Source organism: Rhinoderma darwinii, chromosome 5, assembly GCF_050947455.1.
Source record: "Rhinoderma darwinii isolate aRhiDar2 chromosome 5, aRhiDar2.hap1, whole genome shotgun sequence".
NCBI classification, from domain to species: domain Eukaryota; kingdom Metazoa; phylum Chordata; class Amphibia; order Anura; family Rhinodermatidae; genus Rhinoderma; species Rhinoderma darwinii.
The window spans coordinates 13,810,220-13,933,369 of NC_134691.1; the positions used below are offsets into that span (position 1 = coordinate 13,810,220).

At 43.6% G+C, this 123,150-nt stretch overlaps 1 protein-coding gene across 1 annotated transcript; it reads left to right on the forward strand.

Moving 5' to 3' along the window:
- Window positions 1-36,253: 36,253 nt before the first annotated feature.
- Window positions 36,254-106,035, forward strand: NDRG1 (N-myc downstream regulated 1). The gene is made up of 16 exons (XM_075827957.1): window positions 36,254-36,317; window positions 57,413-57,487; window positions 58,828-58,863; window positions 72,686-72,791; window positions 73,829-73,949; window positions 75,254-75,316; window positions 78,253-78,313; window positions 79,446-79,532; window positions 81,580-81,636; window positions 83,114-83,217; window positions 94,369-94,425; window positions 95,292-95,343; window positions 96,426-96,473; window positions 96,946-96,981; window positions 97,091-97,142; window positions 105,363-106,035. The coding sequence occupies exons 2-16, from the start codon at window positions 57,422-57,424 to the stop codon at window positions 105,611-105,613; spliced, it is 1,197 nt and encodes a 398-aa protein (XP_075684072.1). The 5' UTR covers window positions 36,254-36,317; window positions 57,413-57,421; the 3' UTR covers window positions 105,614-106,035.
- The last annotated feature ends 17,115 nt before the right edge of the window (window positions 106,036-123,150 follow it).

Sequence of the window (123,150 nt, forward strand, 5' to 3'; positions counted from 1 at the left end):
TTCCTGTGATGCGCATGGCACAGGCAGTATTCCTGAGAATACAACCTTGGAGGTCCTTCCCTTCAGCTTGTAGCCTAGTTCTTTAAAATTATTCTTAAGGCTCCTCCACCTACCATTTATTCTGTCGTTGGTACCGACATGGACCACGACAGCTGGATCATCACCAGCCCCTCCCAGCAATTTGTCCACCCGTTCCACCACATGCCGAACCCTGGCACCAGGGAGACAGCAAACCATTCGGTTGAGGCGGTCTTGGCGACAAATTATTCTATCCGTCTTCCTGATTATAGAATCCCCTACAACTATCAATTGTCTTGGCTTGCCTGCATTACCATCCCGCCGACTACTAGCTGGGCTGTTCTCCCGGCTGTTAGGGAGATCAGTATCCACTAGGGCTGCCTTTTCTGAGACTGACACCCTCGCATCATCACCCAACCTGGCAATTTTGCTTGGAATGCCAGAAACCGGATCGGCCTTCCTTGTCTTACACATGCAGTCTCTTGGGGGATGTCTCTATTGCACATGCAGTCTCTTGGGGGATGTCTCTATTACACATGCAGTCTCTTGGGGATATCTCTATTACACATGGAGTCTCTTGAGGATGTCTCTGTTACACATGTAGTCTCTTGGGGATATCTCTATTACACATGGAGTCTCTTGGGGATGTATCTATTACACATGGAGTCTCTTGGGGATGTCTCTATTACACATGCAGTCTCTTGGGGATGTCTCTATTACACATGCAGTCTCTTGGTCTATGTCTCTATTACACATGCAGTCTCTTGGGGATGTCTCTATTACACATGCCGTCTCTTGGTCTATGTCTCTATTACACATGCAGTCTCTTGGGGATGTCTCTATTACACATGCAGTCTCTTGGTCTATGTCTCTATTACACATGCAGTCTTTTGGGGATGTCTCTATTACACACGCAGTCTCTTGGGGATGTCTCTATTACACATGCAGACTCTTGGGGGATGTCTCTATTATACATGCAGTCTCTTGGTCTATGTCCCTATTATCTTATCACATGTAGACACTGGATTTTTGCTCCAACTCCTTCAGGTCAGATGGTTGCGTTGTCTCCAGCGTCTTCAGGTCAGATGGTTGCGTTGTCTCCAGCATCTTCAGGTCTTGCTACAGATTCTCTATTGGATTGGTTTCGGGGCTTTGACTCGTCCATTCCAGGACATTCCCACGTTTCCCCTTCCACCCTCCAGTGTAGATTTATCAGGATGTTTAGTGTCATTGTCCTGCTGGAAGGTGAACCTCAGACCCACTCTCCATTCTCTGGCAGATAAATAGGTTTTCCTCAAGAATTGCCCTGTATCTACTGCCTTCCATCTTTCCTTCAATCTTGGCCAGTTCTCCAGTCCCTGCCCCCTCAGCATGATGCTGCCCCAACCAGGCTTCACTGTGGGAATCGTGTTCTTGGGGTGATGGAAAGTGTTGGGTTTGCACCACACATAGCGTTTCCCATGATGGCCAAAAAGTTGAATTTTAGTCTCATCTGACCGGAGAACCTTCTCCCCGTGTTTGGGGAACCTGCCTCATGCTGTTTGGTGAACTCAAAACGTTTTTATTATGTTTTTCTTTAAGCAATGGCTTTTTTTATGGTCACTCTTCCATAAAGCCCCACTCTGTGGAGTGTTTACAGCTTCTAGTTGTCCTATATTCAGATACTAACATTTCCGCTGTAGATCTTTGGAGCTCCTTCAGTGTTTTTGTTGGTGTCTTTGTTGAATCTCTGATTGTTGCCCTCCTTGCCCGATCTGGGAGTTTTGGTGGGTGACCCTCTCTTGGCAGGTTTGTAGTTGTGCCATATTCTTTCCATTTTGTTATAATCTATTTAATGGTGCTTCGTGGGATGTTCGTGGTTTGAGATATTTTGTTAGACCCCATCCCTGATCTCTACTTCTCCACAACTTTGTCTCTGACCTGTTTGGAGAGCTCCTTGGTCTTCATGTTGTAGACTCGGGCGCCGTTCAGAACAGGTAAATTTATACTGACATCATGTGACTGATCATGTGACACTTCGATTGCCCTTATTTCACTAATTATGTGACTTCTGAAGAAAATTGGTTTGTCCAGACCTAATTTATTGGTTCATAGGAAATACATAGGCACTAACAACTTTTTAGTTTCCCGTTATTTCGTTTTTTTAAAAAAAGAAAAAGTTTTCTTTTTATTTCATTTTAATGTAACATTTTGGATTATTTTGACTCGTCTATTACATAAAGTCAAATGTAAAATGCATTTTAATTTTAGGTTTGTAATGCAGCAAAACAGGAAAAACACCTGAGAGGGGGGTAAATACTTTTAAAAGGCAGGGTCTGTGTAATTCTGGTGACAACACTACAATAGTACTACAATATCTGGCCAGAATTAGTAGAGGATAATTGGTTTGAGCCGGACTACATTGTAGGCGATACATAGACGACCAATCAGATCTTGTTTATTCACTATGGCAGGTGTCACTCATGGAAGATTAGGGATATGATTCTACATAATCCTCTACGTGTATTAACGCCAATAGAAAAACCTCCTTGGATCACGACATAGGACAATGAGCCTCTTACTCCCAATGTCATTTGTATGTTTATTGTGGGATCAAGTAAAAGGTCGGATATTATCATTGAATAAACGGGAATAGAAGAGGAGGGAATGATCAAAGTGTGGAGAATGGATAAAAGAGAGGCCATAGCGGAAGATTCACAGAGGATAGTTGTGGGTATTGTGCTTTGTGTATTTGGTATCGTGCTTTAGATTTGATGAGCTTCATGCAATTATTTCAATTTCATTTTTTTTACGTTATTTTACTTTATTTTATTTTTTATTTTATCTTTTTGCTTCATGTCATTTTTTCCCCCTTTGAAATTTTTTGATTTACTTTATCCAATAGTAAAATTACCTGTATTGGTAAAAAAAAACAAGGTAAATTTTATTTTTGCCTGATGTAATCTTAATGTATTTGGCAGATGCTGTAATAATGTGTTGTTGTTGTTGTTGTTGTTGTTGTTGTTGTTATTTTTACTATTATCTTTATTATTATTATTTTTATTATTATTTGACAATGTTTCATTTAATTGTTAATATGCTATATCTTATTTAGCTGATTGTATGACTATTATCAATAATAATACAAATAATAATAATCTTGTTTATGTTATGTTTATGTCTTATTTATTAAATTCTATTAATAATAATCGATTTGTTAATTATGGGTGATGATGATGATGAATATTATTGTATATCTAATTTGGTTCAATCCGCTGCTAATACTAGTATTAATTATAGTATTAGTAATAATATTGTTTTAATGTAACTGTTAACTGAGGTATTAAGAAACAAGTAAAGGTGCAATTTAACAGCAACAATGTCAATGGCAAACTATCCAATTTATACTGTATTCAAAAATGGTTATGACTAAAGAAAAAAAAATAGATGATCGATATGAGAAAGATATAAATTAGATAGATAGATACAGTGGCGTAGCTATAACGGTCACAGCGGTCACACTTGCGACCGGGCCCTTAAGCCTGGGGGGCCCACAGGTCCCCCGTTGCCAGCGTGCTAGTGCTAATTCTTTCTGTGCCGTGACGCCGGCATTTCCTGGTAATGGGCCGGGCTCCTTTAGACGTTACAGTCACGGTGTACCATGTGACCGTGACGTCACGTGAGGGGCGTTCCAGCCACTGTGGAAGAGCATGCCGGTGCGGAAGAGCATAGAGGACTCCAGGTGAGCTGCAGAGGGGTCCGTAATGTATTGTCTTGTATTGCACTGTCTGTGTTTGCGGTGGAGAGAGGAGGGGGGGCTTTAATTTTCAGCTCCTCCTCTCCTCTCTCCACCGCAAACACAAACTGCATGATGCAATACATTACAAACTCTGGGTCGCGAACCCCTGGGGGGGTCGTGTGATAACCTCCGGCGGGTCGCAAGCCACTCACCGAGGTCCCGGTTGCAACTGTATTTGCGTCCTCAGGATGCAGATCCAGTTGATTAATGCTGGAGCAAGGAGCTGATGGCTCCTTCCTCCAGCATTCACTGTGGCGTGAGACATTAGCGGCTCGGCGCATACAGGTGCTATATAGTGACGTCTGTCTGCGCCGAGTCACTCATAACACAGGGCAAAGGAGGAGAAGGATCTCCTCCTCCACCCATCGTGGGAACGGGGATAGGCAAGTAATGTTATTATTTTTCTATTATGCACATATGGGGCATTATACTGTATAGGGGGGGCTGATATGTTGGCAGCTATGACAGGCATTATACTGTATGGGGCTGCTATGGGGGCATTATACTGCATGAGGGCATTTATGGGGGGCATTATACTGTGTCGGGCAGCTATGAGGGACATTATACTGTATGGGGTCTGCTATGGGGGCATTATACTGTATAGGGGGGCTGATATGGTGACAGCTATGGGGGCATTACATTGTGTGGCGACAGGTATGGGGGCATTATACTGTATGGGGGGCTGATATGGTGGCAGCTATGGGTCATTATACTGTGTGGGGGCAGCTAAGGGGGGAATTTTACTGTGTGGGGGGCAGCTATGAGGGGCATTATACTGTATGGGGGCATTATACCGTGTGGGGCAACTATGGGGGCATTATACTGTAGGGGGCATATATTGGGGGCATTATACTGTGTGGGCTGCTATGGGGCATTATAATGTATGGGGGCAGCTATGAGGGGCATTATACTGTATGGGGGCAGCTATGAGGGGCATTATACTGTGTGGGGAAATTTATGGGGGCATTATACTGTAAGGGGTCTGCTATGCAGACATTATACTGTGTGGGGCAGCAATGGGGGCATTATATTGTGTAGGGCAGCTATGGGGGCATTATACTGTATAAGGGCAGCTATGGGGGGCATTATACTGTATGGGGAGCATTATAATCTGTGGGGTGGCTATGGGGGGCATTATACTGTGGAGGCTATTGGGCAAGGCGGCTGGGCATAGGTGCAGCAGGGGTCTTGTAGTGTTGGGGAGGGGTAGGGGGGCCCAAGCTGAATTCTTGCACCACGGCCCATGAGCCTTTAGCTACTCAGATAGATAGATAGATAGATAGATAGATAGATAGATAGATAGATAGATAGATAGATAGAGAGAGAGAGAGAGAGAGAGAGAGAGAGAGAGAGAGAGAGAGAGATAGATAGATAGATAGATAGATAGATAGATAGATAGATAGATAGATAGATAGATAGATAGATATGAGATAGATAGATAGATAGATAGATAGATAGATAGATAGATAGATAGATAGATAGATAGATAGATAGACCGTCACTACGTCCTACCTGTGCAGCAACACAGAGCTGGAAGGAGCTCCTCACTCCGCTGCGCAAGGGATGGACTCACAAAGATCTGCACCATCCCCTCCAGCCACGGCAACTGGTGGAGACCCCAACTTTATCTTTAATGGTGGAGACACCAACTTCCTCTTTACTGGTGGGTGCGTGCACCATGGGTGCCTTTCCTTTAATCGGCCCTGAATCTAAGGTAGCAATAGACCATTTGTACACTGTGGGAACAACTAAAACCCTAAATTAATCTGGGACATTACATTAATGGCATCGCTCATTGGAGTTTAAGTAAGCAGGCTGAGCAGAGCAGAAATGCAGTACCAGACGCAGCAACGTGGGTATGGACGTCGTTGGATTAGGTACTGCAGTAAAGAGGCTGCGATGTTCCAAGAACTACTGTCCCTTCGTTCTGTTGATCGGTGTGAGTCCCAGGGGTCGGACCTCCACCAATCATGCAATGTCTGAAGGATAAACCTTCAATGTAAAATCCCGGAATATTCTCACGCTGCCCACACCATGCGTGAATGGCCCGCATTACTCTGTGTGAGAATGACCCTGGGTTATTTTTCCATTTTGGGAAAAATCCAGTCCCCAAGTTAATAGAATACGTTGGCTTAGAGTCACATTCTTATGAGCCATGGTTTGACTAATTGCCTCATTTATGAATTGGCACTTTCTATCTTTAGTATTTATAATTTGCGCTTAAAAAATCTACTTGCCTTCGGCAATTGAATCCCTGAAAAGTAACATACTCCTCCTACCGACCTGAATATGAATTTATGCAGTTACATAAGTATTGGACCCCTAAAGGCCTAAACCTAAATGATACAAATACAACATAATGAATTATTAAGCTAAATCCCAGGGATAAACACGAGCCACCTCCACCCGATCTCTTGTACGTGCCCTGTGAATAACACTAATAACGCTGAACTTGAGTGCACGGCCTATTAGCCAGGACAGGGATCATATGACTTCTGTAATTTGGGGGTCAGCAAGCAACAAGTATTTTGTAAATTTAAAAAAAGTCAGTTCCAAATCAAGTGTGGCATCGGCTGTAGCCAAGGTGTAGCCAAGCGTGAAAACTCAAACTGTTACTCGTCTGTGAATTTAACATTAACGTTATATTTCTATTCAAGAATACAAAAGGTTATTGCAGAATTAATTAGTTGCAGAACGAAGCTGTGTCCTTTAAAGTCCAAACAAGACCCAACGTTTGACCTCAGGTTGACATGGGATGTTGTGTTTCTTTAAAATTCTTCTTCTGTATAGACTATAAACTAAGCTTCAATGAAGAAAAAAGGGTCAGACTGAAAGACAAAAAATTTTGGTAAAATTGTGAAAATTTTTGGAAAAATTCTAGGAGCCCTATTAACCAGTCAGATGTATCCAAAGGGCTCTTGTGCTTGAATTGGCTCATGAGTCCATTTTTTGTTTTTTAAAGAACTCACTGAGAGAATGGAATTTTGATTTACACCCAATAACTTATCTTTATTGGGTATGCGGCAATGGATGTTATGTCTTTTTTAGATTCGTTTTCTGTATAGAGTGTAAAGTAAGCTTCAATTTAGGAAAAAAGTGGAAATGAAAGACAAAAAATTTTTGAAACAAAAAATTGGCAGTTAATTGGTGGCCTAAAAACTTAGACTAATGTTTGCATGTGTGTCCCTAAGGTGGTAATTGAGGAAAATGTTGAGTCCATCTGTCTAGGTGCCATCTTGACCTGTCAAAAGTGTCAAAAGGTCTCTGATTTTGACATTTCCCACATTGGCCTGCTCAAGGCCCATACGTTTTTGTGTTTTGAAAGGATATTGTTAAGGATCTGCCAGGCACAGCTTCTGTATCCACGCCCATAGGTAATCAGTCTGCACCTGCTTCTATGTCTGTGAGACTGACTCCATCTTCCACCACTCAGGATGGCAGGCTTAGGAGTGGGAGAGCCTATCACAGCCTCGCCAGACGGAGCTAGCTCCCACCCTCTGTCTATTTATACCTGCCTTTCCTGTTCCTCCTTGCTTGTGATTCTTCTCTGTTGGTTTCCTGGCCCTGCTGCAGCTTCTGAACTATTTGACCCTGCTTCGTATTGACCCTGGCTTACTGACTACTCTTCTGCTCTGCGTTTGGTACCTCGTACACTCCTGGTTTGACTCGGCTTGTTCACTACTCTCCTGCTCTACGTTTGGCACCTCGTACTCTCCTGGTTTGACTCGGCTCGTTTACTACTCTTGTTGCTCACGGTGTTGCCGTGGGCAACTGCCCCGTTTCCCTTTGTTCTGTGTTTCCTGTTGTCTGTCATGCACTTATTGAGTGTAGGGACCGTCGCCCAGTTGTACCCCGTCGCCTAGGGCGGGTCGTTGCAAGTAGGCAGGGACTGAGTGGCGGGTAGATTAGGGCTCACTTGTCTGTTTCCCTATCCCTGTCATTACATAGTCACAAGCCCATATACCTAATCTACCCTGGTCCCTCACACCACTATGGACCCCCTTGAGACCCTGGTTCAGCAAATGCAGGGTCTCTCCCTACAGGTCCAGGCCCTGGCTCAGAGGGTCAACCAGCCTGATGCTACCATGGTAGTACCCCTCACCTCACCTCTTGAACCCCACCTCAAGTTGCCTGACCGGTTCTCAGGGGACCGGAAGGCTTTTCTCTCCTTTCGGGAGAGTTTTAGGCTCTATTTTCGTTTAAAGCCCCACTCCTCAGGTTCTGAGAGCCAGCGGGTGGGTATAATTATGTCCCGGCTCCAGGAAGGGCCCCAAGAATGGGCCTTCTCCTTGGCTCCTGACGCCCCTGAACTTTCCTCCGTTGATGTTTTCTTTTCTGCTCTCGGACTCATTTATGACGAGACTGACAGGACTGCCTTTGCCGAGAGTCAGCTGGTGACCTTACGTCAGGGTAAGAGACTTGTTGAGGAGTATTGCTCTGACTTTAGGAAGTGGTGCGTAGCTTCTCGGTGGAATGACCCTGCCTTAAGGTGCCAGTTTAGGTTGGGTCTGTCGAACGCCCTGAAAGACCTGCTAGTTAGCTATCCCTCTTCTGACTTCCTAGACCAGGTTATGGCTTTAGCGGTACGACTTGACCGACGTCTCAGGGAACGACAACGTGAACGTTTATGTGTTTTCTCCTCTGACTCCCCCATGATGCCTCCCGAGGTTCCGTTGCTTCGTTCTTCCACGGAAGACTCGGAGGTACCTATGCAACTCGGGGCCTCCGTGTCCCCCCAACAACGTAGAGAGTTCCGCAGGAAGAATGGTCTCTGCTTCTATTGTGGGGATGACAAGCATCAAGTGAACACCTGTCCTAGGCGTAAGAATAAGCAGCCGGAAAACTTCCGCGCCTAAGTGATCATCGGGGAGGTCACTTGGGCGCACAGGTATTTCCCGTAAATATGAAACGTAATAAAATCTTGCTTCCCTTTCAGGTCTCTTTTGATGGTAGGTTTGCTACTGGCAGTGCCTTCGTGGATTCAGGGTCGTCTGATAATATCATGTCTGTGGAATTTGCTATGTCTCTAGCTATGCCTTTGATTGATTTGCCTAAACCTGTCCCGGTAGTGGGTATCGACTCCACTCCTCTTGCTAATGGTTATTTTACACAGCATACCCCTGTTTTTGAACTCCTTGTTGGCTCCATGCATTTTGAGCAGTGCTCTGTACTGTTGATGCAGGGATTATCATCCGATTTGGTTTCAGGCCTTCCCTGGTTGCAGTTGCATAATCCCACGTTTGACTGGAATACTGGGGATCTTACCAAATGGGGTAATGAATGCTTTGCGTCATGTTTTTCTGTTAATTCTATTTCTCCCCCTGAGGAGGTGAACACGCTACCTGAGTTTGTTCAGGACTTCGCTGATGTTTTCTCTAAGGAGGCCTCCGAAGTGTTACCTCCTCATAGAGAATACGATTGCGCTATTGATTTGGTACCAGGAGCTAAGCTCCCTAAGGGTAGGATATTTAATCTCTCTTGTCCCGAATGTGAAGCCATGAGAGAGTATATCCAGGAATGCCTGGCCAAGGGTTACATTCGCCCCTCTACTTCTCCGGTAGGTGCTGGCTTCTTCTTCATAGGGAAGAAGGATGGTGGTCTTAGGCCATGCATTGACTACCGTAACTTGAATAAGGTCACTGTAAGGAACCAGTATCCCCTTCCTTTGATTCCTGATCTCTTTAATCAGGTTCAGGGGGCCCAATGGTTCTCTAAGTTTGATCTACGGGGGGTGTATAACCTTTTCCGCATCAAAGAGGGGGATGAGTGGAAGACTGCGTTTAACACGCCCGAAGGTCATTTCGAATACCTCGTCATGCCCTTTGGGTTGTGTAATGCTCCCGCGGTCTTCCAGAATTTCATTAATGAGATTTTAAGAGATTACCTGGGGGTATTTCTTGTAGTGTACCTTGATGTCATACTTGTGTTTTCCAAGGACTGGTCCTCCCACATTGAGCATGTCAGGAAGGTGCTCCAGGTCCTTCGGGAAAACAAACTGTTTGCGAAGACCGAAAAATGTGTGTTTGGGGTGCAGGAGATACCATTTTTGGGTCAAATCCTCACTCCTCATGAATTCCGCATGGACCCCGCCAAGGTCCAGGCTGTGGCGGAATGGGTCCCACCTGCCTCCCTGAAGGTGTTACAGTGTTTCTTGAGGTTCGCTAATTATTACAGGAGATTTATTGCTAACTTCTCGGTAATCGCTAAGCCTCTTACGGACCTCACTCGCAAGGGTGCTGATCTCCTCCGCTGGCCTCCTGAGGCTGTCCAGGCTTTTGAGGTCCTTAAGAAGTGCTTTATCTCGGCCCCGGTGTTGGTTCAGCCCAACCAAATGGAGCCATTTATCATGGAGGTTGACGCGTCCGAGGTGGGAGTGGGGGCTGTCTTGTCCCAGGGTACCAGGTCCCTCACCCATCTCCGTCCCTGTGCCTACTTCTCCAGGAAGTTTTCGCCCACTGAGAGTAACTATGATATTGGCAACCGCGAACTCTTAGCCATTAAATGGGCATTTGAAGAGTGGCACTACTTCCTGGAGGGGGCTAGGCACCAGGTAACGGTCCTTACCGACCACAAGAATCTGGTTTTCCTAGAATCTGCCCGGAGGCTAAACCCGAGACAAGCTCGATGGGCGTTAGTTTTTACCAGCTTCAATTTTTTGGTTACCTATAGGGCTGGGTCTAAAAATATTAAGGCTGATGCACTGTCGCATAGCTTCATGGCCAGTCCTCCTTTGGAGGAAGATCCTGCTTGTTTTTTGCCTCCAGGTATAATCATTTCCTCTATTGAGTCTGATTTAGTCTCTGAAATTGCTGCTGATCAAGGTTCAGCTCCCGGGAACCTTCGTGAGAACAAGCTGTTTGTTCCCCTGCAATTCCGGCTAAGGGTACTTAGGGAAAATCATGACTCCACACTATCTGGTCATCCAGGCATCCTGGGTACCAAGCAACTCATTGCCAGAAACTATTGGTGGCCCGGGTTGCCTAAAGACGTTAAGGCCTACGTCGCCGCTTGTGAGGTTTGTGCTAGGTCCAAGACTTATTACGTTCTTTGCCCATTCCCCAGAGACCTTGGACCCATATCTCCATCTCAAGGCAAGTCGGTGGTGTGGGTTGTAGTAGACCACTTCAGTAAGATGTGCCACTTTGTGCCCCTCAAAAAACGACCCAATGCTAAGACGTTAGCTACCTTGTTTGTCAAACACATCCTGCGTCTCCATGGGCTCCCTGTCAATATTGTTTCTGACAGAGGGGTACAATTTGTTTCTTTGTTTTGGAGAGCCTTCTGTAAAAAGTTGGAGATTGATCTGTCCTTCTCCTCTGCCTTCCATCCTGAAACTAAAGGCCAAACCGAGAGGACTAATCAGTCTCTAGAACAATATTTAAGGTGTTTTATCTCTGACTGTCAACATGATTGGGTCTCATTCATTCCCCTCGCCGAATTTTCCCTTAATAACCGGGTCAGTAACTCGTCAGGGGTCTCCCCCTTTTTCTGTAATTTTGGGTTTAATCCACGGTTCTCCTCCGTTTCACCTGGTAGTTCCAACAATCCCGAGGTAGAGGTCGTTCATCGGGAACTGTGCACAGTCTGGGCCCAGGTTCAGAAGAACCTAGAGGCGTCCCAGAGCATACAAAAATCTCAGGCAGATAGAAGACGTTCTGCTAACCCCTTGTTTATGGTCGAGGATCTGGTGTGGCTATCGTCTAAGAACTTGCGCCTTAAAGTCCCGTCCAAGAAGTTTGCTCCCCGGTTTATAGGGCCATACAAGGTCATTGAAGTCCTCAATCCTGTCTCCTTCTGACTGGAGTTGCCCCCATTCTTTTCGAGTACACGACGTGTTTCATGCTTCCCTCCTTAAACGCTGCTCCCCGTCCTTGGCTCCCTCGAGGAAACCTCCTGTCCCCGTTCTCACCCCTGAGGGGGTAGAATTCGAGGTGGCCAAGATTGTGGACAGTAAGATGGTTCAAGGCTTCCTCCTGTACCTGGTCCATTGGAGAGGATACGGGCCTGAGGAGAGGACTTGGGTACCCGCCCGGGATGTTCACGCTGGGGTATTGGTCAGGAGGTTCCACCTTCGTTTCCCCAATAAACCAGGTCCATCTAGAAAGGGTCCGGTGGCCCCTCATAAAAGGGGGGGTACTGTTAAGGATGTGCCAGACACAGCTTCTGTATCCACGCCCATAGGTAATCAGTCTGCACCTGCTTCTATGTCTGTGAGACTGACTCCATGTTCCATCACTCAGGATGGCAGGCTTAGGAGTGGGAGAGCCTATCACAAGAGCCTATCACAGCCTGGCCAGACGGAGCTAGCTCCCGCCCTCTGTCTATTTATACCTGCCTTTACTGTTCCTCCTTGCTTGTGATTCTTCTTTGTTGGTTTCCTGGCCCTGCTGCAGCTACTTGAACTGCTTGTCCCTGCTTCGTATTGACCCTGGCTTACTGACTACTCTTCTGCTCTGCGTTTGGTACCTCGTACACTCCTGGTTTGTCTCGGCTTGTTCACTACTCTACTGCTCTACGTTTGGCACCTCGTACTCTCCTGGTTCGGCTAATTTACTACACTTGTTGCTCACGGTGTTGCCGTGGGCAACTGCCCCGTTTCCCTTTGTTCTGTGTTTCCTTGTCTGTTGTCTGTCGTGCACTTATTGAGTGTAGGGACCGTCGCCCAGTTGTACCCCGTCGCCTAGGGCGGGTCGTTGCAAGTAGGCAGGGACTGAGTGGCGGGTAGATTAGGGCTCACTTGTCTGTTTCCCTATCCCTGTCATCACAGATATACTGAAGGACGGGAAGCATAGACTTCTTTTTATCTGGCATTTGACCTCAGGGTGCCAGTGAAAATTATTTTTCAGATTCTTCTTCAGTATGGAGTGTAAACTTAGCTCCGGGGGAGAAAAACAGGTTGTACTGAAACACAAAAAGTTTTAAAACAAAGATTAGAAGCTTAAGGCCGGGTTCCCACAGGTCGGATACGCTGCATAAAAACTGCGCAGTGTACCTGACCTGGAACGCGCAATACATTCCGTCCCAAAAACCGCACCACTCCGTGGACAGATTTTTCCATTGCGGAAAGCAGCGATAAAAAACGCTCATACTTACCTATGGCGACGCATCCATCCTGTGCAGTCTGGTCCGGCCTCCCTAGATGACGCTGCAGCCCATGTGACCACTGCAGCCTGTGATTGGCTGCAGCATTCCCAGGAGGCCGAACTGGGCAAAGAAACAGACTTCTGGGGAAGTGTGTTTTTCTTCCTTTTTCCGTAGTTGCGATTTTTGGGGCTGCGAATACCCCGCAAAATTCGCAACACTCGGCTTTCTGTTGCTGAATTTGCATCCCCATTAAATTCAATGGGGAAAACCAGCAACAGAAAATCAACCAAAATGCAGCATAAATTGACATGCTGCGGAATTAAATTCGGCACCGCAGGTCAAATTATTAACATTTACGCTGCCGGTTTTTTCCGCAATTTTCTAAATCTCACCCACTTTGCTGCTACTGTAAATGCTGTGGAATTTGTGCACACAATTCCGTTGTGGAAATTCTGCAGTGTTTACGCTACGTGGGAACCTGGTCTAAGATGCCCTTAAAAAGAATTAAGTCAAATTGTGGTGCAGAATTTTGGCTGGAATGTCCGCTGCGGGAACCCTGCACTGTAAACAATAAAATGGATACTTACCATGGCGACTCGTCCCTCCAACGTCCTGACGTTCTGCAGCCCTGAGATTGCGTTTCATCCCATGTGAAACTTCATCCCAGGAGGGCGGCTCGGACGAAGAAACACAGAAATCTATAAAAGTATAAGATTTTTTAGCGGCGGAATCGCTGCTTTTCCGTCGCAAAAAAACGCAACATCTGCTATTTGTTGCAGGTTTTACCTCCCTTCTAAATTGATTGCGGAAAACCCGCAACAAATAAGCAGCGATTACGCAAATATAATTGACATGCTGCGGATTAAAAAACGCACCGCAGGTCAATTTCTTAGCGGTTTTTTTTTCCGCTTATTTACGCAGCGTGTGGAGTAGATTTGTTCAAATGTGATCCACTCTGCTGCTACTGTAATATGCTGCGGATTTTCGGAAAAATCCACAGTATTTACACTACGTGTGAACTTACCCTTAGACGTGTGCTCAGAGAAACAATTACATTAAGGTCACGATCACACATGCAGCTTGTCATGCAGTTTTTGGCTCAGTTTTATTGGCCAAACACAGGAGTAAACACAAAAGAAAGGAGTTGCATCAGTTTTTTATTTATACCTTTTCTTCATTTTGGATCCTATTCTGGCTTTGGTTCAAAAACTGCACGAAAAACTTCATCAAAACTGCATGCGCTGTCGTGGCCTTATAAAAACTTTTTTGTAGAAAACAAAAATTAAAAGTAATAATTTTTTTTAACAATTTCTTCCATTTTTAGAAAGAAGAAACAACATTTTTATTGAGAGTGATTTGAGGCCCTGGGCATTAAGGGTCAACTGCCCCTGACGGTCTTCTATATCTATGATACATTTGAGGAGCACTTGACAGTTACATTTGTGTTTTTAGATCAAACATTAAGAACAGTTGTAACTGACTAAGGGGCAGTGGGTCCCTTCTGGCCGCAGCCCACTGCCCCAATGCTCGGATGGTCAGTCCACCCCTAGACCAGGACTCAGATAGATCATGTTGACCTCAACTCTTTTAGGATTTAGATGTTATTCTAGAACCTAGAATCACCAGCAGGGGCCCCAGCAGGGGCGTAACTAGGAAAGACTGGGCCCCATAGCAAACTTTTGACTGGGGCCCCCCCTCCCCTGTGTGTCACACAACCCCCCCCCCCCCCTTGTAGATAGTGCCTTTTTTACAGTCCCCCCTGTAGGTAACGCCATACAACCCCCCCCTGTAGACTGTATGGCGTTATCTACAGGGGGGACTGTATGGCGTTATCTACAGGGGGGACTGTATGGCGTTATCTACAGGGGGGACTGTATGGCGTTATCTACAGAGGGGGACTGTGTGGCGTTATCTACAGAGGGGGACTGTGTGGCGTTATCTACAGAGGGGGACTGTGTGGCGTTATCTACAGGGGGGACTGTGTGGCGTTATCTACAGAGGGGGACTGTGTGGCGTTATCTACAGAGGGGGACTGTGTGGCGTTATCTACAGGGGGGACTGTGTGGCGTTATCTACAGGAGGGACTGTGTGGGGTTATCTACAGGGGGGACTGTGTGGCGTTATCTACAGGGGGGACTGTGTGGCGTTATCTACAGGGGGGACTGTGTGGCGTTATCTACAGGGGGGACTGTGTGGCGTTATCTACAGGGGGGACTGTATGGCGTTATCTACAGGGGGGACTGTGTGGCGTTATCTACAGGGGGGACTGTGTGGCGTTATCTACAGGGGGGACTGTATGGCGTTATCTACAGGGGGACTGTATGGCGTTATCTACAGGGGGACTGTATGGCGTTATCTACAGAGGGGGCTGTATGGCGCTAACGCCATACAGCCCCCCCTGTAGGGAACACCATACAGCCCCCCCTGTAGGGAACGCCATACAGCCCCTCCTGTAGGGAACGCCATACAGCCCCCCCCTGTAGGGAACGCCATACAGCCCCCCCTGTAGGGAACGCCATACAGCGCCCCCCCTGCAGGGAACGCCATATAGCGCCCCCCTGCAGGGAACGCCATACAGTGCCCACCCTGCAGGGAACGCCATACAGCGCCCCCCCCCCTGCAGGGAACGCCATACAGCACCTCCCCCTGCAGGGAACGCCATACAGCGCCCCCCCTGCAGGGAACGCCATACAGCGCCCCCCCCCTGCAGGGAACGCCATACAGCACCTCCCCCTGCAGGGAACGCCATACAGCGCCCCCCCTGCAGGGAACGCCATACAGCACCTCCCCCTGCAGGGAATGCCACACAGCGCCCCCCCCTGCAGGGAACGCCATACAGCGCCCTCCCCCTGCAGGGAATGCCATACAGCCCCCCCCTGCAGGGAACGCCATACAGCGCCCCCCCCCCCCATGCAGGGAACGCCATACAGCTCGCCCCCCTTGCAGGGATCGCCATACAGCCCCCCTGCAGGGAACGCCATACAGCGCGCCCCCAAAAAAAATGCGACCTATAGTGTGTCCTACAAATAACATGCATCCCCTATCCACAGGATAGGGGATACATGTGTGATCGCTGGCATTGATAGGGAGAACGGGGGACCGAAAGTCCCCTGAAGTTCTCCATGACTAACCTCTGACTTCCGGGGTCTGTGTCGGCAGCTCAATAAAAATGAAAGGAGCGCTGGTCACGCATGTGCACAAGCACGACCGGCGCTCCATTCATTTCTACGGAGCTGCCGACACAGACCCCGGAAGTCCGAGGTGGAGAACTTCAGGGGACTTTCAGTCCCCCGTTCTCCCTATCAATGCCAGCGATCACACATGTATCCCCTATCCTGTGGATATCCTGTGGAGAAGGGATACATGTCTTTTGTTTAATGGCAGAGCGGGGAGATACCTCCCTGCTCTGCCGTAGTGTTCAGTGGCATCCCGCTGTAGCAGCCATAGCGGCTGCTAGCAGAGCCTGCGGCCATGGTGGGGGCCCGTGCCGGCGGGCGACACGGGCCCCCTCATGCTGCGGGCCCCGTAGCAGCCGCTACGGCTGCTACGGCGGTAGTTACGCCACTGCTGCCCAGGTATCATTTCATACATTTTTTTATTTTTTTTCTGTTTCAATATGTCTTTATTAAACAGTTGAGACATCAGAAAATATATATGTGTATAAGGGTATGTTCACACGTAGTCAACAAAAACGTCTGAAAATCCAGAGCTGTTTTCAAGGGAAAACAGACCCTGCTTTTCAGACGTTTTTTTACCAACTCGCATTTTTCGCGGCGTTTTCACACCGTTTTCGCGGCGTTTTTTACGTCCGTTTTTGGAGCTGTTTTCATTGGAGTCTATGAGAAAACAGCTCCAAAAACGTCCAAAGAAGTGTCCTGCACTTCTTTTTACGAGGCGTAATTTTACGCGTCGTAATTGCCGTACGACGCGTAAAATTACGCGTCGTGTGGACAATACAGCGTTCTACCCATAGAAAGTAATGGGCAGATGTTTGACGACGTATTTGAGACGTATTTCCAGACGTAAAACGAGGCAAAATACGCCTCGTATACGTCTGAAATTTGGCCGTGTGAACATACCCTTATAGTTCTACTCGCAGGTAGAAGTAAATAGTTAGTCTCAAATAATAATTAAATCGTTAATTCCTATAAGTTTTAACATTTTGAGAAAATGGGATTCAAAATAATATCGGTAATAAAAGGTAAATAAAATAAATGTTGTGAAGAACGTATACAGGTCATAAAGAAAATATAAAATGTATACAACAGACAACGTATGAGCTCCCACTAGAAAGGGAGTTTAATGGGTCGTCTCTAGGTCGGGTTTTCAATGATTTATACAGTATATGCTTTTTATTTCACTTTTTTATTTTAGAAATTCTGATTTGATAAAAGCAACTTATAAGACACTCAACTCATAAATATACGATGAATCCTAGTGTGGGGCCATGGAATTAAACTGCTACCACTAGTTTTCATTGTAAATGGGGCAATTATTGTGGATTGCATAAGAAAGCTCAAGTGTCTTCCTATGGTCCAAACCCACTATTAGTTTAGGAGAACTTATCACCAACAACCAGTAAATGCCCCCAAATGAACTGATTGATGTGAACAAGGGCATAGTTATAGGGTGAAGTGGTAGCAATTGCCCCTGGGTCCTGTACCATGTTCCAGTATTATAAATGGCACCTGGTAGGTGGGGGGGGACCCTGTTACAGATTTTTCGGGAGCTTCAAATTACACCACAGTCAGAGGAACAAGTTCTCCTGCCCTCAAAGTATTCCCACTCTCATGACTTCCTACAAATATAAAAAATCTTTATGTAATTAAATTTCAATTTAATTTGTCTTTTATGTCTCAAAACTGAGAATGGCCGAAATGGAAAATATCACATTAAAGTTCTACCGGCTGAACTGTTAGGAAATTGGATGATATTGGATTGGTGAAACGAAAGAGAAGAGGTTCCTTGTGGCTAGGACCCTGGTCCAAAGGGTTTCAAGTAAGCAGCTGTGACTACTACGGCCCCCAACTCTATTTATCTGTCCAATGGAGACAACCCCTTTTAAAAAAGAAGCCAACTTCCCTCACGCCCAACGATGTTGTGTTGTCGCAGTGTCTGGTGGCCAGTGCTTTGGTGTCCTAGTCCTCCATGTCCAGCTGTTCGGTGCACCAGTCCCTGGTGTTCTTGGTGTCTAGTGGATTGTATTCCCAGACACTGGTATTCAATGGTTTGGTTATTCAGTCCCTTGGCGTTTCTTTCCCTTTTGTCCTGGAATTTTTGCTTCAGTTCTTTTGCCCTTAGACTGTGTAACCATCCACTACCAAAATAAGTAGAAGGGAACATGCTGAAAACATTCTCCCATCGTAAAAAATCCTCATTGCCATTACATACGTGACATGTAGTGACTGGAAGAAAAATATCAATGTAAAAATTAAATATTTTTAAAACGAGACAGACATTTTTTTATAAACATGCACCAACAATGACAGCGTTTAGACATTCGTCACCAAAAAGAAGAAGATGATCGTCAGCATATCCTTTGAAGTATTTATTCAAGCATGGTAGTACTTCTCAGTGAACGACGTTTCGTCTTAGGCTTCGTTCACATCTGCGTCGGGACTCAGTTCATCAGTTCCGTCGGAGATTGCCGTCAGGGGAACCCATGAACGGAATCCAAACTGAAACATGCGTAGGTTTCATCCGATGCAAATGGTTTCTGTTTGTCACCGTTGGGTAAGGGTACCGTCGTTTTGACTGAATCAATACCGTAGTCGACTGCGCTGCTCATTCCGTCAAAACGACGGAACCCTTACACAACGATGACAAACAGAAACCATTTGCACCGGATCCATCACCATTGAAATCAATGGTGATATAAACGGAATCTATGGTTTCCGTTTGGATTCCGTGCATGGGTTCCCCTGATGGAAAGCTCCGACGGAACCCATAAACGGAGTCCTGACGCAGAAGATTGTATCCAATATTTAACATTACATTTCACTGTAAACAAAACATTTAACAAAAATAGCTGCCCAGGTAGACTACAAATTCACACGGGTTTCACAAAAAATCTTGTTGTCCAGAAGTTTATTGTCCCAGTCTCTAGTGATTCTGTGCCCTAGTCCCCTATGTCCAGCAGTTTGATGCACTAGTCCCTGGTGGCTGTTGTTTTCTACCCTAGGCACTGGTATTTAATAGTACGGTTCTTCAGTCTCTCATGTATAGTGGTTTGGCGTTTCAGTGGTTTAATATCTTGGTCCTTGATATTTAGTGGTTTTGTATCTCAGCCCGTGATAATACATTTGTTTGTGCTCCTGTTCTTGATGTCCAGTGGTTTGCACCTAGTTCGTGTAATCATCACATCTACCAGAAAAAAAAAAAAGAGTACAGAAAGGAACATGCAACGTTCGAAAGAACTTTCTCGATTATAAGCATTGCTAATTTCTATACCTGACATATCATAACTGGCTGAAAAAAATTAGGAACATGCAAGATTGTCACATCAAAATGAGAGATCCCCATACCTTATGATGACATCATTTGCCAGTGATGACATCATTTGCCAGTGATGACATCATTTAGCCATTTCCCATTACTGCAGTTGAAATATAGAATCCCCCAATGAGTACAAGACTTCCCACCACATTCTCTATCCCATACCCTAGACAGAAATTGTTGTATATGAGAGAAACCTGTTTTTCTTTCCATCCCCAGCAGGGAAGTCATTTTCTCAGCTCTTTACACTAGTAAACACGTTGAGAGTAGATTCCGGCTTCTTTTTGCTGTATTGCTTTAAATCCTGATAGTCTTTGATTAATCAGCCATTTCAGCGCACATTTGTTTGCCCTCTGGCAGGATGCCCGGCTGCAAGGACAACGGGCCAGTTTGCCGTTTACAATCTGAGGTTTACAGGTCATTGAAGCGAGATGTTGAATTTAATGTGTGCTTGAGGTATCTAAGCATGCTTGTAAGGTGTAGGGATTCTGTGTGGGGTGGGGTTGGGCATTTCTGGGACTAGTTAGGGCAAACCTTGACCCTATTTAACTTAATGCAGGAAAGTTGGCTCATATGTCCAGTCACATGGAAGAGTATAGATTATGGACAAAGTAAAACTAGAAATACGACTGTCAGGGCATGTTGGGTGCTGTCGTTTTGCAACAACTAGAGAGCCACAGGTTAGAGATTACTAGGTTATGCACCCACAGTAATAACCTACATTGGATTAAGGACCCAACCCAAACTTCATGGGCACTTGATTTGCCGGTGGGTTCTCAGAAGAAAAAATAAATAAAATGTTGATTATTGGCAGGGGCAGGACAAGGGGCAAGGGCTGGATGAGGGCCAGGGACGGGATGAGGGGCGGGGGCTGGATGATGGGCAGGGGCGGCATGAGGGGCAGGGGCTGGATAAAGGGCAGGGGCGGGATGAGGGGCAGGCATAGTAGGTGGTCGTCTAGGGCGCAATAGGGGTGGGGTGCACTGTGTGGATTTTTAGTTAATTAGGAAACAGCTATTATGCTGAACGTCAGGACCTCAGGGTGATCAGTGATGGGACATGTTCTGAAACCAATGCATTGGGCCCCAAAAGAGCTTATCCCTCCCCTGACTACTGTTCAGGTTTAAGAAATTTTAAGCCGGCACTGTGGATATGAAGAGTGACTTTGATTCTTATTGACTGGCTGTGTAGAACAATCCTAAAATGATAAAAAATCTGGCAGGTAGCTGAAGGGTGGATCCATATTAATTTACAGTGGCGCCACCTAGAAACAAAATACCAACAATGGTTCCTGCCATATACCTGAGAAATATACTTGAACCAAGGTTTATTTGGGAATATCTTAGGGAGACCACTGTTATAAAACTGCAATTAAATTAAATGGAGCTCTAAGGTGACACTTAGACATCCCCGTCATTGAATGATCACCAGTTGGCAATCAGCTGGTCGTTGATGGTCTGACAGATAAAACACCCTGCAATCAGCCGTGTTTACACTATGCATATTTCTCCTGCAGCGGCCACTGCTGGAGAAATGTAGTATTACATGGCATTAATTCAAATAAATGGGGAACCATATAATACATAGTCATGCTGAGTCCTCCAGACTGGGAGCTGCTCTTAGCAATGGCTCTCCATGGGACAAGCTCTTTAATGAGATGTTTTAAGAGCGTATCTCTATATTGTAACGTTCCTCTCTTATTCCTCCTGAAAATGTATAATTCAATTTACAACTGGGTGTTACCATTTGGAAGGATGTACCTACAGAGAGTGACTATGTCCAATCAGTGCTGACAAAATGAGACTGTGTAGCAACATACCCCTTTGACAAGGGGAATGGTAACTTCCAGGTAATTTATTCATAAATTTCCAGGAGGAATAACAGAGGAATGGCACAACACAGAGTTCTAAGAAAATATGTTCCAGAATTGTTAATTCACGGGGAATACAAGTATTTACTAAAACAGGCATGTTGGGATAGGTGACCAGTCCTCTTTAAATAAGTCTCTCTGCCAGTGAGGAGTCACAAGACTAAATGTAGTTATTCACCCACATCATGATGCAACAGAGGCACATTCAGCAGTTTACAATGACTTCAGTACCACTAAGCCAAACATCAACTACAAACTACTGGAAAGCTGAGGAAACCACAAGCTTCACATGAATCATCAGATAATATATTACTTATATAGAGCTGGAAAAGAAAACAAGAAACTTTTAGAAAACTCTAAGCAAAAACATTTCAGATTCTTTTAATTTAAAGAGACCTTCCATTCACCTGACTAGACAGTCATTATTGGCCCTCTATAGGATGTCTCAGCAATGAGTGGTGTTAAAAAAAAATGATGTCCCAGATGTCTTAAGGGAAGTAAAACTGGTAGAGTCACTTGTAGAGCACAATCCGGGTGTACTTGTAGATCATAAACTAAATAACAGCACAATGTCAACTAGCTGCTACTAAAGCCAGCAGGATATTGTTGTGTAAAAAAGAAAAGACATGGACTCGCACGACAGGGACATAATTTTAATGCTTTACAAGGCATTGTTTTCTCTGCTGGTGTGGAGTCACAAGACTAAGTGTAGTTATCCATCGACAACATGATGAAACAGTGGCACATTTAGTAGTTTACAATGACTTCAGTTCTACTAAATAAAAAAAATCCACTAGAAATTACTGCAAAATACAGGAAACCACAAGCTGCACATGAATCATCGTGTAGGATATTCCTTATACAGAGCTTGAGATGAAAACAAGCTAGAATGTTTTAGCATAATCCAATAACATTTCAGATCTGGATAGCCATTGTGGGCCCTTAAAAAAGTGTCTTAACAACTGGTGGTGTTAAAAGAAAAGGATGTCCAACATGTTTTATGGGAAGTTAAACTTTTTGAAAAGGATCTGGGCATACTTGCAGATCATAGACTAAAGAACAGCACAATGTCAATCAGCTGCTTCGAAAGGCCAGCAGGATATTGTTGTGTAAATAAAAAGGCATGGACTCATGGGATAGGGACATGATACCAATGCATCAGGTCATCTATTCATCTAGAATATGGAGCTCAGTTCAGCAATCAGCAATTGGTTTCAGAATGCAAATTGCAAGCAACTTTTCCATCATAGAGTTCAATCTTTGTCATGTATGACTGACTTATTTGCGACCTGTCAGCGTTTTGGTTTTTCCTTGGGTGTCTTTTGGATGTCACAAATCCTAAATTGCATGTGCGCGCCTCGCAACAAAATCAATGCAGCAGCAATTCGCACACCTCACGTGACTTGATGTTGAGTGACTCGTCGTGGAGCTCTGGCCTAAAGTGGATTTTGTATCTGGGCAACCACTTTCTAAATACCATCTTAGGGTATATGGACAGCATATAGGGGGGTTTCCCCTACAGAGAACCCCTCCCTATATTATCCGGTGGACTTGCCTTGACCTTGAAATACATAGCCCCCATTTAATTGAATTAGTACCTTGAAATATTGTGTATAGGCTGCCGGAGCTTCTTCTGCCGATAGCAGCTGATCGCCATTGAGACTGTATTAGTATAAGGGGAATAATACCCTCAAGGGGACTTTTATATTCTGAAGGAGAAATATTATTTATTAAGGCAGTATGCATGCAGTTCCTGTATATGAAGTTATTACAGATTTTTGAACTTTATAACTGAGGTCTTAAAGGGTAACTAAACGTTCAATAAACTTCTGACATGTGACATGTGAGAAGTTTTTGATTGTTGCGAGACCGAGCACTGTGACCCCCACCAATCGCTAAAACGAAGCGGCAGAAACGCTTGTGTGAACGCTGAGCCGCTTCGTTTCTGTTTGGCTTTTTCCGGAAAGCCGATGTATCTGAGTACGGGCTCATAGACTTTCTATTGAGCCCGTACTCCGCTACATTGAAAAAGCTGAAAAGACACGAAGCGGCTCAGCGCTAGCCCGAACACTTCTGCCGCTTCGTGTTAGCAATCGGTGGGGGTTTCAGTGCTCGGACCCCCACCAATTCAAACTTCTGACATGTCTCCTTCCACACCTCGTCATAAGCAAAAGTAATATTCTTTTAATTCTGTTAGGGATCTACCAGGTACTACGTCTAGGTATACTCCTGGGATTAATCAATCCACACCTGAGGCCAGACATGTTCGACTGACACCATCTCCCACCAACCAGGGTGGCAGGCTCAGGAGTGGGAGAGCCTATCGCGGCCTGGTCAGTCGGAGTTAGCTCCGCCCCCTGCCCTTTATTACCTGCCGTGTTCTCTTCCTCAGTGCTTGTAATTCTTCTGGATTCCTGGCCTCACTGCTGCTTGCTCCAGCCTGCTTCTGCCGTGCTTCTGCCTTGCTGCAGTTCCGCTTAACCTGCTTTGCTTTGCCCCTGGCTTGCTTCCTCCTCCGTGCTCACTTGGGTATACTCCACTTCATCCGGGTCCGGACTACTCATTCACCGCTCCGTTTCCTCGCTGCGTTCCGTGGGCGACTGCCCCTTCCCTTGCGTGTTCCCTGTTTGTTCTCCCGTGCACTTAGACAGCGTAGGGACCACCGCCCAGTTGTACCCCGTCGCCTAGGGCGGGTCGTTGCAAGTAGGCAGGGACAGGGCGGTGGGTAGATTAGGGCTCACTTTCCCTTCACCTCCTTCCTGCCATTACAAATTCTTAATGAATCGGCCAAAGATGTCTCCAATATTGACTGTAATGCCCCTAAACTCCAGATGCCCCCAGAGTTCTTCATTTGCCCCCATACAGTGCCCCATTTTCCTGCAGAGTGCCTGTCAAAGTCGCCTCTACCTCCCCGAGTTCCAGAGATGTCCCCACTCAGTGCCTCATTTGCAGTGGCGGATTAAGTGTACCATGGGCCCTGGGCTGTTGACACAACTTGGGCCCCCTCACACGCAATCCAACCCCCCCAACCTGCTGAAACTGTACCCGTCAGTGCCACTGACCTGACGGATACAGGTTTTTGCACTAGATACAGCTGCTCTGTATTCAGGATATAAAGCAGCTGTATCTCAAAAAGTAAAAATAATTTTTAATAAAAAGTATTTAGAAAGTTGCACCAGACACTCATACACCGTTTTATTAAAGAAAAAGTAATACATAATAACAATAATAATAATTTAAAAAAATGAACACCTCTCTTTAAAGTGTAACTAAACGTTTAAAATTTTTGGGACATGTCATACTGATATGTCAGAATTTTTAATCAGATGGTGGTCCGAGCACTGAGAACCACACCGATCGCTAAAGTGAAGCGGCAGAAGAGCACGATTGAATGCTGCGCCACTGATCGGCATTCCTCGGAGTGGTGTACGCAGGGCCGCCATCAGGAATTTCAGGGCCCCCTACAGCTACATTTTCTGGGCCCCCCTACCGTGGCACCGCCTGTTAACGGTACTCCGTCCAGTACTATATCATGGTACCCAGGGCCGCCATCAGGGGGGGTATTAGGGGTACTGATGTGAGAGGCCCGGCCAAACCTAATTGAAAGGGGGGCCCGGCAAACTGCCGCGACTTGCCTTTGGTAGAAAAAAAACAGGCCCCGTTTTTTTCACCAAAAGAATGTCATGAGCTGCGGGCCCCCCTTTCAATTAGGTTTGGCCGGGCCTCTCACATCAGTACCCCTAATACCCCCCCTGATGGCGGCCCTGGGTAGCATGGGGGCCGTCAAACACCGCCGCCCGTGCGACCGATCACGCGCACCACGCAAACTCCCGCGCATGCGCACCGGCGACCGCCTGGAAGCGCGCACCGAATTTTGAGGCAGATTTTGACCTGCCCACACTATCTTGCCGCGTTTTTTGCCCACGGCGATTGAGGACAGCAGACAGAAAACGCAGCGAAAAATGCATTTTCTGCCTCCCATTGATTTAGATGGCAGGTCAGAGGCAGAACCGCGGCAAGAAAGGATGTGCTGCTTTTTCTTTTTTCCGCGACTGGCTCCCATTGATTTCAGATTAAATCAATGGGAGGCGGTTTTGGAAGTTTTTTGGTGCTGATTCTGACGCAGTGTCCGAGTCAATATCAAGGCCCAAAAACGTTGAACTGGGCCTTATTGTTAGGGCTTATTCAGACGAACGTGTAATACGTCCGTGAAACGTGTGTGATTTTCACGCGCCTTGCACAGACCTATGTTACTCTATGGTGCCGTGCAGACTGTCAGTGATTTTCACGCAGCGCGAGTCCGCTGCGTAAAACTCACGACATGTCCGATATTTGTGCATTGTTCGCGCATCACGCACCCATTGAAGTCAATGGGTGCGTGAAAATCACGCCCAGCGCTTCCGCAGCCGTATAAACTATGAATGAAAACAGAAAAGCACCACGTGCTACAAACAGAGTGTCATAATGATGGCGGCTGCGCGGAAATCACACAGCCGCGCATCATACGCTGCTGACACACGGAGCTGTTATGGACCTTTTGCAAGCGCAAAACGCCACGTTTTTGCGCGCGCAAAAAGCACACGCTTGTGTAAATCCGGCCTTAGGGTAGGAACACACTAGGCATGAACACTGCGGATTTTATGCAACACATTTTATTGTGGATAATCCGCAGCGTATCACAGTCGCAGCAGAGTGGATGAGGTTTGAACAAATCTCATCCACACGCTGCAAAAATAATGGACCTGCAGTGTGACTTTTTGGCTTTTTAAGTCGCATGTCAATGTATTCTGTGGAATCGCTGCTCCTCTGTTGCGGAAATGCTGCGGTTCTGCCGCAAAAATCACAAATGAGAAAAAAAAAAAAAGCCACTTTTTTAAATTGATAAAGTTTAGACTTGCCCCGGCCGTAGTCCTGGTGACGCGATCCTCTATTCTTAGCGCAGCCCCGCCTCCTGTCATGACGTTTCATCCCATGTGACTGCTGCAGCGGTCACATGGTCTACAGCGTCATCCCAGGAGGCGGGGCTACGTTCAGAAGAGAGAGATGCGTCACTTAAACTACGGCCGGGGCAAGTCTAAACTTTTTTTTCCCTGCAGGATTCCCGCAGCGGACACGCCTCACCAAACCTGCGCCACTATTTGGTGCGGTTTTGCTGGCGGAATTCCCTGCGGCTCCCGGGATAAGCTGTGTAGTTTTACTCAGCATATCCGCCTAGTGTGTCCCTTATGATGTCGCTCCTGGAGCTGCTGCCGGTCTCTAAATAGGCAGTTGGTCCAGTAGAATTTGGAATTATTTTTTTTTGTGAACCAGCTTAAAAAAATACAAAACTTTGGTGTTAGGGCCTGTTCACATCACTGTTCGCTTCCGCTCCGGGGTTCCTTCTGAGGTTTCTGTCGGGTGAACCCCGCAACGTAAAGTAAAAGTGATAGCACAGCTTCCGTTTGCATCACCATTAGCGCAGTCGACTGCGCTATTAATTCCGTCCGAAAACCAGCCGGAATGGTGACGAACGGAAACCATTAGCGATGTTTCCGTCACCATTGAGATCAATGGTGACTGAAACGGAAGCTGTGCTGTCACTTTCACTTTCCGTTGCGGGGTTCACCCGACGGAAACCTCAGATGGAACCCCGGAGCGGAAGCGAACGGTGATGTGAACAGGCCTTAACACAAAAGTTTTGTATTTTTTTAAGCTGGTTCACAAAAAAAAATAATTCCAAATTCTACTGGACCAACTGGCTATTTAGAGAGCGGCAGCAGCTCCAGGAGCGACATCATAAGGGACACACTAGGCGGATATGCTGAGTAAAACTACACAGCTTATCCCGGGAGCCGCAGGGAATTCTGCCAGCAAAACCGCACCAAATAGTGGCGCAGGTTTGGTGAGGCTTGTCCGCTGCGGGAATCCTGCAGGGAAAAAAAAGTTTAGACTTGCCCTGGCCGTAGTCCTGGTGACGCATCTCTCTCTTCTGAACGTAGCCCCGCCTCCTGGGATGACGCTGTAGACCATGTGACCGCTGCATCAGTCACATGGGATGAAACGTCATGACAGGAGGCCGGGCTGTGCTAAGAATAGAGGATCGCGTCACCAGGACTACGGCCGGGGCAAGTCTAAACTTTATCAATTTAAAAAAGTACCTTTTTTTTCTTCTCTTGTGTGATTTTTGCGGCAGAATCGCAGCATTTCCGCAACAGAGGAGCAGCGATTCCATAGAATACATTGACATGCGACTTAAAAAGCCAAAGTCACACTGCAGGTCCATTATTTTTGCAGCGTGTGGATGAGATTTGTTCAAACCTCATCCACTCTGCTGCGACTGTGATACGCTGCGGATTATCCACAATAAAATGTGTTGCATAAAATCCGCAGCGTTCATGCCTAGTGTGTTCCTACCCTAAGGCCGGATTTACACAAGCGTGTGCTTTTTGCACGCGCAAAAAACGTGGCATTTTGCGCATGCAAAAGGTCCATAACAGCTCCGTGTGTCAGCAGCGTATGATGCGCGGCTGCGTGATTTTCGCGCAGCCGCCATCATTATGACACTCTGTTTGTATGTTTGTAGCACGCGGTGCTTTTCTAATTTCATTCATAGTTTATACGGCTGCGGAAGTGCTGAGCGTGATTTTCACACACCCATTGACTTCAATGGGTGCGTGATGCGCGAACAATGCACCAATATAGGACATGTCGTGAGTTTTACGCAGCGGACACACGCTGTGTGAAAATCACTGACAGTCCGCACGGCACCATAGAGTAACATAGATCCGTACGAGGCGCGTGAAAATCACGCACGTTGCACGGACGTATTACACGTTCGTCTGAATAAGCCCTAACAATAAGGCCCAGTTCACAGAGTTTTTGGGCCTTGACATTGACTCGGACGCTGCGTCAGAATCAGCACCAAAGAACTTCCAAAACCGCCTCCCATTGATTTAATCTGAAATCAATGGGAGCCAGTCGCGGAAAAAAGAAAAAGCAGCGCGTCCTTTCATGCCGCGGTTCCGCCTCTGACCTCCCATCGAAATCAATGGGAGGCAGAAAATGCATTTTTCGCTGCGTTTTTTGTCTGCTGTCCTCAATCGCCGCGAGCAAAAAACGCAGCAAAAAAACGCGGCAAGATAGTGTGGGCAGGTCAAAATCTGCTCAAAATTCTTTAAGGAATTTTGAGGCAGATTTTTTTTTGCCTGCAAAATACTGTGTAAACAGGGCCATACATAAACAACACTTTGAGATAATTTACTCACTGTGTGTCAGAAGAGCTGCTCCCACTCCAGTCCTCTTCCGGCGATGTCTTCCAGGGGAGGTCTTCGGTCCAGACGTCCAGTCCTTCACCTCCAGCCAGGCTCCAGGTAAGTTTTGTCCATGTGTGTCCGCGGCTGCGCGCGCTTCATTCGCGGGTGCGCGCGCGGCCGGTCTCCAGTGCGGGCGTTCGTGGATGCGCGCTCGCGAGTGCGCACGCGCGGCAGTTTCATTGTGCGCGAGATCGGGTGCGCGCGCGGGCGGACGGTTTGACGGCCCCCCATGACGAGGGGAGGGGGCCCGCAGCAGCAGCAGCAGCAGCAGCAGCTCACGACATTCTTTTGGTGAAAAAAACGGGCCCCATTGCAGGGGCCCGTTTTTTCCTACCAAAAGAATGTCGAGGCAGTTGCCGGGCCCCCCTTTCAATTAGTTTTGGCCGGGCCCCTCACACCACTACCCCTAATACCCCCCTGATGGCGGCCCTGGGTGTACGTCCATACACCGCTTGCTCGGCTTTCCGAGAAAAGCAGATCAGAAAGGAAGCGGCTCAGCAGTCATCTGAGCGCTTCTGCGACTTTGTTTTAGCGAACCATGGGGGTCTCAGTGCTCGGACCCCCACCGAGCAAAACTTCTGACATTTCACTATGACCTGTCAGAAGTTTTTTTAGAAGTTTAGTTTCACTTTAAAGGTGTTTTCCCGTGAGGGAAATTTATGACATATCCTGTGGATCCTGTCAGATAGATGTGAGTGCCACCTCTGGGACCCGCACCTATCTCTAGAACCGGGTCCCCTAAACCCTGTTCTACCTTTTTCTGCTATCACTGCCTCCCGGCCACCTCCTGACTTCATGGACTTTCCATAACTTTCATTCAGTTCTTTGGGACTTACGGAAACAGCGTAGCTCAGCAACCTACACTGTTTCCGTAACTCCCGACCATGTAATCAGGATGGGGCCGGGAGGCAGCGAGAGCAGAAACACGTAGTAAGGGGATTAGGGGGCCCCGTTCTAGAGATAGGTGCGGATCCCAGAGGTGGGGGCTACATCTAGCTGACATTTATGACAAATTATGTGGTCCTGTGGATATGTCATAAATTTCTCTCATGGGAAAACTGGAGGCTGTATGGGGGATTATATTGCAAGGGGAAGTGAGGTTGTCTGACTGACTGCTGGGGGCTCTAAGTGTCTGATTCTGACATCTCTGTGGGGGGGGTAGCCCCCCCCCCATAGAGCCCGTTGCTCAGACCCCCCTATACAGCCCCCAGAAGTTAGTCGCTCAGACCCCCCAGCAGTCAGACAATTTGACTTACCCTTGCAATATATTAGTAACTAGTGAGGGCTCTATGGGAAGGGGGGATTATACTAAATGGGGGGGTGGTGTCTAACCATCTAAGTGACTCCAGAGGACTCCATGAAGGGGGGAATAATCCCCCATCCCATCCCCCATAGAGCCCTCAGTATTTCAGTATTTATTATACTGCAGGGGGGGGGGGTTGAGCGTGTAACTGACTGCTGAGTGTCTATGGGGGAAATTATTGTCCCCCCATAGAGTCCTCTCCGGTGAGTTACACGCTCAACCCTCCCTGCTGTATAATAAATACTGAAATACTGAGGGCTCTATGGGGGATGGGATGGGGGATTATTCCCCCCTTCATGGAGTCCTCTGGAGTCATGTAGATGGAAATGAAGATGGAGACGAACATGAACACTAACCTTCTTCCTCGTCACTCGACCGCCCTTCTCGTCTGTTCCTCACTGGCTGTACGTGAAGCGTCAGAGGGGCGTGTTCTACCACGACTAGCAGACGCACGTCTGCTAGTCCTATCTAGCAATTGATATCCATCCCCCTCCTCCTCATCAGCACTAAGCTGGCGGCTGCATTCTGTTGCAGTCCGCCCGCCCCTCCCTCTCACCGGCCATTAACGGCGCTACTTCTCAACGGCCAGTAGCGGCGCTTCCTCTGAAACGGCCATTAGTGAGTCCTTAATAAAATGATGTGCGGTTCGGGCTGCGATGGGCCCCCTGGGAGCCTTGGGCCCCGGGCGGCCGCCCGAAATGCCCATATGATAATCCGCCACTGCTCATTTGCACTCTAGAGTGTTTGCCAAAAATCTGCCGAGAGTGCCTGCCACCCCCTCCACTCCCGCCTGCCAAAGATGACCCACAGATTGGCCACAGAAATGAGAGATGCCTATAACAGATGCGCCCTGGCATGATAGTCAGAAATCTTTATAACTTTTTTGTTATCTTTATCTCACCTAAGTATAAAAATTAAAAAGAAACCGCTGCCCGTTATCTGGAAGTGTTCAGATGACCAAAAAGACCTCATGAGCCCTATAAGTTATAGCCCCACCCGGCACCCAGTTCAGTTTATATTCTGTTAATCTGGATATTATGTATAATGTAAAGAAGAGTCTATAAATGCCCGGTCTATGGTATTTTCTGTGACTCTTAAACAATATAAAAGTGGGACTGCAAAAGTATTGGCGCCTTCGTTGTCAACAAGGAAAACAGGAATCTGGCTCATCAACCAAATAAAATCAAGCTGGAAACTCCAATGACCAGACTTAGGGGCAGATTTATTAAGACTTGCGTCAAATATATTAAAAGGCACATGCTTTCTAATAATTTGGGGATTTTTATATTGCCTGAAAGTCAGAAAATAAAATGGATACCTGCGATGAGCAGTCGTCATTTTTCAAAACTGGCGAGTGGGGAGCGGTTAAAAAGATCGCCTCTCACTCTGGAGGACCTGTCCGATCCTGCATTACACAGACAACACATTGATATGACTGAAACCTGTGTAATGCTAAATCTCCCCTGTGGTGGCGCTGCTGGGAGATTGAACACTTACTGCCAGGTTTCCCCACAGATTACAGCTGATCGCTGAGGGTCGCAGCAGGGGGATCTGCTTATTGTCAAGGGATCCTTCTAACAAGAAGGGATTGTTCAAATTGGAGAACTTCTTTAAAAAGAGAAGAGGAGAAGAACGACCATTGACAAGATGGATGGAGATAAATCCGGAAATCATGGACATAGACTCTATGGGTCTTCTATAAGGAAAATATAGATCCATATTAACAATCCGTATTCTCCACATAGCAGTCATTGGAGTTGTACTATTGATCTATATTTTTGAACAACATTGACTCCTACTAGAAGAATATGGATCTGTAGTACGTGTTTCACTTGTTTATTTGCCGCAAGGTAAATCCGATGCATAAATGCACCAAATCCCACCAAACTTTCAATGTTTCACTCATCTATCCGCTGCATCAAGGAATTCCCCGGCAATCCAGCATTGAGACTATTTTTGCAGAGTTTTTTGCAGGTGGAAAAATCTGCCTTAAAACTCCTTCAGGAAATTTGAGGCAGATTTTAACCCGCCTGCAGTCTCTTTGCCGTGTTTTTTTGCTGCATTTTTCGGCCGCTGCCATTGAGCGGCAAAACACGCCACATAAAACGCTCTGCCTCCTATTGATGTCAATGGGAGGTTGGAGACGGAAACGTAATTTTTTGGCACGGTTTCTGACGCATTTTCCACGTTAAAAAAAAGTGCCAAAAAAACACTGTGTGGACAGGGCCTTGGGGTTCCAGATTACTAACACTTTACTATAGAAGTCATTCTAAAAATGAATGTTAAAGACGACCTCTCCTGACATGTCTGTTTTAGCAAATACTTGTATTCCCCATTAAATAACAATTCTGGAACATATTTTCTTAGAACTCTGCATTGTACCGTTCCTCTGTTATTCCTCCTAGAATGTTATGAATTAATTGACAACTGGGTGTTACCATTCCCCTTGTCAGAGGGGCGTGTCCCTATACAGTCTCACTCTGTCAGCACTGATTGGACAGTGTCAGTCTGTGTAGTGACACACCCCCAACTGGTAACACCCAGCTGTCAATATATTCCCACATTTCTTGGAGGAATAACAGAGGAACGACACAACATAAAATTGTAAGGACAGATGCTCCTGAATACAATTATTTACTAAAACATATTCTAAATATATATACTGAAGACCCGCTTTCAATTTCACATCTCTGTCCATTATGTAATACGGGTACAAAACTCTTGTTATTCTTGGCTGTGTTATGGTTTTAACCTCTTCCAATTTTTATAAACAACCCTGATTAAGTACTGTAAATTTGATAAAGCCTCCTGATGACTGAGCTGTAATAAGTTCCTGTGGTCCAGAAGATGTCCTACTGCTTCGGGAATGCTCGGGACGCGGGCCAGGCCGGCAGCAGTTCATCTACTTGTCAACTTCATTAGACGCTGCCAAATGTGAACAGAACACAAAGGGTTGTAGGAGTCCCCCGCAGAGATGAAGGCGACCCGAGAATCACACTCAAACATCAATTAGGGTACGTTCACATGGCCGATTTTTGGCCCGTTAACGCCAGAAAACGGCGTTCTGTTCCGATGGGCCATTTTTTTACGCAGTCGTTTTGAAAAACAGCCGCGTAAAAAAACGGTCGCGAAAAAGAAGTGTAGCCCATTTCTTGGGACATTTTTGGAGCTGTTTTTCATAGACTCTATAGAAAACAGCTCCAAAAATGGCCGTAAAAAACGTGAGTTGCTAAAAAAAAACTTTAAAACAGCTCCGTATTTTCAGAAGTTACCCTAAAAGTTTATAAAGTACATACTAAATACTCAGGACCCTTCACATCAAGTCACATGCTCATTCTTTGTGACGTGCATTTAATAATATGAGTCACCTTGTACTTCTGGAAGGACGAAAGAGGAAAAATATTTCTAATATCAATATATTAATACTTCAATTGGCCATGGGTGGCGCTTAAAGGGTTTGTCCCATGACAACGCATTTTTTTTAACTTTTTTTTTTTAACTTTTATTAGCTGCCAATTAGAGGCCATAAAAGTGTGATAGGCTGGGCCCAACTTCTGAGATACTAAAAATTATAGGGAATGAGGGGCCCTAAGTCCCCTTTAGAATTGGCCCAAATGTTCAAGCACTTTCCATAGAAAGGAATGAGCTCATTGAAAACAGCCAAAATTGAGCTTCCAATGGTCCCCATTTATTTCTATGGAGAGTGGCTATGCATGCTCGGTCATCTCTCTGGCTAAACAACAGGGACTTGGGGCCCCTTGTTATCCCAGAGATTGGACCCTCTGTTATGTTTCTTACCCGAGTCTTAAGCCGCAATCGGTTTGGTGCTGGCAATACGGAGGTGCGGAGTCTAAGGAGTGTCCCCGTTCCCCACTCTTAAAGTGAAGCTAAACATTTGACAAACTTCTGACATGTCATAGTGACATGTCAGATGTTTGGATTGGTGGGGGTCCGAGCACTGAGACCCCCACCAATCGCTAGAACGAAGCAGCTGAAGCGTTCTTTTTCCGGAAAGCCGATGCATCAGAGTACGGGCTCATAGACTTCCTATTGAGTCCGTACACGATACATTTATTTCCGGAAAAAGCCGAACAGACACGAAGCGGCTGAGTGCTCATACGAACGCTTCAGCTGCTTCGTTCTAGCGATTGGTTGGGGTCTCAGTGCTCGGACCTCCACCAATCCACACTTCTGACATGTCACTATGACTTACCAGAAGTTTGTCAAGCATTTAGATTCACTTTAAATCCCCTCCAGGAGGTATAGACTTTACCGGGCGGATTCCCAGGTCGTAGTACTCAGAGGTAGTCACTGATTGGCGGTGGGGACGCTGCTGGGGGCTTTTAATCAGGGTCAAAGGCGAAGTCAGCGGTGCAGCCAAAGGGTCGTCAACAGCAGAGTCAGGGGACGTAGTCGGCGGACGGGTCATCGGGGGTCAAAACAAGGAAGGAGCAACACAACAACAGAATTGAAAAACAAGACCAGGTTCAAGGTCAAGATCAAGGTCAGGAACAACAAAATAGGTCGTCAAAGAATCCACAAGCGGTGGTTGGGTTCAGAGTTCAGTGGGCGCGAGTAGAAACACGAGGCAGGAGCGGGGCCAGGTGAGTAATATTCTCCCTGCCACAATTTTATGACCTGTTTAGTTCAATGGCCACAAATGTAAGGAAAGCATTGGCCTCTCAAAATCTAAAAATTTAGTGATGACCCAATATCCCCCCCCCCCCCCAATGTTACACTCACAGGGGTCCAGCACTCTACTATACAGCTCCTCCTATCTCAGCTTCCTGGGCCCCAGTGAGTGTTACATGGAAGTTAATGGGATATTGGGTTAATTATTATGTTCGTAGTTAAACTGTCTTCAAGTCTTTGACTTAGGGTTTACTAGTCTACATTTCACGTCTCCATAAAAAAAAAAAAAAGAAAAAGGAAGTTAAAGGAACACTCCAAGCAAAACTGGTACACTGCTATGCCTAGTGTTGGGTCTGAGGGGGCGGAGCATGACACAGACATTCAAAGAACACCAAAGAGGAAATCCCTGTGTCATGCTCCGCCCCCTTGTCCTGTACTAGAGATAAAACAATGTATTTGTGTTTCCTTATGGAAATGTGTGATGTCTGGGACCACGTCAGCAATGGTCAGATCTTCTATGAGTTGTAAGTCTGGCACAGTGCCAGTATGATGAACCTGTAAGGAGTATGTGAGCGGTAGAGCGCTGTTACTGACCTAGGACAGAAAAAGACTAGGCATTTAAAAAACTTTGGCACAGCTTGTTACAATGTATCAGTGTAGGGAGGAGCTATAAGACTAGAGCCCAGGACAGGAGAGACATTTGTGCTGCTGCTGTGTTTGCAGTTCTGTGTATGTTCTCCCTGCGTGTGCGCCAAAAGGCTCCACAGATCTCTATAGTCCTGACGCTTGCCAATGAGTGGCCTCTTATCTGAGCAGGTATTCGTTGGGATACACTTTTTTTTTTTTTACTGTATAGGTTTATGTCATTTTAAGAAACTTCTGATATGTTATGAAGAGATGTGAGAAGCTGCGAGAGCGGAGTATGGCCATAGTCTACGTACAGCAGAGCGTCTTGTTACTATGTAAAAGAGATAAAAATAGTAATAAAATTTAATTTTTCATTATCTGACCCCAGTAAATATTCATAGGCCCACATTTACACAGCAGCTTATACAAAGATTTGGCGTAAAATGCACCCAAAAAATTTTGCGAAAATTTGTGGAAAATCAGATCAAACTTTATTGATGGAGAATGTGTTCTCATTATATGATGATACAATAAAACCCCTTCACAGACCGTTTCCTCATTTTATATACATATATTTCTGCATAACAAGACAGATTAGCCATTCAGGATTTTAGGAAAGTTGGATGACAAAGTCAGAAACATGCACAATGTAACTAAGGAGCGACTGAATTCATAGAAAAGAACGACTAAGGGCAAATGTTCTCGATTTGCTCACAAGACTCTATAGTTATTCCTATAAAGTATATCAGATATAGCAGAGCTGAGTTTGTCATTTGGCACAGCTCGCTGAGAATTATTATGAGTTACCTGCGGTTTTACATAGTGTACCTACTGTATCATCTGACCTCTATGCGAAAACATAAAAAGTTAAATGAGTCGTTCAGCTCTGCTACATCTGTATACAGTAGATGCAACATAATAACTAGTGACGTGCAAGTTATCACATCCCCAGTGCTGCTTCCTATATGACAATGCTTAGTACAACAGTCAGGGTGTATTGCTGCACTCCATGCTGCTGTGCTGTTTACAAGGCGTGCCTGACCCACTCCAGACCCAGCCCCTCCAACCTTCCCCAGTGGGGTGGGGGGAGCGCTGGGTGGAGCAGCTCCATCCCCATATAACCCCCCACACTGAGCTGGCTGGATTAGTGAAAAAAAAAAAACACTGGAAGGAGAGAAAGCAGCATCTGGGGACACAGACACATCTCACTAGTGACAGGTAAGAGCTCCAGCTTACTGCAGGGTCTGGGGAACTACAAGTCCCAGCAACTAAATGTCCACTAAGGACCTACACACTGCAAAAAATATAAAGAAAATATGTCGTAAAGATACGTTAGGAGTTGTAGTCAGCAGCCACTTCTGTATTTACTGGGATTTGCCCACTGTAGATACTGGGACTTGTAGTTTCCCACTGTAAATACTGGGACTTGTAGTTCCCCAACATTTTGTTAGATGTCTCCAGCTTTCCTGAGGCTGCAGAACTACCATTCCCAGCAACTACATCTATATTGCCAAACTACAAGTCTCATTATTTGCAACATGACCTTGTTACTATGTAGCCAGCATTGTTTAGTTATTCTCGTGGATGTAGCAGTGCTGAACTTGTTTATACATCTTTGTGATTGAGCATCATTCATGAAGATGTATCAGAGTTACCTGTGGTCCGATGTAAATCTTGTTGTAGCTGTCGCCAGGAGTTGTATAGTATAACAGACTCGGCTCTGCTACATCTACAAGGGCCGCACACATTATGGATTGACCTGACGTGAACTCCTGTGTTGGAGATCCATCTATGACATGTCGGAAAAAGGAGAATTAACTTGTTGAAATGTCAGTTTTCTGAATAAAATCAGCGAGCGCCCCCTGCAGTCTGTTACCCTGGAGGCAGCATAGTTGTGCACAGCAGAGCAGAGTTCTACTTTATTTGTAGAATTGCCAGCTTATCAAATGGGCAGTACCCATGCAGTGCATGATACGGATGGGGAATAATCCAGTTGTGGTTTAAAGGGGCAGGCACATGTTTACCCGAGCACAACAGACATGGCCAGTCACGTGTAAATAAAGAGTGCCCCCCCCCCCCCCCCCCCTGTCCCTGAGATCATCAATTTGTATTTCCATCAATCTACAAAATGCCTCCGTTCTATCTGTCGGACAGTTTAATTTTGTTTATTGTTCCCTGTTATCAGCCATTTGAGGCCCCAAAGAGTCTGACTGTAGTGTTCTTTAATTTTAATATATTTCCAGTCCTGAGAACCTCTAAAAATATTTACATACATACAAATAATATTGGCAGCTTGAAAATGTTTAAATTCCTCAATATTTTCAAGATCTGTCCTTGCTTGCTGTGAATAAAACCACATTGTTTATTTTTAGAGATTGAAAATCTGTCCTGCACACACAGAGGAAGGTTTGCTACAATGTATCAGTGTACAATAAATGTTCTGTGAGCACAGCAGCAGCACAAACCTCTCTCGTATCCTGATAGTTTGTGACAATGTATCAGTGCAGGTAAAATGTATCAGCCTGGAGACCTGACTGTTTATCTCACAAAGGATTGTCTAGACTGGATACAATTGTAACACACCCTCAGCTGTGAGAAGTAATAACTCTGTACGGGTTGTCCGCCTTTATATGTAAACAAAAATATTCCCATTCACTGACCGTAGCAAAGATCTAGAAAATGGTCGGGAATTAAAACACAAAGTATATTAAAAAAGTTGCAAACATTTTCATTATATAATAATTACGCTTCATTTATATGACTAGAGTATTTGCAGTCCTATGTAAAATCACATGATATCATCGCACATGGTGCCAAATGACAACCTCCGCTCATCTCAGGGATATATTGATGCTATAGTAAAGGCAATACGAAGAAGAATAGTAGTAAAGGCAAAATCGACCGGTCAGCAAGTAGGTAACATCAGTCAGAAAATATCAAAACAAGTCTTTATATTACTTGACATCCCCAGATTATAGGCCGGTTTACTGTAGCAGTGCACTGTACGGCGACGGTTTGGGACAGATTCTGTGCTAGCTGATGTCTGTATCTCCCTCTGTTGGTTGCTCCGTCCACCAGGTGCACTTTCTTTTTGGTTTGGTCACTGCAGACAAGCTGGGGGCCCTACCTCTATTTTCCCCAGGTACTCACGTTGACTACTGAGGAATTCAGGATCAGGCCGTCTCTCTCTCTGATGCAGATTCTGTTGCAGGCCAGTTCTCTCCCTGCAAAGCTTCTGTTGTAGCTGACTGTCTCCCTCTGTGTAAGGCAGCTCTTGTAGCTGACTGTCTCCCTCTGTGTAAGGCAGCTCTTGTAGCTGATGGTCTCCCTCTGTGTAAGGCAGCTCTTGCAGCTGACTGTCTCCCTCTGTGTAAGGCAGCTCTTGCAGCTGACTGTCTCCCTCTGTGTAAGGCAGCTCTTGTAGCTGACTGTCTTCTCTGTGTAAGGCAGCTCTTGCAGCTGACTGTCTCCCTCTGTGTAAGGCAGCTCTTGCAGCTGACTGTCTCCCTCTGTGTAAGGCAGCTCTTGCAGTTGACTGTCTCCCTCTGTGTAAGGCAGCTCTTGCAGTTGACTGTCTCCCTCTGTGTAAGGCAGCTCTTGTAGCTGACGGTCTCCCTCTGTGTAAGGCAGCTCTTGCAGCTGACTGTCTCCCTCTCTGCACATCCCCTACCTTACAATATAACGGCAGAGCTTGTAGATGAGCCTTATTGTTTATGAGGGGCTTGTGTACATAAGTATCGGGGTATAAGGGGTATCGGGCTGAATTTAGCACTGAGTAAATAAGTTGTTGGGAGCTGCTACATGGACAGATACTGTGTATATGGTGCTGTAGAGCCAAATACTCCCACAATGCAATGCTGCAAGTAGATAAAGCACATCCCAGAAAAACTCTGGCAGTGGAGACATTATTGTCTCTCCTGCCTAAGCTTTACTGCACCATTATTCACACTGCACAGCTCTTTCAGCAATATGGCTCATGGATGAAATCCCTGCAGAGGTCCCTCTGTAGACATAATACAGACTGCTGAGGCCTGCACTCTGCTTATAGATTCTCGGGGTAACACAAAGAAACTTAAAGGAACACTCCTAGTAGAACTGATACATTGTATTATGACTAGTGCAGGGCCTGAGGGGCGGAGCATGACACAGGGATTCTGTCCTTGGTGTTTGAATTCAAGTGCCATGCACCGCCCCCTCAGGGCAGTACGAGGCATAACAGTGATTACCCGGAGTATCCCTTTCATTTCCGGCAAACATGTGCCATTTAAGAGGATCTCTCGCACCTATAAAGGAAAAAAAATAACAATGTACTCTCTTTTATCTTCACCTATTCACTAACAATGTGGATCAAAACACAGGTTCTTGAAATCAATGCCCCCCCCCCCCTCTAATTGACAATATAATGAGAATAAGCGGTAACCTGTAATAAACGTCAGTGCACTGGCGCCATCTGTAGGAAGTAGGTGGAACTGCAACAAAAGAAAACCTGCTCTGTATTAGTTCTTACCTGAGGTTTAACCTGCATTGACTTTTACATAAGGTTTGAGAAATCCTATTCACACCACGCAGCCAGAAAACCACAGTTTGCCCTACGTGTTACGGTTTTGTTGCAGATTTTCAACGAATTTCCCTATTTATAACTGGACTTGCAGGAGTGGATGTGGTTTCCATTGCAGCAGTTCCAAATCTACAGAGAAGGCACATGCCGGATGCGGATTGCAAAATAATATGCTACAAAAAATAAAGGAAGTCTCTGCCGCTGCTGCTGAGATTTTGGACTGCTGAGCAATTGAATGATTTATATAGAGTGAAATGTCAGATATTAATGGTGATACCGGACGAGAAGATCATGATGAGAATGGACAGTACGGCACACAGTATGGCCAATACACTGCAATATTAGATGTCTATGATAAACCGCAAAATTCCTTTAATCCGGCATCCTGTAATCTGGAAAGTCTGATAATCTGGCAACGTTTCCTGGACAGAACTGCAATTTAATGTGTCACTTCACAAGACCAGTATCAGAAGAATGTGATCGTAGCAGATTTTGTGTTCTGTACCCTTACAAAAGCGTTTTATTTTTCTATAACCTTCCGATAATCCAGAATATTTGACAATCCAGCACCTATCAGGGCCCAGTGAGACGTAGAGGAACAAACAACTCTTATTGTGGGGCTATGGACTAAGATACAAGAAACCGGCCAGATTACCTGCCTTTTAATCATGAGGATTGTGGGGGGCCCTATGATCCAGGGAATACAGACATTTATAATACGGGAGTTATAATGTGGCAGAGGGGCCATTCAGCCCCCTCATATACCAGGGCCCGGTGCGACTGCATCTTCTGCACCCCCTATAGCTATGCACATAGAGAGAACAGATCGGCTGTCATCTGTCGGCAGCTCACTTCTATACTAGCACAGCTTCAGCAGTTTGGCTGTCGATCCCATTAGTGGAGAATTCCCATGTGCCCCATTATAGGGGCAAACACAGGATATATAAAGGGGGGATTTCCAGCCTGCTGCTTCCCATTATATTGACTGTCCAGGAATTTACAGATGATTGGTAACCCTAGTTAACACCTAATATTCCTAGTGATTTGTTAGGTTTAGGGCAGAATTTAGAGCAATTTTTTTTTTATAGAATTTTCTTGTTTTCGGATAGAGAGTTTCCGGTACCTTTGTTTCCGTTCACGCAGTCAGTTACATTATAATATTCTGTTTGCCTGCAGCCACCACTAGGGGGAGCTCCCTGCATAGAGATTTATACAGCTCCCATTGAACCCAATAATAAGTCATTATTCAATGGTGGCAGCAGAAAGACGCTTCTCATGAACTGTTGAGAGGAGTGGGATGATTACAACCCCTAAATAATACTTGACATGTTCTGCTGTCACCCGATAATGGGGTGTGGAGTAAACTAAGCATTGAAGTGGACAATATTATAGTTACATCGGGGTGGCTATAGAGGGAGCAGAGGTTGAGGTCAAAGGTATAGGTAAGCCGATGCAGCTGCTATGGGGCCCATAAGGTAGGCCCCCGACTCTCCCCTAGCTCTTTTATAATTTATCTAGAGTGAGAATTGTATATGAGGTGAGCGGTATAGATTTACACAAGGTCCCAGGATATATCCCATGGATATTATACTTCAAACCATTGCAGATATCTAAGCCGTGCAGGGTTTGTGGAAAGCTGGGCGAAAAACATTTATGTAAGGATTGAAACGTAACTTTCTAGTCTTATAGGGTGTTGTGCTACGTTACACTATAGATTTCTAAGCCATTCAGGCTCTTTGGAAAGCTGGGTCTATATTTCGACACTATATTCTGTTAGTCCGACATGCAGAACGTGTAAGAAAAGGAAGAAAATCACAGACTGAAGTGTCTATTTTTTTTTCCTCCAGACGTTTATTCGCCTGCGTCTTCCATAAATCCAGGTGTAATCATTAACCCCTCTAGTTCACGGTGTTCCTCCACTCCTCCATGTGTTCTTATATATTTACAAGGTTTGTCACAAGACCTGTTAAATGTTATAGGCCAAGGGTGAGGAATCCGCTGACGGTGCAGCGTCACATCTTCAAGGTGTGTCCTACTGAGTAAACAGGTTCTAAGTCACATGGAAGTGGAATACAGATGTAGCAGAGCTGAAGTTGTCTTTTTATGTTCAGAGCAGGTTCACCTTTAATAACAATTCATATCTAGGGAACATTGAGTCACTCTGTACATACAGGACACAACTTGTCTATTACGGGAAGGCCACACGGTGCGGCCACGTTGCGTTAATGTTGAGTTTTTAAACCACAGCAAGTCATTTTTCAATAGAAGTCAATGGTGAAATGTTGGTTATGGACAGACGGCTGCTATTATATTACAATGTGCTTTTTGTGCGGTTGACGCATCTTCATAATGTCCGACCACATGCGGTTAACGACCGCGCTGCCAATGTTGTTACTGAACTGCTTGCGTTTTTGCTAACAGTTCTGCAATGTATATTATCGAACTATATACAGGAAGCGCCTAACAAACTTCAACACGGGTGAAAACGATGTCCATAAACAAGTGCGTAAAAACCTGCAACAGAACTGCAGCATTACAGAGACAAAAAAACACAAGTGGTTGCCATAATGCGGTCTTCAAACGCAACAAAACCGCAAAAAAAATATGCGCCAAGGACGCACAGCGTGGCCTTACCCTAATTGATCCCGGGTTACTGCCCGTATAATACTGCAGAACTGCACTCACTATTCTGCTGATGCAGTCACTGTGTACATACATTACATTACTTATCCTATACTGATCCTGAGTTACAGCCTGTTTTATACTCCAGAGCTGCACTCACTATTCTGCTGGTGGAGTCACTGTGTACATACATTACATTACTGATCCTGTACTGATCCTGAGTTACATCCTGTATTATACTCCTGAGCTGCACTCACTATTCTGCTGATGCAGTCACTGTGTACATACATTACATTACTGATCCTGTACTGATCCTGAGTTACATCCTGTATTATACTCCAGAGCTTCACTCACTATTCTGCTGGTGGAGTCACTGTGTACATACATTACATTACTTATCCTGTACTGATCCTGAGTTACATCATGTATTATACTCCAGAGCTGCACTCACTATTCTGCTGGTCGAGTCACTGTGTACATACATTACATTACTTATCCTGTACTGATCCTGAGTTACATCCTGTATTATACTCCAGAGCTGCAATCACTATTCTGCTGGTGGAGTCACTGTGTACATACTGTATCTCTTTATTTTATAGAAATTTACAAAACATAAACTGAAAAACAAATACATAACTAATTCCATATAACCAAAAAGTCACAACCAAATTCTTATAAACAAATTTTCTTATATACATCTCTGTATATGAGAAGAGAAAACTATACCAGACCCGGCCACACACACCCCACTCTTATATACTTACATCTACACTTCATCCGAAACTAAACAATAACTAGAATATATACAAACATCATATAAACGTAATCAAAAGTACTAACAGAAAATCCCCCGACCCGCGTCAACCAAGGGCCTAAAGAAACAACATAATAATGATGATAATAATCAAACAACATAATAATAGCAAATAAAATAATAATAATAAACAAAACAATCCAATCCAAAATATAATAATACTAATCCAAATATTTTTATTTATTTTTTTTGTATTTTTTTTAAATCACACTATACACATCCTGACTTTCCTTAACCTTACCCTTCTTACCTAATCTCCACCACCCCAGCCAGCATCTCGCCTCATGTCCTCTCACGTCCGCATAGTCCAGATGCTGGCCCCCACCACCACACCCAACACCCCAGCCCAGCCCCCCGCCCCATGTCCTACCATGTCCGCATAGTCCGGGGCTGGGTCAGGCACACCCCCCCCGACCCCCCTCCCAACCTATCTATTAACCCCCTTAAGTCTATCCCTATTCTAACAACATATTTACAATATAATACAATACACATCACCAACTTGTCCAAATACCAAACCATATACAAAATACACCGTACCCGAAAGCACCAAGTTCGGTCGCTTGTAAACCTTTTTCCTGCCATTTCAATCCTAAACAAAACAAAAATCTTCCTGTGCTTACCTAGCCCATCACCAGATAGAGGGAAGGGAAAGCCCCCCACCCAGCACCCCCCCAGAGGCCAAGGTACCACGTCCACCACTGCACCCTCCCTATCGCTTGCCCTATCTCCTTACCCTATTACTAGCCCTTTTCTTGACCCTAATGAAAGCTGACCCTATGCTGACCCTCACCTTTCCCTTATTCCGAGCCCTATCGCTATATTTTTTTATTGGTGCCTCAGCGGAACGCAGACCCCCACCTCCAGTTGAGCACCGGTGACGACCCCCCCTCCCTCATGAAGGCAGACACATTAAGGCACCCAAAAGGAAAAGCCCCTCCAAAGACGAGAGGCTTTGGATGCTCCCAATCTGCCGACCTCCAAAGAATGCACCTTCACCAGGTCACCCATGATATTGCTAACAACCTCATCCACTAGGAGGATTTTCTTCTGGGTAGAAACTAGACATCGTGCATTCCACATAAAGTGCCTGACCACTATACTGACTAGAAACAAGGTGCAATGGTCCCTACCACCGAGGTCTCCGAACACGCCATAGACCCACCCAGCATAGGAGAGGCTGGTTAGGCCTGGCCAACCAATGGATGCTCCCACCCTTTTGTGTACCTCTGTATTGAAAGGGCAATGAAGCAGGAAATGCTCCATGCTTTCCAGTACTCCGCCGCACTCCTCCCGGGGGCAATCCCGATCATCAGAGCTTCTGCACTTTAGATTGCCCCTCACATACAGTCTCCCATGGAAGCACCGCCAAGCCAGATCCCAAAACTTCTGGGGAATCCTCGCTGAATTTAAAAGTTTTAATCCCACCCCGAGGTCACTACTTGGGTAGTCTTTGAGCGCCAGGGGCTTCTGGAAGTGGGTCATCAGGACCCTCCTGTCAAGAAATTTTCTCGACATGGTCCTGATCTCCCACACCTCCAGACCCCACCGGCGAACAATCTTCAGCGCCAGGGTGGCATAATCCGGGAGATGTCCGTGAGGTGTACGCAGGTCTTTCACTTGCCCTCCTCTCTCCCATTCCTGGAAGAAAGGCCGAAACCACCCCCTGCAGGAGGATATCCACCAAGGAGCCCTCTCTTGCCAGAGGTTTGCCAGGTTGATCTTAACAAAGGTGTTCACTAGGAACACCATCGGGTTAACCATACCTAACCCGCCTAGTGTCCTTGGTAGGTAAGTAACCTCCCTCTTGATTAGGTTGAGCCTGTTCCCCCATAACAGCTGGAAGAACAGGCTATAGACCCGGGTCCAGAGAGGTTCTGGCAAGATGCACACACTGCCCAGGTAAAGCAACATGGGCACCAGGTAGGCCTTGGCCAAGTGAACCCTTTCCCTCTGGGTTAAGGACCAACCCTTCCATTGGTCGACCTTCTGGGCAACTAGATTCAGCCTATCCTCCCAGTTCTTCTTGGGGTAATCACCCGGGCCAAATTCGACTCCTAAGATCTTAGCAGACCCCTGAGGCTCTGGAAGGGTGTCCGGGAGATCAAAACCAGGATCTCCTCCTCCCAGCCAGAGACTTTTGCACTTATCCCGGTTGATCTTGGACCCAGATGCCAATGAGTAACGCTCCACTTCCGACATCACCCACTCTGCCTCCCCTCTCGAGGAGATAAAAATGGAGACGTCGTCTGCATACGCAACCACCCTCTGAGTGGCCTCCGGCCCCTCCAGGCCGGCCCCGACTCCCGCCAATGGCCCACGATCGATCCTTTTAAGAAAAGGATCAATTGCGAATGCATATAGCAAAGGGCTCAAGGGACAACCCTGGCGGACACCAGACCCAACCTCAAAGGGGGTTCCAACCCAACCGTTCACCAGCACAAAAGTCTCAGCCCCAGTGTATAAGGTCTGTAGCCAATTGACAAACCCCCCCAGTAGGCCGTACCTCAGAAGGACCTACCAGAGGTACTCGTGATCCACTCGGTCAAAAGCCTTGGCCTGGTCCAAGGACAGGATGTACCCCTCCCACCGACCAGAATTTCCCTGCTCCACTGCCTCTCTGACACTGAGGACAGCACTAAATGTGCTGCGGCCTGGAACAGAGCAATGCTGGAGCGGCGAAAGGAGCCGGGATGCAAACTTCACCAGCCGATTAAACAGCATCTTTGCGAGAACCTTTCTTTCCGTATTGAGCAGCGCTATGGGACGCCAATTCTCAATACGGGTTGAGTCTTTACCCTTCGATAAAACGATCAAGGCCGACCTCCTCATTGACATTGGCAAAGTACCCGAGGAAAGGCACTCATTAAACACCTCAGTCAAGAGGGGAACTAGGGTTCCTTTAAAAGTCTTATAAAACTCGGATGTAAAGCCATCCGGCCCTGGTGATTTTTTGAGGGCAAGCCCATCAATCGCCAATCCCACTTCCTCTTCCTTGATCGAGTCTATCAAAACACCGAGAGAGGGGTCTACCCCTGGCTCAGGGATGGTTTCAGCCAGGAAAGCCGACATCTCGTCTCACTTTGGATCTTGCTTCCCCAAGAGGTGCGAGTAGAAGGATCTGACGACCTCCAAGATCCCTGATTTGGATCTCTTCAGAGATCCTGTACTATCAATCAGTCCTGTCACAACCTTACGACTCACTGACATCTTACAGTTCCTGTAGGGGGTCGGGCGAGCGGTACCTCCCGAAATCCCTCTCAAGAACTAAAGATGTGTGCCTATCATACTGACACCTCCTGAGCAAAGCTTTCACCACGGAGATCTCCTCCCCACTACCCCCGGTTGAGACCAGATGTTCGAGTTTCCTCCTCAGTTCCTGATATAGGCGGTACCTACTCATGGACCTGAGGCTCGAGAGCCTGCGGAAAAATCCTGCCACCCGGACTTTAAACAACTCCCACCACTCAGACTTAGTACCACTGAGATCCAATAAAGGTACCTGGCTCTGAAGAAAATCCTCAAAGGCCTGTCTTATCTCCGCTTCTTCCAAGAGAGTAGAATTCAGCCTCCATATAACTCTTCCCATCTGGAGGGAAATAATCATACAGTGATCGGAGAACTCCACCTCAACAACGGACACTGGTGAAGAGATGGCTTCCTCCTTCAAAAAAAACCTGTCTATCCTAGACCTACAACTACCTCTACGATAGGTGAAACCCGAGTGGCCTGGGGTATGCCTGATGTGGATATCCACCAGGCGAGCATCGCTAACTATATTTTTTAATGCTACACTATCATAGGTCAATTTTTTATCTCCGGAACCTCCTCTATCTCGGGGCCTCACGACAGTATTGAAGTCCCCTCCAAAGATAACTTGTCGACCTGAAAAAAGGAAAGGCTTAATCCTCATGAAGAGACTTTTACGGTCCCATTTGCTCTGGGGTCCATATATATTGATTAATCTTAATTCCAGTCCCCTCATGAGGACATCTAAGATCAAGCACCTCCCCATTTCTAACTCAATCATCCGTCGGCATGTTACCGGTGCGGTGAAAAGGACCGCCACTCCGCTATAGGGCTCAGCCGCAAGAGACCAGTAGGAGGGCCCGCGTCGCCACTCCCTCCTAGATTTAACGACGTCTGCCAAAAGTGACAGCCTGGTCTCCTGCAAAAACAAAATGTCGGCTTCAACTCGGCCAAGAAAATCAAAGGCTGCAAATCTCGCCCTATCTGACTTAATGTTGGCAACGTTAATTGAAGCCAGCGTCAACAGAGTGGGTGCCGCCATCATGGATGTTTGAGTTAGACGGCTTTCTTCTTCCCACCCCCCCCCCCTCTATCTGATGAGGACCCCCCTTCTTTGCCTCGCTTCTTGCAAACTGAGGAGTCCATACTCACCACCCTATTCCCATCTTCATCCCCAAGTTCCGGGTCAACCTCCCCCTCTGGGGGCAACGGCCCCTGCAGCAGGGGAGGCTCAACGACTCTAGGGTGCCCTACTATGCCCTCCCTCTTAGTATGAGAGGCTGGAATGTCCACGAGAGCATGGTATCGATCAGTAGAGCGCACCAGGGGGTACAGGATTTACCTTCCTGGGCCAGGGCGGGGCCAGATGTATTTGGCCCTTGGGTTTTGCCCGGTGTCCCTTTTGCTGTAGGCTGAGTCCTCTCTTCCTCTCCCACACTTTCATAGTGGGAGGACTGAGAGTCCTCAGCCCTCTGCTCCCTTTGGATCCTCCTCATCTCCTCGTTCAATTCGGCCTCCCCAGGGGCATCCGCTTCAGGGGGGGCATCCAGATCCGAATCAGAGGTCGTCCCAGTTTCCTGGAGCGCCCTCCGAATCCTCTCCTTCCTTCGCTTCTCCGCCCTTCTCTGGCGAGAAGGGGGACCCTTCTTTGCATTCTTCCCTTGCCCCTGTGCCCCATCGTCCCTGCCCGCACCCTCACCCACGGAGGCCTCCCTCCTCTCATCCTCTGCAGGTTTGGAACAAGCATTGACAACAGAGCGAGGACACCGACTGAACTAGTGACCTAAGTCACCACACAGGTTGCAGCGAATACGGTCACACGATGCGGCTAGATGACCAATCCCCCCACAATGAGCACACTTCTGCACCTTGCAGCCTGCACTCAAATGTGAGGGGTCGCCACACCGGTGACACAACTTCGGCTGACCCTGGTAGAAGACAAGGATCCGATCTCTTCCCAGGAAAGCAGACGATGGTATGTGGGACACCGTCTGTCCCAGACGCTTTAATTTAACCATGAACGTCCAGGCCCCTGACCAGATGCCAAACTCATCCATGTTCTTCCGTGGCATCTCTACTACCTCTCCGTACCTTCCCAACCAGGTCATGATATCAATACAAGAGAGTCACTCGTTACGGGCAAGAACGGTCACTCTCTTGGGACCACTTTGGCGAGAAATTGCTTGTGCAGCAAAGTCTCGCCAGCCAGGCTCGTCCTTCATCAGCTCGTAGTTCCCCCAGAAGACCTCAAGGCCCCCTAGGTGAACAAAGCTGATGTCGAACTCGACCCAGCCATGAGGATGTATCAAGGCAAAGATGTCACTCGCCTTGAAGCCCATCCCCAGCAGCAGCTCCACCACCCTCTTTCTGGGAGGGCACGCATCATTGCCACGCCACCGGAGACGGACCACATTCCTCTTGGCTACAGCCTGCCCGGCTGTTGGGAGCGACCACTGATCTCCTCGTTGCTCTCGGAAGGCATTTAGACCATATCTGTCTATCCAGAAAGACAGGTCCTTCTGCACTCCCCCTATGGTTAGGGTTTGCTTTCCCTCTCTAAAAGCGTCCAAGAGACGTTGTTGCAAGTTACCGTCCCCGGACCTTGAGGATGAAGATGAGTGGGCCCGCTGTCTCCCCGCTGCCACACCAGCATAAGACCTGCCGGATGTCACAGCAAGAGGAGCGCCAGGCCCATTGCCCCTGGTTGATACCCCATCCCCACCACCCACCACCTCACCACCTACAGACACAGCACTCAACACCCTATTACCAGCAGACACTCCAGCAACTTTATTTAAAGGCACTTGCATACCCCCAGCACTTTTCACATCCACAACTATTTTATTTAACCCACCAGGTCCCCCTGCAGTCATCCTTCCGGCCAGGCCTGGTTCTATATTATGTATTTTTTATGTACATTTTGTGTGGGTAAACATTGCTTCAGTCTCCGCATCATCAGGCACCTTTGCAGGGACGCCACCAGATGTTATAAGCGATGTCCCCGCTGTGCCCTCCGCCTCATTAACCTCCATCTGTTCTATGCGCTGAACATTTTTGGGAAAGGGGCCACTGTCGCCCCCGACGCCAGCAGCTCCCTTCTCGCCTACACCGCTTTTCAGCGATGCGAACGAAGGAGCCACTGACGTCACTGGAGCCGCCTCCGGCGCCGGACCACTCCCCCCTCCCACAGGAGGAGTGGCCAACAGAGCCGGAGCCCCCACTGTGACCGTCCTTGTCCGGAACGTCTGACGGCTTTACTGCGACACCGACAGACTTCATACACCACATCTGGTTTCTGGTTTACCCGTTCTCCCGACCCCTGACTCGCATTAGAGACCAGTTTCCCGGGCTCGCCATCCACCGGACACGGGGACACACCCCCTGGCGTCACCAGGCCGCCATCACCGCCCCCTTTGCAGGGGTTGGCGTCCGGCGCCATTTTGACCACCACGTGTTCTAATGCCGGACCCATAACACTCTCCCCGCATTCCTGCCCCAGCCCCACTGCAGAGGCTTGAGCTCGGGGTCTTGCGGGACCTGTGCCCTGATCCTGACTTTCATCAGGCTCAGAGCACAGGAAGGATCTTGCTGTATACACCAGTTTAAATGAACCTTTAGCAGATTTTTTTTCCTTTTCCTTTTTTTTCTTTTTCTTTTCCTCCTCTGCGGGTAACTCTGCACCGAAACAGAATCCCTGGAAGGATACCGGCGACTCCACATTACGGATCTGAGTGAGTAATCCTGGAGGCCACTCACTGTCAGTTTCAAAACACTCCTGATTTCTCCCAGCTGTGTGTCCACCCTCCTCCTCCTCACTGCTCCTGGGTGCCTCAGAATCTGTGCCTTCTCTGGACTTTACATTTTCAATCTCCATTTTCTCCCCCACATTTTCCTTTGCTGTGTCTGGGGCTCTGCTGTCTTCCTCCATGCTTTCTATTTTTATAGATGCTGCCATCTCGGCAAACCTCTCTTCGTTTTTTAATTTTTCTCCAAACACCCCTCCGCCTGCCACAATCTCATCTCGTCTCTCTTCCACTTCTTTTATTTCCTCCAACAAGGATTTCACATTTAAACGGTATCGGGACCTCTTACCACCTGAGGCCTTTGCAGCCCTTCCTCTGGCGACCGCCAAGTCCGCACAGAGCGACTTCCTGAGGTCTCGATACTCCTCCAACCGCATAGCCAGACGGGAGCTGAAGTTCTCCACTGTCTCTCCGGTCCTCAGCTGTCCCCATTCCTCCACATGACTGCCATCGAAATGTCCGGACAGTGCTGGTCCTTCTCCAGACGACAACACCTCTATCACCCTGCCGGACCGCGTCTCCATACCCTTATCCAGGGTTCCAGCCTCGGGGGGGGCCAGGACAGCCTTGCCCCGAGATTATCTCCTCACCCCTGAGACCGTTTGCATATTCCCAGCCAGCTGGGATGACCCTCTACCCCCCGCTGGCATGCTCCGGGAGGTAGAGGTCTGAGGCTCCATCCTAGGATGGAACCCCCCTCAGGGTACTTTCCAAGCCCAGGCAGATGTTATGAGGCCTGGGCACATAGGATAAGGAAAGTCCCTGGATCTAAGGCCTGCAGGGAAGTCTCAGCAGCTCTCTCCACACGTCCTACTCCACCCACTCCAGAGCTGCACTGACAATTCTGCTGGTGGAGTCACTGTTTACATACATTACATTACTTACTCTGTACTGATCCTGAGTTACATCCTGTATTATACTCCAGGGCTGCACTCACTATTCTGCTGGTGGAGTCACTGTGTACATACATTACATTACTTATCCTGTACTGATCCTGAGTTACATCCTGTATTATACTCCAGAGTTGCACTCACTAGTCCATTGGCTTCAGAGCCGGAAATTCCCAGCATTCCCAGCTTGTTCAGTGTCTATCTGTATGTTCAATTGTATAATCATGTCTAGTTATTGGGTCATGTTGGGGGTTGTAGTTTTTTATGCATAGAGTATATTAGAATTATATTCTGGTCATGTTGGGAGGTGTAGTGTCCGCCATCTATTTGGATTGTTCCAGTCCTTGCTCTCACTTCCTTTCTTTGCCAGTTTGTTACATTCCCTTGATACATGTTGGATCTCAGAGATTCGTCTCCATGCTTCTTTTATTATCCCGGATTGTGCTGGATCATTGCCACATATTTGTTCCTTTTTTTTTCTGGTTTGCTGCAGATTTTAATAAAAAACTTTGACATTTTTGTATTTCCAAAAGCTGAAAATGTCTCATCAGCCCCTTCCATGAAGTCTATGGATGAAGAGATTTACACCTTGTTTCAGGATTGTATTTGGGTCCAAGTTTCTTCCCTAAACAGATCTGTATATTAGAGTATTAAAGACGAGGAGGGAGATTGAGACCCCCTGGCCCCCGGGCTTAGCAGAGTATTCCGCCAAATGACATTAAGGTCTATGGGAACGCACTTGGCTGTTTCCATAAATCCCACAGACTACAATGAAAGTGCCCTGCACGCTCCTGCTTCCCCTCATACTGGATGCAGGGGAGGAATTTAACAGTGCAGTAGGGGTAATGAAACCCCCGTTTTTCTGATAATGTGATTTGTTGGAATACCGCATTAAAATGCATTAGAGAGGATTTGTCTTGAACGAAAAGGTTGTACAGTAATAGAAAAATATGGAAGCTTTATTCCAGGTTTTACAGCTCCATTAAAGTGAATGTGGCTCAGCCGCAGTACCACACACAACCTGTGGACAGGTAAAAGTAGTTATATTCTTGTCCATAGGGGGCAGTATTATAGTAGTTATATTTTTGTCCATAGGGGGCAGTATTATAGTAGTCATAGTCTTGTATATAGGAGCAGTATTATAGTAGTTATATTATTGTATATAGGAGCAGTATTATAGTAGTTATATTCTTGTATATAGAGGGCAGTATTATAGTAGTTATATTCTTGTATATAGGAGCAGTATTATAGTAGTTATATTCTTGTATATAGGAGCAGTATTATAGTAGTTATATTCTTGTATATAGGAGCAGTATTATAGTAGTTATATTCTTGTATATAGGGGGCAGTATTATAGTAGTTATATTCTTGTGCATAGTGGCAGTATTATAGTAGTTATATTCTTGTATATAGGGGCAGTATTATAGTAGTTATATTCTTGTATATAGGAGCAGTATTATAGTAGTTATATTCTTGTGTATAGGGGCAGTATTAGGCTGGGTTCACACGTGGCGGAATTTCACTTGAATTCCGCTGCGGACACTCCGCAGCGTTAATCCGCAGCGGAGCCGTTTCTCCATTGACTTCCACTTCTATTTAGAAGTGTTCGTTTAGACGATGCGTAAAATTCCGCTGCGGAGCATAGGCTGCAGTGCGGAATTTAGTGTCCGCAGCATGCAAGGGATGTTGCGGAGTTGTGGCGGACTGGTTGCGGACTCATGGCGGAACTTCTCCATTGACTTCAATGGAGATTCTAAGTTCCACAATGAAGTCCGCAGCTGTCATGCACATGTTATGTGTGCTGCGGATGCGTCTTGCTTTTTTGACATGACATTTCTTCATTCTGGCTGGACCTATGTATTTCTAGGTCTACAGCCAGACTGAGGAAGTCAATGGGGCTCCCGTAATTACAGGAGCGTTGCTAGGAGACGTCAGTAAATAGTCACTGTCCAGGGTGCTGAAAGAGTTAAGCGAACGGCAGTAACTGTTTCTGCACCCTGGACAGTGACTACCGATCCCAATATACAGCAACCTGTCAAAAAAATAGAAGTTCATACTTACCGAGAACTCCCTGCTTCTGTCTCCAGTCCGGCTTCCCAGGATGACGTTTCAGTCTAAGTGACGGCTGCAGCAAATCACAGGCTGCAGCGGTCACATGGACTGCCGCGTCATCCAGGGAGGTCGGGCTGGATGCCGAAAGAGGGACGCGTCACCAAGACAACGGCCGGTAAGTATGAAATTCGTTTACTTTCACTAGGGAAAGTGCTGTCCCTTCTCTCTATCCTGCACTGATAGAGAGAAGGGAAGCACTTTTCCCGCAGTCCGCAGCAGCTAGTCCGCATCAATTCACTGCACATTTTGGGCAGATCCGCCGCAGAATCTGCAACGCAGATTCTGTGTGGCATTGATGCGGACAGTTGCGGAGGAAATCCGCCACGTGTGGCCATGCCCTTATAGTAGTTATATTCCTGTATATAGGGGGCAGTATTATAGTAGTTATATTCTTGTACATAGGGGGCAGTATTATAGTAGATATATTCTTGTATATAGGGGGCAGTATTATAGTAGTTATATTCTTGTATATAGGAGCAGTATTATAGTAGTTATATTCTTGTATATAGGAGCAGTATTATAGTAGTTATATTCTTGTATATAGGAGCAGTATTATAGTAGTTATATTCTTGTATATAGGTGTTATGACGGGGGTAGGGAAACGGACAAGTGAGCCCTAATCTACCCGCCACTCTGTCCCTGCCTACTTGCAACGACCCGCCCTAGGCGACGGGGTACAACTTGGCGGCGGTCCCTACGCTCAGTAAGTGCACGAGACAAACAGACCAGGGAACACAAAGCAAAGCAAAGGGAAAGGGGCAGTTGCCCACGGCAACACCGTGAGCAACAAGAGAGGTGAACGAGCCGAGTCAAACCAGGAGTGCACGAGGTACCAAACGCAGAGCAGGAGAGTAGTCAGTAAGCCAGGGTCAGTATGGAGCAGGATCAAATAGTTAGAAGCTGTAGCTGGGCCAGGAAACCACACGAGAAGAATCACAAGCAAAGGAGGAACAGGAAAGGCAGGTATAAATAGACAGAGGGCGGGAGCTAGCTCCGTCTGGCCAGGCTGCGATAGGCTCTCCCACTCCTAAGCCTGCCATCCTGAGTGGTGGAAGATGGAGTCAGTCTCACAGACATAGACTCAGGTGCAGACTGATTACCTATGGGAGTATACACAGAAGTTGTGCCTGGCAGATCCTTTACAATAGGGGGCAGTATTATAGTAGTTATATTCTTGTATATAGGGGGCAGTATTTTAGTAGTTATACTCTTGTATATAGGAGGCAGTATTATAGTAGTTATATTCTTGTATATAGGAGGCAGTATTATAGTAGTTATATTCTTATATATAGGAGCAGTATTATAGCATTTATATTCTTGTATATAGGAGCAGTATTATAGTAGTTATATTCTTGTATATAGGAGCAGTATTATAGCATTTATATTCTTGTATATAGGGGGAGTATTATAGTAGTTATATTCTTGTATATAGGAGCAGTATTATAGCATTTATATTCTTGTATATAGGGGGAGTATTATAGTAGTTATATTCTTGTATATAGGGGCTGTATTATAGTAGTTATATTCCTGTATATAGGGGGCAGTATTATAGTAGTTATATTCTTGTATGTAGGGGGCAGTATTATAGTAGTTATATTCTTGTATATAGTGGTAGTATTATAGTAGTTATATTCTTGTATATAGGGGGCAGTATTATAGTAGTTATATTCTTGTATATAGTGGTAGTATTATAGTAGTTATATTCTTGTATATAGGGGGCAGTATTATAGTAGTTATATTCTTGTATATAGGAGCAGTATTATAGTAGTTATATTCTTGTATATAGGGGGCAGTATTAAAGTAGTTATATTCTTGTGCATAGGAGGCAGTATTAAAGTAGTTATATTCTTGTATATAGTTGGCAGTATTATAGTAGTTATATTCTTGTATATAGGGGCAGTATTATAGTAGTTATATTCTTGTATATAGGAGCAGCATTATAGTAGTTATATTCTTGTATATAGGAGCAGTAGTATAGTAGTTATATTCTTGTATATAGGGGGCAGTATTATAGTAGTTATATTCTTGTATATAGGAGCAGTATTATAGTAGTTATATTCTTGTATATAGGGGGCAGTATTATAGTAGTTATATTCTTGTATATAGGAGTAGTATTATAGTAGTTATATTCTTGTATATAGGGGGCAGTATTATAGTAGTTATATTCTTTTATATAGGGGGCAGTATTATAGTAGTTATATTCTTGTATATAGGAGGCAGTATTATAGTAGTTATATTCTTGTATATAGGAGTAGTATTATAGTAGTTATATTCTTGTATATAGGGGGCAGTATTATAGTAGTTATATTCTTGTATATAGGGGGCAGTATTATAGTAGTTATAGTCTTGTATATAGGGGGCAGTATTATAGTGGTTATATTCTTGTACATAGGAGCAGTATTATAGTAGTTATATTCTTGTGTATAGGGAGCAGTATTATAGTAGTTATATTCTTGTATATAGGGGCAGTATTATAGTAGTTATATTCTTGTATATAGTGGCAGTATTATAGTAGTTATATTCTTGTACATAGGAGCAGTATTATAGTAGTTATATTCTTGTATATAGGGGGCAGTATTATAGTAGTTATATTCTTGTATATAGTGGCAGTATTATAGTAGTTATATTCTTGTACATAGGAGCAGTATTATAGTAGTTATTTTCTTGTATATAGGGGCAGTATTATAGTAGTTATAGTCTTGTATATAGGGGCAGTATTATAGTAGTTATATTCTTGTACATAGGAGGCAGTATTATAGTAGTTATATTCTTGTATATAGGAGCAGTATTATAGTAGTTATATTCTTGTATATAGGGACCAGTATTATAGTAGTTATATTCTTGTATATAGGGGGCAGTATTATAGTAGTTATATTCTTGTATATAGGAGCAGTATTATAGTAGTTATATTCTTGTATATAGGGGCAGTATTATAGTAGTTATATTCATGTATATAGGAGCAGTATTATAGTAGTTATATTCTTATATATAAAGGGCAGTATTATAGTAGTTATATTCTTGTCTATAGGGGGCAGTATTATAATAGTTATATTCTTGTATATAGGAGCAGTATTATAGTAGTTATATTCTTGTATATAGGGGGCAGTATTATAGTGGTTATATTCTTGTACATAGGAGCAGTATTATAGTAGTTATATTCTTGTGTATAGGGAGCAGTATTATAGTAGTTATATTCTTGTATATAGGGGCAGTATTATAGTAGTTATATTCTTGTATATAGGGGGCAGTATTATAGTAGTTATATTCTTGTATATAGTGGCAGTATTATAGTAGTTATATTCTTGTACATAGGAGCAGTATTATAGTAGTTATTTTCTTGTATATAGGGGCAGTATTATAGCAGTTATAGTCTTGTATATAGGGGCAGTATTATAGTAGTTATATTCTTGTACATAGGGGGCAGTATTATAGCAGTTATATTCTTGTATATAGGAGCAGTATTATAGTAGTTATATTCTTGTATATAGGGGCAGTATTATAGTAGTTATAGTCTTGTATATAGGGGCAGTATTATAGTAGTTATATTCTTGTATATAGGGAGCAGTATTATAGTAGTTATATTCTTGTATATAGGGGGCAGTATTATAGTAGTTATATTCTTGTATATAGGGGTAGTATTATAGTAGTTATTTTCTTGTATATAGGGGGCAGTATTATAGTAGTTATATTCTTGTGCATAGGAGGCAGTATTATAGTAGTTATATTCTTGTATATAGGGGGCAGTATTATAGTAGTTTTTATTCTTGTATATAGGAGCAGTATTATAATAGTTATATTATTGTATTTAGGGGCAGTATTATAGTAGTTATATTCTTGTACATAGGAGCAGTATTATAGTAGTTATATTCCTGTCCATAGGAGGCAGTATTATAGTAGTTATATTCTTGTATATAGGGGACAGTATTATAGTATTTATATACTTGTTAGTATGAGGCAGTATTATAGCAGTTATATTCTTCTCCATAGGGGGCAGTATTATAGCAGTTATATACTTCTCCATAGGGGGCATTCTGATAGGGTTATCAGGGCAATCTCATAATTGGTTAGCCTTTAGTCTTCCAATATTGCTCTTGTGAAATTCCTTATCTTCCAGTTCCATACTAGAAATTAATATCTGACTAACAGAACTCCTGTAATATCAATTGCCAGATTAAAGATATTTGACCTCATGTGATTATATTTGTTCTGCATCATCGTGCAGCACGTCTTCTATTTTAATCATTGATGTTACTTCTATTTTGCAGACTCTCAGAATGTCTACTCAGCACCAGGACTTTAGTTTTGGAGAAGGGAAGCCGCTGTTGGTGGAGAAGGAAGAGGTAATTCTCATTATAACCTTACATCATGTTATATAATGGCCTGTGCATTACGGTATTAGCAGGGATTTTCCCCTATAGCTACAGGATGTAATTTCCAGCGCTCGTTAGGAATTTTCTTAAGAGGCCAGGCCTCCTGCAGGCTCGACTCTAAACAGATAGAAAATTAAAAGAAAAAGAGAGAAAACATCAGGCATGATAGACTGATATGTAAAATTACTGTATGTAGTAACAATGAAGGTAGCGCCATTTATTAGGAAATTGCTTAAATGGCAATTCCTTTGTAGGGTCTTAATAACAGAATCACTCTGTACATGCAGAAATCACCAGTGTTTTGTGTTCCATACAATACATAAAGGGCAATACACTGGAATACATAAGTAGTGCAGTTTAATGTACAAGCGATCGCATGTTCAAATCCCCTGATGGGGCTAAAAAATATTTTTTTATATAGTTTAAAAAAAAAGTTCAAGAATATATAAATAAATATTTCTATATAAAATGTTCAAGAATATTTAATAAAAACCTTTTAAATTTTTTTATGTATAATGGAAACAATAAAAAAATAAGTAGAATTTGTATTGTCGCATCTGTAACGATCCAAACTATTCTAAAATATAATAGTATTGGTCCCACTCAAGGAACACCATAAAAAAAGAAAATATAAAAATTGCCAATTGCTGTTTCTGGGTCAACTTCGAACCCCCCCCCCCCCCCCCCCCCCCCAAAAAATAATAAAAAGTGATCAAAAAGTAATCTGTATGGCAAAATGGCACCAATAAAAACTACATCTCGACCCACAAAAAACAAGTCCTCACGCCGCTCTATCAAGCGCAAAATAAAAAGTTCTGGGTCTCGGAATATGGCAAAACAGAACAATCTTTCTTTATTTTGTAAAAGTAGTAGAACATAAATACACTATAGAAATTTGGTGTTGCCTTGATCATTTTGACCCGCAGAATAAGGTTAACATGTCATTTATTTCTTATGTTCATCAAAGGTGAAATCCTTAACTATGATTTTTGTTATTTTGCATCTCAAGCTATTAAAAGCTGAGCTCGTCCGTCAAACCATAAGGGTGAATTCACACATGCAATTTTTGATCAGGTTTTTTGATGCAGTTTTTGAATCTAAAACCAGAATTGGATTCAAATAAGAGGGGAAGTAGTATTTGTCCTTTATAATTTCTCTCCCTTTATGATCCACTCCTGGATTCGGCCTCAAAAACTGCATAAAAAAACCTGAACAAAAATTGCACTTGTGAATACACCCTAATAGAATTGATGTCCAGACCAATTTACTAAGAGAATGAATTAGATCTTAATCCTTTCTTTATTTTCTAGGGAATTACCGTATTACTGCAAGAGTATGAAATTCGGGTAAGTTCAATCATATCCGTCCTGAACTGTGAACTGATCCTATTAGATTAAGTCACATTTTCAAGTTCTTCTAAGTTTTTTTTATTACTTGTGTCCTCCTCATATTTTGTGTTTAGTATGAAGATTATGGATTACATAAATTGTCATAAATATAGTAGCAGGGCTTGGGTATAACATAGGTCAAAGGGGCAAAGGCATTATTTGGTCGGTTGTCTCAAACTTATATCATAGCTCCAGTAGTAGTATTATGGAGCGAGTGTGTGGCAGTATTGTGGAGCGGGTGTGTGGCAGTATTATGGAGCGGGTGTGTGGCAGTATTATGGAGCGGGTGTGTGGCAGTATTATGGAGCGAGTGTGTGGCAGTATTATTGAGCGGGTGTGTGGCAGTATTATGGAGCGGGTGTGTGGCAGTATTATGGAGCGAGTGTGTGGCAGTATTATGGAGCGAGTGTGTGGCAGTATTATGGAGCGAGTGTGTGGCAGTATTATGGAGCGGGTGTGTGGCAGTATTATGGAGCGGGTGTGTGGCAGTATTATGGAGCGGGTGTGTGGCAGTATTATGGAGCGGGTGTGTGGCAGTATTATTGAGCGGGTGTGTGGCAGTATTATGGAGCGGGTGTGTGGCAGTATTATGGAGCGAGTGTGTGGCAGTATTATGGAGCGAGTGTGTGGCAGTATTATGGAGCGAGTGTGTGGCAGTATTATGGAGCGAGTGTGTGGCAGTATTATGGAGCGAGTGTGTGGCAGTATTATGGAGCGAGTGTGTGGCAGTATTATGGAGCGAGTGTGTGGCAGTATTGTGGAGCGAGTGTGTGGCAGTATTGTGGAGCGAGTGTGTGGCAGTATTGTGGAGCGAGTGTGTGGCAGTATTGTGGAGCGAGTGTGTGGCAGTATTGTGGAGCGAGTGTGTGGCAGTATTGTGGAGCGAGTGTGTGGCAGTATTATGGAGCGAGTGTGTGGCAGTATTATGGAGCGAGTGTGTGGCAGTATTATGGAGCGAGTGTGTGGCAGTATTATGGAGCGAGTGTGTGGCAGTATTATGGAGCGAGTGTGTGGCAGTATTATGGAGCGAGTGTGTGGCAGTATTGTGGAGCGAGTGTGTGGCAGTATTGTGGAGCGAGTGTGTGGCAGTATTATGGAGCGAGTGTGTGGCAGTATTATGGAGCGAGTGTTTGGCAGTATTATGGAGCGAGTGTGTGGCAGTATTATGGAGCGGGTGTGTGGCAGTATTATGGAGCGAGTGTGTGGCAGTATTGTGGAGCGAGCGTGTGGCCGTATTATGGAGCGAGAGCGTGTGGCAGTATTATGGAGCGAGTGTGTGGCCGTATTATGGAGCGAGAGCGTGTGGCAGTATTATGGAGCGAGCGTGTGGCCGTATTATGGAGCGAGAGCGTGTGGCAGTATTATGGAGCGAGCGTGTGGCCGTATTATGGAGCGAGAGCGTGTGGCAGTATTTTGTGCGCACTGTAGTCTACTGTTATTTAGGCACATAAGGCAGTATTATGTTAAAGAGGCTCTGTCACCAGATTTTGCAGCCCCTATCTCCTATTGCAGCAGATCGGCGCTGCAATGTAGATTACAGTAACGTTTTTATTTTTAAAAAACGAGCATTTTTGGCCAAGTTATGACCATTTTTGTAGTTATGCAAATGAGGCTTGCAAAAGTCCAAGTGGGTGTGTTTAAAAGTAAAAGTCCAAGTGGGCGTGTATTATGTGCGTACATCGGGGCGTTTTTAATACTTTTACTAGCTGGGCGTTGTGTATAGAAGTATCATCCACTTCACTTCAGAACGCCCAGCTTCTGGCAGTGCAGACACAGCCGTGTTCTCGAGAGATCACGCTGTGACGTCACTCACAGGTCCTGCATCGTGTCAGACGAGCGAGGACACCGGCACCAGAGGCTTCAGTTGATTCTGCAGCAGCATCGGCGTTAGCAGGTAAGTCGATGTAGCTACTTACCTGCAAACGCTGATGCTGCTGCAGAATCAACTGTAGCCTCTGGTGCCGATGTGGCCGACACGATGCAGGACCTGTGAGTGACGTCACAGATCTGCACTGCCAGAAGCTGGGCGTTCTGAAGAGAAGTGGATGATACTTCTCATCAGAGCGCCCAGCTAGTAAAAGTAGTAAAAACGCCCCGATGTACGCACATAATACACGCCCAGTTGTACTTTTACTTTTAAACACGCCCAGTTGGACTTTTGCAAGCCTCATTTGCATAACTACAAAAATGGTCATAACTTGGCCAAAAATGCTCGTTTTTTAAAAATAAAAACGTTACTGTAATCTACATTGCAGCGCCTATCTGCTGCAATAGCAGATAGGGGTTGCAAAATCTGGTGACAGAGCCTCTTTAAGCATTTTATGCAAGTATAAGGGTATGTTCACACGCAGTGTTTTCAGACGTAATTTGGTTGTTTTACACCTCGAATTACGCCTGAAAAACCTCAATTACGCCTACAAACATCTGCCCATTGCTTGCAATGGGTTTTACGGTGTTCTGTTCCCACGAGGTGTAATTTTACGCGTCGCTGTCAAAATACGGCGCGTAAAAAGACGCCCGCGAATAAGAAGTGCATGTCACTATTTTTACGGTTGGGTGTCCATGCTGTAGAAATGATAGAACATTTTTATTTTTTTGTCCATTATTACGTCACGGACTCCCCATAGAAGTCTATGGGTGCTTCTGTAATTACGGACGGCTACGGATGTGCATCCGTTGCTGTCCGTAATTACGGAAGCGCTACTATGCGGCGCCAGGGGATTACCCTAGATTCCTCCCTCGTTGTTTTGTGGATCCGTAAATGCGGATGGATCACGGATGCAATACGGACCGTATTTACGGACACCCCTCCGTATATGCGGATGATTTACGGATGACTATAAATGACTACAGATCCGTATTTATGGACGGATGAAAAATACGGTCGTGTGCATGGGGCCTTAACTCCTTTACGCTATGTTGCAAATTGTAGCAATAAATTCTCCTTCCTGTGAGAAGGAAACTACAATCCTGGATACAATGTTTCCTAATGAAGCAGAATTCAGGCTAAATGAGAAGACCTCTCCTCCATATTTCTGTACATTGCGTCTTAGCAGTGTAATGATCGCAGCATCGGCCCGTCCCTCTGGTCCTGTTTGCCCCGTACATGTAAGTATGTCAGCCAGTGAGGGGAGGCTAATCCATTTAACCGTTGTTATATCCAGCAAGCTCCAAAGCTGCCATACGTGCGGATCTCCCGAAAGAGCATTTCCACGCGATTAGTGATTATACCAGGAGAGTCAGTGATTCTGTATAAATATAACATGGCCATTTTAAAGAAAAAAGAAGCACCTTCAGGCCAGGATCACACACGCAGTTTTAATGCAGTTTATGGCTCCGTTTTTTTTTTTAACTAAAGCCAAAAGACGATCGAAAAGGTGTAAAGAAAAGACTGATAAATCTTCTTTCTTTTGTGTCCACTTCTGTATTTGAGCCAAAAACTGCATCAAAACTGCGTGTGTGTGACCCTGGCCTGAGCCCTCATGCGCACGGCCGTGCTTTTGTGTCCTCAATTTATCAGCATTTTTGTGGATAAATAGCAAACCCATTCATTTCTATGAAGCCATGCACACGATCGTAATTTTCACTAATCCATGTCGGGGAAACTATTCGGGGTCGCAAAAACTCGCAACAAGTCATTATACGTTTGCAATTTGCGGCCTCATGAACTGGTGCCATCATTTTTTTTTGTTGCGGATCTGTGAATCCTGGTGACACACCAATTCACAACAGAGGGTTTTTTTGCAGACAAATGGACCGCAACAGAGCCGTGGTTTTGCAGCCCGCAAAACCGCTACGGTCGTGTGCATCAGGCCTTAGACTTCCTTCACACACACTTTTTGGGTGGCGTTTTTTTACCCAAAAAAATGCATATAAGAAAACCTCACTTTTTTTCTTTTAGTATGGTACATGCATTTTTTTATGGCATTTTTGGTGGCGTTTTTTGCTAAATGGGTGTTTTGCTACATACGTTTTATTCTGTATCATTTTTTTAAATGGCAAATCATGTGATTCAAAGTCTTCTTTGTGACTAATGATTGATTCTGAAAAACACCATTAAAAAGAAATAAAAGAGAGAAGACATATTGAGGTCTATGGGAGAAAAATGCCAATAAATGCTGGGAAAAAAGCCAAAGCCCGCCTTGTCCTAATCTTGTAAAAACACCACTGAGACAAAAAATGCAAGACAAAAAAGAAAAATGCCACCAAAAAACCTGCAATGTTTGTAGTGAGTTCTATAGTTGCCCCTTAAAGGGGTTTTCAAATTTGCTAAATAAATAGAAAAGTGAGTTGTCTTTGTTAAGTAACATAGTAGAAAATTGCGCAAATCTTGGCGCAAAACTACACCTGCTCATAGAGCCGCACCCCACAAGAACACTGATGGCACAGGGATTAGATTAGATATGCCATCAATGTCTGTTTGGCAGCAGTCTGACCGGCGGGATCCTCACCGATCCTGAGAATGAAGGGGTCGGCGGCGTTCAGTAAAGTGCGTTTTCTTCGCTGTGAATGAATTACAATACAGCCATTCCCACAGTCACTTGGTTTTTAGTATCTGATTGATCGGACTTCTTCCTTGGGACCTAACGTCCTCACATCTTGACACTGTCCCTGTGATATGCACAAGATCAGTTACGTTTGTTTTCCTGAAATACTCTGTGCTGCTCCATCTACTATCAGGGTATTACAGGACAGAAGTGTGCTGATCTTGGGTAGAGGGGCAGTGACCTTTCCATTTATGTGATATTAGTGAGGACAAGGCTGTGTGCATGAGGGGATGCCCAAAGATATTAGTTAAACTTGCCAAATATTTAATGTGTATGGAGGGTGTGGGGGTGTCCCGACCCTCCCCGGGGGTCTCCCGACCCTCCCCCAATGGCAGATGATGGGGAAAAGAAAAATCCGGGTTGTTGGATTTTAGTTATGTACATAGGGGAAGCAGCAGGGTCCACTGCAGCACAGAGTATTTTAGGAGAAGAGTGTGTTGATCTTGTACGATACAGCGACTACTCATGTGATTTTTTTTTTTTCCATAAGGACTGTATGACAAAAGCAGTGCCACGATGTGAGTAGTGGAAGGAGCAGTGTTCGCTGCAGCACAGAGTATTTCAGTAGAGGATTGTGTTGATTTTGTAGGGGGCAGTGACTTGTCCACTTACGTGATGATCTTAGTGAGGACAAGGCTCTATGTGACACGGGGCAGTGCCATGAAGTGACTAGGGGTATGAGACAACTGAGAGGTCACAGACCAAGTGGAAGGAGCAGGATCCCCTGCAGCACAGAGTATTTTTTGGAGAAGAATGTGCTGATTTTGTAGGAAGCAGTGACCACTCATGTGTTATTAGTGAGGACTGTATGTGACAAGGGCAGTGCCATGATAGCAGTTGGGGCATGGAGCAATATACCACAAAGTAAGAAGTCACTGGTGGCCTCTAGTATTAGTTATTACAGTAAATCTGCCGGTATAATCCCCTCCGTCCATCTATCATGTGCTTTTTTCTTTTTTTTTTTTCCTTTTTTTTATAGATATTTAGTTTTTTTTTACACTACAATATGCCATTTTTTCCCCCTGTCCGACACATTCCTCATATGCACATAGTCACCCGCACAGGCTCCGGGGAATGACATAAATACTTGCAGATGGTGCTCGTGACATTTTGAGTTCTTCTCCCTCCTCTGTATACACCGTCCAGGCCAGCGCTGTGGATGGAACAATTCTTGTGCTTCATAAAGGTCACAATGTCTGGACAGATGGCGAGCAACTTCATCCTCAGCAGATTACCATACTAGACTGCAGCGTTCTCCCCTCCTCCCCTTCCCTAATAACCGTGACGTTTGCTTGTTATCAGCCGCCATCTGTCTCCGCAATAACAGGCCGCGTATCGGTTACGAGTATAAACGTCCAATGAAGTCAGAGGCACAAATAGCCCCAATAATCACATTACAGCAAACAACATTGTGTTTCCCAGGCTCCTCACGTTAATTATTTCTACCTTAAAGGGATAAAGCATAGCGGACGACGGACGTAAAATTCTGATTTGCTTTGCTGTAGGTCTCGAAGATCCAACTTGGCTTCTATTATTTGTTGTATAAGGACCTGCAGTATATTATCACATAAATTAAGACCACTCCCCCGAGGAACACAAAAGGGCTGACCAGAGCATAGCTAAAGGGGGTACAGAGTAGCAGTCACACCTGAGCTCTGGTACCAGGGGGTGACCCCAAGGCCTCTGTGCCTCATGAGAAAACACTAGTATCAGAGTCGAATTATAGGGATGGTATATGGGGCACAAGTCCCGGGACCTCTACCATCCTCCCTACCTGACGGCCATTCGGTGAACCTGCCCAACTAAGTAGAGGTGCATGAAGTGCATAAATCATACTTACCAACATTGAAATCCCCAAAATCTGGATATTTTAAGCTCCACCCCTGCCCACTTTTTCCGCTGGCATTGTTCAGCCAAAATCGGGATGGTTGAAAAATATTTTGTATGCGGCTGAAATAAAGGGTCTGGTGTGGCCCAGGTCATAGAGGGGGCCCCCCACCAACCTTAATCCAGCCCATACTTGCAAGCTCTCCCGAAATGCTTAGGAGACTTTTTAGAAAAAGGGGGGATTCCTGGAAGGGCAGAAAATTTATGCTTACCTCTCCTCGTTCCTGCAATGTTCTTCGCTGCCAACACCACCACCGGAGACATCGTCCTGACACCAGCCCATGAGTGAAGAGGACGGCAGGAATGGGGAGAGGTGAGTATGTCTGGTCTGGGTTGAGTATTATGGGGGAGTCTGATCTGGGCTCTCTATAAAGGTGGGTTAGGACTATTAAGAGGACACCTGCAGTAGAGGATCTAAAGGGGGTATCTGTGGCCGAGGTGTTATGGTGGCATCTGTGACTAAGACATTTAAGGGGGCACCTGTGGGTTAGGAAGGGGTTTTACAGTATAAGGGCGGGTTCACACATGGCGGATTTTCACTTAAATTCCGCTGCGGACACTCCGCAGCGTTAATCCGCAGCGGAGCCGTTTCTCCATTGACTTTCACTTTAATTTCGCAGTGTTCGTTTACACGATGCGTACAATTCCGCTGCGGAGCATAGGCTGCGGAGCGGAATGTGGTGTCCGCAGCATGCTCTGTCTGTTGCGGAGCAGTGGCGGACTGGTTGCGGACTCATGGCGGAATTTCTCCATTGACTTCAATGGAGATTCTAAGTTCCGCAATGAAGTCCGCAGCTGTCATGCACATGTTATGTGTGGTGCGGAGCGTATTGGTTTTTTAACATGACATTTCTTCATTCTGGCTGGACCTATGTATTTCTAGGTCTACAGCCAGACTGAGGAAGTCAATGGGGCTCCCGTAATGACGGGAGCGTTGCTAGGAGACGTCAGTAAATAGTCACTGTCCAGGGTGCTGAAAGAGTTAAGCGATCGGCAGTAACTGTTTCTGCACCCGGGACAGTGACTACCGATCTCAATATACATGTATCTGTAAAAAAACATATAAGTTCATACTTACCGAGAACTCCCTGTTTCTGTCTCCAGTCCGGCCTCCCAGGATGACGTTTCAGTGGAAGTGACGGCTGCAGCCAATCACAGGCCAAGCACAGGCTGCAGCGGTCACATGGACTGGCGCGTCATCCAGGGAGGTCGGGCTGGATGCCGAAGGAGGGACGCGTCACCAAGACAACGGCCGGTAAGTATGAATTTCTTTTACTTTCACTAGGGAAAGTGCTGTCCCTTCTCTCTATCCTGCACTGATAGGGAGAAGAGAAGCACTTTTCCTGCAGTCCGCAGCGGCCAGTCCGCATCAATTTTCTGCACATTTTGTGCAGATCCGCAGCCGTAATCCGCAACCCGGATTAGGTGCGGCATTGATGCGGACAGTTGCGGAGGAATTCCGCCATGTGTGGTCATGCCCTTAGAAAAACATGGCTACTTTCTTCCAAAAGCAGCGCCACACCTGTCCGCAGGTTGTCTGTAGTATTGCAGCTCAGCGTCATTCACTTCTAAGGAGCTGAGCTGCAATACCAGACACATCCCATGGACAAGTGTGGTGCCCATTTATGGTTTTAGTTTTTTTTTGTATCCTAGAAAACCCTTTTAAAGCGGCATGTGTGTCTAAGGCACATAAATGGGGTTTCCCACCATATATATTTCGCACCATATACTTACCTACACTATGTATGATGGCTGAGGACCACAACCCACCCTGGGCCCCCCCCCCCCGTTCCCTCTCCTCTATACGAGCACCGCGTTCATCCGTTTCTATCGGTCCTATAAAGTTTGCACGACCACTGCTCCATTTAAATTCTGGACCACCATTCTAGTGATGGATGGAGCCCCCCAGCAATTATACATTTATCACCTATCATGTGAATAGGTAATAAATTTATATGGTTGAAAAATTAATTTAAAGGGGCATCTGTTCTGTCGCACTTATGGGGGGAATCTATGGTTTTTGGTACTTAAAGGGGTATTCCCACTTAAGACATTTATGGCATATTGACAGGAGCAAATAAGATCTATCCCCTAAACCCTATATTCCATATAGTGACTAGCACTGCGGACATGATTCCCTATTAGTCTAGATCTGATGTAACAAGCAATTTATTGCCTACGGGATGACTGCTTGTATTTCACTTACTGAATCAATAACTGACAGCAGATTACAATATCTGCTTCTGTGACCTCTACAGTTCAGGAGGCGGAAAGTTTTACTGAATAGGAACTTGCATCATTACATCCAGATGCTGATTTCTTGCACAGACCTAAAACTTCTCACTGCTGACTATTTGCAACCGTTATATCAATACATTTTATCTGCACTGACACATTGTAACAAATTATCGGAACAAGTCCGAGAATTAGACTGGATATAGTTTCAGCAAACCTTCAGCTGTGAGAAGTATTACATATGTGAAGGTTTTCTAAATGTAAACATTTTTTTTTCGTATTCACTGACTGCAAGCAGATGTCTTTAAAAATCGTGGGTATTTGCACAACTTTTTGTTATACACTGAAATGTCCGGTTGACTGCAAATTCTTCTGCTGATAAGAGCTGATCTCTGCGTTGGCCTAAATTAAATAAATGGTTGTGTTGATGAGACCCCACTAAGTTTTGCATAAACCTCTTTAAATCAGACTAATCGAAATGATTGCTCAAACAGATGGAGCAGATTTCTACTGGTCGGAACTAATGGTTTTTAGTTTCATAGACAGAATAATTATCAATAATGAAACCTAAAATCACTTGGCTTTTCATGACAATCATTAAATCTAGACCAACTCTAACAGCACATGACCAGTAGAGGGCGCTCCTCTCTGCCCTGGATTCCTGCAGGTATAATTTTCATTGGAACAAGAAGAGTATGTGCACACGACAGAATTTTCAGCAAGAGAATCCCTGGCAGAAATCTTAGGGCGGATTTACACGAACATGATATACGTCCGTGCAACGCGCGTGATTTTCACGCGCCTCGCACGTACCTATATTAGTCTATGGGGCCGTGCAGACAGTCAGTGATTTTTGCACACTGTGAATCCGCGGCGTAAAACTCCGATATTTCTGCGTTTCTCTAAGTCAATGGGTGCGTGAAAATCACGCGCAGCACACGGAAGCACTTCCGTGTGACGCGCCTGATTCGCGCAACAGCAGTAAAAAGAATGAATGAAAACCGAAAAGCACCACGTGCTACAAACATACAAACAGAGTGTCATAATGATGGCGGCTGCGCGAAAATCACACAGCCGCGCATCATACGCTGCTGACACACGGAGCTGTTATGGACCTTTTGCGCGCACAAATCGCACACGCTCGTGTAAATCCGCCCTTAGGCTGATCCTTGAATTTCTGCCGCAGGTTTGCAGGTTCTTCTGCTGCAGATCCGCACTCTGATTAACCTCATTCAATACGAGACCTGCCAGTAATAATCAGAATCACAGGTTGGGGTGTTCTGATCTGTGGGACGCCTGCTCTACATCCGTAGCCGTGCCCTTCTTAACTGGTGATGGAGGGGATTTATGTTGGTGTCACGCTGCCAGCGCGGGGGCCCCCATCTTTTTTCTGAGGTTGACCTTATTTTGTGGTCTGAGCTGGATTGGGAGAGCATTTGTCATACGATGAACCTTTGACACCGATCCAGGTTAAGAACATCCTTACTTAGCTTGTTGTGGAAGCAGTGCATGCTGGGAGGTAGCGTGCTTATGCAGAGCAGCAGGTGGGCTATATAAGCATGCTACACGGGGGTCTCCCTGTAAGTCGTGGGCACTGGTTATGCACTCCGATTCATCTCATCTCTCCATAATGGTGCTGGATGTGGATGACCCTGTTGTCTATACTACTGAGGTAAATAAGAGTGGGGGTCTATATAGTGTGTGTGATATCCTAGAGTATTCACTTATCAGATAGCATAGACAACCGCGTGCCAAATATACCATTTGGCTTTAGTGAATGCAAGAATGTTAGTGTAGCATGTGGTGTGATGTATAGCAGAGGTCAGCCTGTACTGCGTATTATACTGTCATGTTAAAAAAACAAAAAAACGTATCAGATAGCAAAGTATCTATCTAGAAAATATTTACACGACATCTCTATCTAATATCTAGATAGATCGATATTGGATAGATAGATAGATAGATAGATAGATAGATAGATAGATAGATAGATAGATAGATAGATAGATAGATAGATAGATAGATAGATAGATGATAGATAGATCGATATTGGATAGATAGATAGATAGATAGATAGATATTAGATAGATAGATAGATAGATAGATAGATAGATAGATAGATAGATAGATAGATAGATAGATAGATAGATATGCGATAGACAGATATGCGATAGACAGATATGCGATAGACCGATATGCGATAGACCGATATGCGATAGACCGATATGCGATAGACCGATATGCGATAGACCGATATGCGATAGACCGATATGCGATAGACCGATATGCGATAGACAGATAGATAGATAGATAGATAGATAGATAGATAGATAGATAGATAGATAGATAGATAGATAGATAGATAGATAGATATGCCATAGACAGATATGCCATAGATAGATATGCCATAGATAGATATGCGATAGATAGATAGATAGATAGATAGATAGATAGACCGATATGCGATAGACAGATATGCGATAGACAGATATGCGGTAGACCGATGTGCGATAGACAGATATGCGATAGACAGATATGCGATAGACAGATAGATAGATAGATAGATAGATAGATAGATAGATAGATAGATAGATAGATAGATAGATATGCGATAGACAGATATGCGATAGACAGATATGCGATAGACAGATATGCGATAGACAGATATGCGATAGACAGATATGCGATAGACAGATAGATAGATAGATAGATAGATATGAGATAGACAGACAGACAGACAGACAGACAGACAGACAGACAGACAGACAGACAGACAGATAGATAGATAGATAGATAGATAGATAGATAGATAGATAGATAGATAGACCGATGTGCGATAGACAGATATGCGATAGACAGATATGCGATAGACAGATATGCCATAGACAGATATGCCATAGATAGATATGCGATAGATAGATAGATAGATAGATAGATAGATAGATAGATAGATAGATAGATAGATAGATAGATAGATAGATAGATAGACAGATATGCGATAGACAGATGTGCGATAGACAGATGTGCGATAGACAGATGTGCGATAGATAGATATGCGATAGACAGATATGCGATAGACAGATATGCGATAGACAGATATGCGATAGACCGATATGCGATAGACCGATATGCGATAGACCGATATGCGATAGACCGATATGCGATAGACCGATATGCGATAGACCGATATGCGATAGACCGATATGCGATAGATAGATAGATAGATAGATAGATAGATAGATAGGTAGATAGATAGATAGATAGATAGATAGATAGATAGATAGATAGATAGATAGATAGATAGATAGATAGATAGATAGATAGATAGATAGATAGATAGATAGATAGATATGCGATAGACAGATATGCCATAGATAGATATGCCATAGATAGATATGCCATAGATAGATATGCGATAGATAGATAGATAGATAGATAGATAGATAGATAGATAGATAGATAGATAGATAGATAGATAGACCGATATGCGATAGACCGATGTGCGATAGACAGATATGCGATAGACAGATATGCCATAGATAGATATGCGATAGATAGATAGATAGATAGATAGATAGATAGATAGATAGATAGATAGATAGATAGATAGATAGATAGATAGATAGATAGACCGATATGCGATAGACAGATAGATAGATAGATAGATAGATAGATAGATAGATAGATAGATAGATAGATAGACCGATATGCGATAGACAGATATGCGATAGACCGATGTGCGATAGACAGATATGCGATAGACAGATATGCCATAGATAGATATGCGATAGATAGATAGATAGATAGATAGATAGATAGATAGATAGATAGATAGATAGATAGATAGATAGATAGATAGATAGATAGATAGACCGATATGCGATAGACAGATAGATAGATAGATAGATAGATAGATAGATAGATAGATAGATAGATAGATAGATAGATAGATAGATAGATAGATAGATAGATAGACCGATATGCGATAGACAGATGTGCGATAGACAGATGTGCGATAGACAGATATGCGATAGACAGATATGCGATAGACAGATATGCCATAGACAGATATGCCATAGACAGATATGCCATAGATAGATATGCGATAGACCGATATGCGATAGACCGATATGCGATAGACCGATATGCGATAGATAGATAGATAGATAGATAGATAGATAGATAGATAGATAGATAGATAGATAGATAGATAGATAGATAGATAGATAGATAGATATGCCATAGATAGATATGCCATAGATAGATATGCCATAGATAGATATGCCATAGATAGATATTCGATTGATAGATATGCCATAGATTGATAGATAGATAGATAGATAGATAGATAGATATGAGATTTCTGCCGCTGGGTCTGTCATCCGGTGAAACTTATTGAGACTTTTACATAGAACTGCAGCTAAACTTCCTGCAATAACTTTACATGGTGCACAGTAGAAACCGTTAAATAACACATTCAGCTCTGCTTCCTCTGCACAGTTGACATTATATTGTATTATTTTTATCATGATCATCATTACCGTGCTTGTTCCTGTCTATGCCGGTGATATAAACATCTGATAATATATTGACTCGTCCAGTTTGAGTTTGTTAGAGGAGAGAGTAAAATGTTAAAATGTGTATTGAGACGTCCGCGCCCTGACATTTAATCCATATCACTATGGAGAGCGGAGCAGGGACCTTTTTCAGGGTTTATTAGGTCTGCCCAGAAGGATGCAAATGAATCGAAGGCCTTTTATCAGCAACAACCTTATTACGTAACCACAACATAAACCAGTGTGGAACGATCGGCAATAAATCAGTCGCTGATGACATGTGGCAAATAAAAGCATAAAAATAAACGGAAAAGAAAGAACAAATACAATATATGATATAGTGTTATTATATACACTAACAACTGGTGGATATCAGTCAATCTATAGTCTCCTCCTGTTGGGTTCTACAATAAAACGTGGGCAGTGATGAGGGGGTCTTGGTGTTTGGACTGGTGTCTGGGACTGGGTATTATGGTGGGCATTTTAGGGAGCCATGCCACTCCTCCGCATCAGGTCTATAACTATTGATGTAAACTACTCTGCTTTCTTCCTCAGGAACATGACATTGAAACCGCTCATGGAATCGTCCACGTCACCATGTGTGGAACACCAAGACAGAACCGACCCGTCATACTGACCTACCACGATATTGGACTGAATCGTAAGCTCTTTTCTAATAAAATTGCTATATGGGTTATGGATAGTTTATATACAACATGTTGGATGTACGGCATAACTCCAAATATTGTAGGGTTGGGTACAAGAACACCTAGTGGATCCACCTTGACCCTGCTTTGAAAATATCTAGGTTCTCAGCCTGTGGTCCATGTAGCCTCGGGTGGGAAGCAGTGAGTGATTGTAGACTTGGCGATACTTTGATGTAATTTATTTGAGTAGGGGGTCCTAGAAACATGGAGGAACCCCTGGTCTAGAACACTCTATCTTCTCACCCGAGGTGTCCACTCTCTTGGGATAGTATAAGGACACTGGTGACCCTATTATAAAATATCTTCTCCTTGGTCACCCATGGTGTAAATTCCCTGGTGATCCCATGGGGTAATGCATAAACCCCAGGACCCTGTGGGGTAACATCAATCCTGTGGTGATACTAAGCACAAGGCTACTGGAAATACCCTATGGAATAGAATCATCTCCCGATGCGCCATTGGTATATAGTAGCTGCAATTTTCTAGTAACCAAAAGGTCTAGTGATATATTTTTTTCCCCCATTTGGGATAGCATTTAATCATGTCCACTTACTGATGACCCCTAGGGCGAGCGTTATCTCTCTACTGAACCCATGGGAAAGCCTCAATTACATGGTGAACCCAGAAAATATTGTCCTACCAGTAGTGACCCTTTTGGATAGCATCCTTGGTAACTTTGAGCCTAGTGTCCAATCTCGAGGATCTCCTTGGGAAATGATGTGACTTTTTTTCTTAGCATCGCCCAACAAACAAGCTACTTTTTATAGTGGAATATAAGTATTCCGGAAAACATCAAATTTTGGAACCATCATGCCATTTTTCAAAAATATGACGTAAACACCATGACTTTGGTGACATCACAGAGACATAGGTTACCCTATATTTTAGGGCAACGCTGAATCTAAATTTTGCCTCAAATGTACCACAGCATGCCCATCTCCGCTCCACATCACAATAAACAATGTTTGGTTGTGTATTTCCTGAATTACAGATAAAACGTGCTTCAACTCCCTGTTTAATTATGAAGACATGCACGAAATCACACAGCATTTCTCCGTGTGCCACGTGGACGCGCCCGGACAGAACGAAGGAGCTGCGTCTTTTCCAGCTGGGTAAGGCCATAATGAGATGATTGGCATTGTGTTTCTTTACTCGGATTAGTAACTTTGGAACGTAAGGGGTTAATGGACCACTAAGCCCTGTCTGCTTCAATGAGACTTATTAGAATTAAGGCTTAGCAATGATTAGTGACTTCGGGATTGCTGCTCTGGAAATCACAGCTAAGTGCGGCTCAGTGACGTCTTACTTTGTGTACAGCTTCTGGCCGTTGTCAATAACTTCCATCAACTAATAATGGGGCAAAGATATCAAAGGCCAAATTGTCATTTGAATAAATTACAATATTATTAAAGGTTTATATCCTGTAGAGCAAATTCCATTGTTGGCCAGTGAAGGAAGCCACAGGTTCTTCTTAGATCCCAAGCCAACAATATGGTTTAATGGTGGACCACCACATGGAGGTCAATGAAGCCAATTGCTTTTGGTTCTAGTGATGGCTCATGACTAAAGCTGACCATACCTATAAGATAAACTTCTATCTTACTCATGCCTGACCCTCGGTTCAGTCGATGGGAAATGCCAACAAACAATTGAGCTGTCCACATAAACAATTATATCCATAGTGCAGTACCTTTTGGGACCACTAGTGGAGAGAAATAGTGACCATTGTGTAGGTTCTCACCTGACTGATAAAGTTCTGTAACAGACACAAGACACAGAGTAGATCCACAGCTATGGACAACGTAAGAGTCCACCTTAAAGGGGTTTTCTTCTTTTCATGGTATGTCATTAATGGGCGATCGGTGGAGGTCCGATCAATAGTACCTCCAAATATCCTGTAAATGATGAGGTCCCAGCCCCTATTCTCTGAGTGAGCATGCTCCTCCGTGTCTTATATATATTTCAATGCATGACTGGCCACCTATCTGCCAAAAAACGGGTCAGGACGCCCCTTGATTAGTGAAGGCTCCAGTAGTCTGACCTTTCAATCACACTCTTATGGTATATGAAAATAACGTGCTTGAGTGGAAAACCCTTTTAATTGATGTCACCACACAGATACAGTGATGTCACTAGTCCCAACCCAGATGCCAAGTCAACCCCTGCTTGAATCTAATATAGACATCACTGTGCACTAGCCGTAGTGTGGACCAGGGATTGTTGGTAGACTCTGAAGATACCTGGGGCACTGGCAGAGGTCAAAGATACAATTAAATGTGATGATCACTGGTGCTGGGAGATCAGGGGGCACTGGTTTAAAGCCCCTGGGCATGTGCCGCTGGTGCCCTGGTATCACTGGTGAGGACCAAAAAAATAAATAAATAAGATACTAATAAATATTCTTTATTCTGCTTAGGTATGTGTACCCTTCAATGGACCAACTGGCTGAGATGTTACCTGGTGTTGTACAGCAACTGGGGTAAGGAGTCACAGCGTACGTGCACCTGCACATTTTTAATTTTGCTAGGATGTGTTGACCAACTTTTTTGTGTTTTGAGTCATATATCCTGTCGAAAACCAATTCTCACATGACCCGTAAGTTGAGCGAATGAGGGGGTGTCCCTGTAATAGGGAGCTAAAGGCAAGAGCCGCATTCAGCATTTATATTTAGGTTCCTCAGCAGTTTGTGAGAGCTCCTCGCAACAAGACCTCCACCAATCAGCTGCTAGACGAGTGAGAGGCAATTTGAGAAAGCAGCCCCTAAAAAAAATACCTTAACCCTAGAAAAGTACAACATAAAAGCTATCTCCACTAAAAACCTACACATTTAGATGTGACTGTAGTTAACCCCAATATCCCTCTTCCTTCAATATCCCCTTTACAGGAGTCCAGGAAGCTGAGATATGAGGAGCTGTTTGCTGTGTCCTCACATTGTAGAGCTGCTTTAGCTGTCCATGTGCTGCCTGTAGCATTGAGAGGACAAGGTTGTCACCAAGGATCTTGCTTCACTGACCAACAAAATAGCCTCTCTACAGGGTCATGGGTCTTTTGGGTTTTTTTTTCACCCCGCACAATCACTATTGGTAATTAAGAAAAGAAAGTCACCGGTGACCACAATGTTCCCTCCATGTCCCAGGTAGACATAGGCACAGCTAAAGCAACTACTCAAGGAGCAGAGTCGAAACATGAAGCGTCTTGGCTCCAATGCAAAATCTATAGCAGAGCTCCAACCGGCTATGTGCCATTTAAAATTCTGGTGTCACCGCTATCTGTGCACCCCCTATAGCTTTGGCCCTGTAAAAGAGAAGTGTCCAACTAAAGCAAAAAGTTGCAATAGAAGCATCCTGTCAAGTAAATTCCCCCTTAAAGATGTTCTGTCACCAGATTTTGCAACCCCTATCTCCTATAGCAGCAGATCGGCGCTGCAATGTAGATAAGAGTAAAGTTTTTTTTTTTTTTTTTTAAACGAGCATTTTTGGCCAAGTTATGACCATTTTTATATTTATGCAAATGAGGCTTTCTAAAGTACAACTGGGCGTGTTTAAAGTTATGTACAAGTGGGCGTGTATTATGTGCGTACATCGGGGCGTTTTTACTTCTTTTACTAGCTGGGCGTTGTGACTAGGAGTGTATGATGCTGACGAATCAGCATCATCCACTTCTCATCGTTACCACCCAGCTTCTGGCAGTGCAGACACACAGCGTGTTCTCGAGAGATCACGCTGTGACGTCACTTCCCCGGGTCCTGCATCGTGTCAGACGAGCGAGGACACATCGGCACCAGAGGCTACATTTGATTCTGCAGCAGCATCGGCGTTTGCAGGTAAGTCCATGTAGCTACTTACCTGCAAACGCTGATGCTGCTGCAGAATCAACTGTAGCCTCTGGTGCCGATGTGTCCTCGCTCGTCCGACACGATGCAGGACCTGGGGCAGGAAGTGACGTCAGAGCGTGATCTCTCGAGAACACGCTGTGTCTGCACTGCCAGAAGCTGGGTGGTAACGATGAGAAGTGGATGATGCTGATTCGTCAGCATCATACACTCCTAGTCACAACGCCCAGCTAGTAAAAGAAGTAAAAACGCCCGATGTACACACATAATACACGCCCAGTTGTACATAACTTTAAACACGCCCAGTTGTACTTTAGAAAGCCTCATTTGCATAAATATAAAAATGGTCATAACTTGGCCAAAAATGCTCGTTTTAAAAAACAAAACAAAACGTTACTGTAATCTACATTGCAGCGCCGATCTGCTGCAATAGGAGATAGGGGCTGCAAAATCTGGTGACAGAGCCTCTTTAAATAGAAATAACAAAAAGTCCCCAGTAAATGTAACATATGTCCCGGAGTCGTCTTCTGTCAGTGGTTGACTGTTTTATTTTCACCTGTTTCTAGGAAAGCTTGTTGACAACCATTAACCCCTCCCTCACAGCTCCCACAGGGGTTGTCACCCAGATTTTCTAGAAACCTAAGGCTGGGTTCACATGACCTATTTTCAGACGTAATGGAGACGTTTTACGCCTCGAATTACGTCTGAAAAGACGGCTCCAATACGTCGGCAAACATCTGCCCATTGCTTGCAATGGGCTTTACGATGTTCTGTGCAGACGAGCTGTCATTTTACGCGTCGCTGTCAAAAGACGGCTCGTAAAATTACAGCCTCGTCAAAAGAAGTGCAGGACACTTCTTGGGACGTTTTTGGAGCCGTTTTCTCATAGACTCCAATGAAAACAGCTCCAAAAACGGCTGCGAAAAACGCTGCGAAAAACACGAGTTGCTCAAAAAACGTCTGAAAATCAGGGTCTGTTTTCCCTTGAAAACAGCTTCGTATTTTGAGACGTTTTTGACTCTGCGTGTGAACATACCCTAAATGTCAACCTGCCAAGTCTTGCAGTTATTTGCAGATGTATCACATAACTATGAAGTCTGAGAACTGGGTGACAACCCCTGCGGGACTTGTAGTGCGGGCCTGATTGTCTCTGGGACAACTGGGTGACCACCTATCTATTAAAAGAGAATGACTCATATTTACTGGGTACTTTTGGACTTTAACGGACGTTTAGTTGTTGTTGTTTTTTAGATTTTTGATTTACCATTTCTTTTGCATTTAGCAGCTCTAGTGATTCTAGCAGCGGTATTAGTGTAACTTGTTAGAAGGATTGGGACAAGTCATAGGTGGGGTCGGTACTTACCTGGGACACAATACTAGTAGGTGGCAAAGGGGGGGCCCTCCTCTGAAGAAGGTGGGTACAATATGCTGTGTTTCACTTGGGAGCCAATATGCCCTGTTCCGCCCCTACTTGCATCCTTTTTGCATTCAGTATCTGTTATTTGTATATTTGTTTCTCAGGTAGATGGCGCCCCCTGTGGATGTGAACAGAATGTGACATATAATTATTTTTGTATTCATAGTTTAAAGAGTATTCTTGGAATGGGAATTGGAGCCGGTGCCTATATCCTCACTAGATTTGCTGTAAGTGTCACTCCCGCATTGCAATGCCATTTGAATTCCCCTTTTTCTTTTTTTTTTTGTGTATATATATATATATATATATATATATATATATATATATATATATATATTATTTCTGCAAGTAACAGATCTCACTGATGTGTACATGTTGCCAAAGGGGATGTTCCCAATGGCCCATCCAGGCAAATGTGACACACTAGGGCAGGACATTCTAGGGTGGTGCATGATCCAGGGATTCTCTCTTTGATATTCTGTGAATCATTGTGTCATGCTCCGCCCCCTCAGCCCCTGCACTACTAATAACACAATGTATCAGTTTTTTCCTTTAAAGAGAATGTATCACCGGGCAGACATCTAAATAAGAGTATGTTCACATGAGTTTTTTGGCTGGCATTAAAATCTGGCAGAATCTACCCTGCCTGCACTTTCCTTGCCACTTTTTTTTGCGGCGTTTTTTCGTGCGGTTTCCGACGCGGTTTTCATGTCAAAAACAGCGCCAAAGAACTCTGTGTGAACTAGCCCTTAGAGTATCTATTAAATGTTTTATTAATAGGAGGCTAAAAGCTACAGATGAGCACAATTGCAAAACTTCTCACCATTGATTTGCCAACCGGCGAATCTCCTATTACTGACAATAATATAATAATTCAACTCTATTGTCCAGAGATATAACATAAATACTCTTCATTTTAGCAATCATGGGGGTCCCAGAGATCAGACCCCCACCGATCAGCATGTAATGTTATATCACACTATGACTGGAAACCCCCATTAAGAAAACTGGACAGGTTTACCCATAGTCCTTTGTAAAAAAAAATAACACAGATGTGATTTTACCATGGGTTGTGGCAAATAACTAAATCAGCTCTGCTACATCTGTATTCAATTTAATATACATCAATATCTGCCGTGTATAGGTGACGCACGGTATAATCCAAGTTTTTATTTTCTACATGGGACATAAAGTTCTCATTAAGATCCATTAAAGGGATTAGACGAGACTCCTTAATTCACAACAATCCCGCTTGGCAATGCGTGGCGGCTCCAGCTGCAGCGACTCCACGTGAAATGTTTTACTACTGGTGGAAATTTACTGAATTGTGCTCTGAACGAACAACTGTCTCTGTTCCAGCTGAACCACCCCAGCATGGTAGAAGGCCTGCTGCTCATTAATATTAACCCCTGTGCGGAGGGCTGGATGGACTGGGCGGCTACGAAGGTAAATTGGAGACACCCGTTTCCCGCTCTCTATTAAAAGTGATATTGTCTAAGTCTTCTCTGGCAATAATTGTTACATTTTTGCTTTGTCTTACAAGTTCTGTTTAGTATTTGCGATAAAAGAATGTTAAATGTTACATTTTACTACAAGTTGACCATAGTAACTAGGTTTCCAAATTCCACATTATAGGACCTGTTACTTCTCCTGATGTTTTGTTTTAGTGAATACTTATATTCGCCATATAACAATTCTGCAGCATGTTTCCTTAGAACTCTGTGATGTGCGGTTCCTCTGTTATTCCTGCTGCAAATGTATGAATAAATTGTCAACTGGGTGTTACCATTTCCCTTGTCAAAGGGGCGTGTCCCTAGTCTCACTCTGTCAGCTCTGATTGGACAGAGTCAGTCTGTGTAGGAAGACGCCCTTAGTTCGTAATGCCTAGTTGTCGATTCATTCATAATTTTCTAAGCGTAATAACAGAGGAACAGCACAGCATATATTTCTAAGAAAAGATGTTCCAGAATTATTATATTCTGGGGAATACAATTATTTACTGAAACAGACCTGTCAGGAGAGGTGACAATTCTTCTGCAAAGTGGTTTCCCTACTGGACAACCCCTCCCCCTGTTGAAGCTATCCAGATGATTATCTGAACTCTACGGGACCGGCTTCTCGAACCCACTGGGTAAAAATCAATGTAGTTGCTCATTTCCCTTGCAGACGTTCAAATGAATGAATGACCATGAACTTCCTTATCCCATCACGTCCACCAGAGCAGGAGCCTCTCCACTCATAATTAACTTAACAAATGGCGCCCCCTCCCACTATGACTCAATATTTCTAACAAGGGGATGTAGACTGAATGTCCAGATTGCCTATGTAATGCAAGGACAAGCCAAGTCCAACCAAACTTTGTGGTGGCTCTTTACTCCAACTGGGAGATCCCCCCCCCCACCTCTACGACATTAATTTTCCCTGATAGGACATACGGACAATATTTGTCGAGATCGGACAACCCCATTCAACAATGGAGGGCAAAACTCACTAGCCATTGACCTGCAAGTTTCTGGAACTCTTAGGGTATGTTCACACACATTAATTACGGACGTAATTCGGGCGTTTTTGCCCCGAATTAGGTTCGAAATTGCGGCTTGAAAGCGTTGACAAACATCTGCCCATTGAAAGCAATGGGCTGTCGTTTGTCTGTTCACACGAGACGTATATTTACGCGACGCTGTCAAAAGACGGAGCGTAAATAGATGCCCGCGTCAAAGAAGTGACCTGTCACTTCTTGGGGCATAATTGGAGCCGTTATTCATTGACTCCAATGAAAAGCAGCGCCAATTACGTCAGTAATGGACGCGGCGTTCAAGCCCCTTCACATGCCGTTACGGCTGAAATGACGGGGCTGTCTTCTCCTGAAAACAGCCCCGTAATTTCGGCCGTTACGGACGCTGTAGTGTGAACATACCCTTAGCCAAGTCTTTGATACATATTTTTGCTTGTGTCCGTGGCTACGACCATCACATTAATTTTCTAGTATTTCTTGGTAACATTGTGTTCAGTTTGAAAATCATAAAAGATGCTCACCGGGTAACTTTTTGACTTTTTCTGGATCAACATATTCAGAATTATTAACAAATTGCACTGGGTCTCCAGCAGTTGTCTACAATCTACAACTCCCTGTTGTCTGTAAATGCTGATGCTGGGGGTGATAGTCGGTAGGAATGATGTGTTGAATTCCTGTACTGGGATTATAGTGGGTTTTGGGGAATTTTCCATTATTTAGGGAACATTAATATAATGATTTCTAAAACAATGAGATTTCAACTCCATATAAATGGTTTATACCTAGGACTAAACTTCACCAACCAACCCCTAAGCCCATTAATAACTTTAAGGCAACAATTGGCTTTTCCCTATGAGACACCATTAAAGACGTAGTTAGAGCTCACTGAACCCAAGTACCATTGGTTGGGTTCATTGCTGATATCCAAATAATGCCCCCAGTTATGTATAACCCTTAACTTTTTTTTTTTCTTTATAGCTTTCTGGACTCGCTCATGGATTGCCTGATATGCTGATTTCCCATCTATTTTCCAAGGTAAGTTTATTTTCTTCTACAAATAAAATTCTGTAGACAGAATATTCTTCTTTACAGACAGAGGCTGAAAACCCTTCCTAGACATGTCCAACTGATGGGTGTATCAAAGGTGTCTTCTGTAACAAACCCCGCAGCTGTGCCAGTTGGACATGATCAGGATGGGTTTTCAGCCTCAGATTTTGAAAATTGTAAAGGATCGAGATATAATATATATTAGAAAGTTGGAGAACTATTAAAAACAAATGCAAATGATGGGACATATAAAAACGAGTGCATAAAAAGCCTTCCCGACTCAAATTACGGCAATCAGAATAAATCCCCGGATCAACGTCCTATCTCCAGAATAAAGTACCCACAACTTGTACGATAATTTCAACCGGGAAATGCGTCCAGGCGCTCTGGAGCTCGTTCAACGAATCAGGCATTACGACACTGTGTGGCAGGGAGATCCAGAATATAACTGTTATTAGGCCAAATTCACATGAACGTGTCCGTTTTGTGCACGTAAAAAAACATAGCATTTTCTTGTGGCATCCGTGTACGGTGCCCGTCTGCTTTCTTTTTTCACGTGTATGTCCATGTGACGCCTCTTTTTTTTTGTTTTGTTACGGCCGTAAAATACACCCGTGGGAATTAGGCCTTGAAGTAAAGAATCCACATCTATGAGGCCCGGTTCGCACGAGATGGATACGAGGCGTAAAAACCACGCAGCGTGGACATGAGATTTTGTAAATCTTGTTCACTCTGCTGCTACTCTAAGTGCTGCGGAATTTCCACACAGAATTCCATTGTGGAAATTCTGCAGCGTTTACGCTACGTGGGAACCTGGTCTGATTATGGTCAAAACAGCTATAGTTCTATATAGCGATCTTACTGAATGGGGTGCAGTGTTTACAAACACCTGGGACCTGTTGTCTCTGTCGGCCCAATGGTCCCTCTGCCACATACGACACCAGTATTATAAGTGACACATGGTAGGTGGGGGCCATGTTTCCGATTTGGCATTGGGACCTTAAGTTTTGCCTCTAAGTTGCAGTCACACCAACTGGGTCCTTCTGCTTTTAGGGGCCCAAAGGGCCCTCTGTCACTTAGACGACCACAGTACTATGTATAGCATATGACTGCTCGGAGGGCTAGGGTTTGCATTGAGGCCCAGGCTACAGTCATATATGAAAATTATCAGATCAGCGAGATGTCCTATTCTCCCAATCCTAAAACAAAAATATTTTATTTCATCCCGTACTGGATAAACATGGACAATATCACAAGTGGGTTTGTGTAACACAGGGAGACATCGGTTATTATTCCAGGCCGCACCATCCCGTCCCTCTACCAGAATCTCGTCTGTTATGTGGTTTGTTTTTTTCTCGGGTGAAGCAGCTTGTCTACTGACCTAGTTTTAGAAATTCATAACTACAGCAGAGCCCCGGTGTCTATCTGGCATTTAATCGCTTAAGCTTTTTTTTTGCATATCTAGGATGAAATCCACAACAACCATGAACTGGTGTACACCTACCGGAAGCACATTGTTAATGACATTAACCAGAATAATCTCACTCTGTTTGTAAAGTCATACAACAGGTAATGCTGAAGACCTGGTTACCAAAGCATCCTACTGTAACTTTACTGCAAACCAGTCTATTTCATTGTTTATAAGGTTTTTAATATGGGTACTGACTGATATACATTGTTATTAAAGGTACCCTGTTCCATGTACAATAATACAACTACTATAATACTGCCCCCTATGAACAAGAATATAACTACTATAATACTGCTCCTATATACCAGAATATAACTACTATAATACTGCCCCCTATATACAAGAATATAACCACTATAATACTACCCCTATGTACAAGAATATAACTACTATATTACTGCCCCCTATATACAAGAATATAACCACTATAATACTACCCCTATGTACAAGAATATAACTACTATAATACTGCTCCTATATACAAGAATATAACTACTATAATACTGCCCCCTATATACAAGAATATAACTACTATAATACTGCCCCCTATATACAAGAATATAACTACTATAATACTGCCCCTTATATACAAGAATATAACTACTATAATACTGCTCTTATAAACAAGAATATCACTACTATAATACTGCTCCTATATACAAGAATATAACTACTATAATACTGCTCCTTATATACAAGAATATAACTACAATAATACTGCCCCATATGTACAAGAATATAACTACTATAATACCCCCCCTATGTACAAGAATATAACTGCTATAATACTGCCCCTATATACAAGAATATAACTACTATAATACTGCTCCTATATGCAAGAATATAACTACTATAATACTGCCCCTATATACAAGAATATAACTACTATAATACTGCCCTCTATATAAAAGAATATAACTACTATAATTATCTTTTTTATTTGAAAACTTGAAACAAAATATTACAATACCTTTGCAATACACTCATAACAGATAAAGAAAATAAACATTTGTCTCTTAATAACATCACAATCATTAAACAAACCATAATATATGAATATTGCACCAGTATAGATTGTTTCAACTATTTTTCATGATATTATTCTAGACAGTATTACAGGAGAGGAGTTCTTTATTGGTGACCGGGCAGCATCGCGCACACCACAGAGGGTACACGGTCACCACATTTATGACATATAGTGAACCTCTATGATATAAACGGAGTTCGGGGTAGAAGTCTCCATACAGCAGCAAAGAGCTTCACTGTCCCACTAGATGTGGTGACTGCAGGGACATTACTCTGTAGATAACTCTCTTGTATAAAGATGACATTGGTTTTGTTGTCAGACAGACGCTGGAATATCGCCTGCCGCCTGCTCCTATTCTTCACACTGTTCACATTGATGGAGGTGATTTTCAGCCTCATCTTGGTTACAGATCTTTCCTACTTTTTTTCCTTCTTCCACTGCTATGTCCTGTAACACCCCATCTTTTGGTGGACATTGGGGGGTCAGCGTCTTCATCCTGAGGTTCGTCATCTGGGTTGTGTGAGGAGACTTGCTCCATCTCTGCTTCTTCTTCCTGGTCATCTTCTCCCAGCGCACAGTAACGTCCCCCAGTTATCGCCAGCACTGGAGACTCCGGTGATTTCTTTGCAGCAGTGATTTTTTTCCTAGAAGAATCATCTGTTTTACTTCTCCTTTTAACCGTCTGAAATACCTCCTCATCGATACTGGTCGTTGCGGCTGGATCAGTTGGTTTTTTACTGGTCGCTGCGGCTGGCCCAGCTGGTTTTTTACTGGCCGCTGCGGCTGGCGCAGCTGGTTTTTTACTGGTCGCTGCGGCTGGATCAGCTGGTTCTTTACTGGTCGCTGCGGCTGGATCAGCTGGTTCCTTACTGTTCGCTGCGGCTGGATAAGCTGGTTCTTTACTGGTGTTGGGCAGATGTTTAGATGTATTGGTGACGGAGTGACTGGATATTTTGCTTTTAGCATGACCTCTATTTTCAGTGGCTGGTGACACTTGTGCAGCATCCACAGATGGGACATTAGTCTCTGGAGCACGATCTCTGGTACTTCGGCTCACATCATCGCTGGGGCTTCCAGGTTCTGGGGTTGTATCTACACATATGGAGACATCCTCCTGCTCTTCCTCCATGGCTTCTTTAAAGGTCTCCTCTTTATTATGTTCTGCATGCGGACACTCCCGGAATGTATGTCCAGGTCCTAAGCACAGGTTACAGATGACAGGTCCTGTACAATCATCCTTCACATGCCCAAACTGACCACATAGTGAGCACTTAATACGGGAACAGTTGAATGCCAGGTGTCTGCCCCCACATCTATGGCACAGTCGCGGTTGACCAGGGTAGTAACATACGCCTCTCTCCGAGCCCAGGTAGAAGGAGTGTGGCAGATGTCTGGTCACTCCATTCTCCTGAACCAGCTGGATCTTGACAGAATATCTTCCATTCCAGATCTCCTCCTCATCATAGACCTTTGTTGGCAGTCTCTTCACCTCACAATATCTGCTCAACCAGTGCTGCAAATCTGCCAGAGCCACCACCTCAGACTGGAACAGGACGGTGGCGGTGACTACCTGGGGTTTAGTCAGCTGGATGACATGTAGATGCTCCCACATCGTGTGCTCCTTTGTATCGTTATAAATACTCCAGAATAAATCTAGACTATATTGCAGCTTGAAACTGATGTCATAATTCCTGCTGGAGGGAACGTGGATCAGAGCGAACACCTCAGAAGCTTTAAACTTCATAAACTCCTTCAACAAAACTTTCCCAATGTGGAGTCTGGAGGGGAGGTTTTCCTCTGGTCCTGAGTACCTGATTCTGACCGCGTTCCTCCTCTGAGGTGTGGGGTTAGTCGGTCTTGTGACGCTGGAGAACAGTCTCCTGTGCTGAGGTCTGTCAGCAGGTGGGTCAGGACTGGACCTCTCCTCAGCTGATTGCACTGCAGATCCTCCTGTGTCTGCTCCTGATCGCTGTGTAACCTGCACTCCATTCACTGACACTGCGGATGGCTGAACCTCCAGAACAGGGTCTGCAATGTCCACCTCAGCCTGTGCCGCTGGTTCATCAGATATCAGACTGTCAATCACCGCGCTGAGCGAGGTCTCACTTATAATATCAGGACATGAGGCACTTTCTTGCTCACTCCCAGGAGTGCTACTCGCATTCACTTCATCTGTACTGCACATAGAGTCTACTGCAGTTAACCCCTTGTCAGCTGGCACACATTTCTCTGCAGCTTTAGCAGCATTTGTGTTGGCTGATTGCACAGACCCCACACATGATGAGAGATGTGAACCTCCAGCCACTGCACACTCATATCTTCCAGGGTTTCCCTGCTCCACAATATTATACACAGTCTTATAGTCCGTGTCTTTTTTTGCAATGATATTTTTTCTCTTCACAGTTTGGGCTCTGGTCTCCCTTTTGTTCTCAATTGCCCAGTTCTTTATTTTGGGTACTGTGCATGATTCTTTCTGCAATCTCTCCTTCAATATCACCAGCTCACGTGTGCAAACATCCAGACACTCACATTTCATCAGCTTTGCCTTTGGATCAGTCTCTTGGTTAATTTCAGTTCTCAATTTGCGAACTTGCATTTCCATTTTAAAGATATTTTTCTTTGTCATTTTTGTGCACAATTCACCAACATCGTGAGATTCAGTTGACTCACCAGCCACCATTTCCAGATCATCACCTCCACCATTTCCATGCTGCAGGCCAAACTCCAGACTCTGGGCTTTCCCAGGATCATCAGCCCAGGACCCCTCCCCTCCACCTGGGTCAGAAGCCATGCATAGTCCTAACAGGGAGCTCACAAGCACACGTCTATCCTCTCCTATGGACAAGAATAGAACTACTATAATACTGCTCCTATATACAAGAATATAACTACTATAATACTGCCCCCTATGTACAAGAATATAACTGCTATAATACTGCCCCCTATATACAAGAATATAACTACTATAATACTGCTCCTATATGCAAGAATATAACTACTATAATACTGCCCCCTATATACAAGAATATACCTACTATAATACTGCCCCTATATACAAGAATATAACTACTATAATACTGCCCCATGTACAAGAATATAACTACTATAATACTGCCCCCTATGTACAAAAATATAACTACTATAATACTCCCCCTATGTACAAGAATATAACTACTATAATACTGCCCCTATATACAAGAATATAACTACTATAATACTGTCCCCTATGTACAAGACTATAACTACTATAATACTACCCCCTATATACAAGAATATAACTACTATATGTCGCGTTGGGCTCATGGACCCACTGGGCTGTACCGCCTTGGCGGTATAACAGCTGGCCAACAGGGCGCAGGTAACAGTCTATAGTTCATACAGGGTTCCTGTGGCAGCTTGGACAGTAGCAAAGCAGGCTCAGCTGGTACTAGGCAGCAGGCAGACGTCAGGCGTGGCGTAGCAGGACAGGCGTGGTATGCAGCACAGCATGACTACAGCTCAGCATGGCAATTGACCAGGATAGCATGGGATACAGGATACAGGTACGGGAAACACTGGGAACTGGAAGAAACTAGGAGACCATTTGAATAGACAATTTTAGGGTACGACAACAACGCTCGGGCATGGGAGGAAGGGGCTGGGCCTTTCTTATAGTCCAGGGTGCTCATGGGCTAATTAAACATAAGTCCGGTGCGTGCGCTGCCCCTTTAAGAGCAGCACGAGCGTGTGCGCGCACCCTATGGGACCTGCCCGAGGTGAGCGGAAGTGAGCGCTGGCATCTCCTGAGGAGGAGACTGGGGCCAGCACTCGCAGAACTATGGCTGCAGCCGTCAGGAGGTGAGTGAGCCTGACGGTCCACGGCCATTGACATGACCGTATCCCCCCTCTTACGCCGCCTCTTCTTGGGACCAGAGCGAGAGAAAAACTTCTTCAGAAGGATAGGAGCATTGAGGTTCTCCTCTGGTTCCCAGGACCTCTATTCATGACCAAACCCCCCCAATCCACCAAATAAAAAGTCTTTCCTCTTACTTTCTTGATGTCCAATATCTCCTTAACCTCGAAGGTGTCTGAAGGACCGCTGGAGGCAACCGCAGGGCTAGGAGTCTTGGTAAAGCGGTTCAGAACCACCGGTTTCAGGAGGAAGACATGGAAGGAGTTGGGAATCTTGAGGGTAGGAGGCAGCAGAAGCTTGTAGGCGACAGGGTTGATCTGCTGTAGGATCTCGAAGGTTCCAAGGAACCTGGGAGCAAATTTGTATGATGGCACCCTCAGTCGAATATTCCTGGAGGACAGCCAGACCTTCGTGCCAGGGAGAAACTGAGATGGTTCTCTTCTGCTAGTGTCTGCCTTCCGTTTCATGCGATCGACCGCCAGCAGGATGGAGGATCGAGTCTGCTGCCAGATCTGCAGAAAGTCCCTAAAAGCAGTGTCAGCAGCTGGTACCTCGGACGTATCAGGCACCGGGAGAGGAATTAGTGGGTGTTGGCCATAGACAATAAAGAACGGTGTCTTCCTTGTGGACTCGCTGGTGTGATTATTGTATGAGAACTCAGGTCATGGGAGAAACTGCACCCAGTCATCACGCTGCTTGGAGATGAAGTGGCGTAAGTAGTTCTCAAAGAACTGATTGATCCTCTCGACCTGACCATTGGACTGAGGATGGTAGGCTGAGGAAAAGTCCAACTTTACACCTAGGAGTCTGCAGAGGGCTCTCCCGAACTTCGAGGTGAACTGAATCCTCCCCCCCCTCCGATCAGTAATAAAGTCCATAGCTATATGCTGCCAGGGAGCATCAGGCACAGGCTATGGCTGGAGCAGGCCAGCAGGTCTGGAGTAAGCGACCTTGTTAGCTGCACACACTGAACAGGAAGACCTGAAGTCCATAATGTCTTTGGCCAGCGTGGGCCACCAGAAATGATGGGCAATCAGATCTCGGGTCTTACGGGTACCCGCGTGACCTGCCAGTCTAGAGGAGTGTCCCCAGCGGAGGATTCTCCCTCTGTCAGCCAGGCGCACAAAAGTTCTCCCTGGAGGAATGTCCCCAACCTGCAGGGGATTGACAGACAATGCAAGACGGATAAATAATGTTCTGTGGAATCTCTATGGTGTCTTCTGTCTCGAAAGACCTGGACAAGGCATCGGCCCTCACATTTTTGTCAGCCGGGCGATAATGGAGATCAAACCGGAACCTGGTAAAGAACAGCGACCACCTGGCCTGACGAGGATTCAGCCGTTGGGCCGTCTGGAGATAGGTGCGATTCCTGTGGTCCGTAAAAATTAGGATAGGATGAGCTGCGCCCTCTAGTAGATGTCTCCACTCCTCGAGAGCCAATTTGATTGCCAGTAACTCCCGATCCCCAATCGAGTAGTTGCGTTCTGCGGAAGAGAAATATCCACATACCATTGACTTGCCCTTGGAACCTCTCTGGAACAGGAGTGCACCAGCACCGACAGAGGAGGCGTCCACCTCCAACAAGAACTGTAGAGAAACATCTGGATGATGGAGGATAGAGGCTGACGTGAAGGCACTCTTCAGGCTATTGAAAGCAGACTCTGCCTTAGGAGTCCACACCTTGGCGTTCATGCCCTTCTTGGTGAGGTTAGAGATAGGAGAAGTCAGTGAAGAGAAGTTTGGGATGAACTTTCTGTTAAAATTGGCGAATCCCAGAAAGCGCTGTATGGCCCTCAAGCCTTGAGGGCGTGGCCATTCCAGGACGGACTTTACCTTTTCAGGATCCATCTCGAGGCCTCGACTCGAGATGATGTAGCCCAGGAAGGGTAGAGCATCTTTCTCAAATACGCACTTCCTCAACTTAGCGTACAGACGATTCTCCCTTAACCGCAGCAAAACTTGATGGACATGTCTCTGATGAGTCATAGGATCTGGAGAAAAAATCAAGATGTCATCAAGATAGACTACTACACAAACATAGAGGAGGCCACGGAAGATGTCATTAACGAATTCCTGGAAGACCGCTTGAGCATTACACAGGCTCTAGGGCATTACTAGATTTTCATAGTGTCCATCACCGGTGTTAAATGCAGTCTTCCATTCATCACCCCGGCGAATCCGGATTAGGTTGTAAGCCCCATGCAGGTCTAGTTTGGAAAAAATCTTGGCACCACGCATACGATCAAACAGTTCTGAGATCAATGGCAATGGATACTTATTTTTCACCGTGATCTGGTTGAGACCCCGGTAGTCGATACAGGGACGCAGGGAACCATCCTTCTTCTTGACGAAGAAGAACCGGGCTCCTGCCGGGGAGGAAGATTTCCGTATGAAGCCCTGCTCCAAGTGCTCTTTTAACATAGGCGGACATGGACAGAGTCTCTGGTAAGGAGAGCGGATATACCCTACCACGGGGAAGGGATGCACCAGGAATCAGCTCGATAGGGCAGTCATACGCCCGATGTGGGGGCAGGGTCTCCGCCTCACTCTTGCTGAAGATGTCCGAAAATGCAGCATAATGACCCGGCCATCCTGCCAATGACTGAGGCAGAGGGGGCTGAGCCGAACTAATCTGTCCCAGGCAACGGTTGTGACACTCGGGGCCCCACTGTAGAACCTCTCCAGAGTTCCAGTCCAGGACTGGGGCATGTAATCGGACCCAAGGCAGGCCCAGCAGCACGGGGTTAACGGCCTTGGACAAGACAAACAACGATAACAGCTCGGAGTGGAGAGCTCTCACTTGGAGCCTCAGCGGCTTGGTCACAGCTATAACTGGGTCTGGCAGAGGTAGTCCATTTACGGATTCAACCGTCAACGGCCTCTCCAGAGGGGTAGTGGGTAATTGAAGAAGATCCACCAGGTCTCTACAAGTGAAATTAGCAGCGGATCCAGAGTCCAGATATGCAGATTCCCGATGCGTGTTCTCGCCGGACACTATGGTCACTGGTATGGACAATTTAGACGGAAGTCATTTTTTACCCAAGTTTGTCTCTCCTAACAACCCTAGGCTTTGGGACTTTTGGGGACACAGACGCACAAGATGGCCTCCGAGGCCGCAATATAGACAGAGTCCCGAAGTGCGTCTGCGTTGTTTCTCCTGGGTGGATAGCTTACACTGGTCCGTCCTCATAAACTCCTTAGGCGTCTGTGGACAGCAGAGGTTGCTGCAAGGGTGGGACCAGACTAGGGAGGCCTCCCTCCGCACGAGCTTCTTGGAGCCGTTCTCGGATCCTCATATCAATCCGGGCGGACATAAGGATGAGGTCATCCAGGGTAGACGATAGATCTCGAGCAGCAAGTTCGTCCTTAATCTTGGGAAACAGTCCGTGCTAGAATGTAGCCACCAGAGCCTCATTGTTACACAACAGTTCTCCCGCCAGTGTTCGGAAGTGGATGGCATACTCGCACACCGAGGTGTGTCCTTGGCGTAGGTTTAGCAAGGAAGCCGCTGCAGATGAGACTCGTCCTGGCTCCTCAAACACCATGCGAAAAGTCCGGAGGAAGTCCTGGAAGTCACGGGTCTCTGGTCCTTGTCTCTCCCAGATAGGATTCGCCCATGCAAGAGCCTTGCCAGTGAGGACAGAGATGATGAAAGCGACCCTTGCACCATCAGACGAAAATGCCCTTGCATACAGGCTGAAGTACATCTGGCACTGGTTCAAAAATCCACGGCCGGTACCTGTGTCTCAATCATAGCGATCAGGGAGTGGCAAATAAAAACAGGGATCAACACTGCCAGGAGGTGTAGGCTGAGGATCAACACTGCCAGGAGGTGTAGTAGGAGAAACTGGAGCTTGTGCCTCCTGCCGACGTGCGAGAATGTTCAAGGCCTGGAGGAGTTGGTCCTGTCGAGACCGGAGATCCAGCATATCCGCCCCCATCTCTTGTGACGCCATGTTGGTTTGGATCGACCAGCGGGGTCCATGACCTGAGCGTACTTTCACATTGAGTTCGGCGGTATGGCAGCTGGCCAACTGGGCGCAGGTAACAGTTTATAGTTCGTATAGGTTACCTGTGGCAGGCTCGGCTGGGACTAGGCAGCAGGCAGACGTCAGGCATGGTGTAGCAAGACAGGCGTGGTATGCAGCACAGCACGACTACAGCTCGGCACGGAACTTGACCAGGATAGCATGGGATACAGGATACAGGTACGGGAAACACTGAAAAATGGAAGACACTAGGAGACCATTTGCATAGACAACCTTAGGGTACGACAACAACGCTCAGGCATGGGAGGAAGGGGCTGGGACCTTCTTATAGTCCAGGGTGCTCATGGGCTAATTAAACATAAAAGTCCCCCACGGTACCCTGCCGAAGTGAGCGGAAGTGAGCGCTGGCATCTCCTGAGGAGGAGACTGGGGCCAGCACTCGCAGAACCATGGCTGCGGCCATCAGGAGGTGAGTGAGCCTGACGGTCCGCGGCCATGGACATGACACTATAAGGGCTTATTCAGACGAACGTGATATACGTCCGTGCAAGGCGCGTGATTTTCACGCGCCTCGCACGGACCTATATTAGTCTATGGGGCAGTGCAGACTGTCAGTGATTATTGCGCAGCGTGAGTCCGCTGCGTAAAACTCACGACATGTCCGTTCTTTGTGCGTATTTCGCGCATCATGCACCCATTGAAGTCAATGGGTGCGTGAAAATCACGTGCACCACATGGCAGCACTTCCGTGTGACGCGTGTGATACGTGCAATAGCAGTAAAACTATGAATGTAAACAGAAAAGCACCACGTGCTTTTCTGTTTACAAACATCCAAACGGAATGTCACAATGATGGCGGCTGCGTGAAAATCACGCAGCCGCGCATCATACGGGGCTGACACACGGAGCTGTTAAGTGCCTTTTGCGCTCGCAAAATGCCGCGTTTTTTTCATGCGCAAAACGCACACGCTCGTGTGAATCCGGCCTAATACTGCACCCTATATATGAGAATATATCTAGTATATTACTGCCCCCTATGTACAAGAATATAACTACTATAATACTGCCCATATGTACAAGAATATTACTACTATAATACTGCCCCTATATACAAGAATATAACTACTATAATACTGCCCCTATGTACAAGAATATAACTACTATAATACTGCCCCTATGTACAAGAATATAACTACTATAATACTGCCCCCTATATACAAGAATATAACTACTATAATACTGGCCCTATATACAAGAATATAACTACTATAATACTGCTCCTATATACAAGAATATAACTACTATAATACTGCCCCCTATATACAAGAATATAACTACTATAATACTGCCCCTATGTATAAGAATATAACTACTATAATAATGCTTCCTATGTACAAGAATATAACTACTATAATACTGCCCCCTATGTACAATAATATAACTACTATAATACTGCCTCCTATATACAAGAATATAACTACTATAATACTGCCTCCTATGTACAAGAATATAGCTACTATAAAACTGCCCCTATATACAAGAATATAACTACTATAATACTGCCTCCTATATACAAGAATATAACTACTCTAATACTGCCCCTATATACAAGAATATAACTACTATAATACTGCTCATATATCAAGAATATAACTACTATAATACTGCTCCTATGTACAAGAATATAACTACTATAATACTGCCCCCTATGTACAAGAGTATTACTACTATAATACTGCTCCCTATATACAAGAATATAACTACTATACTACTGCCCCCTATATACAAGAATATAACTACTATAATACTGCATCCTATATACAAGAATATAACTACTATAATACTGTATCCTATATACAAGAATATAACTACTATAATACTGCCCCTATATACAAGAATATAACTACTATAATACTGCTCATATATACAAGAATATAACTACTATAATACTGCTCATATATACAAGAATATAACTACTATAATACTGCATCCTATATACAAGAATATAACTACTATAATACTGCCTCCTATATACAAGAATATAACTACTATAATACTGCCCCTATATACAAGAATATACCTACTATAATACTGCCCCTATATACAAGAATATAACTACTATAATACTGCCCCTATATACAAGAATATAACTACTATAATACTGCCTCCTATATACAAGAATATACCTACTATAATACTATCCCCTATGTACAAGAATAGAACAACTATAATACTGCCCCCTATGAATAAGAATATAATTATTGTATTACTGCCCCCTATGTACAAAGATTAAAAAAAATACTGATGTCCTTTATTCTTGTTTTTTTGTTATTCTTCACAGTCGAAGAGACCTAGAGATTGAACGTCCAATGCCTGGAACAAATGCAGTTACATTAAAGTAAGTTAAAGGTTCTTCCTTTAAAATGTAATCCAATTATTATTTATTTTGTTGTTGTTTTTTTAAATGTTATACCATAGCAGTGGTATCCACTGTGTGGCCTCATTCTTGTACACTATTGACTAAATCTTCTTCATCATGGGAAGAACTGGACAAAGATCAAATACTGCAAAGATCTAACCTTAATAAATTAATGGACAACTCCAGCAAACTATATTGTAACTGTTGAATAACCCATGATATTTTATCCCTTTAAGAAATACACCTTGGGTTTAAGGGATGTGATGTTGGAATAAAGATGAATTCAAAGTGAGGTAAGCCCTGCCCCTGCGGAGCTTACAATTATGCTCCGTATTCCCTTTATCTGTAGAGGTGAATCGGGGGCGCATCCTATTTACCTAATTCTCCCCCACCTCTTTACATCTAGAAGACTATAAGGCACCTTCAGTGCTGGTTATCTCCTGGGGAGGTCAGTTGGACTCCCTCTATATACAGTTGTTGTTCATTTAGAAACTTACAGATCCTGATGACCAATATAAGCTTGGCCTACGTTGGGCAGGTGGGGTAACCAGGTTTAGGACCCTCCGCTGCATATAGGGCCCCACAGATCTAGATTGGTACTATGGGTAGCCTGAGCTAAAAGTATTGTGCTGGCAATTATTCGATCCCTTTGATGATAATTTTTAAAATTGTTTGAGAAGAATGAAGGAACTTAGGATCTTCTTCAAATATGCGATCAGAAAACCCGTCATAAAAACGCAGTTCTGATTTGCAGATGAGATTTGATATGAAATACGGGGTATATGTCACATTATTTTTCATTATTACTGTGAAGTTATCCGAATAATGCTCATTTTGTGTTCTAGATGTCCTGCTCTGCTGGTCGTTGGTGATAGCTCTCCTGCTGTGGATGCTGTGGTAAGTTCATAACCTACTACCAACCTTCAGACTTATGGACTGACAAGGTGTCTCTTCCATCATACGTCAAACGATATATATTTTAATCTATATTGTCAATATAGATCCATGAGGTCTATGGATATCAGCGAAGCAATGGTTGAGGCTTTACCTTCGAATGGGATGCGGTAAAAAATAATAGAGTAGACCTTTCGTCTAGAGGAACTAGTGTACTGGTTAAAGTTTTTGGAGGGTACAACTAGCCCTAAAGACTAGAGGAAAGTTGTGCACTAGAGCTTTAAAAAGTTTTGACCTGAACGAGTTTTCCATACACATTCATGGATATTGGCCGAGAACACATGTTTACGTCTTTCCATTTTCCATCTAGTTTATCTCCGCAATCATAGAAAATAATCAAACTTGGACATAACACCACCCCCCCCCCCCCCCTTACCCAGTCACCAAAATTGGATGGAGCAGTTATAGTCATTCCAGTCCAATATCAAGCAGACGACCATCAGGTGCCATGTAGTGACAACTTTTTTGTCTTAAAGAACAGTCCAAACCAACCAACTCCTTCCTGCTGGAAGGCCTGTTAGCCATAACTTCATCACTGGGGGGCTCTAGTTACTGGGACCCTGTTCCCTCCTCCTTATGAATAGCTGTAAGTTCAGAGTTAAAACTGTAGTGGAAACCATCCACTCAATAGGCAGTCCATGAATTCATGTGATCCTCCAGAGCGGGATGCTTCTTTACAATAGTTCTCAAATATGGCTAGAGGGGTGGATATGAAATATAGAATTATTTTCTATTGCCAAAGTCGTAGCGATCCTTCTATTCAGCTGGTGCAAAGATTCAGTATGCTGCCTTAGTACTGTATCTGTATTGGCCGGAAGTATATAGAGTGTCTTGTTAGTGCCCCCACTGGCATCCAGCACCTGGGGCACAGGCCTAGCCAGCACTGCTTCTAGCTAAGCCCCGGTCTATTGCCTTCACATACCCAAGTAGGGCATATGGAAGTGAAGTGACCATAGGGACTACTATGAATTATTGACTATTTATCTAGACAATGTTATTTTCAAAACTTATTATTAACTTTTTAGGTGGAATGTAATTCAAAACTGGACCCAACCAAGACTACACTACTAAAGGTAGGACCCAGTAACATATTGTACCTCTTCTTTCTGGCTGAAATGTCCCCACACATTGATAGAATAAAGGGTTCCGCTGTGCCTGTCCAAGAGCCATGCTCCTTAGGCTCTTAGCCCAAGGATCCCTGATCCCGAGTTCCCCCTCTAAAATAAATGGGACTGTATGGTGGATGCATTAAATAAGTTTTATAGGAATTCACATTGATAGCCTGGGACGGCCACCGATCGGAACGAAGGGGAACTTTAATGGGGGTGTGCTGCAGAACTATGCTCAGCCAGATGTACGGATATAATACTTCACCTGGAAAAACATTGAAGGGACCATAGTGCTTAATCGGTCAAAGGACCAGGGGGACCACGGGGGTCCGGCACCCGCCTATCAAACATTCATGGCCTTTGCCAGGTATTTTCCGTACTTGACCATCAGCTTAATTTATGCCATTAAAAATATCTGTTTCTTATTTCCCCGTAGATGTCTGACTGTGGAGGATTTCCACAAGTTGTTCAGGTAATTATGTGATTTTTTTATTTTTTTTTGCGATTATCTAAAGAACTTCACATAACAAAGAAAAATACTGCTGATCCTTCACCAATGTCCTTTATCTTTTTGTTTTTAGCCTGCCAAGCTTGCTGAAGCATTTAAATATTTTGTACAAGGCATGGGCTACAGTAAGTATCACCGCATATATTAGCACACATTGATTGTGTTTGTATATACATTAGTAAACAGCAACTCCAGATGTAGCGGTTTTCAGAAATTATACGGTAAAAGCTATGAAACTACAAGCTAGAAAAATGGCTCTACCTTTTTATTGTTTAAATTTGGAAAATCACTCATCATGCATCAAGATTGATCATAGATTTTATATTCTTTATTACCATGGCAGTAGAATTCCCCTCTGCTCTTTGTGAGTAATTCAATCTGTACAAGCTGCCAAGAGCAGTATGGGAAGGACAGTGACTCATGTTAGCATATACATCTAAAATACTGCCCCTATAGACAACAATAAACCTCCTATAAAACTGCCCCTATATACAATAATATAACTACTATAATACTGCCCCTATATACAAGAATATAACTACTATAATACTGCTCCCTATATACAAGAATATAACTACTATAATACTGCCCCCTATATACAAGAATATAACTACTATAATACTGCCCCCTATATACAAGAATATAACTACTATAATACTGCCTCCTATATACAAGAATATAACTACTATAATACTGCTCCCTATATACAAGAATATAACTACTATAATACTGCTCCTATATACAAGAATATAACTACTATAATACTGCCTCCTATATACAAGAATATAACTACTATAATACTGCCCCCTATGTACAAGAATATAACTAATATACTGCCTCCTATATACAAGAATATAACTACTATAATACTGCCCCCTATATACAGGAATATAACTACTATAATTATCTTATTTATTTGAAAACTTGCAACAAAATATTACAATACCTTTGCAATACACTCCTAACAGATAAAGAACATAAACGTATGTCTCTTAATAACATCACAATCATTAAACAAACCATAATATATGAATATTGCTCCAGTATAGATTGTTTCAACTATTTTTCATGATATTATTCTAGACAGTATTACAGGAGAGTTCTTCTTCATTGATGACCAGGCAGCATCGCGCACACCACAGATGGTACACGGTCACCACATTTATGACATATAGTGAACCTCTATGATATAAACGGAGTTCAGGCTAGAGGTCTCCATACAGCAGTTGAGAGTTTCACTGTCCCAATAGATGTGGTGACTGCAGGGACATTACTCTGTAGATAAGTCTCTTGTATAAAGATGATATCAGATTTGACGTCAGACAGACGCTGGAATATCGCCTGCCGCCTGCTCCTATTCTTCACACTGTTCACATTGATGGAGGTGATTTTCAGCCTCATCCTGGTTACATGTCTTTCCTACTTTTTTTCCTTCTTCCACTGCTATGTCCTGTAACACCCCATCTTTTGGTGGACATTGGGGGGTCAGCATCTTCATCCTGAGGTTCGTCATCTGGGTTGTGTGAGGAGACTTGCTCCATCTCTGCTTCTTCTTCCTGTTCATCTTCCCCCAGCGCACAATAACGTCCCCCAGTTATCGCCAGCACTGGAGACTCCGGTGATTTCTTTGCAGCAGTGATTTTTTTCCTAGAAGAATCATCTGTTTTACTTCTCCTTTTAACCGTCTGAAATCCCTCCTCATCCATACTGGTCGCTGCGGCTGGATCAGCTGGTTCCTTACTGGTCGCTGCGGCTGGCTCAGCTGGTTTTTTACTGTTCACTGCGGCTGGATCAGCTGGTTCCTTACTGGTCGCTGCGGCTGGCTCAGCTGGTTCCTTACTGTTCGCTGCGGCTGGATCAGCTGGTTCTTTACTGGTGTTGGGCAGATGTTTAGATGTTTTGGTGACAGAGTGACTGGATATTTTGCTTTTAGCATGACCTCTATTTTCAGTGGCTGGTGACACTTGTGAAGCATCCACAGATGGGACATTCGTCTCTGGAGCAGGGTCTCTGGTACTTTGGCTCACATCCTCGCTGGGACTTCCGGGTTCTGGGGTTGTATCTACACATATGGAGACATCCTCCTGCTCTTCCTCCATGGCTCCTTTAAAGGTCTCCTCCTTATTATGTTCTGCATGTGGACACTCCCGGAATGTATGTCCAGGTCCCAAGCACAGGTTACAGATGACAGGTCCTGTACAATCATCCTTCACATGCCCAAACTGACCACATAGTGAGCACTTAATACGGGAACAGTTGAATGCCAGGTGTCTGCCCCCACATCTATGGCACAGTCGCGGTTGACCAGGGTAGTAACATACGCCTCTCTCCGAGCCCAGGTAGAATGAGTGCGGCAGATGTCTGGTCACTCCATTCTCCTGAACCAGCTGAATCTTGACAGAATATCCTCCATTCCAGATCTCCTCCTCATCATAGATCTTTGTTGGCAGTCTCTTCACCTCACAATATCTGCTCAACCAGTGCTGCAAATCTGCCAGGGCCACCACCTCAGACTGGAACAGGACGGTGGCGGTGACTACCTGGGGTTTAGTCAGCTGGATGACATGTAGATGCTTCCACATCGTGTGCTCCTTTGTATTGTTATAAATACTCCAGAACAAGTCTAGACTATATTGCAGCTTGAAACTGATGTCATAATTTCTGCTGGAGGGAACGTGGATCAGAGCGAACACCTCAGAAGCTTTAAACTTCAGAAACTCCTTCAACAAAACTTTCCCAATGTAGAGTCTGGAGGGGAGGTTTTCCTCTGGTCCTGAGTACCTGATTCTGACCGCGTTCCTCCTCTGAGGTGTGGGGTTAGTCGGTCTTGTGACGCTGGAGAACAGTCCTGTACTGAGGTCTGTCAGCAGGTGGGTCAGGACCGGACCTCTCCTCAGCTGATTGTACTGCAGATCACCTGTGTCTGCTACTGATCGCTGTGTAACCTGTACTCCATTCACTGACACTGCGGACGGCTGAACCTCCAGAACAGGGTCTGCAATGTCCGCCTCAGCCTGTGCCGCTGGTTCATCAGATATCAGACTGTCAATCACCGCGCTGAGCGAGGTCTCACTTATAATATCCGGACATGAGGCACTTTCTTGCTCACTCTCAGGAGTGCCACTCGCATTCACTTCATCTGTACTGCACATAGAGTCTACTGCAGTTAACCCCTCGTCAGCTGGCACACATTTCTCTGCAGCTTTAGCAACATTTTTGTTGACTGATTGCACAGACCCCACACATGATGGGAGTTGTGAACCTCCAGCCACCGCACACTCATATCTTCCAGGGTTTCCCTGCTCCACAATATTATACACAGTCTTATAGTCAGTGTCTTTTTTTGCAATGATATTTTTTCTCTTCACAGTTTGGGTTCTGGTCTCCCTTTTGTTCTCAATTGCCCAGTTCTTTATTTTGGGTACTGTGCATGATTCTTTCTGCAATCTCTCCTTCAATATCACCAGCTCACGTGTGCAAACATCCAGACACTCACATTTCATCAGCTTTGCCTTTGGATCAGTCTCTTGGTTAATTTCAGTTCTCAATTTGCGAACTTGCATTTCCATTTTAAAGATATTTTTCTTTGTCATTTTTGTGCACAATTCACCAACATCATGAGATTCAGTTGACTCACCAGCCACCATTTCCAGATCATCACCTCCACCATCTCCATGCTGCAGGCCAAACTCCAGACTCTGGGCTTTCCCAGGATCATCAGCCGAGGACCCCTCCCCTCCACCTGGGTCAGAAGCCATGCATAGTCCTAACAGGGTGTCCAAGCACACGTCTATCCTCTCCTATGGACAAGAATATAACTAATATAATACTGCTCCTATATACAAGAATATAACTACTATAATACTGCTCCTATATACAAGAATATCACCATTATAATACTGCCTCCTATATACAAGAATATAACTACTATAATACTGCCCCCTATATACAAGAATATAACTACTATAATACTGTATCTATGTACAATAATATAACTACTATAATACTGCCTCCTATATACAAGAATATAACTACTATAATACTGCTCCTATATACAAGAATATAACTACTATAATACTGCCCCCTATATACAAGAATATAACTACTATAATACTGCCTCCTATATACAAGAATATAACTACTATAATACTGTATCTATGTACAATAATATAACTACTATAATACTGCCTCCTATATACAAGAATATAACTACTATAATACTGCTCCTATATACAAGAATATAACCACTGTAATACTGCCCCCTATGTACAAGAATATAATACCATAATACTGCCCCTATATACAAGAATATAACTACTATAATACTGCTCCTATATACAAGAATATAACTACTATAATACTGCTCTTATATACAAGAATATAACTACTATATCACTGCTCCTATATACAAGAATATAACTACTATAATACTATCCCCTATATACAAGAATATAACTACTATAATACTGTATCTATGTAGAATAATATAACTACTATAATACTGCCTCCTATATACAAGAATATAACTACTATAATACTGCTCCTATATACAAGAATATAACCACTGTAATACTGCCCCCTATGTACAAGAATATAATACCATAATACTGCCCCTATATACAAGAATATAACTACTATAATACTGCTCCTATATACAAGAATATAACTACTATAATACTGCTCTTATATACAAGAATATAACTACTATATCACTGCTCCTATATACAAGAATAGAACTACTATAATACTGCCCCCATATACAAGAATATAACTACTATAATACTGCTCTTATATACAAGAATATAACTACTATATCACTGCTCCTATATACAAGAATATAATGACAATAATACTGCCTCCTATTTACAAGAATATAACTACTATAATACTGCCCCTATATACAAAAATATAACTACTATAATACTATCCCCTATATACAGGAATATAACTACTATAATACTGCCCCTATGTACAAGAATATAACTACTATAATACTGCCCCTATATACAAGAATATAACTACTATAATACTGCCCCTATGTACAAGAATATAACTACTATAATACTGCCCCTATGTACAAGAATATAACTACTATAATACTCTCCCTATGTACAAGAATATAACTACTATAATACTGCTCCCTATATACAAGACTATAACTACTATAATACTGTCTCCTATATACAAGAATATAACTACTATAATACTGCTCCCTATATACAAGAATATAACTACTATAATACTGCTCCTATATACAAGAATATAACTACTATAATACTGCTCCTATGTAAAAGAATATAACTACTATAATACTGCCTCCTATATACAAGAATATAACTACTATAATACTGCCCCCTATATACAAGAATATAGCTACTATAATACTGCCTCCTATATACAAGAATATAACTACTATATCACTGCTCCAATATACAAGAATAGAACTACTATAATACTGCCCCCTATATACAAGAATATAACTACTATAATACTGCTCCTATATAAAAGGAATATAACTACTATAATACTGCCTCCTATATACAAGAATATAACTACTAAATTACTGCCCCTATATACAAGAATATAACTACTATAATACTATCCCCTATATATAAGACTATAACTACTATAATACTGCCCCCTATGTACAAGAATATAACTACTATAATACTGCCCCTATATACAAGAATATAACTACTATAATACTGCCCCTATGTACAAGAATATAACTACTATAATACTGTTCCCTATATACAAGAATATAACTACTATAATACTGCTCCCTATATACAAGACTATAACTACTATAATACTGTCTCCTATATACAAGAATATAACTACTATAATACTGCTCCCTATATACAAGAAAATAACTATTAAAATACTGCTCCTATTTACAAGAATATAACTACTATAATACTGCTCCTATGTACAAGAATATAACTACTATAATACTGCCTCCTATATACAATAATATAACTACTATAATACTGCCCCCTATATACAAGAATATAGCTACTATAATACTGCCTCCTATATACAAGAATATAACTACTATAATACTGCTGTTATATACAAGAATATAACTACTATATCACTGCTCCTATATACAAGAATAGAACTACTATAATACTGCTCACTATATACAAGAATATAACTACTATAATACTGTTCCTATATACAAGAATATAACTACTATAATACTGCTCCTATGTACAAGAATATAACTACTATATTACTGTCTCCTATATACAAGAATATATCTACTATAATACTGCTCCTATATACAAGAATATAACTACTAAATTACTGCCCCTATACACAAGAATATAACTACTATAATACTGCTCCCTATATACAAGAATATAACTACTATAATACTGCTCCTATATACAAGAATATAACTACTATAATACTGCCCCCTATGTACAAGAATACAACTACTATAATACTGCTCCCTATATACAAGAATATAACTATTATAATACTGCCCCCTATATACAAGAATATAACTACTATAATACTGCCTCCTATATACAAGAATATAACTACTATAATACTGTATCTATGTACAATAATATAACTACTATAATACTGCCTCCTATATACAAGAATCTAACTACTATAATACTGCTCCTATATACAAGAATATAACCACTGTAATACTGCCCCCTATGTACAAGAATATAATACCATAATACTGCCCCTATATACAATAATATAACTACTATAATACTGCTCCTATATACAAGAATATAACTACTATAATACTGCTCTTATATACAAGAATATAACTACTATATCACTGCTCCTATATACAAGAATAGAACTACTATAATACTGCCCCCATATACAAGAATAGAACTACTATAATACTGCTCTTATATACAAGAATATAACTACTATATCACTGCTCCTATATACAAGAATATAACTACTATAATACTGCCTCCTATTGACAAGAATATAACTACTATAATACTATCCCCTATATACAGGAATATAACTACTATAATACTGCCCTTATGTACAAGAATATAACTACTATAATACTGCCCCTATGTACAAGAATATAACTACTATAATACTGCCCCTATGTACAAGAATATAACTACTATAATACTCTCCCTATGTACAAGAATATAACTACTATAATACTGCTCCCTATATACAAGACTATAACTACTATAATACTGTCTCCTATATACAAGAATATAACTACTATAATACTGCTCCCTATATACAAGAATATAACTACTATAATACTGCTCCTATATACAAGAATATAACTACTATAATACTGCTCTTATATACAAGAATATAACTACTATATCACTGCTCCTATATACAAGAATAGAACTACTATAATACTGCCCCCTATATACAAGAATATAACTACTATAATACTGCTCCTATATAAAAGGAATATAACTACTATAATACTGCCTCCTATATACAAGAATATAACTACTATAATACTGCTCTTATATAAAAGAATAGAACTACTATATCACTGCTCCTATATACAAGAATAGAACTACTATAATACTGCTCACTATATACAAGAATAGAACTACTATAATACTGCTCCTATATCCAAGAATATAACTACTATAATACTGCTCCTATGTACAAGAATATAACTACTATATTACTGTCTCCTATATACAAGAATATATCTACTATAATACTGCTCCTATATACAAGAATATAACTACTATAATACTGCCCCTATATACAAGAATATAACTACTAAATTACTGCCCCTATACACAAGAATATAACTACTATAATACTGCTCCCTATATACAAGAATATAACTACTATAATACTGCTCCTATATACAAGAATATAACTACTATAATACTGCCCCTATATACAAGAATATAACTACTATAATACTGCCCCTATATACAAGAATATAACTACTATAATACTGCCCCCTATATACAAGAATATAACTACTATAATACTGCCCCCTATATACAGGAATATAACTACTATAATACTGCTCCTATGTAGAAGAATAAAGCTACTGTAAGGGCTTATTTAGACGAACGTCCGTGTTTCACATCCGAGTTTCACCAGTGTGCGACTCGTTTTCACGGATCCCCATAGACCTCAGACTATCGAGGGATCCGTAAAAACGGAATAATATAGGACATGTTCTATTCTTCAAAGGACCCTTCACACGGCCGTTAAAAAAAGTGCAGCGTGAACGGCCCCATTGAAATGTATGCATCCGTGTAACGCACGTCCACACAGACTTATTCTACGTTGGTCTGAATTAGCCCTTAGACTTAGATGTATATGGATCCATATATTACAATACTTTGTTTCTTTAGTGCCTGCAGCCAGTATGACCAGACTGATGAGGTCTAGAACAAACTCTGGAGCTAGTGTGTCTTCTATGGATGGCAACAGAAGCCGATCCCACACAAACGAAGGGTCAAGGAGCCGTTCCCACACCGGAGATGGTAACCGAAGCAGAGCTCAGACTGGAGAAGGAAACCGTGGCCGCTCCCACACAGACACCAGAATGGACACCAACAATCCAGACCACAACAATGTCAAATCTATGGAAGTTACCTGCTAAATCAAAGATCTCTTCTAAACTTTCCTGCCAATTGTACAGATAAAGCAAATTTCAACTCTGGAGTGTTATCATGACAGCCAAAGGGTTAAAGTTGACATAAATTCTGAGAAACAAAAATATTCAAGGACCAAAGATTGTTAAGTGCGATGTTTAACCTTTAGTAAATAGGTACAACACACTCCAAAAATATCACGGAAACTTCCAGGAAACGACATTGTGATATTAACAGATTAAGTAAAATATTTTTGCATTTGATTGTGCTTCGTTAGCTCATATAATACGGGCATTTTTTTAGTTTTTTATTTTTATTTTAATACCACTCAATTTAATGGAGTTTGCAAATATAATGGGCTATCTAGGAAAAAAAAATGTAAATAAATAATTGAAAATATTTATAAATGTTTTTGCATTTAAATCTATTTTAATAGTTTATAAATACAAGGAAATAGTGTTTACTATAAGCCACCTGTATGTGGAATTTTTTTTATGTAAAAAAAATATTTCAAATATTATCACACTTATTTTAAAGTCTAAATTTTTTTTAAAAAAATATTACTTTTTTCAGCTGAATTCCAATTAAAAATCTTCCTGCTCTAAAAAAAACAAATCAATTTTTTTATCATTAGAGACAAAAAGAATGAAAATCATAGAATAAAAATAATCAATACAATTTTAAAATTAAGTAATTTTTTTTTTCTTTAAATACAAATGCTATTATCAGTGTATTGAGTGCTGACAGAAATCTGTTTAATCTGGGAAAGCTAATTGCTGCTGATTAGAAAAATAAATAAAAATAAAATAAATTTTTTTTTAACCCTTTTGATGTAATTGTACTAAGGTTACAAAAATATCTGCTTGTTCAAATAGTAGAAAATTGTAACATTGTTATTTTCTCTTTTGATAAATGTTTTACTGTATTATGGGGAAAAAAAACTGAATTTCTGCATTTGTTGATTTTAGCCTATTCTCGTTGTTACTCATTATCCAGTGTTCTCTATGTCTTCATTTTCAAAGTATTTTGGGGCAGAAAACTGATTTTCTCTAGAACTAGTTGAAGGAGCTCATTGTATACACATGAATGGGATTATTGTATTTATTAAAGAACAATAAACGTGTAACTTTGCTTTGCTGCCTCTTTGTGCTTTTTGGAAAAATAATTCCTAATACAAAGCGACCATTAAGCCTCCGCGTGTGTAGTCAGCAGACTGATGTGAATAAATCTTTGTTTCTATTTTAACTAAAAGAAAACTGTAACAAAACTATATTATTACTAACCCCTTCCTGCCAACGCCGCAATAGTTTGTGAAGATTCGGCGGTCATTCCTGCAAAAAGCCTTATTGTTTCGCAGTAAGGATGCATGCACAGGAGCCTTTCCCATGCATTGACTTGCAGGTATTATACAGCTGACATAATGGGCAGAACGATCAATAGCAACCATGGCACCTATGGAGTTTGCCCCACACTTCACAATCGTGGCTTGTCGATTGTTACCATTGCTAACAAAGGCCCCCAGATCTGCCATTGGTAGATATCTTTTAGAATACTAAATATTTCAAGGCATTATATAAGGCCCTGTTCACATCTCCGTCAAGCGATTCTGTTGTTCTGCTGCGTCAGAGTAGCCGAACAAGGGAATACCGTAAGCTACGGTTACGTTGCACCATGGACACCACAAGCGGCCGACGGAACTCATTGACCGATTTCTGTCGGTAATAATAATTGTAATAATTGTAATGACCTACAGAATAATGTTAATACATTAGTTAAAAAATGCTACTCATTTCGCAAAATAAAAAGCCATCACACCAACATTGACGGGAAAATAAAACAAATGAGGGCTCTTGAAATGCAAGCTCGGCTGTTTCAGTACTCCTGGTCACCTCGTAACTCAGTGGCTGGAGAGCCCTGACCGAAAAAAAAGGAAGATTGGGGGTCAGAGGGCCCAATTCTAAAGATAGAGGACCTATGTCCAAGATGGGAAACCCCCTTTTAATAAAAAGTTTAATAACGAAGTAAAACCTAGCTTCTATTATGCTAATATAGTAACAAAATGGTAAAGAGAAAAATATTTTTTCTTTAAAAAACAAAAAAAAAGATACAGTAAATGAATAAATATTCAACAACGAAACTATTACTGAAGTCAATGCACCGTGACCACAACTGCTATGGGGCCTATGTTGGAAGGGCCTGGCTCTAAATTACTTCCCTGCTTATCATGACATTGTCATAGCAGCTACCTGCAGTCGCCACTAGAGGGAGCTCACTGCATACAGATTGATCGGATTGACTTCAATACTAAATATATATATCCATGTGCAGTTAGCGCCCCCTAGAGGTAACTGCAGGCAGGTAGACAAAATTATATAATTCATCAAGTCCTTTAATAAGCTATGGGATGTCTGCCCATATGGTGACGCGATTTAAAGGGGGCTCCACACTCAGTCTTTCCCTTTGAATGCCACACCATAACCAGAGTGACTGAATAATACTCCCATACTATTACTGAATAATACCTTCACACCATAACCACATAGTGACTGAATACCACCATACTGTTACTGAATAATACTGCCACACCATAACCACATAGTGACTGAATAATACCACCAAAAGTTTGTCTATGCAAATGGTCTCCTAGTGTCTTCCAGTTCCCAGTGTTCCCCGTACCTGTATCCTGTATCCCGTGCTATCCTGGTCAAGTGCCGTTCTGAGCTGTAGTCGTGCGGTGCTGCATACCACGCCTGTCCTGCTACACCACGCCTGACGGCTGCCTGCTGCCTAGTCCCAGCCGAGCCTGCCTTGCTACTGTCCGAGATGCCACATGTACCCTATACGAACTATAGACTGTTACCTGCGCCCTGTTGGCCAGCTGCCATAACGCCAATGCGGTACGGCCCAGTGGGTCCACGAACCCAACGTGACAAATACCACCATACTGTTACTGAATAATACTGCCACACCATAACCACACAGTGACTAAATAATACCCCCATAATGTTACTGAATAATACTGCCACACCATAACCACGTAGTGACTGAATAATACCACCACACCATAACAAGTGACTGAATAATACCCCCATACTGTTACTGAATAATACCGCCACACTATAACCACATAGCGGTATCATGGGTGTCAGTCTCAGAACTGGCAGCCCTAGTGGATAATGATCTCCCTAACAGCCAGTAGAACAGCCCAGCTTGTAGTCGGTGGGATGGTAATGCAGGTAAGGCAAGACAATTAGTAGTTCTAAGGGATTCTATAATCAGGTAGACGGATAGAATAATTTGTCGCCAAGACCGCATTAACCGAATGGCTTACTGTCGGCATGTGCTGGAAACTGGTGGATAAATTACTGGGAGGGGCTGGTGACGATCCACCTGTCATGGTCCATGTGGGAAACAACGACTGAATACATGGTAGGTGGATATAATTTTAAAGAAATACGCTACAAGCTGAAGGGAAGGACCTCCATGTTTGTATTATCAGGAATACTGCCTGTGCCGTGCGCATCACAGGAAAGACAACGAGAGCTCAGGGAGTTAAATGCATGGCTAAAGTCTTGGTGTAGAGGAGAAGGATTTGGGTTCCTAGAGCACTGGGCTGACTTTTCATTGGGGTACAAACTGTATTCTGCAGATGATTTTCACCTAAATGGAAGGGGGTCCGCTGTGCTGGGGGAGAGAATTCTAGCTGGGGTGGTGGAGTATTTAAACTAGAGCTGAGGAGGCAGGTTAGTGTAGAAGATAAAGGGATAGTCAGGTTAGAAAGGGGTCAGACTAAATTGGCGGGGGGGAGAAATAGACTGTGGGGAAAGGATTAGACAACAGGATAAGGAGATCCTTTTGTTACAAAACAGCAATGAAAATAAAAATGCCCACATAATGTCAAATAATCACATTTCTGATACTGAACGTAAAAAATTGAAATGCAAGTTAAAGTGTATGTTCACAAAGGCCAGAAGTCTAGCAAGCAACATGGGGGAGCTGGAGGCCTTGGTACTGGAGAAACAAATAGATATAGTTGGTGTTGCTGAAACATGGCCGGACTCTTCCCATGACTGGACTGTAAATCTACAGGGTTTTACACTGTTTCGGAAACACAGTACAAATAGGAAAGGCGGTGGTGTATGTCTGTATGTGAGAAGTGATATGAAGGCGGTGATGTATGTCTGTATGTGAGAAGTGATATGTGGTGTATGTCTGTATGTGAGAAGTGATATGAAGGTGATGTATGTCTGTATGTGAGAAGTGATATGAAGGTGATGTATGTCTGTATGTGAGAAGTGATATGAAGGTGGTGGTGTATGTCTGTATGTGAGAAGTGATATGAAGGTGGTGGTGTATGTCTGTATGTGAGAAGTGTTATGAAGGCGGTACTGTATCTCTGTATGTGAGAAGTGATATGAAGGTGGTGGTGTATGTCTGTATGTCAGAAGTGATATGAAGGTGGTGTATGTCTGTATCTGAGAAGTGATATGAAGGGGCTGTATATAAGTCTGTATGTGAGAAGTGATATGAAGGTGATGTATGTCTGTATGTGAGAAGTGATAATGAAGGCGGTGGTGTATGCCTATATGTGAGAAATTATATGAAGGTGGTGTATATATGTCTGTATGTGAGAAGTGATATGAAGGTGATGTATATATGTCTGTATGTGAGAAGTGATATGAAGGTGGTGGTGTATGTCTGTATGTGAGAACTGATATAAAGGCGGTGGTGTATGCCTGTATGTGAGAAGTGATATGAAGGTGGTGGTGTCTGTCTGTATGTAAGAAGTGATATGAAGGTGGTGGTGTATGTCTGTATGTGAGAAGTGATATGAAGGTGGTGGTGTATGTCTGTATGTAAGAAGTGATATGAAGGCGTTGGTGTATGTCTGTATGTAAGAAGTGATATTAAGTTGGTGTATGTCTGTATCTGAGAAGTGATATGAAGGTGCTGTATGTATGTATTTGAGAAGTGATATGAAGGTGCTGTATATATGTCTGTATGTGAGAAGTGATATGAAGGTGATGTATGTCTGTATGTGAGAAGTGATATGAAGGTGGTGGTTTCTGTCTGTATGTAAGAAGTGATATGAAGGTGGTGGTGTATGTCTGTATGTGAGAAGTGATATGAAGGTGGTGGTGTATGTCTGTATGTAAGAAGTGATATGAAGGTGGTGGTGTATGTCTATATGTGAGAAGTGATATGAAGGTTGTGGTGTATGTCTGTATGTGAGAAGTGATATGAAGGCGGTGATGTATGTCTGTATGTGAGAAGTGATATGAAGGCTGTGGTGTATGTCTGTATGTGAGAAGTGATATGAAGGTGGTGATGTATGTCTGTATGTGAGAAGTGATATGAAGGTGGTGGTTTATGTCTGTATGTGAGAAGTGATATGAAGGTTGTGGTGTATGTCTGCATGTGAGAAGTGATATGAAGGTGGTGATATATGTCTGTATGTGAGAAGTGATATGAAGGCTGTGGTGTATGTCTGTATGTGAGAAGTGATATGAAGGCGGTGATGTAGGTCTGTATGTGAGAAGTGATATGAAGGTGGTGGTTTATGTCTGCATGTGAGAAGTGATATGAAGGTGGTGATGTATGTCTGTATGTGAGAAGTGATATGAAGGCGGTGGTGTATTACTGTATGTGAGAAGTGATATGAAGGTGGTGGTGTATGTCTGTATGTGAGAAGTGATATGAAGGCGGTGGTGTATTACTGTATGTGAGAAGTGATATGAAGGTGGTGGTGTATGTCTGTATGTGAGAAGTGATATGAAGGTGGTGATGTATGTCTGTATGCGAGAAGTGATATGAAGGTGATGTATGTCTGTATGTGAGAAGTGATATGAAGGTGATATATGTCTGTATGTGAGAAGTGATATGAAGGTGATGTATGTCTGTATGTTAGAAGTGATATGAAGGTGATGTATGTCTGTATGTGAGAAGTGATATGAAGGCGGTGGTATATGTCTGTATGTAAGAAGTGATATGAACGTGATGTACATCTGTATGTGAGAAGTGATATGAAGGTGATGTATGTCTGTATGTGAGAAGTGATATGAAGGCGGTGATGTATGTCTGTATGTGAGAAGTGATATGAAGGCGGTGATGTATGTCTGTATGTGAGAAGTGATATGAAGGCTGTCGTGTATGTCTGTATGTGAGAAGTGATATGAAGGTGGTGGTGTATGTCTGTATATGAGAAGTGATATGAAGGCGGTGGTGTATATCTGTATGTGAGAAGTAATATGAAGGCGGTGGTATATGTCTGTATGTAAGAAGTGATATGAACGTGATGTACATCTGTATGTGAGAAGTGATATGAAGGTGATGTGTCTGTATGTGAGAAGTGATATGAAGGCGGTGATGTATGTCTGTATGTGAGAAGTGATATGAAGGCGGTGATGTATGTCTGTATGTGAGAAGTGATATGAAGGCTGTCGTGTATGTCTGTATGTGAGAAGTGATATGAAGGTGGTGGTGTATGTCTGTATGTGAAAAGTGATATGAAGGTGGTGATGTATGTCTGTATGTGAGAAGTGATATGAAGGCTGTCGTGTATGTCTGTATGTGAGAAGTGATATGAAGGTGGTGGTGTATGTCTGTATATGAGAAGTGATATGAAGGCGGTGGTGTATATCTGTATGTGAGAAGTAATATGAAGGTGGTGGTGTATGTCTGTATGTGAAAAGTGATATGAAGGTGGTGATGTATGTCTGTATGTGAGAAGTGATATGAAAGTGGTGGTGTATGTCTGTATGTGAGAAGTGATATGAAGGTGGTGGTGTATGTCTGTATGTGAGAAGTGATATGAAGGTGGTGATGTATGTCTGTATGCGAGAAGTGATATGAAGGTGATGTATGTCTGTATGTGAGAACTGATATGAAGGTGGTATATGTCTGTCTGTGAGAAGTGATATGAAGGTGGTGGTGTATGTCTGTATGTGAGAAGTGATATGAAGGTGGTGGTGTATGTCTGTACGTGAGAAGTGATATGAAGGCGGTGGTGTATGTCTGTATGTGAGAAGTGATATGAAGGTGATGTATGTCTGTATGTGAGAAGTGATATGAAGGTTGTGGTGTATGTCTGTATGTGAGAAGTGATATGAAGGCGGTGATGTATGTCTGTATGTGAGAAGTGATATGAAGGCTGTGGTTTATGTCTGTATGTGAGAAGTGATATGAAGGTGGTGATGCTGTATGTGAGAAGTGATATGAAGGTGGTGGTTTATGTCTGTATGTGAGAAGTGATATGAAGGTTGTGGTGTATGTCTGCATGTGAGAAGTGATATGAAGGTGGTGATGTATGTCTGCATGTGAGAAGTGATATGAAGGTGGTGATGTATGTCTGTATGTGAGAAGTGATATGAAGGCTGTGGTGTATGTCTGTATGTGAGAAGTGATATGAAGGCGGTGATGTATGTCGGTATGTGAGAAGTGATATGAAGGTGGTGGTGTATGTCTGTATGTGAGAAGTGATATGAAGGTGGTGGTGTATGTCTGTATGTGAGAAGTGATATGAAGGTGGTGATGTATGTCTGTATGCGAGAAGTGATATGAAGGTGATGTATGTCTGTATGTGAGAACTGATATGAAGGTGGTATATGTCTGTATGTGAGAAGTGATATGAAGGTGATGCATGTCTGTATGTTAGAAGTGATATGAAGGTGATGTATGTCTGTATGTGAGAAGTATTATGAAGGTGGTGGTATATGTCTGCATGTAAGAAGTGATATGAACGTGATGTACATCTGTATGTGAGAAGTGATATGAAGGTGATGTATGTCTGTATGTGAGAACTGATATGAAGGTGGTATATGTCTGTACGTGAGAAGTGATATGAAGGCGGTGGTATATGTCTGTATGTAAGAAGTGATATGAACGTGATGTACATCTGTATGTGAGAAGTGATATGAAGGTGATGTATGTCTGTATGTGAGAAGTGATATGAAGGCGGTGATGTATGTCTGTATGTGAGAAGTGATATGAAGGCGGTGATGTATGTCTGTATGTGAGAAGTGATATGAAGGCTGTCGTGTATGTCTGTATGTGAGAATTGATATGAAGGTGGTGGTGTATGTCTGTATATGAGAAGTGATATGAAGGCGGTGGTGTATATCTGTATGTGAGAAGTAATATGAAGGCGGTGGTATATGTCTGTATGTAAGAAGTGATATGAACGTGATGTACATCTGTATGTGAGAAGTGATATGAAGGTGATGTATGTCTGTATGTGAGAAGTGATATGAAGGCGGTGATGTATGTCTGTATGTGAGAAGTGATATGAAGGCGGTGATGTATGTCTGTATGTGAGAAGTGATATGAAGGCTGTCGTGTATGTCTGTATGTGAGAAGTGATATGAAGGTGGTGGTGTATGTCTGTATGTGAAAAGTGATATGAAGGTGGTGATGTATGTCTGTATGTGAGAAGTGATATGAAGGCTGTCGTGTATGTCTGTATGTGAGAAGTGATATGAAGGTGGTGGTGTATGTCTGTATATGAGAAGTGATATGAAGGCGGTGGTGTATATCTGTATGTGAGAAGTAATATGAAGGTGGTGGTGTATGTCTGTATGTGAAAAGTGATATGAAGGTGGTGATGTATGTCTGTATGTGAGAAGTGATATGAAAGTGGTGGTGTATGTCTGTATGTGAGAAGTGATATGAAGGTGGTGGTGTATGTCTGTATGTGAGAAGTGATATGAAGGTGGTGATGTATGTCTGTATGCGAGAAGTGATATGAAGGTGATGTATGTCTGTATGTGAGAACTGATATGAAGGTGGTATATGTCTGTCTGTGAGAAGTGATATGAAGGTGGTGGTGTATGTCTGTATGTGAGAAGTGATATGAAGGTGGTGGTGTATGTCTGTACGTGAGAAGTGATATGAAGGCGGTGGTGTATGTCTGTATGTGAGAAGTGATATGAAGGTGATGTATGTCTGTATGTGAGAAGTGATATGAAGGTTGTGGTGTATGTCTGTATGTGAGAAGTGATATGAAGGCGGTGATGTATGTCTGTATGTGAGAAGTGATATGAAGGCTGTGGTTTATGTCTGTATGTGAGAAGTGATATGAAGGTGGTGATGCTGTATGTGAGAAGTGATATGAAGGTGGTGGTTTATGTCTGTATGTGAGAAGTGATATGAAGGTTGTGGTGTATGTCTGCATGTGAGAAGTGATATGAAGGTGGTGATGTATGTCTGCATGTGAGAAGTGATATGAAGGTGGTGATGTATGTCTGTATGTGAGAAGTGATATGAAGGCTGTGGTGTATGTCTGTATGTGAGAAGTGATATGAAGGCGGTGATGTATGTCGGTATGTGAGAAGTGATATGAAGGTGGTGGTGTATGTCTGTATGTGAGAAGTGATATGAAGGTGGTGGTGTATGTCTGTATGTGAGAAGTGATATGAAGGTGGTGATGTATGTCTGTATGCGAGAAGTGATATGAAGGTGATGTATGTCTGTATGTGAGAACTGATATGAAGGTGGTATATGTCTGTATGTGAGAAGTGATATGAAGGTGATGCATGTCTGTATGTTAGAAGTGATATGAAGGTGATGTATGTCTGTATGTGAGAAGTATTATGAAGGTGGTGGTATATGTCTGCATGTAAGAAGTGATATGAACGTGATGTACATCTGTATGTGAGAAGTGATATGAAGGTGATGTATGTCTGTATGTGAGAACTGATATGAAGGTGGTATATGTCTGTACGTGAGAAGTGATATGAAGGCGGTGGTGTATGTCTGTATGTATGTGAGAAATGATATGAAGGCGGTGGTGTATGTCTGTATGTGAAAGTGATATGAAGGCGGTAATGTATGTCTGTATGTGAGAAGTGATATGAAGGTGGTGGTGTATGTTCGTATGTGAGAAGTGATATGAAGGTTGTGGTGTATGTCTGCATGTGAGAAGTGATATGAAGGCGGTGATGTATATCTGTATGTGAGAAGTGATATGAAGGCTGTGGTGTATGTCTGTATGTGAGAAGTGATATGAAGGTGGTGGTGTATGTCTGTATGTGAGAACTGATATTAAGGCGGTGGTGTATGTCTAGATGTGAGAAGTGATATGAAGGCGGTGGTGTATGTCTGTATGTGAGAAGTGATATGAAGGTGGTGGTGTATGTCTGTATGTGAGAAGTGATATGAAGGTGGTGATGTATGTCTGTATGCGAGAAGTGATATGAAGGTGATGTATGTCTGTATGTGAGAACTGATATGAAGGTGGTATATGTCTGTATGTGAGAAGTGATATGAAGGTGATGTATGTCTGTATGTTAGAAGTGATATGAAGGTGATGTATGTCTGTATGTGAGAAGTGTTATGAAGGTGGTGGTATATGTCTGCATGTAAGAAGTGATATGAACGTGATGTACATCTGTATGTGAGAAGTGATATGAAGGTGATGTATGTCTGTATGTGAGAACTGATATGAAGGTGGTATATGTCTGTACGTGAGAAGTGATATGAAGGCGGTGGTGTATGTCTGTATGTATGTGAGAAGTGATATGAAGGCGGTGGTGTATGTCTGTATGTAAAAAAGTGATATGAAGGCGGTAATGTATGTCTGTATGTGAGAAGTGATATGAAGGTGGTATATGTCTGTACGTGAGAAGTGATATGAAGGCGGTGGTGTATGTCTGTATGTATGTGAGAAGTGATATGAAGGCGGTGGTGTATGTCTGTATGTGAAAGTGATATGAAGGCGGTAATGTATGTCTGTATGTGAGAAGTGATATGAAGGTGGTGGTGTATGTTCGTATGTGAGAAGTGATATGAAGGTTGTGGTGTATGTCTGCATGTGAGAAGTGATATGAAGGCGGTGATGTATATCTGTATGTGAGAAGTGATATGAAGGCTGTGGTGTATGTCTGTATGTGAGAAGTGATATGAAGGTGGTGGTGTATGTCTGTATGTGAGAAGTGATATTAAGGCGGTGGTGTATGTCTAGATGTGAGAAGTGATATGAAGGCGGTGGTGTATGTCTGTATGTGAGAAGTGATATGAAGGTGGTGATGTATGTCTGTATGCGAGAAGTGATATGAAGGTGATGTATGTCTGTATGTGAGAACTGATATGAAGGTGGTATATGTCTGTATGTGAGAAGTGATATGAAGGTGATGTATGTCTGTATGTTAGAAGTGATATGAAGGTGATGTATGTCTGTATGTGAGAAGTGTTATGAAGATGGTGGTATATGTCTGCATGTAAGAAGTGATATGAACGTGATGTACATCTGTATGTGAGAAGTGATATGAAGGTGATGTATGTCTGTATGTGAGAACTGATATGAAGGTGGTATATGTCTGTACGTGAGAAGTGATATGAAGGCGGTGGTGTATGTCTGTATGTATGTGAGAAGTGATATGAAGGCGGTGGTGTATGTCTGTATGTGAAAGTGATATGAAGGCGGTAATGTATGTCTGTATGTGAGAAGTGATATGAAGGTGGTGGTGTATGTTTGTATGTGAGAAGTGATATGAAGGTTGTGGTGTATGTCTGCATGTGAGAAGTGATATGAAGGCGGTGATGTATATCTGTATGTGAGAAGTGATATGAAGGCTGTGGTGTATGTCTGTATGTGAGAAGTGATATGAAGGTGGTGGTGTATGTCTGTATGTGAGAACTGATATGAAGGCGGTGGTGTATGTCTAGATGTGAGAAGTGATATGAAGGCGGTGGTGTATGTCTGTATGTGAAAAGTGATATGAAGGAGGTGATGTATGTCTGTATGTGAGAAGTGATATGAAGGTGGTGGTGTATGTCTGTATGTGAGAAGTGATATGAAGGCGGTGATGTATGTCTGTATGTGAGAAGTTATATGAAGGCGGTGATGTATGTCTGTATGTGAGAAGTGATATGAAGGCTGTCGTGTATGTCTGTATGTGAGAAGTGATATGAAGGTGGTGGTGTATGTCTGTACGTGAGAAGTGATATGAAGGCGGTGGTGTATGTCTGTATGTATGTGAGAAGTGATATGAAGGCGGTGGTGTATGTCTGTATGTGAAAAGTGATATGAAGGCGGTAATGTATGTCTGTATGTGAGAAGTGATATGAAGGTTGTGGTGTATGTCTGCATGTGAGAAGTGATATGAAGGCGGTGATGTATGTCTGTATGTGAGAAGTGATATGAAGGCTGTGGTGTATGTCTTTATGTGAGAAGTGATATGAAGGCTGTGGTGTATGTCTTTATGTGAGAAGTGATATGAAGGTGGTGGTGTATGTCTGTATGTGAGAAGTGATATGAAGGTGGTGGTGTATGTCTAGATGTGAGAAGTGATATGAAAGCGGTGGTGTATGTCTGTATGTGAAAAGTGATATGAATGTGGTGATGTATGTCTGTATGTGAGAAGTGTTATGAAGGTGGTGGTGTATGTCTGTATGTGAGAAGTGATATGAAGGTGGTGGTGTATGTCTGCATGTGAGAAGTGATATGAAGGCGGTGATGTATGTCTGTATGTGAGAAGTGATATGAAGGCTGTGGTGTATGTCTTTATGTGAGAAGTGATATGAAGGTGGTGGTGTATGTCTGTATGTGAGAAGTGATATGAAGGCGGTGGTGTATGTCTAGATGTGAGAAGTGATATGAAAGCGGTGGTGTATGTCTGTATGTGAAAAGTGATATGAAGGTGGTGATGTATGTCTGTATGTGAGAAGTGTTATGAAGGTGGTGGTGTATGTCTGTATGTGAGAAGTGATATGAAGGTGGTGGTGTATGTCTGTATGTGAGAAGTGATATGAAGGCGGTGGTGTATGTCTGTATGTGAGAAGTGATATGAAGGTGGTGATGTATGTCTGTATGCGAGAAGTGATATGAAGGTGATGTATGTCTGTATGCGAGAAGTGATATGAAGGTGATGTATGTCTGTATGTGAGAAGTGATATGAAGGTGGTGGTGTATGTCTGTATGTGAGAAGTGATATGAAGGTGGTAGTGTATGTATGTATGTATGTATGTATGTATGTATGTATATGAGAAGGGATATGAAGGTGGTGGTGTAAACAGGGAGACGCGCTGCCGACATGATAATAACGTATGGGAACGAGCGATCGGAGTAACAACCGCTTTTTCCCATCCATAGCTCCATGTGACAGGAGTAAACGAGCACCGATCAACGATGTCTCGTTGATCGGCGCTAGCTGCACTGGCCAATTATCGGTCGGTGTAAAAGGGCCTAAATAATGGTACAAATTATAAATAGGAGATCTTAAAATCGACTTTGTATAATTATAGTGCAAAATGTATTCCTATAGGTAACTAGTATAAACAACTAAAATTAAACCCCACATGGCTTACACCTTATGTAAAAAGGGCAACATGTGACAAAAAAAGGGCATTTGAAAAATACACATCTGAGGGTACAGCTGTAGCCTTTGTAAATTATAAAGAGCTTAATACAATCTGTTAAAAAGTAATAAAATCAGCAAAAATACAAAAAGAAAGGCAGGTTGTATCAGCCAGGGGGATGTCAATTAAACATGGAAAGTTGGGTTTGAAGGCAGGATGTGACTCTTCAGGATAGCGTCACCGCCCCATGACCCTTTAATGAGTAGATAGCATATCTGTGCGCCGTTTAAAAGTTTGATTCTATAGATTTTGCGGCATCTGAAAAAAAACCATATAAAGAGGAATATTTGGAAATATTGTCAGGTCATGTATTACCGCATGGTGGCGGTTCAAGGGGTTAAAACTACCAGACAGGTTCCCATTAAATATACAATTAATTGAAAACAATTCCAAGCTCAGTACATATATACATCCTCAAGACCAAGCTCATTCCATATATACAGCACCAGAACGAAGCTCAGTACATATATACAGCACCAGAACAAAGCTCAGTACATATATACAGCCCCAGAACCAAGCTCAGTATATATATATATATATATATATACACAGCACTGGAACCAAGCTCAATACATATATACAGCACCAGAACAAAGCTCAGTACATATATACAGCCCCAGAACCAAGCTCAGTATATATATATATATATATATATATATATACACAGCACTGGAACCAAGCTCAATACATATATACAACACCAGAACACATACAGCTCAATTTAGTGCAACCCCTGCCATATAGGTTTTACGGCGTAAAACTACAGCTCCCAGCATGGCCCGAACAATGGTAAGGATATGCTGGAGATGCTGTTTCACCAAAAAAAAAATCAAACCACTCATCATCTCACTGCAGATCATACAGATCATACGTCAAAACCTCTTTATATAATAGCGCCATACACTGCACCTCTAACTATAATAGCGCCATACACTGTGTCCTTGATTATAACAGTACCATACACTGTGTCACACAAACACACCATGCCCCCTGTAGATAGTGCTCCCATAGCCCCCCTGTAGATATTGGTCCCCATAGAGCCTTTGTAGATAGTGCCCTACATAAAAGCCCCAGTAGATAGTGCCCACATATGGACTCCAGAGCTGCAAGGCAATAGTGCTAACCACTAAGCCACCGTGCTGCCCTACATATAGCTTCCCCTATAGATAGTGCTTCACATATAGCCCACCTCTGTAGATAGTGCATTACATATAGCTCCCCCTGTATATAGTTTCCCACATATAGCCCACCCCTGTAGACAGTGCCCTACATATAGCCCCCTGTAGATAGTGCCCCACAGGTAACCCACCTCTGTATATAGCGTCCCACCTATAGCCCACCCCTATAGATAGTGATCCACATAAAGCCCACCTCTGTATTTAGTGTCCCACATATAGCCCATCCCTGTAGATCGTGCCTTACATATAGCTCCCCCTGTATATAGTGCTCCACATCCCCACATATAGACCCCCCCTGTAGATAGAGCCCCCCTGTAGATAATGACACTCAGTTTTATTAGAAAAAAAACCTTTATATACTCACATGATCCCGTTCCCACGTCGTACGGTGGCAATGCAGATATGCTCTCTTCTGAGCAGGTCTGCTGGGGCTGAATGACGCAAGCGGCGTAATCACTTAATCGAGCCGCTAGCGTGGCTGAAGTGCGCTGATTGGCAGGGCAGAATGATTGCCCCATCAATTAGTGCCTTTCAAAAACGGAAGTGGCGCGATGACGTCATCGCGCCATTAGCGTCGTTGAAAGGCGCTGATTGGCTGGGCATGTCATTTTGCCCCGCCAATCAGTGTCATTGTAAGGCGTTGAATGGTCGTGCGCGGAACGTGCCCGGCCATTCAGTGTTAATGCATGTATTTGTACCTGCTTACTATAGACGCAGGTACAATAACTGCAAGAGGGGGTGGCTGTCGCTAGCATCGGGCCCCCCCCGCCCCCCCCCGCCCCCGGCGCTAGCGACGCCACCGGTTATGAGGGGGTCCGTGCCGCCCGGCCCATAAATGTTAGAGGCCGAGCGGCGCAAGCCCCTACAGGGCATGGGGGGGCGTGTCGGCAGGCGGCACGGGCCCCGTAGCAGCTGCTGTGGCTGCTACTGCGGTAGTTACGCCACTGGTCTATAGGTTTAGAAAGTATAGTTTGTAAGTGGATTGAGAATTGGCTCAAGGACTGTATCCAGAGAGTTGTGGTCAATAATTCCTACTCTGAATGGTCCCCAGTTATAAGTGGTGTACCCCAGGGTTCTGTGCTGGAACCACTATTATTCAACTTATTTATTAAAGATATAGAGGATGGGATTCATAGCATGATTTCTATTTTTGCAGATGGCACCAAGCTATGTAATATTGTTCAGTCTATAGAAGATGTTCATAAATTACAAGCTGATTGTACACACTAAGTGTTTGTGCATCCACTTGGCAAATGAGGTTTAATGTAGATAAATGTAAAATTCTGCATCTGGGTACCGACAATCTGCAGCCATCATATGATCTGGGTGTACTTTTAGATCATAAATAAAAAATAACAGCATGCAATGTCAATCAGCTGCTTCAAAGGCCAGCAAGATATTGTCGTGTATTAAAAGGAGGCATGGACTCACGGGACAGGGATGTAATATTACCACTTTACAAAGCATTAGTGCAGCCTCATCTAGAATATGCAGTTCAGTTCTGGGCTCCAATTAATAGAAAGGATGAAAAAAATACAAAGAGCAACTAAACTAATAAGGGGCATGGAGAATCTAAGTTATGAGGAAAGATGAAAAGAATTAAACCTATTTAGCCTTGAAATGAGACGACTAAGGGGGGACATGATTAACTTATATAAACATATGAATGGCCCATACAAGAAATAGTGAAACCTGTTCCATGTAAAACCCTCTAAAAAAACAAGGGGGCACTCCCTCCGTCTGGAGAAAAAAATGGTTCAATCTGCAGACAAGCATTCTTTACTGTGAGAACTGTGAATCTGTGGAATAGCCTACCGCAGGAGCCGTCACAGCAGGGACAGTAGTTGACTGCAAAAAAGGGTTAGATCATTTCCTAGAACGAAAAAAATATCAGCTCCTATGTGAATGTGTAGAATTTCTGTTTCATACCTTCCCTTTCTCCCATCCCTTGGTTGAACTTGATGGACATGTGTCTTATTTTAACCGTATTAACTATGTAACTAAATACTATAAACTGCTTCCCTATACAGATATGTTGTGAAGTTGATCAGCACAGAATTTTTGGCCTGAAACGGTGGCCATTAACTTTTATAATGTTGAGTACATAGTGGAGCTCTCAGTGGGGACTAGGGCCCATTCGGAGTTCTGGGAACCTTTTAATAAATGAGCCACACTCTGAAGCATCGCCCACTTTTTCTGACACATTTGTATGTCTCGAAAAAATTAATGCAGGGGCTGCATAAATGTAGCATTCAGCAGGAATGCCAAATTTATCAATGTATTTACACCATAATTAAATTAATTAGAGTAGCTAGGCTTTCCTTTACCCGGGGCAAAGGTTCAGCTCGCTGCCCCAAATTCCTGTGTCTAAATATTGTGGCCAAGGTAGTGGCTTGTTGGCAGGGCCAGTGTCAGCATGGCATCACTGTCCATATATGGACAGTGATGTCATAGGGAGAGAAGGAGCCCCAGGCAGAGCACTACAAGCGTCTCTGCTCCAGGACTGCGTCTCTGGGGAAGCCCCTGACATCCCTGTCCATATATGGACAGTGATGTCAGAGGGAGAGAAGTAGTCCCAGGCAGAGCGCTACAAGCGGCTCTGCTCCGGGTCTCCGTCTCTGGTTAAAACCTTTATGGACAGTGATGTCAAGAGGAGAGAAGGAGTCCCAGGCAGAGCACTAGTGGCTCTGCTCCAGGACTCCATCTCTGGGGAAGCCCCTGACATCACTGTCCATATATGGACAGTGTTGTCAGGAGCAGAGCAGTGTCCCAGGCAGAGTGCTAGTAGCGCTCTGCCCAGGACTTTGGCTATGGGGTTGCCCCTGACATCACTAGCCGTATATGGAAAGTGATGTCAGGGGCTTCCCCAGGGCTGGAGTACCGGAGCAGAGCCTTTACAAGCACTCTGCCCGGGACTTCAGCTCTGCTCCGGACATCACTATCCATATATGGACAGTGATGTCAGGAGCAGAGCAGGAGTCCTAGGCAGAGTGATAGTAGTGATTTGCCTGGGA

What these genes read in the sequence shown, in the direction of transcription:
- NDRG1 (XM_075827957.1), top strand. Translation starts at nt 57,422, where the DNA reads ATGTCTACTCAGCACCAGGACTTTAGTTTTGGAGAAGGGAAGCCGCTG. An exon ending in TGGACTGGGCGGCTACGAAG is followed by an intron (nt 79,533 to 81,579) that starts GTAAATTGGAGA and finishes TTTTCTTTATAG; the next exon opens with CTTTCTGGACTCGCTCATGG. An exon ending in TGTACAAGGCATGGGCTACA is followed by an intron (nt 97,143 to 105,362) that starts GTAAGTATCACC and finishes TTGTTTCTTTAG; the next exon opens with TGCCTGCAGCCAGTATGACC.